General features: G+C 38.6%; 7 protein-coding genes and 1 long non-coding RNA gene across 18 annotated transcripts; 7 read left to right on the forward strand and 1 right to left on the reverse strand.

Annotated features, from left to right (window-relative positions):
* The first annotated feature begins 18,697 nt into the window (after positions 1-18,697).
* LOC116719615 (prostaglandin E2 receptor EP1 subtype-like) lies at positions 18,698-23,554 on the forward strand. Its single transcript, XM_032562164.1, has 3 exons — positions 18,698-19,184; positions 20,084-20,976; positions 22,612-23,554. Exons 2-3 carry the CDS (start codon positions 20,125-20,127, stop codon positions 22,879-22,881), a joined length of 1,122 nt encoding a protein of 373 aa, XP_032418055.1. The 5' UTR covers positions 18,698-19,184; positions 20,084-20,124; the 3' UTR covers positions 22,882-23,554.
* A 1,289-nt stretch (positions 23,555-24,843) lies between these two features.
* On the forward strand, positions 24,844-37,994 carry LOC116719614 (interleukin enhancer-binding factor 3-like). Of its 3 annotated transcripts, none has more exons than XM_032562161.1 (20): positions 24,844-25,009; positions 25,370-25,484; positions 25,679-25,790; positions 26,479-26,642; positions 26,860-27,022; positions 27,099-27,258; positions 31,062-31,153; positions 31,585-31,680; positions 32,024-32,135; positions 32,209-32,306; positions 33,387-33,495; positions 33,579-33,710; positions 33,808-33,992; positions 34,326-34,439; positions 34,537-34,668; positions 35,449-35,610; positions 35,690-35,825; positions 35,917-35,955; positions 37,203-37,532; positions 37,633-37,994. In XM_032562161.1, the coding sequence occupies exons 1-20, from the start codon at positions 24,994-24,996 to the stop codon at positions 37,734-37,736; spliced, it is 2,571 nt and encodes an 856-aa protein (XP_032418052.1). In that variant the 5' UTR covers positions 24,844-24,993; the 3' UTR covers positions 37,737-37,994. The 3 variants fall into 3 exon arrangements, with proteins under 3 accessions (XP_032418052.1, XP_032418053.1, XP_032418054.1); XM_032562162.1 differs by having other exon boundaries at positions 24,850-25,009; positions 25,334-25,484; XM_032562163.1 differs by having other exon boundaries at positions 24,850-25,009; positions 25,374-25,484.
* Positions 37,995-38,725: 731 nt separating this feature from the next.
* Positions 38,726-42,492, forward strand: acp5a (acid phosphatase 5a, tartrate resistant). Its single transcript, XM_032562166.1, has 6 exons — positions 38,726-38,827; positions 40,078-40,168; positions 40,259-40,458; positions 40,560-40,684; positions 41,288-41,633; positions 41,721-42,492. The coding sequence occupies exons 2-6, from the start codon at positions 40,078-40,080 to the stop codon at positions 41,958-41,960; spliced, it is 1,002 nt and encodes a 333-aa protein (XP_032418057.1). The 5' UTR covers positions 38,726-38,827; the 3' UTR covers positions 41,961-42,492.
* A 9,688-nt stretch (positions 42,493-52,180) lies between these two features.
* LOC116719851 (glutaryl-CoA dehydrogenase, mitochondrial-like) lies at positions 52,181-59,797 on the reverse strand. 4 transcript variants are annotated; one of them, XR_004339275.1, is made up of 5 exons: positions 59,103-59,797; positions 56,716-56,748; positions 56,477-56,617; positions 54,434-55,351; positions 52,181-52,749 (listed from the first exon to the last, which is right to left on the reverse strand). XR_004339275.1 is itself a non-coding variant. In XM_032562597.1 (5 exons), exons 1-4 carry the CDS (start codon positions 56,867-56,869, stop codon positions 54,461-54,463), a joined length of 639 nt encoding a protein of 212 aa, XP_032418488.1. In that variant the 5' UTR covers positions 56,870-57,239; the 3' UTR covers positions 52,181-52,749; positions 54,434-54,460. The 4 variants fall into 4 exon arrangements, 2 of the variants coding, with proteins under 2 accessions (XP_032418488.1, XP_032418487.1); XM_032562597.1 differs by lacking the exon at positions 59,103-59,797 and having other exon boundaries at positions 54,434-54,633; positions 55,181-55,351; positions 56,716-57,239; XM_032562596.1 differs by lacking the exon at positions 59,103-59,797 and having other exon boundaries at positions 54,434-55,087; positions 55,181-55,351; positions 56,716-57,239.
* Positions 59,798-60,098: 301 nt separating this feature from the next.
* LOC116719849 (choline transporter-like protein 2) lies at positions 60,099-84,207 on the forward strand. Of its 3 annotated transcripts, none has more exons than XM_032562592.1 (22): positions 60,099-60,275; positions 70,193-70,241; positions 70,354-70,427; positions 71,321-71,405; positions 72,151-72,235; positions 72,324-72,443; positions 72,553-72,613; positions 72,710-72,836; positions 73,706-73,789; positions 74,041-74,153; positions 74,238-74,369; positions 74,440-74,539; positions 75,714-75,806; positions 75,903-75,987; positions 76,122-76,384; positions 76,592-76,686; positions 77,759-77,862; positions 77,946-78,019; positions 78,125-78,195; positions 78,296-78,384; positions 79,808-79,892; positions 80,095-81,867. In XM_032562592.1, the coding sequence occupies exons 1-22, from the start codon at positions 60,239-60,241 to the stop codon at positions 80,580-80,582; spliced, it is 2,514 nt and encodes an 837-aa protein (XP_032418483.1). In that variant the 5' UTR covers positions 60,099-60,238; the 3' UTR covers positions 80,583-81,867. The 3 variants fall into 3 exon arrangements, with proteins under 3 accessions (XP_032418483.1, XP_032418485.1, XP_032418484.1); XM_032562594.1 differs by lacking the exon at positions 80,095-81,867 and adding an exon at positions 83,343-84,207 and having other exon boundaries at positions 60,101-60,275; XM_032562593.1 differs by lacking the exon at positions 60,099-60,275 and adding an exon at positions 65,965-66,125.
* Positions 84,208-87,507: 3,300 nt separating this feature from the next.
* On the forward strand, positions 87,508-90,475 carry LOC116719448 (uncharacterized). Its single transcript, XR_004339178.1, has 4 exons — positions 87,508-87,789; positions 88,913-89,002; positions 89,553-89,645; positions 89,791-90,475. It is a non-coding gene; the product is annotated as an uncharacterized LOC116719448 (long non-coding RNA).
* Positions 90,476-91,002: 527 nt separating this feature from the next.
* On the forward strand, positions 91,003-101,069 carry odad3 (outer dynein arm docking complex subunit 3). The gene is made up of 13 exons (XM_032561867.1): positions 91,003-91,158; positions 91,330-91,442; positions 92,223-92,249; positions 92,391-92,582; positions 92,790-92,891; positions 95,058-95,183; positions 95,417-95,539; positions 96,250-96,396; positions 96,495-96,655; positions 96,759-96,915; positions 97,003-97,152; positions 98,724-98,811; positions 98,915-101,069. Exons 1-13 carry the CDS (start codon positions 91,080-91,082, stop codon positions 99,022-99,024), a joined length of 1,575 nt encoding a protein of 524 aa, XP_032417758.1. The 5' UTR covers positions 91,003-91,079; the 3' UTR covers positions 99,025-101,069.
* A 1,757-nt stretch (positions 101,070-102,826) lies between these two features.
* Positions 102,827-121,392, forward strand: rgl3a (ral guanine nucleotide dissociation stimulator-like 3a). 4 transcript variants are annotated; one of them, XM_032563983.1, is made up of 17 exons: positions 102,827-103,098; positions 103,911-104,176; positions 109,940-110,229; positions 113,574-113,618; positions 113,743-113,912; positions 114,081-114,232; positions 114,330-114,641; positions 114,726-114,829; positions 114,910-114,994; positions 117,887-117,973; positions 118,059-118,091; positions 118,360-118,481; positions 118,564-118,659; positions 118,754-118,865; positions 118,940-119,224; positions 120,033-120,147; positions 120,452-121,392. In XM_032563983.1, exons 2-17 carry the CDS (start codon positions 103,985-103,987, stop codon positions 120,604-120,606), a joined length of 2,355 nt encoding a protein of 784 aa, XP_032419874.1. In that variant the 5' UTR covers positions 102,827-103,098; positions 103,911-103,984; the 3' UTR covers positions 120,607-121,392. The 4 variants fall into 4 exon arrangements, with proteins under 4 accessions (XP_032419874.1, XP_032419876.1, XP_032419875.1 ...); XM_032563985.1 differs by having other exon boundaries at positions 102,827-103,093; positions 103,905-104,176; XM_032563984.1 differs by lacking the exon at positions 102,827-103,098 and having other exon boundaries at positions 103,151-104,176.
* Positions 121,393-121,896: the final 504 nt, after the last annotated feature.

The following is a 121,896-nucleotide window of genomic DNA, read 5'->3' on the forward strand; positions in this document are numbered from 1 at the left end:
ACATAAACAAGCCGCAGTGCCTTCTTTAAAAATGGTTTTATGTCTATAAGGAACAAAGATCCAGTAGTTTAACCAGAGCAACAAGCAGTATTGGAAAGTCAAGGACCAGTCTTTCAGGTCTAAAAATGCAACATAAACTGAGTAGAATAGTGATTTTAGTTTCATAATAAGGATAAGTGTCACTGTCAGTGGAGCTGATGGATTGAACGAGGTGGAAGGAATGATGAATGAAGATGGTGAGCTCCTGCTTCACCTCCCCAGAAAGCAGTGACATGTTTGTGTTCCAACTAAACAATGATCCAAAACACTTCATAACCAGTTAGGAGCTGGACAAGCCAGGCTAACATTAGCCTTCTGGGAATACCACAACCTCACTGACTTTGCTTAAATGGAAGCTCAGTTCCAAGAAACATTAGATTTTAGATCAGCGTCGCTATTTCTGAAAAAATGGTCAAATATCCAACCAGGACCTTGCTGCTGATGCCAACAAGGGGCAGTGGGTTTAAATTTATACCTGTACATCATATTTTGCCATTTTGTCTTCAAAAGAAAATACATAATAAATCCCAACTACGTAGTTATTGTACCTAAGAAAGGCTCGCCGTGTGTTTTGTTTCATCAGTTCTCAAAAGAGTAAGTAAATCCAAAGTACAAGAATTAAATCACATTCATGCTGATAATGAATGCTAGTCTTGAATGACTGATCGGAACTTTCGCAGCAATAGCTTGTTTTGTCTTTTTGTACCTCTTGCAAAACAAGCTCTCCGCCATGTTGACATGCTTTGCAGACCAAAACAGATAAGTGTTTCCATCACAGTCGTGATATCTGCAGAAACACAGCTTCTCACAGGTTGCATCACAGCAGAAGAGAGACACGATCCCACCAGCATGGTGAGATCTGCAGGACGTCTACCCAGAGCGCCATGTGTGCTGAGTAGACAGCATCTTAAAAGACGGCACAAGCCTCTTTAATGGGACGTTCAGCCTCCTGCCTTCTAGGAAATAATCCAGGAGCATGAACTCCAGAACTGCTGCAGTAGGATTTTCTTTGTATTTGTGTAAACTTACTTATTTGCACTTTTTAGCTCATCATTTGCTGTACTATGAACTAACTACTGCATTCGTTTAAAAGTGGTTCAAGGAAGCAACCACATACATTTGTTCATTCATTATTATAATTTTATAAAATTTTATGGAATTGCAATATATTAAAATGACTTCTACAGTGAAATATGTTTCTATCTGAATGAATAACTTTAGTTCAAGAGAAAAAACTGAGTGTTTTATAGTTCATTGATCATTAGTCACAACTTGTTTCAATTAGTTTCCCACATTAAATGTCCATTTCCTTAACTCCAGAGTTTCCAAATCCAGCTTATCCACATCTGACGCATACATGCCTAACTTAATCATTAGTTTTATAACCACAAAATGTGAATGGTCCCAAGGAGAGTATTGCATGATAGAAGAATGAGCTGAGAAATCTTGGAAATTCAAAGAAAATTTTAAGAGTCGCTGGATGTCCAGCCACTACCAAGAGCTCAGTCGGGGCCGTCCTCCCTCATCCACACAGTATAACCTTACATGAACCATTTTTAACTTTGCAGGTTTGAGTGTCAGGTCATTTAGCTCTGCTCCTTTACACAGGAGGTCACAAGTCAAAGAGATTTCACTGATTACTGGAAGCTTTTACATATAATTCATCCAAATTAACTAATTGTCTATCAAAGAATGTACAGATTAGGACATTTTAATGACCCAGACAGAACAGAAATCCAAAGAACAAAGATCAAATATAGGTTCAACGTAAAGGAGAGCAGAAATTTTATAGCAATGATCTAAAAGCACTTGTCATGTTCCATGTTTTTCCTGTGTATTTATTTCGAGTTTCTGTGTTTCTGAGTTTCCATGTTGTCCTGTCTTCCCCTTGATTGTCCCCAGGTGTTTCTCGTCCCCGTAATTACCTCCTGTGTATTTAGTGTCACCTGTGTGTCTGTGTCGGGTCCTTGTCTAATGTGCGCTGAGTCCTTTGTGTTGTCCTTTGTGATTGCTACCGACGTTGAGCCCTGGCTTCCGCTCAGTCGTGCTGCCTGTGTTTTTGGACTGTTTTGGATTTTTTTGTTCATTAAATCATCATTATTCATCTACCTGGTTCCATCTGCGTCTGCCTCACCACCACCATTACATGACAGCACTGAGAGACTGCCTGAAAAATATAACAATGCAGAAGAACCAGAGGAATAGATACATGCACATAGATTGTTTTGCAAACCCACAAATGTGTTTAAGTTTTTGTTTAATTTAATCATTTGAATCCAGAAACCTGTTTTACATGTGGAGCAGGTCAGGTATCTGCTTCACTCAGCCCAGGGTTTGATACAGTTACCGCCAAATCTCTTGAAGTTTGTGCAGATTATTAGTCCAGTAATTTTACAGATGTTTTTTATTTCCTTCATTCACTCTGCATAGTTAAAGCTCCTAATCTTGGAGAAAAAAATTTATTATTGTAGTGGGGGCTAAAGAGAAATCTCAATGGGAATTAAAGGACTTTCTGGTGTGGCTAAGTGGTGAAACTAACCTGAATCAAATTCCACCAGGGTATGTAAACTTATGAACACAACTGAATGGAAAACATTCAGGTTTGCAAACTTTCATCTTTGGGAGGTGCTTCTCCTGGAAAGTCCAACTTTTAAGTTCAAACGAAGCTCATCACGAGTTTTACCCTCACTGGTCCACTGATTATCTGGGTGATGATGTTCTGGTATTCCTCCTTATTTATGAGAGGGAAAATTCTGAGACTGACTCATCAAAATCATACAAGTTCGTTCCAGGAAATGGAAATACATCCGGAGCAGCTGGGTTTTGTGACTGATGAAAGTATCACAACCTGTCCATTTTTCTCCGGCTTGTGTGTGAAACAGCACAGGACAGAAATATTGGCCAACCAGGAGACCAGAATTAGTGGATCAATAATTAAACAGAACAAGTGGTTCATACATGTGGAGGTTGCTTTAAGGTAAAGGTTCTGTCTGAAGCTTTCTTGGAAACAACTTTCTAAGAATATCTCAGCAATTTGAAAAACATTATTAATTAACTGAACTAGAGTTGCATTAAATCTAGTACAAACACGGACCAAGGTCGCAATAGTGTATGCATCATCATGATATCAGCTTTATTTCTATTAAAAGGAATATTTCACCAGCCGTTTATGTGTTTCTAATAATCTGGAGAGGAGCGGTGAAAATGTGGATTAGTCTTGTTACCGAACACTGACCTACTCTTCATTTTATCATATAAACACATGACTCCACTTCTGCAAAATGATGCTGAGCAGAGCAGCGCAATCTCCAAATATGGAACCAAAACAAAATTTGACTGGGAAGCAAGCAGAACCCTACAAAGGTCCCTGTTCAGGGATATTTCTGTGCTGTTTGCAGCGGTGTGTGGGTCAGCAGGTGAATGTAGCCGCTGTTTTATCCACCAGAGGCATGCAAAGTCATACATGCATGACCTGTGCTCGCAGGAATTATTTTTACTGACTGTTTCTAGAGTTTGCACAGATTTTGACAAAAGGTTTGAAATGTTGGTGCATGGAATCTGCTTCAGAATGAACTTCAATTGAAGGATTCTGGTCTCATTTTATTCTTTCAAAGAGTTTTTTTATTTTTATTTTTTTAAGATTTAGCAGAAACACAGTCTGAATGTCTTCAGTTTTGAAGATGACCTTTCTTCCTGTTGTCAAAAGGAAGAACAACGAAGAATCCAAATACGCTGCACACCTGTGATTGTCAAAAGCAGTTACTTCTTGACATGGTGGGTTTTTCCTTAATTTTTCCAGTGTGATGTTTTGCTGCTGCCAAGTCGTACTACATAATAAAAAGGATGGTCAATATGACCAAAACAAACAATAGAGGTGACAATAAGGCGGCCATTCTTCATCCCTTTGCATCATAGTCTCTCCTGTCTGTATCTCTGTGTGGAGCCTTTAGCTGTGAGGCTTCAAATCTCTCATGAGCTGTTTTTAGAAGATCCTGGACGTCAGCCAAACCCAGCCGCTCCCCTGGCGAACACACAGCAGTTCAGTGTCCTCACCACCGCCGTCACATTGCACAGAGTCAACACATCAATGACACAGTTTGGTTTTTATTTGAAAAGAAAAAACAACACATTTATTTAAAGCTGGGAAGTGTAACTTCTTGCAATGAGGACTGCATCTCCACACTGACTGTCTGGTGTGCTACACCTGGCTGTGAAACTGACCATAAATTCATTCGGCAGTCGTTTGAGGACAGGCTTCCCCTCCCAAAACGGGTTGTCTAAAAATATTAATGTGTAACGGTTTATGAAAAATGACCCACCCAGAGCAGTTCAAGCCAGACCCGACAGAGAAGGGAGGGAACACATTATGTTAAAACTGCAAAGTACAGTACATGTCTCATGTGAACACTGAGAACAGAATAAAAAGTGCTGTCAATCACTTCAGTGACCTGCCAGATAAAATTTAACAATTTAACAGCAAAAAGATGTTAAAGTTTCAAAATTCACCCCCGTTCTCCCAACCCTCGGTGTAGTGACTGATCTCATCATCTTCCTTTTTCTCCCTCCACACTTCTTCTGGGGTTAAATCATCTGAGTTCAAGCACCCCAGAAGCCTGCGAGGAGCCAAATTTCCAAGATAAAACTACCAGGAGGATTCCGACGTCCACAGATCTGCTGCTGGCTCTGAGTTTGAAATGTACACGATGTCATTAGAAAGGAAAGACTGAATATTCCAGGAGAAAAACAACAAGGGAAAATCGTACATTCCAGACCTGCTGCGCCTACTTCACATTTTCATGTAATTTTAATAGGAGCTTAGTTATTGTCAAGGCCTGATATATGAGGTCAGATCCATCTCTGCCCTGTCTCAACTGTTCCTGTCATAACATGGGGATGAACAGAGGCGCGTGGTCAGAGAGCCCACACAGCAGCAGACAAAAACAGATATTAATCCCAGTTTTCAATTTATGTACAACCATTCAAGATTTTTTTTTTTTCCCAGATACTTCCACAACTCTTTTCCTCGATGTTTATAGAAACCTTACTGCACTGAGACAACCTGTTCCTGTTCCAGCTCTGCAGGAACAGGAACTCACACTGGTTTAGTTTCATCAGCATCAACGAGAAGAGTAAATCAGCTTTTGACTGACTGTTTGCTGGCGTGAATATCAGCTGCCTTGTGCCTCAAAGCAACATTCCTTAACCACACGGGGAAAAATTGTTTCTCTGTACCAACTTTAAGAAAATGAATTTAATTTCTCACACTTAATTTTATTAATTTTGGTCGATGATTCTGATTTGATTTTCAAATTGAAGTGATTTCTTTTCAAGTTGGTTTAACGAAACATTTGTTCAGTGCAACAACTTCCAGTGAATTTACAAAAACAGATTAGCTTTTAGTTTGATTGTACAGATGACATGAAACAGAAGTCTTTATGTATTTTCAAAGTTTACTTTAAAATACAATCACATTTGCTTCTTACCAAATGCGGCCAAATAACACCCAATCAAGCATGTAAAAATAAACATCTTGTCTCACTGAAAGGACAGAAGAATCCTCCCGGGGTCCAGCTGCACGATCCGTTATGTGTTTTCACATATTGATTAGGGAACATTCACAGGTCAGTTTTTTTTTAACCATTAAGTTTATTTTTTTAATTTTGTTTTCTTTACAGAATCTGAATTAAGTCCAACACAATCCATACTGATCTGGGACACCTGCTCACAATACATGTGAAATGTGAGGAATGCCTCGTCTCATCCAGAACTTGAAGTGAGACACTTTATTTTTTCCAGATGTTTAAAGATTGATATCTTGATAACCTTAACTTTAGAAAACGCATGTTTTTGTAAAGTGTTTGGAAACCTATATGAATAACTGACTTTTTAAATTTCATTTTCTTCCGTTTGACTCAGATTTGCAGAATTACGTTACATTGTAAAGAAGCTTTAACCACCCAGTTACTCTGTTCTACTACATGGAGACAGTTTGCAGTGAGCAGAGCATCACTGTGTGCCAGACATCTGCTTTACGTTTAGTGTGAGAGAACACAATTTACATAGAGCAGGTGAACATCTGAGATTTCTCCTTCCTGTTTTTCTTTGCTGATATTCAAAACTGAATACAGTGAATTAGTGAGAAACACAAGGGAAATAAGACAATTCAAGCCTGTGTGATTGTTGGGAAACTGTGGAAATTATGAGATCCTCGTAGCCACGTGATTCCCAGGAGTTTATTTTGGTTTCTGTGCCAGTTGAGTCTCCGTGCTGTCCTGTCTACCCCTTGATTGATCCCAGCTGTGTCTTGTTTCCTTGATTACTCCCTGTGTATTTAATCCCATCTGTGTCTCTTGTCCCTTGTAGGGTCCTCGTCTATCCAGTCGTCAAATGTCATTGTCTCTAGCAGTATCTCCCAGTTGCTACCGGTTCTGAGCTCTTTGCCTTCTGCTCACCTGTGCTGCCTGGATTTTGTGCATTATTTTTTTATTAAAAAATCATTTTCTCTCCTACCTGGGCCCACTGCGTCTACCTCACCATTCCACAACCGTAAAACATGACAAAGTCTTTGTGTTTCAAATTTGGCATGTATTTGTATTTCAATCATTTAGGTTTTATACTGTTATTTGTCACTAAAGTCTTGCTATGTCAATTTATTCCTTTGTTTTAAGTCTTCTAGTACTTTCATTTTACCTTCACTCCATTCTTTGCTTAAATATTCCTTAAGCTTGCCCGTGCTCCTCTTGATGTCTTGCATGCATTTGGTTCTTCCTCAACCTCTTGTTGTGACAATTCCTGGTTGATAGCAGCAGATGATGTTAGAAGTCTTAAAGCAGAACCTGTCTATTATTCTAAATACACAGTGGAGAAAAGCTGAGCACATTATAATTAATGTTAGGTTCAGCATGAACAATCCACAAAAAGGAAATATTTATTTTGGATGTGGGGAACAAGAAAAATATTATATAAGCAGAAATGGATTGAAACTTTATTATCAAATAGTTATTTTATTGTCTATTTTTAATTATTTTTTTTACACTGATATTTAATATATAATATTCTCTTAACTTCTATTATTCCTGTACTTTATCAATTGTATGGTTGAAATGTAATAAGGCTGACTGTACACATATATACAACCTCTTAGCCCCCCCCACAAAAAGAAACTGGCACATTTTTGCTTTTGCTTAAGGAGGGGTGTGCAACTCCAGTCCTCAAGAGCCACTATCCTGCAACTTTTGAAAGCATTGCTGCTCCAGCACGCTTGAATCAAATGAATGGTTAACGACCAGCCCTTTTGCAAAACTTGCTGACATACAAAGTAGGTAATTCAGCCTATTGATTCAGGTGCGTTGCAGCAGGGTTGCATCCAAACTTTGCAGGGCAGTGGCAGGACTGGAGTTATAGACCTCTGCTCTAAATGATGCTTGTATAGTTTGATAGAAGAGCCTTTTCAAAAGGTTTAAAAATATACGCATTGTAGGGAATTGTATAATTTCCTCTTTTAAGTAACCTTAAGAAGTTAGCATTCTGTTCTATTCCTTAAAATGGCTTCTGGCTTTGGAAACTCCTTGTGGTTTCCAAACTCCAAGGTTTCTGCTGCGTACTTAGCAGACAGTGAAGGTGAGATTCTGTTGCGATATTTTGAGCTCCTGTGGAGACGCTGTGGAAACAGCGATTAGCCCTTGATCCTCCTGTAAGCCCAAGCAAGTTCGGTGAGGGACAGACAACTGCCTGGCCGTTGTCATTCCTCCTCACAGCTGTCACCGTTTGATCATTCAATTTCAAGAGACCACAACAAAAAAAGAGAGTCCTCTGGAAACTTGCTGCTCTTGGAATACTTGCCATCATGATAAATTAAGCCATTTTAAGTTCTTTTAGTCACAATCTTTGTTTGCATTGGTACAATGTCCATTAAAAGTATTCACCCCTTTGGATGTTTTACCATTTTTACTATGGTACTTTTACAAATAAATATTGATAGAAAAAGGAGTTATTTTTTTCTTTTGACAAAACAATAATACAAAAAACTCTTTGCTGTTAAGGTGAAAACTGATTTCTACAGAAAAATGGCAATTAGACAGAAATATTAAACATGAAATAAACTGTGTAAGCAGGTGACTGACATAATTCAACCGAGGTCCAGTCAGTCTCACGGTGACTGGAATGGAGATCACCTGAGTGCAGCGACTGTGTCTCAAGTAACTCCAGTATAAAGACTCCTGAGTCTGGAAGGTCCAGTCACTGGACAAAAGAACAGTTTTGAATATTAAGAACAATTTGTCAATATACTTTGATAGGATTCATAAGTTCAAATCATTCTTCCCAGGGAAAGATATTAATTAGATCCTTTTTTTTTTTCAAATGAATCTGCATCGGTGTGTTAATTTAACATCTAAAGTAACGAAGCATATTCTTTCACCTTCTGATTAATGTGAGCTCACACGACATATGGGTCAATCTATTAACGGTAGATATCGATCTTTCTTAGACATCGGATCTCAGAGCCAATTTGACAAATTGCCCTGCAGACAGAGTAGGAAAGGTCATGCTGGAAGTGAAACCATCATTGAAGTCATCAGCTGTATCATATCTAAGCTGAGGCAGACATTTTGCTGTGTCATCAGGTAGAACATGCACCTCGGTAGAAGTTGTGCTGATTAAAATCAGGACGGTCACTTTCTAGGTTAGGAGAAAGTGAATTACCCGTTTCCTGGCCAACACCGTCTCCTGCAGCGTCACCGCGCAGCCTGCTCTCAGTCCGTCACACACAGCACACTCATCCCTGCGTAACTTCTGAGCTGGAAGACAAATGCAGGGAAAGTCAGAGCACATACCTACTCACAATCTGACTAAACCTTCTGGAACAATTACCTTAAGAAATATACACAAAGAAAATACAGTACCAAACACATATTTAACTTCTGGATTTTAGGGTCTGAAAATGGGTATTTGACCTTTATGTCAGAGCTTCAGTGTTAACACTTCACAACTGATGACAGGACAGACGAATAGCATTAAAACACCAATCAATACTCAGTTGCAGCTGCTAGTTAGCACCATAAATTAGATAAACTAATGACAGATGACATCTCATAGAAAGATATTATATTTACTTATATTGTCTGCGTTTATTGTTATAAAAGTCTCTTTTTGCTTTTTTAAAAATACTTTTATTACTTTTTCTCTACTTTTTCATTCATCCCTCGATGACAAATATGCTCTTGTTACAATTTGTAAAATACCTTTAAATTTTAAAGCACTTTTTTTTTTCTCTGACAGCCTTCAGGTAAAAATTAAACTGAATTCAGCTAACCTTTTTGATATGAGATGACTCACTGCCTTGCAGAAGTGGTCATCTCCTTGGACTTTTCCACATTTTGTCATGTTGCAACAACCGATCTTAATGTATTTTATTAAGATTTGTAGTGATAGACCAACACAAAGAAGGACATGAATGTACTTCAACTTTAAAAAATTGGTGTGCAGTTGTTCTGAGCCAATTTTCAATCTGATATTCCTTCATCGAATTTTAGTGCAACCAACAAGTACGGTAGAGTTAACCTGTGTGTGTAATTTAAATTCCTTATGAATGCAGCTGTTCTGTGTGAGAGACGATTAGAGAACAGCATCAGGAAGACCAAAGACTACAGCAGACAAATCAGAGAGGAAGTTGTGAAGGTTTGGGCCAAGAACAATTTCCCGAGCTTTGGGAAACAGAGAACTGTTCATCTTCAAACTACCAGGCCGATGAATTTACATGGCCGAAAGAAAACAATAACAACCTTCAGTTTGCCACAGTCCATATTGGAGACACAACCAATATGTGGAAGGAGGTGCTCAGGTCAGTTGAGGGAAATAAATTGTGTTTTGGTCATATAAAATACTAAAAGCTAAAACTGGACATCCCCTTAGCGCACTGTCCCCGTATGAGAAACATGGAGGTGTCAGCATCATGCTACTGTGCTGCTTCTCTTCAGCAGGGACAGGGAAGCTGGTCAGAGCTGACAGGATGGAGTTAAACGCATGGAAATATCAAAAGATAGTCTTTAACAGATATGAGACTGGGACAAAGGTTCACCTACCCAGTGGGTCAACAACCAAAAACATGCACACCAGCGCTATAATAGGAATGTTTGAATCAAACCATATTCCTGTGATACATTAACTCAGAGTCCAGATTTAAATCGAGTTGAAAACACAGTTCACAGAAACTTTCCATCCAACCTGACAGAGCTCGAGTTATTTTTCAGAGATGAAATGGCAAAACTCTTTCTTTTGATGTGTAAATCTGGTGGAGACTTTCCCTGAAAATCTTGGCAAAAAGTAATTTTAAGTATTGGCCACAGAATGCAAATGCTCGAAACACTTTTCAGATTTAGATTTATGAAAAACCAAATTTAAATCATGCATTGTTTTTTGCGCTTCTGGTCTACGACATAAAATCCCAATAAAATAAATTAAAGTGTATATTTGTAATGTGACAAAATGTACAAAAGTTCAAGTAGCATGAATATCTTTGGAATGCGCCGCATTTTCCACAAGTAAAAACCAAGATGAGCGCTGGCGTTCAAAGCCACTGAGTTCCAAATAAAGTAAATATTGTTGAAAAATATTTTCTTCCTGCAGTTCTGCTTCATATTTTCCATTGCCCCCTGATGATGGATGCAAGCTACAGTGTGTAGAAGCATGAACTTTTATTTGGCAAAAGAGGAAACCAAAGTCGAAACACATTTGTGCACGGCCTACAACTATCCAGCAGTTTGACTGATGGGAACTGAAGATTTAGGATTTGTTTCAAAAGTGTTGAAACAGACTCAGTTAATGGCGTCGTCACCTGAGGATAGAATCGATATATCTTTTTTATGAAAAGGGTTCTTTTTTTTTCAACCCCTTGTGTGTTTTTGTTTTTATTCTGTGTTTTCACTGTCGGTGAAAGAATGACAGTGAAAGGTCTGTTCAAGGTGAACTGTCAAATCGAGTCAGAGCCGTGATAAATGGCTGCTTTCAAAAAACAAACAAGATCATTAAGTAGGTTTTTTATCTGCATAAAGAAAACATGCAGATAATGGGAAAAATGTCTTTCCCATTCTTTCATTGCTTGGGAAAGCCAAAAAAATTACTTTTACCTTTATTTCCCCAAAATGTTTAGCTATATGTTGGGAAGTAACTGTACATCTGAGCGTGATTTGTGATTACACTGTCAGATAAATCTTCATTATAGTAATTCTAACCTTTTGTCAAAAGCAATTATAGAGTAGACCTGATGGCAAGCAGGACGTTGGCAGCAAATATGATAAATGCTGGCTTAATGGAATAAAAAGGACGAACTCAGAGAACATGAGGTAACGACATGAACGATGGGTGACACACTGGCGGATCTGGGAAAATGACTGAACTATGAGGTATGCATGCTGGGAGGGTGATTAGTGAACCAAAATCAAATGAGACTGATTAATTGGGTAAAAGTTGTGATCAAGAAACAACTGAGGCTGGTTGTGGAGAAATTTCATCAATGACAATTTTTCATGTTAAACTCTTAACATGAAAGTGCGCGACTACGTGAGTGCATGTTTTACGTGGGTCGCTGCATCACGATTTCCCATCAGCTCCATTTCTGCTGACTTGATTAGCAAGCTGTGGCACCTAAATCTTGCTCTCCTGCAGACCCACTTTAATTCCCACTTCCCCAGTATTATTCACACTGACAAGAGCCCTCATTAATCATTCGTCGGATACAAGGCCCCCGTTTTATTACCACATGTGTCGGTGAAGCCACAGCCCACGTGAAAGGACAGCGCTGCAGCCAAAGATCAGATCATCTCGAAATTTTTAGTATGACGGTCTGATCTTATACCATCAGCCAACCCCTGTGCTGCATATCAATATGTCTCACTCTTTCATCTATGCCATTAGATGAAATGGCCAAACTGCATTGTGGAAATTACAGCAACTATTATCAACTTTTAGGCATTTAAATGATTTGAAACTGAAAATGAGCACTAGTTTAACAACAAGCTGATCCAACTCTACTCGGAGAACAATGACTAATTTCACAGTGTTGGAGGATTAGTGATCTCATCTGGATTATTTTTTAAATAGAATTATGTCTGTTTTTGCAATATAAAAAATGAGAGCTTGAGAAAAGACATAAAAGCAAAGCAATTTTATTTTGTCTGAGGACAACAGCACAACATTTTGTCACTTTGTAGCAATTGCATAAAACTTCCTTGATGTATTTTTCTTTCACTAGCATCATTTTGATCTACTGATTTACTTTAATAAAAAGTTTTTTCAGTGTCGGAAAAATGGAAAAAATATTTTGATATTTTGTATGTGTTTTTATTCTCTTCTAACAATCCAACTAGATCAACTTGTTCTGTGTAGAATTTAGAATAAAAGTTTGCTCCTGAAGCAATTATATGAAGACAAACATCCATCCACTCATTATCCATCACACTTATTTTTGCAGGGCCACCAGGAGACTGGTGCCTATCTGCAGTAGTCAGAGTAAACCAAAAGTTCGTCGCCAGTCCATCGCAGTGAGGCTGAACACAGAATAAATATTATATTTCTAAATATTTGAAAATAGATTGAGTCAAGCTCTAACATCTTTAAACATGGGTTGGACTTTTCAAGATCAAGGGAAATTGTACTGACATTGTGCACAACAAAACTGTTTCTGTGTCAGCCAAAAACACCCCAACAAAGCAAAAAATAACTACAAAAACATTTTGCAGAATATCTTAAGTATAAATTTTGAGTATTCATAGGATTTAATGCTTTTTGAAAAAGAGTCAGTATAGGACAGCTTTGATTCATTTTAATTCTGCAAAACAAAAAAGAAAAAAACCCATAAAGCTTCAGCTTAAGGCCCAGCAGAAAACAAACTAAGAGGGACAGTAAAGTCATTTACCAAAGCTACAATAAATGTTTTGCAATTTGCAGGAGAAGCTGCCAGCTGGAGTCACAGCAGTGGCGCTATTAGGATTTTTGGTTGCTTAGCTGCCTTAAAGATGAGTCTCGCTGTCTGACCTTCTACCCTAAATGTAAAATTTAATTAGAAACCTGGTTACAGATGGAAAGAGGAAACATTGAATGTTAAAGAGACAGTGCAGGGTTGATAGAAATAAAAATGCTCCAGTTCAATTTTAAAACAAGCATTATTTGTAAAAAACATTTCATATGTTTTGCAAATGCTGGTTATAAATGTGTCTTCAGAGCTACAACATGACTCCTCCGAGTTTGCTGGATGTTGGGGTTGAAGTCGATCTAATTAAATCCCGACAGACTGTAGCTTTTCCTGGTTTATCTTGCTGAAATTGACAGGAAAAGTTACTGTGACAAACTTCAGAGAGCTTTCTGCAACACGTGGCCACATTAACTTACCTTCACTCACCTTTTTATAGCTCAGTATGCTGACACATATACATGTTTCACTGCGATAAAGTCTCTAAAGACCCATAACCCAGTGATGTTTGATTCTGCAGAGAAACCTTTTTCATGCTTCTTATTTAGCATCTGAATATTCTCTTTTTGCTGCAAACACAAAGAAAAGAAGATATGTGTAGATGATCAGGATGTTAATTATTAATGCATTTGTTTCCCTGCAGACATTTCATTTCAGATTATTTTCAGCTTGTCTATGGATGAAAGCAGCAGGCACTGTTGACACACTCTCCCTCTATAAACACTGGATTTATAGACACTGGATGTCCACGGACATCTTGCTTGTGGCCGTTTCTGGGTAACCAGTCTGGCCAGATTTATATGCTGAAAATTGGACTGTAGTCCAAATTTATCTGAAGCGCAGACATTTGAACTCAGTCTTGGCGGATCACTTTTCAGCCACATTTTAGACATCAATGGCCATCTTTATATGCATGGAGATTCACCTTTCACAATTTTAAATATTTATTGAGAGAGAAAGTTATAAAACATGTTTAAGCCAGAGCCCTGACTTTAATCAGATGGAGAACCTGGGAGAGAGCTAAAGGTTAGGATGTTGCCAAGGACAAATAGTTTTGGGTTTAGTTGTCATAAATGATCATTTATGTTGAAATCTGTGTACAGTCAGGAAATTTTGCAAAATAATTCAACTGTCTTACCATTGTAAGTGTAGATTTCTGTGTGCAGTTTGTAGCTGTTAGTAAAGAGGAGTTGCAAGAAAACAAAAGCAGAATTTCCTTTTTAAAAAAAGCAGCAGTAGAGCCGTTTGCTGAAGGTGATGGAGCTTTTTCTCTATGGTGGAAGATTAAAGACATCACTTTTGGGCGCTGTTCAACTTCTTACAACAAGGTGTTGAGTGATCAGTTGCAGAACACACAGAACATCTCTGTGAGACAATCTGGGACATGAGTAGAAGAAAAAAAGAATCAGCATAGTCATATTTAAGAAAAGTCTACAAAGCAAAGAAAAAAAAAACGAAGCCTTTTGAACAACTCTTGTATTTAAAAGCTAAAATGAAAACGAGGTTTTTTTGAATGACTTTCTAGCAGCCGTTTAAACTTGTGTTTTTTCACATCTTGTCACACTGAGGTTATTCTGCTTTGTTCTGCAGCTGCTATTGTCAGCTGCTGAAGTGTCCCTCATGCACTGCATGTTTATCTTTTGTTCTTGCTTTTAGTTTAGCCTTTAATGACAAGTCGAGTAAACAACACATCCAGCATTTCACGCCTATATTTACACTGTTGTGAGGCTTTGCATCAAAAGTGCTCCTGAGTAGCTCCAATCCAAGTTCATGTTGAGCCTGGCCTTTAAGTCTGTGTCCCATCATGCCATGTTTAACTGAAAACATGAGTCATTTTCAATGTTTTAATGCTACAGACAGGCCAGTCAGCTTCCAGAGGATGTGGCAGTTTTCACCATTTGTTTTGGCACAATCAGAAATTCATCCTGTGCAAAACCACAGACATACAGTAACCAAACATTAGGAATTATCTTTGAGTCTCAGCCAGGCAACAGCTTTTAAACTATTTGCACTAGAAATAGTGCAAATAGTTTAAAAGCCGTTTCATCGGTTGAACTTTCTAGCAGTATGTTTGTTCATATGAACACATTCCTCTGTTTTGTTTCTTGGCCGGCAGATGCAGATAGCATGCGGTTTTCCACTTAGAGTCTTCATAAAATGTCAAGAGAGGAATGCTCACACAGTGGCTTCCTCTGCCTCATGATGTCACATTCACTGGCTGAAACCAATTTAATGGTTCCTACACGGCAACGAGCTTCCTTGTTGTGATCGAGAAAATCAGAAATCACATATTTAAAGTGCCAACCGCTGTCGGTTTCAAAGACAGTGATGGTTGAAAACGAGCCGTCGGACACAGACAGGCGGGCGGTGTTCTGAAAGTTTTGGTAAAATGGGCCAAAAGAGGAACCTTCAGAGTTGTGGTGGGAGAGTTTCGAGTCCCCGGCCAAAGCGGAATACTTCTGTGCACATCCACCCGAAAGAAGCCGATTACACTTCATTACATTAAAAAGAAGCAATATCACACTCTGAAATGTTTCTATCTGGAGCCGATCTGCTGCATCTAAGACTGTTTCAAAGGTTATTAGGTGTGTTGTCAAATTTGTGGTGAAATGAAGTTGAAATTGTGTTGAAGAGCCTTCAAAATCATAAACCTCAGACTTGGTTTTGGACCTACCAGTGGACTGTTGAGCCCAAATGGCATCGTTTCATGGGAGCAGTTCATGTGGAAAGACGAGGGGCGATGGATCTCACGTTAGATGGTGGAGGTAAAACACACATGGTGGCCAAACGTTTGGCTGCTGCAGTGGACCGAGTCAGTACTGACAGGGAAAACGGTCAGGCCTTTTCAGTCCAGAATCAACGCACTGAATGGAACGATGTGGTTGGGTTTTTTTGGGATGCGCAAATCAGAAATGTCAAGTTAAAGGTGATTTGAAAAGTTATTGTAGACTAGCATCAGATAATGAAAATAAAATATGATTGTAGTAAAATTTAAAAAAAACTTAGAATATCAGGGTTTTTTTGTAACACTGCATATTGAAAAAAACAATCGGGTGTTTTCAACATTGCTCAGCAGCGTCTTTTTAGTGGCTGGCAGATGCACAGTGAACTTCATGATGGTAGTAGACAGCAACTTCTGCATTTATTGACAAAAAAAATAAACTTGTACAAATTTTAGGTAAAAAAAATTGGTCCCTAGAATGGTTTTTGGAACTGTTTTATATAAATGATATGTATTCATTATTAGTATTTTATTAGGAAAAATGCAACACTCTGGTTTAAGCATGTCTCCCAATTGCCACTAATTAGATCATAATTACTGCCGAGTCATCAAAATTCAAGTTATAATTTTGTATTTAACACTTTTGCTCTGTTGCTTTATTTGATCTATTAAAGCCAGTAAGTAAAAAAAAAACAACTTTAAATGAGTTTAGGCTAAGAGTCATTTGGTGTTTCAGTTGTGCATTGTTTTCTCATCTTGGCGTTATTGATGTTTTCTTAGCTGTGTCGTATTTCCTCTATCCTCCTTTCACCAGTCATCTATTCACTAAGCAGAATATGATAACATGCAGGAGTCTCAATCGATGCCAGATTGCCCGTCTATGTTGTGGAAATCCAGCCCGTCTTGTTTTTTTTGCTCCCAACGATTCAAAACATCTTATCTACAAGTCTCCTTGTCCTCTAGAAAATGAGTATATACCCACAGTAACAATCCTTTTAGCACTGTCCTGGTTTTTGGTTTTGTGGCCCGGTGAAGTTTTGTCCATTTTATCCTTTGAGGGAAAGGCTGGTGAATGTGTCAAAGGATGGACAGGCAGGTGAGTTTAATGCCATAAGAAGTAAAGATTCACAGAGTAATTACCAAGAGGACTGATGGCGGAGCAGTGGAGAGAGGGAGAGAAATCTGAGTAGGTGCCATCTACACAGACATTAGAAATCAGGAAACGGATCATTGGAGACCAGAACCCAGACATTTATGGAGAAATCCAGTTCCTGTCACAAAAGACAAAGTAGATTAGAGTCAGCGCTTCAGGGCACAAGAAACACAACTAGATGAGAGCCAGATTACTACTCCTGTGAGCAAAACAAACCTGGCGTCTGTCTCAGGAAGCCAGCGCCTCTTTAAGCACCTTCTGATGAGTCTTACAGAGCTGCACCTGTCTGTACCTGTCAGCCACACCCTGGATGGAGAGGAGGATCAGGAGAGACACAGCAAAACAACCCGCACACTGTTCTCTGCTCTCTCACATTTTTTGCCCTGGACACTGATCGTTTTAAACAACAACTGATTAATTTAAAACACAAAACTTGTCTCTTGTCTCTCATGTGCTTTCATACGCACGAAGACGACTGATATTGCTTTCTTATTTATTAGAGTCTAATCATTAGAGTTGGTCCAAAGTTAGCTGCTAAACCAGCTTCAGCTCTGACTTTCCACACGAGGCTTAGTGTTTATGGGAATTGTTGACAATTCATTCCAGATATGTATTTGTGAGGTCAGACACTGATGTTGGACAAGGCCTGCTTTCCAGTTTATGCTCTTGATCAAAAATATGTTCTATCAGGTGGAGGTCTGGACTCTGTAGAGGGCAGTCAAGTTCTTCTTCACCAAGTTATCTGGGCTTATGAGCAAACAAAGTGAAACAGTGTATTGTTTTCTTGATTGTTTTGTTTCGTCAGATGTTGTTATATGAGTGTTATAGAAAATAATATCAAAAGAAACTCAACTCTATAAACAGTTTAAGTTTATTATGTATTGCATTTTGTACTACAGTAGTTCCACAACTATTTAATATATGTACTTTGAAGGAGAAACCATCAGGATTGTGCTGGTGAGTGTTTTGTGTTTCAATAGTTATTCAGCAGATTACCTTATCAGAAAATGCACATTTTTAGAACCTTATCTATCTGACTATTGCTACTATTCCATCCAGCGCTGACTTTCAGAGCTTTATACCGCCACACAAGCCTTTAATATAAACTCTTCCTTCACATGTCTGTCTGTAACAGAATCACACCAATGCATGGTCAGTACCCAAACCCATCTGGCCTCCTTTCCTGTGCACCAGCAGCCAATTCGAAGTGATTCAGTCTGTTTTCAAACTACAGCTGGTGATCCAGGTCCCAGTAAAATTAGAGCAAACAGGACCAACTGTTTCCAGTCTGCAGTAACAAGGGACATAAATGTCTTCTTGGTTTCATTCAACCAGACACAACCTGACAGATTTCCCCAGATGTATCTGCAGAAATCTGTGTCCTTGAGAAACATCTGGACCTCCTTAGAGGATGGATGTTGCTCTCAATATTTTAACTAAAAAGGTTTTCACCACCCTGTCAAGTATTTAAAGTGCCCTGTAAGAGTTCTTCTGTTGTTTATAGATATAGATATTTCAACCTGAGTTGTTGAGGTCATTTATTCAGTCTATCAAACTGACAACCTTCCTGGCCGCTGACCGAGTGCGTCCATTAAGCGCTGGATCCTTCTGGACAACTACTGTATCAGAGGTTATTTTCAGCGCGGTGTTGCGCATTGGAGCAGCAAAAAAAACATAATGCATGGAACCGAACCTCTACAAATCGATCCAAGAGCTTTAAAAAGCATCTTCACCATAAACTGATACCAGCAGCGACTTTTTAACCATTTACTGACCTGAGGATGGCATTTGTGTGTGTGTGTGTGTGTGTGTGGGTGTGCCTGCTGAGATAAAACAGACCTAATCTTCTTTGAGGTCATTTTAGTGAAGCATATAAGGTGAGTAACAGGTTGAACTTACGTTGGCTGATGGTGCACTTAATGTAAACAGACTGCTGCAGCAGACATGACCTGGTCGTGGGGGCGCGCGCGCAGAGACGCCCACACAGGCTGAGGAGAAGCGCGCGCGCTATAAAAACACCAGACGGCGTTTCAGCGTCAGTGGGAATGCTCAGTTCATCTCCAGCTCATGGTCAGTCAGCCGAACCGAGCCTGCAGAGGAAAAACACACACACACTCAGTGCGCCTCGAAGGACATCGATTCCTTGCTTAACTTACCCCAGCAGCGGTGGATTTTATTGAGAAAAATATGACTTCTGAAACTTTTGAAAATACATTTTTCAATAGTTTTTAGATCGCGGGGACTGCTTCAGAGAGACGTCGAGGAAGATTCAGGTGCTCTGGAAATACTTTCTGGTCTTATTGGTGAGTTAATTTCTGATCTTTAGCTGTCGGTGAAATTAAATGATCAACTTTCTGGGTAAAACTAAAAAAAAAAAGACTTCTGTTAAAAGACAAGAAATGCGATTAGCATCATCAATTTAATATTTTAGCTGGGTTTTATATTTGCATATTTTCATTATGTAAAGTGCGACAGCTAAGAACACCCGCTGCTTTGGTCGATTTGCTTCACATTATGTCGGAATATCGGATTGATATTAATACATAATAAAATTTGAAAGAGATCGTAGCTGGTTAAGACAATAATAAATAGATAATGAATTGATTGTTTAAAAAAAAAAAAAAAACATATGTGATGGTGCTTAGGTTAATGGGGCCTAAAATAGCGGAGTTTTCTTGTCTGGACAGATTCTAATAAAGTGCTTTATAATAATTAAAAAAGAACATAAGATTTGCATGGTTGAACGTGAGAACTGGAAATATGAAAGTCATTATCGCTCCCAGAATTGCTTCATTGCTCTTCTTGGATTCTTAGAGTCTGAACTCCAGAGCTGAAAAACATTGCTCTCAAAGTGTGTTTCCCTCATTTGGTGTTTTTGAGGTAACATGCAAAGAGAGTTTGGTTAAATTATCCAAAATTACAGCTGACAGCCTCACTGATCATACATGCAGGGTTTTTCATCTTTATTGGTTTCCGTGCTTACAGTGCTAGAGAAAAACATTTGGCCTGTTCTACATGTCTTCTATTGAACAATGTTTTTTCTCTTAATAAATGAAATCATCATTAGAAAAATCGATTTTTGTAATTACTCATGTTCCCTTTGTCTGATATCAAAGTGTGTTCGAAGATCTGAAATATTAATTTTTGCCTTATTACATCCAATTACTTTTAAAACTGCACATTTTTCCGTTTTTCCTTGCAGCCTGCTTTGACAATGGACCCCATAAACTTCAGAGGTCAGAGATGTTTGCTTTGAAGCATTTTAACTCCTCGTTTCTTCCTCGTTGGGGTGATGGCAGTCCTTCTGTGGTGGAGGCCATGGTGAAGGCCATGGAGCAGCAGCAGGAAAATGTCACTGCTGTGCAGAACCAAACCAGTGGTGTCATCAGTGTGGTATTGCCTATGTCGCTAGGCATCATCTCCAACACGGTGGCTCTTTTCATCCTGGTCAATGCCTACTCTCTGCAGCGCCGGCGCTCCAAAGCTACATTCCTCTTGTTTGCTACTTCTCTGGTGATCACAGACTTCTTTGGCCATGTGATTCCAGGTGCTCTGGTCCTGAGGCTCTACCTCACCGGCGGACAGAGCACCGAGGATTCCTCTGATAGCATGTGCCAGTTCCTAGGTGGCAGCATGGTCTTCTTTGGCCTTTGCCCTCTGTTTATGGGCTGCGCCATGGCCGCAGAGCGATGCCTGGGCGTTTCCAAACCGCTGCTGCACTCATCCCTTGTCACCAAAACTCGCACAAAAGTCTGCCTGTCCGTCATCTGGCTGGCAGCTCTCTGTGTGGCCTTGCTGCCCTGCTTCCAGCTAGGCTCATACACCTATCAGGAACCAAAGACCTGGTGCTTCATCAACGTGCTCAATGACACCATGGGGGTGGACGTGGCCTTTGTGGCGCTGTTCTCCGGACTCGGCCTGACCTCACTGGCTGTGGCTCTCGTGTGCAACACAATGAGCGGACTGACGCTGGTGCTGGCCCGAATCAGGAGGCAGCCTGGCTCCCATCACTCAGCCCGCTCCCATGACATAGAGATGGTGGTTCAGCTGGTTGGTATCATGGTCACCTCATGCATCTGCTGGAGCCCTCTGCTGGTATGTAACAATAAAATCAGTTTTCCAATGAGTTGTTCTGTTTTAGAAGACATACCTCCTGTTACAGCTAGATTAAAGCAAATATTACCTTTCAGAAAAAAAAACATCATAGCCTACCAAAGGTCAAACATGGTAATGGTATTATGATCTGAGAATGTCCTGGTCCTTAAAGATCTGAATGACTTGAGACATGACATGATGTGACATGATGTTACATGACAAAGAAGAGTGGGACAAAAGGACTGGGTGAACTGCTGGAGATTGTTCCACGAACACTCACGTGTTATCAGTCATATGAGTTGCAAAGTGAAAAGGAAGCACAGTCAAGAGACATTGGCAAGGTTCTATTTGTAATTGAAATCATAATTTTGTTCTTCAAACTCTGCTTTCATCAAAGAATCCATTTGCAGCAATTACAGCCTTGCAAACCTTTTGCATTTTAGTTGTCAATTTCCCTAATCATTGCAACAATTTCCAGCTGTGCTAACATGATTTAACAAGGCTTTTCAAATGATCAATTAGCCCTTCATCAAGGTAAACTTGGATTAGCTACCAAAATGTGCCACTGGAACACAGATGGCTGCTGAAAATGGGCCTATGCACATCTAATAATAAATACAGCTATTTCTAAGTGAACCCAGAACTTTTGACAAAGATCACTGGTACTTACGTTTCTATAGATTGCAGTTCCTAGACTCGGAGAGGAGAAAATTTACCAATGCATCAGGAGAACATGTAGAAATGCTTAACAGTTAATGGTACCATTTATTTTCTGTTAAATTCAAGCTGGATCCACTGGATCAGTCTCCCTGTAATCCATCCATATGGCCCAAAATGAATCATTGTGATTGTGAGCTCAATATGACCTGGCGCTTCGGCCCACTTTTTTTTTTTTTTCAGCAGCAGAACCTCCTGAACCGAATTGGACCTAAAGCTGTGAGCCAAGTTTTTAAAACCCTGAAGTCAAAATTCCTAATTTTGCTTTATGTGTACGGGTGCCGATGACATCAGGAGAAGCATTAGAATTGATCTGGCATAAGTAAACAAAACACTTGACGACACCGCTAAAGGAGGAATGTGAGTAAAAAATGTGAATAAATGGAAGAACTCTCAAGGACTCAGGTCGGTTGTCCAATGCCTGGTGTGATGTCACCAAAGGTGTGCTTGAGCGCAAACTTGTTTTTGAGTTTTTATTTTTTGACCAAATATAAATATGCAACAGAACAGCAAAGCAAATAGAAAAACAAATGCCAGCTTTTATTCTATATGTAACAAACCATATTGAAGTGTTTGATTTTGTTTTATAGTCCCGACCCTACTAGGGACAAGGGTGTTAGAAAATGGATGGATGGATGGATGGATGGATGGATGGATGGATGGATGAAACTATTATGATGCTTTGAATGAATCTTGAGTCAAAAGTACTCTTTGTCATTGTGAAAGTGACTTTATGAGCCAGATTATACTCAGAACTTGACCCAAAACTGCAAAATTCTTTCAGAACCTACAAAGTTTGCTTTTGAAACAAGAACAACTCAATTTTCTTTTCTTTTTTTACATTTATTTCATGTTTTTAATATATGACACATTTTAATCTCTAGATTAACAAATAAGGAATGTGTTTCTTGCCACCAGATCTTTGCTCTGATGTCGGTGATCCATTCTTCCAGCAGAACTGTGGGTGAAAACCTGACCAACTACCAAACTCTGATGCACATAGGAGTGAGGCTGGCCACATGGAACCAGATCCTCGACCCCTGGGTCTACATCCTGCTGCGCCGCACCGTGCTCCGCAAAATCTACCTCATTGTGAAGTGCCAGGCAGGCCTGAAGGACACCGTGACGGGCCGCTGGGAGAAGAGCTTTTTACCCAGCTTGGACCAGAAGGAAGTTCAGCAAGTCTGAGCAAAGAATGCTTTTGTTATGTTAGCAGGTCACTGAACACACAAACTTTTAGAAACACAGAAACAGCAGTTGAAGGAGGAGATGTTGTTGCTATGATGAGGAAGCAGTCCAGCATTGGAGGTTTTCTTGATCAATCAAGGTTTTTATTTTTTTTTTTCAGACTCCACTGTGTTTACCAGCATGTTTTTTCTCTGACCTGAAAAATGCAAGCTAGCTAAGGCTACAATTTTGCACAAAATATCATAAATGCTCTGATTACTTTGAAAAAGTGAATATACCTTATTTCTCGATGTAAATAATGAAATTATAAAGATTAATTTGGTTAATCTTTGTAGAACATTTGTAAAAGGGAAAGATTTAATCTATCATAACTTTGACCAGCTTTGAAAGCTCTGAGACTTACATCGGTATAAAAATCAGAGGGCGCTATGGAGCAAACCCAGAAATAATCGAGTGTTTTGCTAGTACTCTACTGAATGTAATTTATTACAGAATGTCCAATGTTCACATGTAATTTTGACTTTGAGTATTATTTTGTGTGTTTTATACAACAATGTATAACATAATTCGCTTTTTATGAGTTAATACTTGAATGTCAGTTTACTGAGAACATGTAAAACACTTTAAACTGAATGTAAATAAAACCATGCAATGTGCTTTTAGTTTAAAACTGCTCTTATTTTTATTCTGTCTTGTTTGGAAGATCTGCAAAAGAGGTAAATGTATTGAAAACCCTCTGGCGGCTTTCCTTTGAGTGCGATGAGCAACATTTTCCCCTTAAAAAAAATTTCCAACAGAGATGTCCTGCTCAGTTTATTATGTTCTTCACTTTCAGTAGATATGTTTTTGCTAAAGGACAATCCCCAAAGATCACAGAGATCATAATCTAATAAATCAGAAACACATATGAGAATAATATTTTGACTAAAGCTTGAGTCAGCATGTAATGGACTACCAGTGTTTTACCTCAGAAGTACAATAAACATTAAAGGTCAGCAGGGAGAAGGTTAAAAATAAGATTCATTATTTTGGATAAAATACTGTTTGCTCTTTTCAAATGCTTCTCATATTCATTACATCCAGTAAGATTTCAATGTAAATGTGGTGCATTTCTGAATAACTCATGTTGTTTGTTGAGATTTTTATTAGTTAAAACTGAAAAACAAGAGATGGTTAAAGATGGAAAACAATATAGAACTTTAAATGTTGGATCACATTTGCTTGAATATGAACCAAACATCATAACCTCAGCACTTTATTGAAACTTCTGTGGCTTTGTATGCATTCATTAAGACATACAAATGAAAAAATTATATTCTTCGCTCTTGATGTCCCAGTGTTCAGGTATAGTTTAATTTGGAAGGAGATACAGACTGCTGCTGGTCTTAAATGAATTGCTATGCCTTTCGACTTGTGCTTAATGACTTACATTGGAACTACTTTATGTTGAAGGGAAGAAGGTCCTTTGAATACAATCAAATATTATCAACGATTGTGAGAATTTGCTTGTTTTCATCTGATTGATATTTGTTGCAAGATGAGATACTAAAGAAAGTGCATGCTGTGCTCCAGAATTTGTAATTATCCAAATGCCTTTTCTTTTATACGTTTGAGTTAATTATTTTTTTAAACATTTCAGGGTTCAAATATCTAAATTCTCCCTAGGGCTCAGTGTGTGTGTGTGTGTGTATGGTTGTTTGTCCTGTATGTCTTTGTGTTGCCCTGCGACAGACTGGCGACCTGTCCAGGGTGAACCCCGCCTCTCGCCCGGAACGTAGCTGGAGATAGACACCAGCAACCCTCCCGACCCCATTAGGGACAAAGGTGAACAGAAAATGGATGGATGGATGGATGGATGGATGGATGTTCAATTAACCCTCGGTTGCGTATTTAAGCAAAAGTCTGAAAACATCCAACATTGAGTGCACTTCAACCACCGGACCCCCAGGGGGCGATATTACGCCAGTAGTCTGAATTGCAGCCACTGTATTACGTGAAGAAAAGGCTCGACGTACTCATTCCTAACGGCTATGAATTATTTTTTTTATAAAACCATCAGAAAAACTACGAAAGGAGAGGTGAAGTTAATCTGAAAGGTCTAAAACTGTGCATATGCCCGATTTTAGAGGTAAGCTGTGATAGCATTAATGAAACACATTGAGTTCGTGCAGGTGCTACAGCTAGCTAAAGGTAAACGGTGCTTAATATTAAGTATTTACACCTTTAATTAATGTAGAGCGAATAATAGAGATTTTATTTATCAATTTATTGAAAAGACATATCCCCTCTTAATGACAATTGCAAGCATTCATGCACAAGTTGATAGTTTGGCTCAACTTTTGCTGCTGCGCACTTGTTAGCCGCTAACGCTGGCTGCTACTAGCACCTGTACGCTACGATGTACGTGACGTAAACGATTTCATTTTACGTTGTTGACATTTTTCTGTGGCAGGATAAACAACTACCGTTTTTATTTATACTACATGAGGCAGGGAGGACGGCATGGCTTCAGAGTGGGACGAACAGCAGGCCTATGAAGAGCTTCTATATTGGGACGAACTGATCCAACAAGGCCACCGTCTTCTGCCTGAGGACTTTGACAGGTAGCGCTGAAAACATGCTCTACGTCTACAGATTTGCACAGAAATACAAAAGCTAGTGTGTCACTCAGTATCGTGAAAGGATCTGGTCATGATTGTTCTTAAAAACAATTCATATGGGGTCGGTTGGAGGTTCTAGCACTAGTTTTATTTTTAAAACGTACTATTTCTGCTCCTTGTGTTGTCACTCCTGACAGGTACGAGGAGCTGCGATATTGGTACGACTGTCTGTGCTACGAGGAGGAGCTGAGGCAGTACCATGAATACATTGCTGCAGTTCAAAACTTGGAGGATGAACGACAGCTTGAGGTTGTTTTTTTTTTCCTCTTTCCTTAATAGCACACACGATTCATGATCTACTGTGCAAAAGTCTTAAACCATCCACGTGTTGGCCTTTTTTTTTACTTCCAAAGAGTGTGGCAGTCCTGTTATCATAAAATTAATTTCAAGGAGTAGATTTCCGCACATCTACGTCTTGTGAAAATGATTTTAGGATGTTGTCTGCTTTTTAAAATCGCTAGGGTCTTGTTAGCTTGCAGATTTGAGGTTTTTCTCTCTTGACAACTGAACTAAGAATAACATTTAAAAAGGTCTTGCACTCTTTACAACAATTTAAACAAAAATGTGTAAATAATAATGGCTTGTCTTTCGGCATTCATGTTAAGTAGTCATCCCTTCTTTTTCACGTGTCATTTTTAGAGCTTTATAAATATGAAGCTTCCTCCTTTTTAGTTATAACTGCAGATGCAATGTTTTTCCACAAGTAAATTGTATTTATAACTTCTGTTTATTTCCATGTTTTTGTGACTGCATACAAGACCTCTTTCAAGCACTCTATATGTAATGTAAAAACTCCACACCCATTTTATGTCAAAACTGAAATAACAATTAATCATAGAATAGAGCAAAATCAAATTGTTTTTCTGTGATTTGGAAGTGGATTTTATGTAAACATTACTTTCTTCTGATTTCAAGTCTTTGTTTTCTTTCACTACAGGAGATTATGGCCCCTCCAAAACAAACTGGGCCTCAGAATCGCCTCGTGATGACGAAGCACTCTGAAGTGTATCCTTCAGCTGAGGAACTAGAAGCTGTGCAGACGATTATTTCTGATGTGGAGCATGCTTTTAAAACACTATCTGAACAGATCGATGGAGGGAGGTAAGCCAGCTGACCTAATTGGTCTGACGTCTTTTAAACATATAAACTAAAACATTTAAACTCAGTTGAAAAATCAGAGAATGCTCTTATGAATAGCATGAGTCAAACTTACAATGAAACGTCTCTCTTTTGTTTGTTTCTCAACAACAAAACACAATACCAACTACCGGTAACATGAAAGTTCTTTATATTTTCTGTTTGTTTTTGTTGGTACCAGATCCGAAGAGCGAGTTTTGCGTGCTCTTATGAGGGTCGGTCTAGTTGCTAAAGGACTCCTTCTGAAAGGGGACAATGAACTGGAACTGGTGCTGCTTTGCTCCAGCTCGCCTACAATCACTTTATTTAATGAAGTCACTGAACAGTTAGCTAAACAGCTAGAGGTACGGAGTCATATTTGTAGTTGCTTAATGGCGGACTAAAAACACTTTTCACAGCTTTAATGTCTTATCTTTTCAGTTAATTTCAGCTGGAACATATTCAGTAAGCTCGCGTCCGGAGGAAGCAGTCATTGTTGTGACCAGTAGCAAGGAGTCTGTCCCGACTCTCGTCATCAACCTGACATCACCTCTTGTCCGGGAGGAGCAGCAGACTAACATCGCTGAGGCAGAGGGGAACGGTGCGTATATTTGTCCGGCTGCACCCCAGCTCTCACAGGTCTGTTCTGTGTGATGTCAGTAGGCAGGTACTGTACTCCTCCACTGATCTATAACTGCAGTAGATATTATCCCAAAAGTCCCCTGGGTGTGGCTCATCAGCGTCAGCACAATTATTTTTTGTCATTCACTCTTGTTTTCTGTTTCACACTGCAGTGGAAATATTTTAGAAGGTCATATTAACTGTCTGAACTTAAAACCTGCACTCAGCTATTTATTGTGTTAACTAATATGGTTTATTTACCATCTATTCCTAGAATATCTGGAGTTAAATTCAGCAGCAGGTCTTAGTTTTTGTATGAAAGTGTATGTCTGTGTGGACTTTAAGCAGGGTGAAAGAATTATTATTTATGCTTGCGTAAAATGATTTGTATGTAGTTCAAGATTCAGGGAGTAGCCATCCTCTGAAGTACTGCAGAATATCTTTTCTTCTCCTGAGCTGTTCATGTTTGAGATAATTACTGCCCGTTTGTTGACCTGCCACAAAATCATAACTAGTTTGTAAGGAAATTTAAACGGACTGCTCACTGCTGTGATTGTGCACAGGAGGTGTGGGGATTTAACCATAGAGTTTAGATCAGGGGTACCCAAAGTCAGTCCTCGAGGGCCAGCATCCTGCATGTTTTAGTTCTCTCCCTGTTAGTACCAACAACCTTCTCAGCATGTCAGTGTTCTTCTTAAGCCTACTAACGAGCCATCATTTGGTCCAGGTGCGTTAAACCAGGGAGAGAACTAAAACATGCAGGATGCCGGCCCTCGAGGACCGACTTTGGGCACCCCTGGCTTAGACCTATAACCAAAGGCCAATCTGAAATTGGGGCCAGGTCAGGCCAGAATTAATTTTATTATGAATGGGCTCGGGCATATGTGGTGGATTTATTAGGTCTGGAATACATACAGCACAGAGAAAACCAAATGAGAATGCTCAATATAAAGTTGTTAATCTATTTATTATGTTATAAATAGAAGAGTACATAGTTTAACCTGTTGAAGAAAGAAAGTCAAAAAGGTGCAACAAACGCAGCACATTGCATGCGCTCACAGCTCTGCCCTTATCCACTCAAGCAGTGGCAGAGATAGGATCCTTTCAATCACACATCCCAGATGATTTACACTTGACTCATCCTGCAGTTACAACAAGCAACAAAATGGAGCCAGAAGATGTTAAACAAAAGCTAAAATTGGGAAATGTTACACTGCTTTCTCAAATGGTGGTCTAAAAGTGAATTAAAATATGTTCGGTTTACATTGATTTACTTGTTTGTTCAGTGTTTGTCAATATGAAATTATATTGAGATCTAGTCTCCAGCCTGCTGGCTGCAGGACCTCTCAAGAGCGTATTTTGGACAAGGACCACTGTCGATCTCTGCATACTTACTGAATGTCTGGGAAAGTGTGTAAAATCATTTTGATTTGTGCAGTTCTGCTCAAAAACCGTAATAATTTGATGATCTGTAGCGCGATGTGATGTTGGAAGGGTCTCTGACAGAGACAAAACTTCATCCAGCACATGAAAAACATGAACAAAAGTGTTGAATTGGAAAATAAAACGAGACAAAACGACATGCGTTGTGAAAATTTATATGAGGAATTGCGTCTCGGGTTTATCCTGTCTTTCAACGTGCCTCTCTGATTTATGGGTCACAATATTTTGTCCTAAAATCCCAAAAGCTATCGCAGGTTTTCTGTGACCATGTTGCAGCCACACCCAGTGTTAATCTTTTTTTAGATCAGTGGTGTTGGTACAGCGACTGGCTCAGACTAATGCCAGCGAGCAAACGGCTAATAAGCTCCTGCCTCGTGGTCCTCACGTTGTTTTGTTGTGAGCTACGATTTGAGGAATCTGTTTCCTCTGTCGTAGCTAACAACATTCTGCTCACGCTGATAATATTGGCTCAGTTATGTTGTCCAAGCCCCTGCTAGAATTACTAGTCAAAGCGCGGATTGCATGCTCTTGATGCTAAATCTGTACATTTAAAACCAGCTGCTGCAAAACTGATTATGTGGTTTAGCTTGAAACTATGTCAATTATTAAGGAGGGAGAACATTTATTTAAAATGGTTAAACAGTTTAACAAAGAATTGTCCAGCTAATTGTTTCTGTAAAAAAGCAGGAAAGGTTTTGTGGAAGTCTAAAGTTGCAGAGCATTAATTTAAAGGCCAGATTTTTTTTTATTTTGTTTTTTTGGGGGGGTGGGGAGGTTCTAGTTTTAGAACAGTTTTTAATTGGTAGTGAACTGATGAGTTTTGTGACCAGTTTCAGGGCTCCAGTTTTTGTAAACATGCCAAGTTTATGCTCTCAACTAGTGATGGACAAAACTGCAGTCTCTATTTGTATTCCTGAGAAAAGTTGATCCTTAACTGTCACAAGCTGCAGTTTCATAAATCAAACAGTACTTGAACGTGTCGCCGTGTGTACAAGTGCAGCAGATTTACATCAGACAAAGATAACTGAGACACCAGTCAGCTGTGGATCTTACTGTGTTTATTATTAGTCATCTGGTGAGGAGAACAAAAGAGAGGAAGAGGAGGGTCTGGAGACAGCAGCAGACGTTCTAATGGCTTCACAATGTAGGACAGAAATTTGTCACCTTACAAGATTTTTCCACACAATATCAGACACTGCTTGACATTAGTCTTAAGTCGTCTGGTCACTTGAGCTCTAAACGTTTGCAGGCCATTGATTCAAGGTCAAAACCAGAGATTTTCTTTAAAATTAAGGATTTTTTTTGTACAAGGGCTGAAATATATTCATTTTGCATTTAGGAATTAAAGAGAAAAAAAAAATTAATATGCACTACCCAGAACTCCCAAATGATAGATTTAGCTTAACTTGGTTCAAGTTCTGTCTTAAGAATAATAATAATCTCATATAGAGCACCTACTGCTGTCCAATTGGTAATAAAAATACCCCCAACAAATCAGCCCTACATTGTATTGATAATTCAAGCAGAAAGGGCTGAGCTTTTCACATATTGATCTTTGAAGGTTTTTTTTGCTTCAAGTGTATTCCTTGCTGCAAATGATCCAGCGTTCACTAATGGAATGCTATGTGATTGCATTTTGGGCAATAAAATGTTTGCTTTCTTATTTTAAAAAGTAATTGAATTATTTATTTGTATTTGTTAATGTATTTCCAGTATTGTATAAAGTGTTTTATGTGACTAAATGAAAAGTCTCCAGATTGTGGCACTTTTTTTATCCAGTTAATTGTTAAAATAATTGATAGATTAATCGATTACTAAAATAATCTTTAGTTGCAGCTCTAGTCTGTTTCCACTCTTTCCATTTGGTAGAAGCCACCTTTGGGCAGGGGCTGATCAGTTTTGCTGCAGTATGGGACAGTCGTGAATTTTTCTCTCTATGCCTGTGATTTTAAACTGACTGCCTTATAGTTTGTGAAGTTTTGTAGGACCGCTGGACCTTTGACCAACTGGACACACTGTCTCAGGAAGTGGAGGGCAGCAAACCCAAGCCATGAGGCTGATGGAAAGGGGTTTTTATGAATAGTGCAGACACATTCACAACATGTCGAGCAATGTTGTGAATGTCACCCTAATTCTTTCACTTACAGTAAATCAGAAGGTTTGCACAGATTTTTGGTAGATGATTTTGGCTAAGAACAAAGCCTGCCACGTTAGATACTCTGACAGCCCCATTCCCTGCTTCTGCTGGTTTGGGGAAAGCTGCTGCTCCCTGAGCTGCAAGACAGAGCCAACCCCCTTGGTCAAACTGTACCTTTTCTTCTTACCCCACCTCGTCAATAGAAACGCAATCGGTCAACGATCCGCCGGACGTTCTGGACAGGCAGAAATGCCTAACTGCCTTGGCGTCTCTCCGCCACGCCAAGTGGTTCCAGGTTTGCATTCACGTCATTATTTTTAATTGATCTCTCCTTTATGTTTTGTCCAACCTATAGAGAGTGACAGTTTATTAGTTTTATTATATTACCTTTAATATAAAAGGTAATATGCTTACCTTTTATATTAACTTTAAAGTTAAAGGATGGTCTGCTAATCAATACCAATGACACATGTGGATAACTCATTGGTATGGATTGGATCTTAAGGCTGAGCTTTCTCTGTTTCAACTCTAGCACTGTGCAAAGATCAGTGACAACCTGACAGGTCGTGTATTAGTTGATGTGGAGACGGCTCAGTAGTTCTTGCTATTCCATGCTTGCCTTGTTTTATGAATTGGTTCATGAAAACTCTGAAAGCACAGACCGAGGTCTCTTTGGAGCAGGCAGACAGGCTTTCTGACTCAACTGGTTTTTGTTTTGTGTCCCAGGCTAAAGTCAGCAATCTCAGTTCTGCTGTCATTGTGATCCGAGTAATGAGGGATTTGTGTAAACGGGTTCCCGATTGGTCACCCCTCTCAGAATGGGTGAGAAATCTGTTTCTACTTTTCCATAGTAGAGCTTGGTAGATGTTTTTGTCCAGCTCAAAATTATACACACAGGCTCATGGTTTACAAAGTACTTAATGTTTTCTCTCTTATTCAAGAGTAGATTTAATGAAGCAAGGCTAAGGCCTGTTAATGATGCGAATCATTTAGCTTGTTAGTTTCTCTTTTTGATGTCTTAATACTAAACACAACAGGATTATCAAAAGAACTCTATGAAGGTCTTAAAAGGACTATGATCTGTTTTAATTTTTTCCAAGTATAATTTTGACTTCAAGTAATGTCTAACTTGAAATGGTGCTGTTTTTTGTTTTTTTTCATGTAGTCTCTTGAACTGCTGGTAGAGAAAGCCATCAGTACATCTGAGCGGCCAATGGCAGTAGGTGAATCCTTCCGCAGAGTTTTAGAGTGCGTCGCCTCTGGAATCCTACTGGAAGGTGAGTTTCTCTTCAATCCATAATGGCCTGGAAACCAGCATGAATGTCCAAACTGAAACGCGTTTGTTCAAAGACGGCCCCGGCATAAGGGACCCATGTGAAAAGGAAGATGTTGACGCCACTGCAAATCTGACTGAGCAGCAGCGTGACGACATAACAAAGAGTGCTCAGGTATGGTGAGATACAAAAGCATGCAAATGTTAAAAAACAGAGGTGTTAAGGTTAGTATTTGACATGTCAACCTTTTTCTCAGTTAAAATGTTTCTAATAGAGTCACTTGCATAATACTCACACCAGTTGTCTTCCACACAAACTGTCTTCCTATTTACTCTGATTTTCAATTCTTTACATAGATTTTCATCTGGATATAAGTCTAGTGATTTGCTGGGTCATTCAAGCAGTTTAACTTTCACTCGACAGTTTCTTTGACTTTGTTTTTGACAGTGGAGTCTTGCGCAGTGACTGTGTAGATGTCATTGTAGTTGGAAAAATTGTACCTGCTTTTCCCAGGTGTTTGTTTTTTAAGCTTTACACGGCTTTTTGACTCCTGCAACGACTCTTGATTATGCTTCTGACATCTGACAAGAGGCCTCTTGGCCGTGGCTTTTTTTTGTGATAGTTTTTTTTTTTTTCCACTTCTGTATTATGGCCTCAATGACCCTCATGGTAACATTTAGAAATATAGCTGTAATAATTACCATTGGTATATTTTGCAACAGTCTTGAGTCTTTACTTTTACTAATCATGCCTCTCAGTGCTCTACTCTGGTGAAATGAAAAGGCTCTTTTTTATAGATCACCAGTCCTCTATTGGTTCAGACATAACAGCAGGAACTCTTTTTAAACACTGATAAAATTCAGCTGGTTTCTTGGCTTTTTATGATGTTTACATAGAAAGCCATGTGATCAATACTTTTTTCCATCAATCCATCCATTTCCTAACACACTTATCCCTAGTGGGGTGGTGAGGGGTGCTGGTGTCTACCTCCAGAGGTCAACGGGCGAGAGGCAAGGCCACTCTGGACAGGTCACCAGTCCCTTGCAGCGATACTTATTTCATTACAAATAATGAAATTTATGGACTAATTTGTATTGATTTCTCTCTATTGATTCTTGCTAACATTTGATTATTCCACACAAATATTAATATAATTACTGAGAAAAACATTGACTTGTTCATTACTTATTTTACTCACCTCAGTTGCAATTAACTTCTTGTCTTGCTTAACTTTTTTTTTTTTTTTCTACTCAGTTTGCCTTGAGGCTGTGGGCTTTTGGACAGATGTACAAGGTGTTAGGGATGGACAACAAACCTTATAAATCCCAAAAAATTTTGAAATACACCCGCAAAGATGGCACAGGTACTGGACAACAGAGATCCTCTGTGGAGCTGCACTTTGTTCAAAGAGTCGGGTCTCAACTTTGTTTCTCTGGCTCAATGCAGGTCTGATGACTCCTGCTTCTCAATACTTCCTCCCAGCTAAGAGGCCTTATTCAGCAGTGGAGAAAGATGAGGAAGAGTTGACATCAAAAAGCAAAGAGAAGAAATTTGAAAAAAGCTTTCTAAAGAAACATTGTAAGAACTATGAGAGTACAATAAATTTCTCAAAAGGCTGTTGTCTGAGTTCATTTTTATACCATTTTTCACCGTTTTCATGTTGTTCCTCTAATAGTTGACCCAAACATAAATCCTGTGATGCGTCTAAACCAGTATCAATCTCGCCTGGAGTATCGGCTTATCTCTCAAACCGGTCCAGTCCATGAGCCTGTGTTTACCATGTCTGTGGATGTGAAGGGAAAAACCTACGAGGCTTCAGGACCATCTAAGCGAGCTGCCAAGCTGAATGTCGCCATCAAGGTGAAGCTAATAAATCTTCTCTACATAAGTGAAGTCAGTTTATCAGCTCACACCCCTCCCTCAATGTTGGAGGCCTATTACTATTACTGTTGTCAAAGTGGGCTGAGGTTAGGCCTGTCAGAAGGAAAACAAACAAAAATGCAAATAGAATTTATTGAGCTTATTTTAATTTGTCAAGCGATTAATTGATTTAGTGCTTATTGAGACAGGCTTAGCTGAGGTTCGCCTTCCTACAAACACAAAGCATCAGACTGCAGACTCTACCTAAGCAGATCGCCTGACCAGTAAACCTGCTTGTATCAGCTGTTGATTTGGTGTGTTTCTTATTCACAGGCCCTGAAAGATCTTGGTCTTCCAACAGGCCTGGAGTCAAAATCAGAGCTGAGTGGCGACACTGAAAGCTCTCAGAAATCTGACTCTGCTGCAGCTTCTACCGCATCAGACGAGGTAAAGGACTTTATTTGAACTCTCTTTAAAGAATCGTACACAGTGCCTTAAGAGAAGAACATTTTTGATTACATTTTTTCTCTCTAACTGCTAATAGATTGGTCAGGGTCCCCTCTTAACTAAAAATGGGAAGAACCCTGTGATGGAGCTCAATGAAAAGCGCCGCAGCCTGAAGTATGTGGTGCTTAAAGAGACCGGAAGGTCCAGCGCCAAGTCCTTCGTCATGCAGGTGAGTCAGCAGCATCACGCTGTACAAACAAATATAGAGGTCAATGTCAGTTTGCTTTTTAAATGCAACAACGTGGTGCTTTTTTTTGAGGATTACAAGGTAATAAAGTAATATTCCATAAAGCAACTAAACCACAGAATGAGCAATCAATGAAATCAAATAAAACCAAGTAGAAAAAAGCCCACCTTCAAAGGCAATACAAAGTTGTTGTTTTTTTTTGGTTTAGTTTTACTCTAAACTTCAGAGGTGCACTGATCGCAGTCTTCTGGCTGCAATAACTCAATTGTTAAAAAGCCTGACCTGCCGATTTTAACCAAAAATGATTTATTTTTAGAACCAACACTTTAAGATGTGATACTGCATTTTACTGAAAAAACATTAAACGGTATCCGTGAAACAACAACAACAAAAAAATTTGTTTTAACTGCACATGAAGTAAAGCTCTCAAATATAAATAAAAAGTTAGGACAGAGCCTAGCTGGCCTCTCAGTCAGCCTTGTCTCATGGCAAAACAAAAGGAGGCAGTAGCTGCTTTCCAGATCTCTGTGTTGGTACAGGAGTTCAGATGGATAAGATTGGTTTGAAATGTAAGTACTGGCAGATTGCCAATCACCCAAAATTAAGGAAATCGGGGCCGGTCGAGTGGTGATCCCCTACGAAACTTTCATTCACTTGATTTAAAAAGTCAGATATTCAATAAAAGTTTGACCAAAAATGTAATAAAATGAAGACTTTAACAGAAATGGTCCAAAGCAAACAGTTTTCTGTCCTGTGTTTCAGGTGGAAGTTGATGGGCAGAAGTTTCAAGGAAAAGGCTCCAATAAAAAGGAAGCAAAGGCTCACGCTGCCCTCGCTGCTTTGGAAAAGTTATTCCCAAATGATGATGACGCTTCAGACAGCAACAGAATGTCTGCAAAGAAGAAGGTTATCTACACTGACATGGTAATTTATTGGAGAAACTCCTTTTGATGATTTTATTGCTTTACATTAAACCAACCAACCAAAATATCCTGCTCAACAGCACATCCCAGGATTTGGCACAATCCGTGGTATTCCATCAGATACCGGGGCTCGAAGCTGGGGTCCCAACAGAGGGGTCCAAGCCCGGGGCCGGGGCCGGGGCCAGCCTTTTGGCGCCGGACCCAGCTATAACACAAGTAAGAGGTTTTACACTGATTGGATAGAGGATCTGCAACAAGAAGCTCATGAATGAGGAAATCACTAAATGTCTTTTTATTCATTTTAAAGCTAACTACAGCTATGAGAGCAGCGCTGGGACAGGCTATCGTAAGTATTTTGATACCCATAATCATGGTCAATCCAGAACACATGAGCATAATCTACTGCAGATTAAAAGAATCTCACACAGGCAGCGCTCACATCCTTCAATGTGTTTTACCTAAATGTACTTTGAACAGGTGATCTCTGTGAATAAGTTTACTTTGGATAAGATTGTGATGAGCACAAATCAATGGAGGGTTATAACTTTTTAAGTACCTCACACCACAAATCCGTTGGTATTCCTCTAATTCAATTTACTATAAGGATCTTTTAACATTTAATCTAACAAGTTAAAACATTTATCAGCAGTTTTAAATCAGTTTGAAATGGACAAATCATAATATTCACCCTGCTAAAAATATAAATATATCTTCAAGGATAAATCTTAAGAGATTAAAATATATAAATAAAAAATTTCTTAGTATTCCAAACAGTGTTTTGTTTAGTCCTTCTTTAGACTTTATTATTGCCTGTTGAGCCAAATTTAATAAATTACTCTTTCAAATTTGGATAGTTTTCTTGTCATGCAGCATCACAGGATTATTTATACTAGAAACCCACTCTTTTAGAGCACAAGTCTAAAGTCTATGCTTTTGTAACTTCTGCCTTGCAGTCAATAAAATGTGAGGCCATCTGTCCGACAGATAAAGATTGGTCCTAAGATTGGATCATGGGGCAAGACAGTAATCCCAAACACTGCTGCAAATCTACCACAGAATCACTGAGAAATAAATCAATATGTTGCAAAGAATCAAAATCTCTATCTCACCCTGTTTCAGACCTTAAGAGAACTTTGAAAAATGAATTTCTTCAAGTCTCAATGAACTAAATAAATTCTGTTTACAGAATAGTGGGCCAAAATTCATAAGATATTTATTCATGGGGTTGGTTCAACAGAACATGCTCTGAGATCATAAAAAATGCACTAGAACCATAGGACGGTTACATTTAAATGAGAATGATCTAAAAAGTCTTTAATTTAAACCTGCAGTAACTTAACTATTAAAATATATATATTTTTTTTACATATTTGTTTAAACTGTAACTATGTCCTGACAGTAATTTATGAAAAAAATCAAGCTCATCTGGCTTTTTCCTATGGCCATACTGACATCTGCAGAAATACACCGCTCATTCATAAGCAATCAATTAGTCCAGAGGAGAATCTTAGCGCTGTTAATTACACTCATATATGCACTGCTCACACCCTCACAGAGAACTAATGGCCTGAATTTGTTTTTTATCTATTTCAGATAAACTTTATGCTAACAATGCTGCCAGCAACACTGGCAAAAACACCAACGTGGCTGAATCGGACAGCAGCACAGGCTACGGTACGTTTTACCCAGAGAGCAGCTCCACCTACTCCTCCCCACCCGTACCCAGCACCAGCGACACAAAGGGACAAAGCTACCGCTCCATGCCCCCACCTGTTGACCAGCAGAGCCCATATAGCTACGGATATGGAGAGGAAAAGAAGAAGATGCTGACCCAAAGCAATCCTGTGGTTCAGGGAGGAAACTCCTCCACATACAGCACAGCCTATCCTAGTTCTGTTACAGCAGGACATTCATACGATTACGGTAACAACTGGTTACTCTTGAGATGTCTTTAAATATTTTCAGTCTGTTGGAGGGAGCAGATGATAAAATAATATATTTCTGGTCTGATCTCTCTACGCAGGCTGGGGGAACCAGGTCAACTGGGGGAATCAACAGGGATTTGACACCTACCAGAACTATGGAGGACAAAACCAGGGCCAGTACTCTGGATACACAAATTACTGATCCTTGCAAATAACAACACTGTTTTTTCACTGTTTGTAAAGTCTGTGTCCTCTGCGTTGTTGATAAACCAGAGAACCCTCTTGATTTCATTTTGTTTCATCACTTGTATGTTTTTAGTTGACATTTGGTGAAACAGGTTTCTTTTAACATCGTCACAGCAGTTTGAAACTGTTTTGTTTCCGTTCTTCATCAGGATGTAATTCTGATTTAAGGATTTGTTGGTGTCAATAAAGATGCTCTAACCTTGGTCTAAGAAAACAAGTTTCAGTTAACTGCTTTTTAAAAAAGTTTTGTGGCTATAGATACCTTTAATCAATAGTAAATTGACAGAACATGGGGTAATCTAGTAATATTTCCTCCATCTATTTGTTGTATCCATCCTTCCTTCCTTAAGCCATCTGGCCATCTATTCCACCAGGTGTTTTAGCATCTCTCCATGAAACCATTCATCTGTCCAGTTGTCCATCCATACCTCTTTGCAGCTTGTTTCCAGATTCCATGTTTTGATCTTAACCAAAGTAGAAATATGTTCAATATCCTACAGGAACACCCATTTTTATGTTAAATTGGGCTTAAGGGGACAGAACTGTGGGAATTTAGTTCTGACAAAATCTGACATGAAAACTTCTCTTCAAACATTTTAAAAGTCTTATGAGGCTTAATTTAGGTTTGAAAATGTATAGTTTTAAAGTGAACTCATGTCTAACTTTCTGGACTTTTATAACTGTGCTTTGTAACATGATCAAAGACACAAAAGAGTTTCCAAGACAGACAACTTGACCCATCCGATTATATAACACGCTCCATTTTCCATAAGAAAAATCTGAAAGACAGAAATTGGAGCTGAAAGCAAAGCAGGAAAAAACGTGATTAATGCTGAAGTGTTAGAAGTGAAGTCTAGACACGAGCTATATTAACCATTAAGGATCACACGTGGCACCGGTCACCGCCTGGTCCTGAGTCAGGCTGTGATCAAGGATCATGCCTGTGCAGCGTGGACTCCTGAAGCCTCTCCTCCAGGAGCGCTGATAAATAGCAGAGGAAGGGGGAGAAGTGTGAGGACGCAGTCAGCCAGATCCCATCTCCTCACAGTGAGTCTTTTCAATTTGCTTTTTTCATCTCAACAAATGTACACCATTTGAATAGCTTGTAATTAAAAGGAGTTGTCTGTTGCTTTTTAGGCTTAAGTGTTCTTTCAAAGGTGATCTATTGTGCGTCATTGAACAAGTTAAGATAGATTTTTGAGCTATACAAAACATGGTTAAATTTTTTGTATAAAATAATTCTTAGATATTGACATTTTAGTGCACAATTATACAAACTTGTAGATCTTTGAAAAGCAGAAGTAGAGCCTCCTGCACAACCAGCAAGAATGCAACAAGTGGTTTCTGGATGGGAAGTCGACAACAAAACAATTGTGTTTTCCAGCAGCCATTGCTGGAAATCACATGAAACTCATACAGAGGTCATGTAGCAGTAAAACCAGCCAACCAAAGACCCTGGAGCTCCCCTTGGGTTGCTAGGTAACAGGCTGTGGTTGCTGATTTCTGGCATTGCATTCGGAAGGTTTTTGAAATGGCTAATTTTCTAGCATTGATTTAAAAACAATAATTTATTGCCAGAACACGGCTACATGTTTTTTTAAAACCACCTGAGAAAAAATTAAGTTACAAAATTACAAGTATCAAGTCATAATATTATGAGATTAAACTCGTACAAAAAGTCATATTATGAGAATAAAGTCAATAGTTTGAGAAAAGTCATAGTAATATGACTTCATTCACATGTCCTTTTGGCTTTAAAATTGTGCAACTTTATTCTCATGATATTGACTATTTTATAGTACTATTACTTTATTATAATTAGTTTATTCTCGTACGAGTCCATTGTTGTGATATTGCAACTTTAATCAAATCAATTTTTTTTTTGTCTTGGTGTGACCCTAATACTCTTGTAAAGGTGCCCTTTAAACTGTCATGATAAAATGAGATGTTCTATAAAAGGCAGAGATGCTCTGGAACACTGAACTGTGACCTCTGACCCTCTCTGCCACATAGATATGGCCACATTGGCTTTTATTATCTCCATCTGGGAAGTGACGGCTTCAAGCTGCACCAATCACACTCACGATAGTGTTGTTGTTGTTTGCAGCAGTCGCAAGATAAAGAGGAAGTACAGCCACACACTCTGAGCTAACGTGCAAAACCTGCTCAGCCCGTTCTTCCTCTTTTTTTTTTGAAACTTTGATCACATGGATGCTGAGTTTCAGATGTGGTCCTGGTTCACTTCTGTTTGATTTATCTTCAAGCGCTCTGAAACTCTGATTATTTTTACTTTTAAGATGGCATTCGCTCTTTTAACCCTCCTGTCCGCTGTCGTCGGTGTGACCCTCTGCTATCCTGCTGCTTTTGAAGACCTGGGGGGAAATGGCAGTAAGTGTTTGTTTTCACCTTGACCATGAGTTTAAATGACCCTAGTTGTGTTGCTGTTCAGCTAACTGGTATTGTTTTACACCCTACCAGGCAACAGGACCTCCATTAGGTTCCTGGCTTTAGGGGACTGGGGTGGACTCCCTTCCGCGCCTTATGTCACGACTGTGCAGACAACTACAGCTCAGGAAATGAGCAAAGTAGCAGAGCAGATGGGCGCTGACTTTATTCTGGCGCTTGGCGATAACTTCTACTACAAGGGTGTGGAGAGTGTGGATTCCCCACGGTTTCAGGTCTGTTGAGTTTCTCTAGTATGAGACCACAGACACCCTTCTAAAAAGCCTTTTTTCTGTGAACTCAAACCTACTGTCTCTTCTAAATCTCCTACTTAAAGGAAACCTTTGAGTCTGTGTACACCTCAAAGTATCTCAGAGTCCCTTGGTATGTTGTGGCCGGTAATCATGACCATGCAGGAAACGTCACAGCTCAGATCGAGTACTCTCAAAGGTCCGACAGATGGTAAGGTGTGCTTAAATATATTGAAAACCTGGAACTTGTATAGATTCATTACACAAAGAGGAATATAATCAAAATGTTTCTTTAATTAATAAAAACCTACTCTTCAGTTTCTTTAAAAATCTGATAACTTATAATAAATGCAGTGTAACCCAGAAATTACTTTCTTTATGTTGTACAATCATGAAAGACTGCTGACTGGACAAATGTCCAGTAGGTAGTTGTTGACACTGTCCACACAAAGGCTAAACTTCTGAGTTATTGCTAATGGGCAACTTTTTAGAGGGCTGTTTCTGGGTATATTAATGAAAAGTTTAGTGGAAGGAAAGTGGGGGTAAAAAAAAAAAGTGTACAAATGACCTCGGTCTTCAGAGAATGTGCAGCAAAGCAAATACAAGGGTTTAGGGAAATTCACAAGGTCTGGAGTCGAAGTTTCCAAAAATAGAAGTAACCTTTGAAATCTATCTGTAATTAATGTGTACCAACTTCCCTCTTTCAGCTGAAATTCTGAAATAAATTTATTTAAAGGCATTCTACTTTCTTATGCATTTCCCAACAAATAACCAGAAGTTGTGAAGAGAACATTTTTTGTTTCTCCTTCGTTAGGAAGTTTCCCTCTTATTACTACGAGCTGAACTTCCACATCCCCAACACGGGGAAGACGCTCACCATCATCATGCTCGACACGGTGATGCTCTGTGGACACTCCGACGACTTCACTGACGAGAAGCCCAGAGGCCCCCTGCGTGCGGTGGACGCCAACCGTCAGCTGGTCTGGCTGCAGGACCGGCTGGCCCGGTCCAAGGCGGACTTCCTGTTGGTGGCGGGCCACTATCCGGTCTGGTCCGTGTCTGAGCACGGCCCCACAAAGTGCTTACTGAAAAAGCTTCGCCCTCTGCTCATTAAACACAACGTGACCTCGTACCTGTGTGGACACGACCACAATCTCCAGGTCAGCTCCAGAACATTTAACAAACAACTTTGTTTGCAGATTTTTTTTTTTTCAACTTTGCTCTTATGTTTCTTTCTTTTTTCACAGTATCTTGAAGAGTCTGGTGTGGGCTATGTAGTGAGTGGTGCTGGGAACTTTGTGGATCCTGACTTCAGTCACTTTGACCACGTCCCCAAGGACTCTTTGAAGTATTTCAATGGCCAGGAATCGACTCAGGGGGGCTTCGTTCATGCGGAGGTCACAAACAGCGCGCTGTTCCTGACCTACTTCCAGTCTAAAGGCACGTCTCTGTTCCGCACCGTCCTTTCCCAGAGGAAGTTCGGGTAGACTTCCAACTGAGGCAATCGTTTATTGTAAAAAGTATTAATCTGTGGTGTTGAATTAGTGACGTTTGATTCTACTTTTAACTTTGCCACAAAATTTTCAATGCTTTTGAATATTTTTAAAGGAATCAAAGTTTCATCTGTGAATTTATTGTAAGCTAAAATGTGTTTCATAAAGCGTGGTGTCTCTTGTTTTGACAGCAGTTTCCAAAGACTTCCTTCAGAAACTGTATGTTCAAGGGATTTATTGTATAATTTGTAATATCAAATAATGGCAGCATATTGGATTAGTTTTCCTCCCATTAGATGTCGTACATGGTAATGCTGTTCTTTTCACTTGTTCACACAGGAAACTGTTCTGGTGTTTGAGTGAAATTTAACACCACAGCTCCCTGGAAGGCTTTACTGTATAGCCATTTTATTTTTTTCTGGATGTCTGTACAATTTCTTTGCAATGGATTTTCTTTTCCTATGAAATCAATTCAAACCATTTTCTTAACATGTGAAAATAATCAAGTAAATGTTTTATAAAGTTTCTACGTTGCATTTTGTTTGTACAAAAATAGTCAATGCCAAGTAAACATCCTTCACAAGGAGAGTAACGTATGATCCAAGATGACACTCAGGGTTTCTTTAGTGTGGAAAACTTCAGGTGGTTTTCCAGGTTTGGAAAATATGGAAAAATCTTTACATTTCCAGATTTTTTTTTCCTCTCTTTTTTTTTGTCCTCCAATCCATTATTTGTCTTGTTTGCTTTTCCTTTCATCCCCTATTCATCCTTTTTTACCTTCTTCCTTTTTATTTCATCCTTCCTGTTATCCTTAAGTTTGACTCCCCTGTTTTTACCTGTTTCCTAGTCCTTCCTCCGTTGATACATTTTTGCATCATTTTCTTCTGTTCTTTCTTGTGTGCTGCCTTTTTTTGTTTTTTTGTCCTTTCCTCAATTTTCTTTTTATGGTATTTTACTTTTTCCCTCCTTGTCCCTTTTTTTTCTTGCTGTCTTTCCCTTTTTTTTCCTCCCTAATTTCTCTACCAGTTTTGCATAAAGCTTTTTTTTTGCCCATTTTTCTTTGTTAAATATTTCTGGTTCATTCAGATTGGATGTATAGTGTCTGTAAACAACAATTTCACAGGCCCTATACATATAGTGTCTGTAACATCCAGATTTAATGTTACAGACTCTTAATTGGATTTGTGTTTGGACTTTTACTGGACCGCTTTGACACATGAATACACTTTACTCCAGTTGTCCCCAAATGTGGGGTCACAAAGAGTGGCGTATTGAGATCTACTTCAAAAATCAAAAATGATTATGGGAAAGCAGGTTTATTCAATAAATCTTAGTTAAAAACAAACATCAAATGGATAAAAACAGTGTACGTAATTGCTGCTGATGCTGTTTGTTTCATATCCCTCTCTTATTTTGTGACTAAGCTACAATGTTTGGTGACCTTGTTTTGTTTCTGAACATAACATCAGACATTACTTTGCATTTTGGTCTCCTCTGACCAGAGCTCCGTCCACATGTTTGCTTTCTTCCCCACATGACTTGTTGCAATCTGCGAACAGGACATCTTGTGGCTTTTGTTCTCGCCACTCTTGTATGACTTTCAGATTTGTGAAGCTTTGCATCTCTGCAGCTGATAGGCTGTTGCTGCAGGGCAGTCTGGGACAAGACTTTGACTGTCAGCTCTTTTTCTGTCACAGAGAACGGCCTGGCCTGCCAACAGGGGATTAGCCTGAATGACTGCAGGTTGGCAGCTCCCAGGTCCATGATGACCTGAGCCAACCAATGACAGCTAACCTGGGAGAGAAAGCAAAAAAAAAAAAAAAACTACAAGCAGATGTTTTCTGTTCATTTCGTCTATCACCTTTGGAGAAGTTTTTTTTTTTGTTAAATGTGCTCTAATCTCTCTTTTTGTGTAAGAGAGTTTTAGAGGGAATGTTCTTCCCCTGGATGCCAAAACAACCACAATTTATAACATTTTGTTAAATTATAATCTCTAATGTTGAATCGAACTTAATCTTTTATGTGGCATAAAGGAAGAGACTCTTCTGCTCCAAGCATACTGTGGTCTTAGCTAAAGGCTATTATAAGGTAACTCACAGTAAGTGAGGGATATGTAGATCCAATTAGGATGAATTTCAGCCTGTTGGTGTAATGCACCACCAGACTGAGCGCTGGCCTGACAGTCCTCTGTCAGAACAGGAGAAGTTGGTTGGGGTAATCTGAGTATAAAGGACAGGTGAGGCTCACTTAACCCTGACTTACGTAAATCCACCACAGACCTGAAGAAAACCTAATCGGGCTGCTCATCGTGTCAGTTACTGCTGATTAGAGTCTATCTAAAGTAAGACGTGGCTTCACAGGAGGTACTCAGGCAGGTACTCGCAGACCATACTTTGCACATTAATCGCTTCGTTTTTTTAAGGTCGTGACATTTTCAACAAAACAGTTTCATTTCCTCTTGGCTTTTAAGAAGGTCATCTATTTCTGACCTCAGCAGGAAAAACTGTTTACCAAATCAAGTCCAAGCTGCCTCACAAATAAAACGATAACGAATCTTATCATTTTAAATGTAATCAGTCTAGTGAAATTTAGTTCAAGTTTGATCCATGTAAATACTGCAGTTCCAATGACTTATTCAATTTAGTCTAAACCTATTTCAAAAAAAGTAATAATATCCATTTTAGTATGTCCACACATAAAACTAAATACAAGGTATTATTAAGTTCAAACTGTAAACTCTATTCAATTTATATTAATCCAGTTCCAGGTGTTCATATCTGATTGTTTTACATTTTGAACAAGAAATAAACATTGACTGGATTGCTTAATAAAACAATGAAATAGTCCTTTAACATAACTTATAATAAACCACCTCTAGGGTTATTAACCAGTTGATGTACATGATCATTTTTTTCTCACAATATTGAAGCTATGCTTAACACATGGTCCAACTCCAATTTTAATTTTTATTCTCTCTAAGGCACAATCATCAAAAGCACAAGAAACAATGAGTTGAAATATTTTACACTATGTGTAATGAATCTATACAGTGTTTTTGTTTTTTTCAAAATACTCAGATTTTTTTTAGCTGCACATGTTGAGTAAAAATAATAACTTCTTCTTTCCAGGACTTTAATCTCTGCTGAGAGATTAAAGTATGACTCCATAGTTTGCACTACTATGTCTATGTTATAACAGGATAACACTGCATGTTTTTATTGTGTGGTGTTGCTCATCTCTTGTTCAGTTGCTCTATATTAAACAACCATCCCACTCTGAACCAACATTTTCTGCAATTAAAATCACATCCCCTACCATGTTTATCACAGGTTAGTTGCTTCATCCATTTGTTTGAGGTTTGGGGACGTTCTCGTGGTTCTAGTGCATGTTGCGTAAGCAACATACTAAGATCCTTAACATCACCAACTCTGATTTGACTAGGATGATCCAGTCGTCTAAATCTGCAGCAAAGTAATAAAAGGGCATTTCGGATGCCAAACTTGCTCATCTAATCTCCCCACTCTAATCTCTGCCCATCACAAAATACACACAGTCTGCTTTTCACATATGGGATGAGCAATGTCAGCGCAAAGTACCAGATTTTCAAAACAAGGTTAGATCAGCAACTTTTAATTTTGTTTTTAAAAAAATAGCCATGGAAATTAAAGAAAAAGTAAAACTAATTCAAATAGATAAATTAGCATAAAAAATAAATGACATTGAGGAAATTGATCTGATGCACTTAAATGCTGTCAAGTTTTTAACTATACTCTGTTTTTTTTTTTCACTTTAGCCAATATCCTGTCTGTATAAAACCCCATAACGTGATTTTGTCCTGCAGACTGAGGCTCCTTTGACTTAATTGTCTCAACGCATTAATATATACATTTATATAAACATAAATGAATGAAACTAATAGCAAAAATGTAAATAAAAGCAAACATTCTTAAATAACACACTTAAATACTACAATTTGAAGATGAAGAAAATATGAAATTGAAATAAACATAAAACGGCTTTATTCGGTCTTTGGGCTTATTTTTACTTTATTTATATAGAAAACAATACTTTCACTCTATTTTTGAGGTTTCCATTTTTTCCTGTTAATCGTTGAGTCTCTAAAAGGTATCACAGAGTCAACTTAAAGTGGTCACCTTAACTAATTGAATTAACTTCATCCCAACAGCCAAGCTCCTTAAGGCCCACAGATATTTTCAGCATCAGAATACGACTGTGTCAGCATATGGTAGCGCCTTACTCCGTTATTTGTCTTTAATTCACAAAGAAAGCAGACATTTGAATCCTGCAGTGTGTGTTATTTTTGCTTTTTTTATAGCTCATTTTAAAATTAAAATAAAAAAATCAGTTGAAGACAAACTATCAGTGGAGGACATTAAACCTGGCAGTGTGAGCGTAAGATGCTAAAAGAAGTCTTCAGGGCAGGTTTGTACTGCTGTTGATAAGAAATTACATTCTTGTACCGTCATAAGTTTAACTTCCATATTTGATATGCAAGGATGAAAACATTTGTTATTTGAGAAAAGCTGAAAGGCCAAACTAAGGTTTCTCAGAAGGAATATAGAGAAATAGCAGGACTTCTGAGAGTAATGTTCTTAGGTTAGAAGAATCTAAACCTAATTTATTTGGAAATCAGATCAAGACGACACGTCTGACATAAACCAAACAGCATTTTAGGAAAATAACCACAGAAATTGCTTCACTCCAGGAGAGCCAGGTCAGCTCACCTTCATCAAAGCTCACCTGCATCCTCCCAAATGGGTTTTCACTAGTCCTGGAAGGATGGGGTGTCTTAACCTTTTTCTCAAATAACACCTTTGTTCAATTTGCAAAATAAAGTTTGTCTCATTGAATTATCTTAGCAAAGGTTTAAAAAAATTAATTAGACATTATTATGTCAACAATTCTTTTGAAATTCATGAATATATTTATTAGAATAATAAGTAGGATATTTTTTCACACGACTATGAACAATATATGTTGCTTTAAAGGAACAAAGGCTCCTGAAAACAATTAAATGAAATAATCAGTTGAATCGCTTGGTTTGGCAGGTGAAAAAAGATCACTGCATTGTCTTGGCACAAAACTCTTGGAAAAAGCAACTAATGAAGGCGATCCTCCTGAATATTCCAGGCTTTGGGCGAGTGAAAACATCTGGTATGTTTCCTTCTCTTGCAGAAAAACACTATTCTGTTTTTTTATAGCAGAACAGCCATGATAAACTTATTACTGCTTGTATGTTCCACAAAAGACGTCAAAAAGGAAGATCTCCGAATGACAATCGTCTCTTGGGGTTACTCGTGGATTTTCAGCACATTTTCCAAGGTAAATTAGTTCTCCAAACATTTTGGAAACTGGTATGTTTTAACTAGAAGTGGCTTCAGATGCAGAAGTAGCTGAAGAGACTCGGTGTGTGTTTATCTCCTCACGCATCACTCTCCCTGGGAAGCGGCTGAGTAGTGGTGGGGCTGGCGATGCTGAGGGGGCTGGGGAAGAACGAGGGGATGTATGGGATGACGGACATCAGCGGGCTGGCTAACGGGCTCTCGTTGACGGGGGTCATAGGGATGATTATGTCGTCCTGGTTCCAGACGTGGAAGGCGTTTGGGTGGGAGTGGCTCAGGGCAGGCGGCATGTGAAGAGGGTCGACACCCCCTACTTCTGCGTCCTTTTTCAGGTCGTCGTCAAGTGGGCCCAGCAAACAGTCTGTGAACAAACACATTTCATGAATGTTATTTCCAACATTCTATGAAGACAACATAGCGCTGAAGGGTTTCACCCAATAAAAAGCGTTCAACCTCCACTTTCTGTACAATTATGTATGTAGTGTGTATTATTCCTGTTTTGCAAGATAATTTTGGGTAATCAACACACCTGCCATACTATAAAATGTTTTATATCAGAGGAATTGCTTTGATGTTACAGGAAAGCAAATAACTTGAAGAGATATTTCTAAGGATTTCTGTTCTTTTGCACTCATGCATTCATTCTTTGCATATAAAATTCAGGATATTACCACCATTTTATCCAGGGCTAAGAGAAGATTGCTATTTTCCAAGATTATGTTGTAGCTACAACTGCAATCGCTACAATAATACTACAGTTTCAATAAACTACAGAAAAGTGTGTGTGTGTGTGTCCTTGATGAAATAAAGAACTTGACTGAGAATGATCGTCTCTATTTCTTAGAATAGCATGTGTCAAATTTGAACATTTTCTGAATAAAATTGCAAAGATGAGAGTTGACTGCTTTACTTGACACAATGATTTTTGAGAGTAGAGGGCACACAACTAAAAGCCTGATTAGCTCATGCTTAGGTCAAGAAGAATTATGTTGTGGAGCTTATGTGTTTCCTCTGACTGAATCGGATACCTGTTATATCCAGCATGAGATCTTTAATGAGGTGACCGACGATCGCGTACGCCACAGCAACAACAACCAGGGCAGCCATGATGAGGTACAGCACTGACTTGGGGAGCTGGATGAGGTCCCTAGGTGGGGGCTTGTATTGCTTATACAAAGGTTCCACATTTTCTACCAAATACTGGAAGGACTGTCCCACTGGGTCTGTGTAGTTAAAGCTGTCCATATTTCCAGAGTAGGAGCTTCCTCTACTGAAGAGTAGCTTCTTCTGTACATTCAAAGGAAAACAGCTTGTAGTTTAAGTCTTCTTCCTGCTGAAGAGTCTCTTCCTGAAGCAAAAATAGCAAATCTGAGCATTTCAAAAATATTAGAAGTAGTGAATGAAGAAAGTCTCTTACCTGACAAATGCTAGGCTTTTGTCAATTCCAGCATTTAGATTAACTATTACTATTTAATCTAACTAAATCCTGCTCTCCACGGTATCACATCATGATTAACATTATTTGGTAGACGGTGAAGAGGCATCATGGTATTTTCAAAAGGCTGTGCGCTTCCGTATGCTGCTTCCTCTGTCCTGACATAATCCAGAGTGTGGACAGTGACAGAGTGAAGGGGAAGGGAAGGAAGGGATTACATCAGATCACAGCGCCGATCCAGCTGCACCCCATCCCAACCCTATCCCAGCTCACAGAACTGGAGGGCATTTAATCCGCAACAAATCTTGCCAGTGCTGCATCAAGCGCTTTACACAAGACTGCCCACCTAAGGTACAATATCTTTACTGAATTGAATCATAATTGAATAATTGAATCAATCAGACACTATTTATAGCAAAGCAACTTAACTAATTATTCTAAGTGTTAGTGATGTTTCAGTTGGACGTAACTAAATTCATTTGAACTAAGCAACACAAAACTCAAGCACAACAGACTACTTTTCTACTTATTTAGCAGTAGCATCCAGTGACTGTTGAGAAGGCAAGAACTGATATTGTTAAATGATGATTTAATAAAGCCATCCTGTCATCAAGGAACAAGAGCTAGACAAGAACAAAGAGCAATAGTTACAAACGTTTTCACCATTCGCTGTTACACATAGCCCATTATATTAGTGCAATTATTTTCATTAATACAATAAATTACAGGTTTTTCCATAAACATTTCAAGTGGCTCAAATATACTTCAGTCTCAACCTTGGCCCCTTATCGACTGAAGCTAAAATTTATATTTTTTCTTTAAGTAAATGAGTAAACAACAACATTTAATTTGGCTCAATAAAATATATTTTTAATTTAACTTCACTGAATATCTTTCATTTTTCTCTGTTTTGCTGTTAACCTTTTCTGTGTTAACGGTTAACCGTTTCGTGTAGAATGCGTTCCGTTACCATGGCTACAGTCCCAATGAAGTTACCCTAAAAAAAATACAATCTCATAACCTCCGGCTGACAGGTAAGTCATCTGACATCTGTTACTAAGAACTTAATAAGATCTTTCAAGTATTTTGTAACCCTCTTAAACTAACATCTGGAAGTCCTTTTAATGAAAAGACATTAGAATATGGTAGTTTAAAGTACAGGACTTTAAACTACTGTAGCTCGATGGTTGCTAATCACTTCTTACTTCTGTACATTCTGCCTCAATATCTAGTTACCTAAAAATACTACTGTATACACTCTATTATGTTGTAAATAGCGTGAATTCACAAACTGCAGACCAAAATGTGGGAATTTTATATTTACTAACTACAGAAAATATCACTTTGCTAGCTTCTGCTAGCAACACGTTAGCATGTGACAGGATGCCTACATGCTAACCTTTTGCTATAACAGACCGGATATAATGTTTATTTGAGTATTAACAAGGACATTTGTTTTGACTTTCTGTACATTGTAATTTTTAACAAATTGGAATCATTATGAATTCAAATGATTCACTTAATATCACAATATTGACACCATAAGTTAATGTTTTAAATATGTTAATTTTCTTTAAATATAAAACATTTTTAACATTTCAACATATAAAGCATTGCAAATTTAATCCACAATTAGCATTTAGCATCACTTTTTAAGCGTGTTTTCCAATCCAATAACCTTTACTGAAAGCTAACTAGGGCACACCCATTTATTAACCTTGGCTAAATATAGCAAGCATTTTTGTCCTATTCTTGTTGCTCAGAATAGATGAAAAAATAAATATTTTAACCAAGAAAGTAAAGGACAATTAACTCAAAAATATAGGACATTTGGCCCTGAAAAACACACACCGTCAGTGTAAATTGCTTAAGGTTTTAGAATTTTTTTGAATGATGCAAAACATATTGATGTCATTAGTTTGGGTTCTATGGACAATTCATGTGGACTTATCTTCTATCAGTGGTTTGAAATGACATTCACTGTATTTATTTATAATGCACCCATTATAAAGACAGCAAATGTTTTAGCCTGATGTTTTTTCAACTTAACATTAACTTTTTTAGCACTCGTTTGTCATAGTGGTAATATTTTTACATGCGGTCTAAAATTTTCAATGTAAATAACATTACTTTCACTAAAGTTAATCTTGTGCTTTCCTACAACCTAACCTTAACTCAGACTCTGCCTTACGGTCAGACAGGCCAAAATGGATTACTTCTTTGATGACCTTCCATCCAGCTCCCTATCTACTCCTAAGAAAGGACATGAAGACTCACTGATGGTAAAACTATGGAATTATATAAAATCTACTTTTAGATAAACACATATAGGCAAGAACCTTCTTTAACATTAAATGTAATTTCATGACTTACTTTAAATACTCTCATTGTTTAAATAAATGGTATGAACCACTGCATTTCTTTTTCATAAAACATAAACATTGTAAGTTACCAAGTTAATTCTCAGGCTCTCTTAAGGTTCAAGAGTAAAAAAAAAATAGTTTTGGTCAAACCGATTATTTATACTTTGAGAATGTCTATTTTGGTCTGTAATTTTTCTTCTGGATGACGAAATAATTTCTTGCAATATTTTCCTTTCTTTTCAGGTGGAAGATACAGATTGTGATTTGTCAAGAAACAAGTCATCAAGTGTGAGCATGACTGAGCTTCAAGAGCACCGTAGCAGGTACAAAGACACCCATGCAGGCAGAGAAAATGTAAACATGTTTTAGGAAATTACGTATATTCCACCTGTTACATTTTAACATCGGTTGCAGCTCATACATTGATGACATCAGCAAAAGAGCACAAGAAATGGTGGAAAAAATAAACCATGGACGAACCAGAGACCAGGAAATGATGGACAGCTTTCAGAAGCAGCTAACAGAGAAGGTGTGAATACCTCTTAGATATTTTGTCCAGAAAAGCTCTGATTCTGAGGACAGAGCTCTGATTCTACTTCAGACCCTTCTCTCCTGTTTTAAACAGAGATTCTGGCCTTATTTCTTTCCTCTCGTCTTCAGGTGACAGAGATGTGTCAGCTGATGAAAGAGGAAATGTTCACCATCTATGAGCTTAACAGCAATGAAATCCAGGTGAAGCTGCAGGAGCTGTCAGAGGTGCTGGAAAACTGCTCTAAGCTGGAGCACGAGCTCCTGGAGGCCAGTCAGGCCTTGGCATGCCTCAAAGATGGTCTCGACATTAATCAGAGAGCAGAGCCCTAACAAATTAATTCTATGCTCAACTGGGGTTATTAAATTGAAGTCATGTGGAATGGTTTTTGTGGTTTCGTTGGTGTTAAATAATTATGTTCATGTGTCTTCCTTCCTTCTCTATTCCTAAACAACTGATTTTGCCTCTGGTTTCAGTTCACCATTTTCGGACATGAGCTAAAACAAAAACAGACTAGCCAAAGCTAAGTTCACATTTGCTTCATGTTCAGTTTCAGCATCGTATTGTTTTGTAATAAATACATTCACAAGAAAAGGGAACAATGCCAAGTTATGTTGTGTTATTTACAGAACATTTGCAGCACACAAATCTTACTCGGAGGAATTATCAGGGTCTGTATATACAGTATTTCAACTATAATCATTCAAACCAATTTATTTACATAATCAAGTAATACAAAATATAACATTCACCAACTTATTAAACAATCAAACGCTTAACTGTTTGTTTTTTTTTACTATACAAGTCATAACTTTTATAGTGAACAATAGTTCAAATACTGACAGTAGCCCTAAGCATGAAACTTCAACACAAATAAATATCTTGTCCCAGTAGTTTCATAAACATAAGTGTGATCAAGTATTTATCACATATGTCCAGCAGCACTGCTGCTTGTAGGAGGAAACTGTACTTCCCAGATTTTTCAGATCATCAGCTTTATCTAGATGCTGAAGTCCATCTATTTTTCCACGGTGAACGCCTGCAGCCCGGTGATAGCTCGGCCCAGGATCAAAGCATGAATGTCGTTGGGTCCCTGTCAAAGGAAAACAACAAAAAAAAACATCTTAAACAAGGTGTTCTGACATAGCACAAGTGATTTAAGATGGAACTTCAACATTCTGTTGCTGACCTCTGGCGGTGTTTATGTGTAACTGCAAGATAAAAACAGACCATTTTCCCCTTGTTTTATGACGCATGATTAGTAGTTGTTTTTCTCCGTTTTCCACCACAATACCAGTGTAAATGAAGAGGAACAAAAAAAATGATCAAATTTCTAAGTTCCTCTTGAGTTTTGACTAAGATATGTGTTTAAAAACCCCATTTTTTAATCACAATTTTTGGAGTTTATTATTGCATCTGTCTTTTATTGTCCTTTCAATTCAAAAGCAGTCACTGTCTGTTAAGCAAAATTATATTCTTAAGACAACTATACACAAAATGTTGAAAAAAGAATTGCACAGTGGTGAAATATTTTTATCTTCAGTTCAACCAAACTGTTTCACTTCTTCCCTGTACCTATCATTATGGTAATTTCGGAATGGAAATCCTTCGCTTACAGGAGTTAACATTTTTTTCTGTCTTCTCCTCGCCATATGTTGATTTTTCAGTAGAAAATCTTTGACAGATACAGATGCTGAACTGATAACTTACTGATAAACAAGCATTAATCAAAATGACTACCTCTGAAAATATCTCATCACTTAGCAACAGTGTATGAACATAATATCATAGCACATTTTGTCTAACGTTTCAGAGTGTGCTTGGTATAAAATAACATAATATCTCACTTTGCTGGACTGAATTACTTTTGTCTTTGTAGATCATTTAGTGCAAAGATGATTTAAAACATTGAGAGTGTTGCACAGATAATATATTGAACTTTCTCATGTGTCCAATAGCTGAGGCATGCAGCACTTAATGCAATAACATTTGCACAATAAAATATTAAATAAACTCATGCTTTAAGAACACGGGTATGACATCGATAACTATCGTATTTTTCAGACTATAAGCCGCTACTTTTTTCCTACGTTTTGAACCATGTGGCTTGGGTTTTTCTTCAACCGCCAGGGGGCTCTTTAGCAGGAAGTGAGTCATTGGAAGTCAAAATTGGACATCAAAGAAGAAAGTATTAATTTTCATTTAGAACAAGCACATGCAAGCAGCAGCCATGATGGAGAAATTTCTTCAAACTCATATGATGCAGATTTTAAGTTGAGGGCTATCGATCTGGCAGTACAGGAGGGAAATAGAGCCGCTGCACGTAAAGTCAGCGTGAACGAATCCATGGTTCGGCGTTGGGAGACGGAGGGCTGCGCCTTAATAAATCCAGCAGATTTATTAGGACGCAGCCCTTTGCTGCCCTCTGCGGGGTCCTTATGGAAAACCGAGAGCGGCGGAGATACCAGTGGCTTATAGTCCGGTGCGGCTTACGTTTCCTTTTTTTCCCCTAAAAATTTGTAAGTGCGCCTTATAGTATGGTGCGCTCTATAGTCTGGAAAATACAGTATTAAAACGTGTTTTTCTTTTTATAGCTCAGCTTTTTCCTGCTTTTTCCCTACCAATCGGTCCTCTTATTACAACCCATCCTGGTTTATGTGACTGCACACACATCTAGAGTGAGTTGTTTTACTGAAATTTATTTTGCCCTGGACTCGTAAAGAAAACCTGTATAAGTCGAATCTGTTGTCTAAGTTTGGGCTGCTCCTCTCACTCACCTTCGTAAGTGTTGATAGCCTCCATTTTCATGACGTGACTGATGATGTGGTACTCGTCTGCAATGCCGTTTCCTCCCAACATGTCCCTGGCTTGTCTGGCAATATCCAGAGCCTTGCCACAGCTATTCCAGCCCTAAACTCTGCCATCCTCACACCTGGCCCAGAACACAGCAATGTCTGCAACAGGTGAGTTTGTGATCCTGGCAGAAAAAAATAGCACCGTCCATATCATATGTCTGGATGCGCTCAGCACATTCAAGTGAAAAAAAACAATCAGTATAATTTTCCAGTTACTGGAAAATTAACTTCCTCATCGGCCTGTTCTTGGACCCCTTCTGTTTTATTACATTTCTCCTTCCTTCAAGAATGTTTCAATTGCAGATGGCACTCAGGTTTACTTTTCATCTCAGTCCACCTTCTTCTCAAACTTGTGCTGCGTTCCAGTTGCCTCAGAAGTTGGAACTCTGAGCTGGGTTGGACTTTACACCCAAAAAGCAGCATTCAAGTTAACACTATACAGCATGGCAACATCCGAGTAGACAATGTTCGCAGAACTTCTTACTACCATTGTTTTAAGCAAATAATGGTAGCTACTCGGGTCACTGCCGTGGTTTGGTTCAGTCAACCCAAAGCAGCCAATGATTTCCCCCCAAGCTGCAGAATAAATAAACACATACCGGTGAGTGTAATGATCTAATTGTTTTCCCTCTGGAACCAAAGTTGGTTGGAAAAAAAGCTGCACCTTACCAAGTCTGGGCAGGTACTTCTCCTTCTGGGCCTCTGTGCCGTAAGAATAGATGGGGTGCATGACTAGCGAAGACTGGACACTCATGACAGACCGATACCCACTGTCCACTCTCTCAACCTCTCTAGCAATCAACCCATAAGCAACATAACTAGTGCCTGCACAGCCGTATCCTGTAGTTTAAACAGAGAGAAAATTATTGTTAACAAACAACTCAAAAAGGAGCCCTTACAATATTTTGTTAAATTATATTGAGATTTTATGTAATAGACTAACACAAGATTGTGGATAATCATAAAGTGAACAATACAAAGTACAATACCAGCCTTGCACACATGAAGACTGACGTTTTTGCCCTATCTTCTTTGCAAAATACCACAATCTGAGTCAGATTGGATTAAGAGAGTTCTTAATATTTTCAATCTTCCCACAGACCAAAATTATTCGTTTTGGTCTTGTTTCTGAATGGGCCATTTTGACAGACATTCTTACCCTTCAATTTAAACCACTCTATTGTAGCTCTGGCTGTATGCTTGAGGTCATTGTTCTTCAAGAAATTGGGCCTCCACTCCTGTCTTAAGCCATTTATTCCATCTGTTTTCCATCAACTCTGACTAGCTTCCATTTCTGTTACGAAGAAAAGCATCCCCACAGCATATTCCTGCCAATACCAAACTTCAAATTAAGAATGATATGTTCAGAGTGATGAGTGTCACCAAAATATTTAAAACTTGGGATACTGTTTTATCATCAAGCTTTGCTTTAAACTCCTCCAAAGCTTTCTTTTTGACATGTCCGCTGACCTCCTCAGTTATGATGCTGTTTTTCCACTAACACAACCAGCCGGATTTATATTGAGATTAAATTACATACATATACCATCTTACAATTAATTAGTTGACTTCAGAAAGCAAAGTGGGCTTAATACAAATGCCTACCATGCTCAACTATTTATTTGTATAAAAAATTTGCAAACAATGTGCTTTTTTCCACTTCTTAATGTGAAAAAGTTCTAAAGGTATGAATACTTCAGAAGCTCCTCTACACAGTCATTTGAATGTGTGCATAAGTTAAGGCCTTTGTGTTTCTTTTGCCTTTAATTGTTGGCCCGAGGACACCCAACTCCCCCATTTCTGAAACAATCTCTCGGTGGAAATCTGTGAGGCGGTACAGGTTTGAATAATCAAAAACCTGCAGCTCTCTGCAGAAACTCTTTTGACACTTTCTATAAAGGTGTAAGTAAACATACAAAAGTTTAGAATGAATTTGTTTTCCTGTGACTAATAGTCTTAACTTACGTCCATGCCTGTTAGCCATCAGAATGCGAGGCATGAGCATTTCTTGGCAGTAGTTGCGGAAGGTGTCCCAGATCATGATTTCCTCTTCTGTCAGCTGACCCTCGAGATCCAGAGAGTCCTGCCAGTTGAAAGCCACCTTAGCTGTAGGTCAGCAAAAAGTATATGCATACATCAATTATGTCACTGTCATACACAACTGCAGAAAATGTTTAGACAAACTTCTTTTAGTCTACACTTACCTGCGTTTGTGGGCTTTTTGAACTCTTCTGCGTCTAAAAGACACAGCAACACTGCATTATGCAAGGTGTTATATATGCTTAGATATAATTTTATCTTCTCATTTGTATTTAATTTAATTTTAATTTTTTTTTTTTTTGTGCTTTTTCCCCCCATTTCTCACTTAAATTCATTTAAGCCCTCACTGGAAGTACCTTTAGCAGATGCAGCAGCTGTGCCCTGGGCTCTGCGTAACTTTTTTGGTGCTTCTAACATTAATAACACACTGATTTACTGTTTATTTATTGCGTATATTTTATTATCTGAATTTCAGCAACGACTTTTCACTCCAAAATGGTTCATAGTTATTGGACTCAAGTAGGAGGTGGGTGTGACGAGGGTGTAGCTTTACCAGTTCTCAGCTCATAGGCTGGTAATTTAAGAATGGTAAACACTTTCAGTTCTATAAGCTTGAAAGCAACATTACATATATATACATACAACTTACAGGCAGGTAAACTTAACAACAGATAGATAGATAGATAGATAGATAGATAGATAGATAGATAGATAGATAGATAGATAGATAGATAGATAGATAGATAGATAGATAGATAGATAGATAGATAGATAGATAGATAGATAGATAGATAGATAGATAGATAGATAGATAGATAGATAGATAGATAGATAGATAGATAGATAGATAGATAGATAGATAGATAGATAGATAGACTCCCTGAGTTTTTTCAGTTTTTATATAAGAAATTGAAAATGAAATGTTAAATTAAGATTCTATATTTATAACTTCAGCCCAGTTTCAATATCAATATCAGTCTACCCATAGAGAACAACAAAACTAACCAATGAGGAGTGAGTACACTTTTTGAAGATTTGCTGCTTAAAATGCACCAATTTTTACCAATTAATTTTATAAATGTTCTAAAGTTACACTACATCTAGTTTTAGATCTGTTTTATTTTACAACATGGCAGATTCAGATCTTTATTGCCCATCAAGATTAAACATGTGGTAAAATGCAAGAACATGAATATTTGACATGTGTTCATACAAATTTTCACTTGCTAGTAGTATGAGTTGTATTCTCCAAATTAAAGGCCCATTATTGTCAGTAGCAGATAAAGATTACCCTTTATGTTTATTATCAAATTTATAGTTTGAGTAATTGAGTTCAGTTGATTATTTTTGTCCCAGAATGTCTTTTGAGCATTTTGAGATGAGATCATATTGTGAAAAAATTAAAAAAGCTTTACTTTCACAACTTCCAGTTGCATTTTTCCAGGAATACAAATATTGCAAAAGATTCACTTCTGAGACACAGCATTTAATCTAATAATCCTGTTGAAACTGGTATTTTCTCTCTTTTTTTGCAAAGTTCTACATTAGTATGCTATCAAAGGCAAACAGAATTAAAAGAAAGCTTTGCAGCTTGTAAGATGTATTCAGCTGCTTTGGCTTCTGCGGTGTTATAGCACAGGGGATGAGCTCTCATGGTTTTCTGAGGAAACCTGATTACATCTCATTCTGTTAAATTATTCATTCCTTTTCTGGCAAAGCTGCACATTACACTTTTATGTCTGACAGTTTCAGCAAACTGAGTTATTTTAAGAAATGTGAGAGTGTCTCCCAAAGCGTTGCCATTTCAAAGATGTTTTTATTTTACCAGGAAGGTCATCAACTAAGTTTAACATCTATCTGCATCTCACCAAGCCTATGGCTCTCCTTTTACACATTGTGCTACTCTTAATGTTGCATGATCTTTTACTTGTACTATTATTACTCTGAAATGCACATTGTAAAGGTCCATATTTGTAGGTTTTGTGGTATATTGTGGAGTAATTAAGCCAGATAGCCACAAACTAAAGATTACGCTTTTAATCTTTCTGTTGGAATAAAATTGATTGATCAGAACTTAATTTGGACTCAATTGGTTTCAAAATAGGCATTGGTTGTTTTTGTTTTAAGTAGGGTTAGGCTAAAAAACAATATCCCAAGCTTTGAACATGTATTTATCATGCCACTGTTAAATCCATTATCTGACAATATTAAGAGTGTGGCACAACTGCTTCCACATAAACTGACAAGCCAGGAGAGAACATTAATTTAGAGAATTAGCTAAGAGGCCTGTGGTAACTCGTGATGAGTTGCAGAGCTCCACAGCTCAGGTCGGACTATCTGTCCACCCAATAATGATTAGCCGAGTACGTCACAAATCCAGACTTTATCAAACAATGGTAAGAGGAATGGCACTGTTGTATTAAAGCCATGGTAAGTCCAGTTTAAAGCTTGCACCAAGTCAAGTTGCAACAAGTGCATACAGCAAGTGACAAAATATTTGTTGTCACTTGCATGCAAAATGTTATGTGTGGAGGAAAACACTGCTCATTACCTGAACACACTTTCCCTGATGCTGCCACCCTGTAGCGATGAGTTTCGTCTGCAGGCACAGGAAAGCTGTTCTGAGCTGATATGATGAGTGGTTAAAATAGAGTACAATGCTGGAAAGAAGCCTGTTACAGGCTCCAAATAACTTGGGACTGGGGCGGAGTACTGCTTTCGAGTAGGAAGGCTCTAAACATACAGCCAAATGTTAAGGTGTTGGAATTCCTCAGACCTAAGTTCAGATCTAAATCTAATTCCCTGTGAATACAGTTCGATTCACAGGAGTCTTCAGTGTAATCTGACTGTGATTAAGCCGTTCTGAAAAAGAAAAAAAGGGGGGAGAAAGGATGACGTTTAGCAAAATTTGACAAAGATGTGCAAAGCTGGCAAAGAAATACTTTTTAAAAATTGCAGTTCCGGTTGATATCAGGTTCCACAAAGTATTAACTCAGCGGTAAGTGTATATGTTTTTCCAATTTTTGAAAAAGAAAATCGATTTCTTTTTCCATTTTTTTTTATCCATAACCTAGTTATTAATTTCTTTACAGTATATAGCCAATTATACTTTTAATTATGTTTGTTATAATGATGAAAATTTTCCATTTAAAAGTATATAGCCTAAATGTTTGCAATGCAAACGATTTACTTATGTGAAAAGGGAAATAATTTCTGCTCACTCTTACTTTTTTTTTTTTTTTTTTTTACAAGTTTTTGATATAAAACAAAAACGCAGATTCACAAAAGTAACAATATTATTATTTTTTTTTTTTACATAAAACATTTTTTTTTAATTTTTTTTAAACTTGTTACGCCCATTGAAATAAACAGTTTAGTTTTCTCAACATAAACATTCCAGAGCAATGTGAGCGAAACCTCAACCTCTCTGCTCAGCGACACTTTGATTGGCTGTAGAACTCATCAAGTCCCAAACCTCGCTCTCTGATTGGCTGCGTCTGCTTTCAATTATTTTTGGAATGCGACGTGAAGCCGTGCGTTTTGGGATGGTCTCTCTCTCTCTCTCTCTGAGCGCTGTAGCAGCTAACAGTCGGTCACTTCTTGATGTTTTTCTCCGCCTGGACATTTCCATGGTAACTGTGCTGTCTGAGGCTTGATCATCAGCGAGGAGAAGAACCGAGCGTGAGAATGGAGCCGGATGAGAAAAACCCAGACTCTAAATACGGTAAGAAAAAAAAATAGCTAGATCTGTCACAGCTTTCTCCTCGATCTTTGATTGTTTCCCCACCTCTTCTCTCCAAACCGGGCCGAAGAAACGGAAACAATGACTGCAATGGATGAATGGGTGTGGACCTCCAGGGTGGTACGCTGATCTGGAGACATCCTCATCAGCTGTAGACTGGGCGTTTGTCACTGGGATTTCTCGAAAATCAGTTACTTTTATTTATCGTGGAGAAAATGACCATTTTATGTTGTAACAAGATAGTTTGATTTTACGTAGCCTCGGTTTTTTTTTTTTTTTTTTTACAACCGGATAACGGTACAAGTCTACCTTTTTTTTTGTAAATTATTCTATTTGGCTTTTAAAACCACTGAAAAAGAAGGCTTGGTTTAAATAACTTTGAAAGAAACCAGCATCTAAATGTGTGATTTATTATTTGGTTACTGTTTTCCCCAGAGCTTGGAAACCATTTGGTGCGTGTGTGTGTGTATTATAGATCAGCATATGGTCGTTTCATTCTCAGCTGCACACAGCCTCCCACAAACAGAGAAACACATGGATTTGACAGATGTGTTTTAAAACACAACAATGGATTCTCCTTAGATGTGCATAATGCGAGAATTCTTCCCTCTACATCAGACAAGCGTGTGACTCACTACTGATTTCTTACTGATTCTCCAAAGTTTCAGCCCACATGAACCCTGGTCCTCTTGTGTCTGAGCTGGGTTGTTGCTCATACAGGCTGTTGAGTCATGAAGTTTTAATAACTAACCTTAGCCTTGCTGCAATAACCCCAAGTTAAGAGTTGCAACATGAGATGATAGTCATAGAAAGCCACAATCCCCAAGCTGGCATTTCACTGGGAGTAGATCACCAGTGCTGCCTTACTGCTAAATTCCACAATGCATTGTGAATGTTTCAGGAGCTGATGAGATGTATTTTGTTTTGGTATAAATTAACCGCATCTTGGGGATTTTAGCCACAACAGGGCTTCCTGAAAATGTTAATGATGAACCAGTTGTCCATTGGGTCTGCTACGTGTTTCAAAATAAAAAGAGCAGGGGGTTGGATAAAAAAATTGTTTTGCTTCCTCTTCTTTTTGCTACACACTGCCCTTCGGCTGGCTTTAGGAATTACGCTGATCCCTCAGTTACAAGAAAGAAAAATGTGTCTCTTTGGAAATATTTTTTGACATAGAAAGCATCGGCAGTCTGTTATGGTTTATAAAATCTTCATTTGCCAAGCTTCAAGTAGCATTTGGGTGTTATCACCATTTTTGTACCATTGTGGCTTTGGTTGTTTTATGCACAACCCTTTCAGGTGGGAATTAAAGCCACTGTTGGACATTTTACATTGACCATACGTCAACTCATGCACCCTTTGGGAACGTTGACCCTTCTTTGACAACTGATGATTTAAAGTAGTTTTATATAATCTATATCTATAATGTGAATATATGACTCATGTAAAATGTATCTACCAGCAGAAAGCTGCTTGGGGTTATTTTGAGTTATTTGCTCTTCAGTTTTGATTTCAGCAACAGATAAAATTATAAAATTATGAAGTTATTACTCAAATAATTTTTTGTTACATTCTGCTACATGGATCAGAACTACAATAGTACTGCAAGAGTTTGATTTAATAATATGAACTCTAATTGAATCAAACAGAAGGGTTTAAGTAGATGGGAAGGAAATGGTTTGTTTACAGTTATAAAATAGAGGAAAGGAAGGACATGGTCTGTTGACTTAAAGTAGGGGTGGCGAATTGGGGAAGTGGGAAATTGACCTGGAGTCTGAGGCTGTTAAGCAGCTGACTTGAGGCTCTACCAGCAGATAGCCTGACTAATTAGCCAGCTAATGTCCACTTGTTATGTACCCAGTGTTTCTGAAACACATGTACACAGTTTCAAAAGATACATTAGTCTTGGCTCCCAACTCCCATTGTTTGTCATTCCTTAGATGCTTAGATAAGGATAAGACTGGAAAATGTTTTTGTATTGCAGTTTGTGCACTGAAAAGTAATTTCTAGCATTCTTTTAACAATGTAGTCTAACAATGCGGTGAGCTGCAGCATAATCCTTCGTTTCTGAGTTGGTACACTTGCTTGAAGGCAGGCTGCAGCCTGCAATTCCTGGACTATGTTCAGCCTTGTCTGCTCGATCCACACAGCAGACACGAGTCAGGAGACTTCCAGTCAATATTAGGCCTTCAAACTCCTCTTTATTGACACACACACACACACACGCACATACCCCCCCCCACACACTGCATCATTTCTTCTTATAGAGATTACTCAGTGTTATTGCTAAATGTTTCAGTGCTGATCCTATAGATGTTTTAGAACAACTCAAACAAACTAGGCTGCTGGATTTGATTAAATCAGTCAGTCATTGTATATCTGGGCCAGTTTTTTTCAGTTCTGTCTGTAAAGAACCATTAATTTATTTCCTTTAAAAAGTATGTAGGCCAACGTCCTGAATAGTGTCTGGAAATAGAGTTTTTAAGGTAATCCCATGTGTTTAAAACACTTACACACAGCAGCTGTGAGTCTGTCTTCTCCTCTAATTATAGTTAATAAATAAGTCTTTATTCTTATTCTTTAAAAAGAGAGATAAACTGTAAGGAATAAGCTCATCAGGAGACAAATGCATCTTCTCCCTCCAAGGAACTCACACAGTAGCCAGAATCCATTAAGGCAGACAGGAAAAGCTTCATCTGATAACCCCTCAGAGCCCATTAGTGGAGCACATCAGCCATGACATCATCACACCCGGTAACACACACGCACACACACACCACACAATTACTCCTGCCCTAACATTCACACCCCTTATAAATAATTTAAAGATTCCTAATACTGACCACACTAAAGGCTGGATCGTTTAGGACCGGCTTTAATCCCATACAGAGCTGCTGGATGAGTAATGCTGTGCCTGAAGATAATAGGCTGCTTCCAGAACAATAAATAAATAAATCCACAGCATTTGGATGCGCCAAAGCACATCAGTAAACTACTGCCATGTTTATTTCAACAAATTTGCAAACACATCTGAGCTTGTAAAGACTTGGCAGAGCAGCGAGATGAAAATCTGTTCGCGTGCTTTCCAGCACAATCAGAGATCTGTTTTTCTGTATAAGAGCCGAGTTGTCCTCCAGCTCTGAGGCCTCAGTCTTTCAAATTCATTTTGTCCTTCAATATGGAAAAAGTAGCAATAATAAAAACAATAAAAATAGTTTTGTTTTTTAACTTTCCAAATTACTGATTTTATGGCATTTGGCCAGTATGAGATTCTTCTCGCGTACGATAGCCTTCAGCAAAAAAATATGATATAATATATATCAATTTAGATAAAATTGATGCCAAATAAAGATAAAAAACCCTGTAACTCTACTGATATAATGTTAATAATAAGAGTCCATTTTATTTGCCAGGTTTGGGCACACAAAGAAGGAACTTTACTTCAGTTCCAATTTAAAGTTATATCTATCTATCTATATATATATATATATATATATATATATATATACAGTACAGACCAAAAGTTTGGACACACTTTCTCATTGAATTCAATGAGAAAGTGTGTCCAAACATTTGGTCTGAACTGAGTACAGACCAAAGGTTTGGACACACAGTTGTGTCCAAACTTTTGGTCTGTACTGTATGTATATATATATATATATATATATATATATATATAATTATTATTATTATTGTTATTTTTACCAAAAGAGGAAGATAAGGCTGAATTACTTCAAATTGGCATAAATCTGGGCACTCTAATTGGTAAGTGTTCATCAGATTGACAGTCTAAGCATATAAACCGTTTATGGGGCAGCTGGTTTTTACCAGAAGGTAAAAGCTTAAACAGTTTGTGTCCAGAATGTGGGGGGTCTGCAGATATTTTAGCTTCCCTTTTCTTGACCCCAGACATGTAACCATCATTGGAGTCTGGCCCTGCCCTGTTTTGTGGCTGAGCCAAACCACACGATGTTGTATGAACACAGGACAGACTGAATAATGGCTGTGAGGGAGATGAGCAGCAGTTATTGTGACTGATTGTGCTTCTGGAGTTGCTGCAGTCTCTGCTAGGGCTTATTCTCGGCAGTGTTAGAGGACACCTCATGTCCCAATAAAAGTTGGTTTCCAGGAAGCAGTAGTGATCCACAGTAGACAATGTGTTGTTGGAACTCAAAGAACATAAATAACGGCAAATCTTTTAAGTGCTTTGAAGACACTGTAGGTGTCTACATGAAGATAAGCCCATATGTATTCAAACCCGTGGCAGGGTTAGGTTTAACGCAACCTTTTCATTTTACCCACATGTTTCTTTTGACTGGATGTAGTAATAATATTATGGAAGAACCCAGCCAGAATCCTGACTAAAGATTAGGGTGATGGCAAGGATTGCTTCCAACCTGGAAGACTTGGGAATCATCACCAAAAATAGATTTCTCCTAGTGGAACTATTCAAAAAGCTGGTCAGCAAGCATAAGAGGGATTTGACTGCTGTAATACAAAAAAATAATAATAATTTCTATTGATTATTGAAAAGAGTGTAATTAATAATCACCATGTTGATTTTTTTTAAATCAAAAAATAAATGAAAACAAATCATTCATATGATATGTATCAAAGCTGATACTCTGCTGCTTTGTTTTATTATCTTTTGAGAAAGATCTTTCTCATTTCCTTACAGACCTCTTGGTTGAATAACAATACATTTCTATTGACATCTGGCAAGAGCTATGCATAATGACACACTCTGCTTTTTGTGATCTAAAAGATATTTTATTACTGTTTGAGACTAAATTCTTTGTGCAGATATTTGAAAAATATTGTGAATGGATGATGTTACAAAATTTGAATGTGGTTACATTAGTTTAACTGAAATTACTGAGGTTACCAATTGGAAACCTTGATTCAGATTCCAACATGATATAATCTTTTATTTTTTTTAAAATCACTATTGCATTCAGGGAAAATAAAATATGTATTTTCTTTTGGAAATAATTTCCAAATAAGACTTCTAACTGGGAGCTAGCAGAGTTTTCACAGCAGAAATACACAAGATGACATGTGCCGATTTGACTGTATCAAGCCATGGAGCAGATTAAATCAATAGTAAGTGTATTGTTTGTCAGTCACATGTCATGTGCTCCACTGACTACGTAGGACGGCCTTTTCTCAGTTGTACTGTTCTCTGTGTAACAATAACGGTTTAGAACCAGAATTAGTGCTTCAGTAATGCAGAGAGAGTTTTTTTTGTAGCCTATTGGCTGCTATCAAAACACTGTGAGAAGCTGAATGATGCCATTTAAACTTACAACAGTAAGCTGGAGAGACTCTGACAAATGAAGCTGTTTATCTAGAACTGAAGCACTGCTGTGCTTCGGCAAAGCTCAGAAGTCATTTAGGCCACGTGTTTTGGAAAGAGAGGGTGTTTGCATGAGGAGTAACTCCCCTGTTATGTTGGCATCCCAAAATGTTGATTCAGTAAAATGAAAGTAAGAAACATACTGTCCTTCCTACAAAGTTCCACAAAGTTTATGTATTGCTAGATAACCTCAAAACGGCACCATTCAGAAAAGCTGCTGCTGCTGCAAATTTCCTTTATAACGTCAGAGTGACATGCTTAAGGGAAGCGGTAAAAAAACCAAAAAAAAAAACCAGTAAGAGCTTCAAAACAGTGAAAGAAGGAAGTAAAAAGGTCGGAGGCCTAGGAACTCTAAAAGGAAGGAGACGACAAGAAGCAGCTGCTGAACACCAGCTTGCTGTGGAGGATCGATAAAACTCTCTGTACGACAAACTGGGAGGGAAACCGCAACAAAATGACCATGTATGAAAAAACAGGTACTGTTTCCCCTTTGGATTCAATTCAACAGCATTCTGGAAGTTCTGTTTGAAACAAATTATTTGAACTGTGACTTTTTGTTTCTAGCAGTTTTGATGGATTTTTGTTCTGTAGTCACATTTTGCTTTTGAGTAGTTCTATATTTCAGCTGTGTCTGCGACATTTTGGCAGGAAATGTTCGGGTATCCTGTGTATGTGCGGCGTGTGAGCACTGTTTTGGCTGCAAGGCCGTCATGGCTGATACCTTGTCTCTTGCCTCTTATTGCTCATTTTCCACACCTTAACATGAGCTTAATGTAGCTTTGCTATCATAAAGTGTGTGAGACACAACGTGTAACATTTCAGAGGAACTCCACTAAATCTTGCTCGCAACAGAATTTCTCCATCGAGCTGGTTTTCCTGTTACCAAGTATTCAAACATGTGACTCTTGAAAGTCTTTTGACTCGTTTGTCTTACTGTGGCGTATTTGTGGTCAGCTTGGGCCCGGCTGAAGTTTCCTTCTTCTGCCTCGTCTGAAGGGTTTCCATGGAGTCTGGCGATGCCCACAGGGAGCCCTCTGCTGTCACTGGGGAGCCATTTTGTGGATTGTGAGGAATGACAGTCAGGCAGAAAAATCCTTTTGTTCTGCAGGAGTCTTTGTCAATGCTTGGCCTGACTCTTATCAACTAATCATGTCCTGTATGCACACTGACTGAGAAAATGTTACATGCAACAATGTGAACTAGTAAAAAATATTTCTGTAGCAAAAGGCTGAATTTATTTTTAAAAAATGCACTGATCAATCATTTTACTGGCCAAGGTCAATTTCTGGTTTCCTTTGGGGTTTGATTTGCCACAGTCTGCTGGGTGGCACAGATTTGGTTCAGCCAGTACCAGTGTTGTTGGCGTGTGCCCGTTGCCTCTTCTAGTAGGGTGTGTTCTTTGGCTTTGTGGGGATTTTGGAGTGGTTGGTGCTCTGTTTGGCACCTGCACCCTCGGCTTGGCTGTGGTTGGTTTCTGGGTGGGGAGTGGGAGTTTTCAATGTGTGGATGCAGCAGACTCTGAGGGTGATGGGAGTCGCCTTGCTTGGTCTTGGCCTGTTGTTATTTAGCTTACTGACTGACTTAGTGATGTACTGATCCTTATTATGTACTGCTTAGTTTCACATTTTGTTTGAAATATAAAAATTATTCATGTTTTCAGTTCAGATTGTATTACTAATGAAACTGCTAGCAATGTATGACCACATTACGAAAAAAAACAACCTTTTTGCATTTTTTTCCATATATCCTTATATTTTTCTTAATTTACTTGTTGGTAACAGCTATAATGAGACAGGAAGTGCAGTGGAATGCAGAAAGGAGAGTTATGCAAAAGTACCTCCGTCTTCAATATGTATGTTGTGGTTAGCTTACTTGTGTGTGTCAAACCACTATGGCTGTAAACATCTGACTTTAAATGATGATCTGGAACATGAAACAACACCAGCTGTGTAAGGAGTCTTTATTTATAAAGCTATGTACCTCATACTTCCTGTACTTGTCAGTCCATTTCAAAGAAACTGTGTGTGTTGTATACTGACCTCCCAGTGTGTTCTTTACACTGTGTTCCAAATTATTATGCAAATTGGATTTAAGTATCATAAAGATGAGATTTTTTGTTGTGCTATTAAATTTATAGATGGTATTGTGTGTCAGGGCTCTTTGAACCACTAGAATTAATTTCAGAGAGCTTGGTTGATTAGTTTATCTAGTGAGCTCAATTAAAGGAAATCTACTTAAGGATGTTCCACATTATTAAGCAGGCCACAGGTTTCAAGCAATATGGGAAAGAGAAAGGATCTCTCTGTTGACGAAAATCACCAGATAGTGTAGTGCCGTATGACAAGGTATGAAAACATTAGATATTTAACGAAAACTGAAACGTTATTGTACTGTGAAGAGATTTGTGGCTGATTCAGAACAAAGATGGGTTTGTACAGATAAAGGCAAAATGAGGAAGGTTTCTGTTAGACAAATTCATCAGATTTAAGAGAGCAGCTGTTAAAATGCCCTTACAAAGCAGCAAACAGTTATTTGAAGCTGCTGGAGCCTCTGGAACCTCAAGGTGGAGGATCCAGAGGCTTGCGGTTCATGGCCTTCCTATTTGGCCACCCCTAACCAGTGACCACAAGCAGAAACGGTTGCAGTGGGCCCAGCCGTACATAAAGATTAATTTTCAAACAGACTTGTTCACTGATGACTGCTGCGCAACCCTGGATGGTCCAGATGGATGCAGTAGTGGATTGGTGGTGAATGGCCACCACGTCCCAACACGGCTGTGACATCAGCAAGGAGGTGGTGGAGTCATCTCATGCTGCAAGGAATACCACTGTGTCATTGGCTGCTATGGGCATGAAATGGGAGAAACTCATGGTGTGGTCACCATCCTCCTCTGACCTCAACCCTATTGAGAACCTTTGGAGTTTCGTCAAGCAGAAGATCTGAGGGTGGAATGCAGTTCATATCAAAACAGCAGCAGGTATTCTGACATCCTGCAAAGAAATTCAAGCAGAAACTTTCCACAAACTCACAAGTTCAATGGATCAAGAATTGTGCAGGTGATATCAAAGAAGGGGTCCTATGTTAACATGCAACTCTGTTTGTTAAAATGTTTTTGATTGAAATAGCTTTTGATTTTAGTACATGTGACCACTTAATGCTGCACATTCAAAGAATGACCATTTGCAGTTCTTTATAATCCATAAAATGTTTAGAAAGTCTACTGTGCATAATAATTTGGAACAGAGCATTTTGAGTTTTTTATTTTTGAAAAAAATACTGTTCTCATGGGGAGCTTTGTTCAGTAAAATTTGATTTATACTGTAATAATTCATGACTTGAAAATTATACTGACCATCATTTGCATTGACCACTTAAGAAAATCTGAGAAAATATCACTAGCATAATAATTTGGAACACGGTGTAGATGTTTTACATTGACTTTATGGTTTGTAATGCAGTCAAAATTAAAAATGACTGAAAAATACAGTTCTCTAAATATATGAGAAGATAAAATTGTTTATTTTTTTCTGTCCAAAAGGAACATATTCTTTATTTCAAGTGCAAAATTACATGTATTCACTTAAATGTTCACCTGCAGTAATATTTGATTAAAAGCCTCTCAGCAAGTTGGATATTTTCCTGCATAGCCTACCTGCTGTAAAACAGACCTGATGGGTATAGTTCATAAACAGTCAGCAGGTTTGAAACTGGGACCAGTTTCAAACCTGCCTCTATGTAAACGTGCTTTATCTTTTCCAAACCTGATCTTAAACTGGTGTTGCTGTTCACAGTGAAGCAAGTTATACATCACCATGGACTGAGGAGATGCAAACCAAGAAAGAACTGTCAGCTTTAAAATCAGAACCTTCAGGCTCAGCTGATATTTGCAGCTGCCCACATGGACAGGTTAATAGGTCTTCTGGAGAAAAATATTTAGGGTCAAAAGAGACAAAAGCTGAACTGCTTGACCACTCAGAAATGTCCAAATGTTTGAGAAGTCAAAGTGAGGCTTTCAAACTCATAAACACTGTGCCCTTATTTTAAAAAGTAAACCCAAGTTCTTTGAGGATGTTGTAAACAGCAATTATTATGACGGTAGGCCTAAACTAACTAACTAACCACTACATCATTTTAACAATATCAGCAATGCAGATTTAGGTAAAACTATAGCACGTCTTTAAAAATACATATTGTGATGATCTATTGATATTGCTAAAAAAAAAAAACTTATTCTGCCATGCCGTATTACACACAATTGCTTTATAAAAGGCATTCTTTTAAATTTTGTGACTAATTTCAGTTGTAAAATTTAGCTCGATCAAGGACCTATTGAGGAAGTTTACCTCTAGCCCAGAGTTGTGCTCAGCTTTGATGTGGAGTCTTACTCATTGTAAAGTGTATGAATGGTTATGTGGTAAGACAAGAGGGATCCCTGAACTTGCAATAGGTTTTAGTTCTGCCTACTCTTGTACATGTGTTGCCATCTCATCAGAGTAAGGATACATTTAGAGCTAAGAAAGATTTCTCTCTGTCTTTGTTTCAGGGGAGTCCAGAAAGTTTGATCCCAATTTCAAAGGGCCGATCCAGAACAGGTGAAAGCATCTGTTTCACTCATTTTGTGTGTTTGTGTGTGTGTTCTCTTTTTTTATATTTTTTATTGTAAGACCAAAAAAGCAACATGATGAGTCTAATGCTTTTTTCCAGGGGTTGCACGGACATCCTCTGCTGTTTGCTCTTCATCCTCTTCCTGTTTGGTTACTTCGCTGTTGGTATCCTCGGTAAGAATCGTCCCATATCACTAGTCCTGTTTTGATTCTGTTCAAAACCCATAAATATCTTGACGAAGATTAATTTGATTTTGATCTTTACAAACTTAAATTTACATATGGAAAATTATGCAGCCCTATTCCCTTGTATAAGGAAAACTACTAAAAAGAGCATTGTTTAGAAAAAGAAACTCAGCGCAGAGCCTTGATTAGTTGCATTTTTGACAACTTTTCAAACATTTTTTTAGAAAAGTTATTTGAATTAATTGTTTTGATAAGACCTTTTACAACTTTCTTTATTTTGTTCATACCAAATCAAACCAAAATTAATATGTTCCATCTGAGGACATTCGGGCAAATAAAACCCATTTACGTTTTCAGTTGGATGTGTTTGGCATATCTATATCTATCTATCTATATGTATGTATGTATATATATATATATATATATATAAATATATATATATATATACACACACACACTATGAGTCACTTCTGGCCAGCTCTGTTGTTTTTAGCTTCCACCTCAGTAAAACAGTCCTTGCTATGCTGCAATGTGTCAAGGGACACAGCTTGGACCGTTTTAGACAGATGGCTGCATATTTGCCTTTTTTTTCTGTTTTCAGCAAACATCTGCAACTTCTGCTTTCCTGAGATGTGTTTGTATGTTTTTTCCTGATAGTCACACTGTTGAAATTCCTTCTTTTATCTAGGTGGTTGCTGATGATCAGTTAATCAATGCATTTGATTAGCAGAGCTGAACTGTTGCTTACACCGCACATTGCTTCTGCATTTTATCTTCTTGATATAATATCTTATTCATTTATTTTTGTATCTGCTACTTTATTCTAAAACCTGCTAAGTTTATGTAAAACCTCCAATCTGAAGTATTTCATCCCTCTGCAGCCTGGTCTCAGGGTGACCCCAGGAAAGTGATTTATCCCACAGACAGCAGAGGGCAGTTCTGTGGGCAGGCCGGGACCGCACTGGAGTAAGTCACCCGAAATATTAAAGGTTGCTCATGATCTTGTGTAACTTCCACCAATAGAGTTTTGCAAAAGCATTCGTACTTGAACTTTTCGACATTTACTCACGATACAACAAAAATATTTCAAAGTGTTTTTACAGAGATATTACTTTGTAGACTAACACATAGCGCAGAACAACTGTGTGTGGAAAGGAAAATTATTTATAGTTTAATTTTCATAGTTTCACAGATTTTCATTTAGGGGTTTCAGACTGAAGTAGGGTGAACTCAAATACATGCCACACTTTTTAGACATACAGCTCTGGAAAAAAAATTAAGAGACCATTTAAAATGATCAGTTTCTCTGATTTTACTTTTTATAGGTATATGAGTAAAATGAACATTGTTCTTTTATTCTATGAACTACTGTCAACATGTCTGAAATTCTGAGCAAAAAATTTAGTATTTAGTTGCAGAAACGTAACATAACGAAAAAGATGCATTGCTTTCAGACCTCAAATAATGCAAAGAAAACAAGTTCATATTCATTTAGAAACAACAATACTAATGTTTTAACTCAGGAAGAGTTCAGAAATCAATATTTGGTGGAATAACCATGAGGTTTTCAATGGGACTCACTGCAGTGGTCTCTTGCTTTTTACCAGAGTTGTATTACATTTTCCTTTCCACTTCATGATTATAAAGTGCTCGGTTTGGGTCTGTCAATAAAAATATTCTGGCTGTGATCTGTGTCATTGTCACGTTACAGGAAGAAACCTTTTCTGTTTTACTTCAACATCCTGAAATGTGCCAGCCCCCTGGTGCTCCTGGAGCTCCAGTGTCCCACCCCTCAGGTCAGGAAGTGTGGCTACATCTGGTTGCTGCAGCTTCTTTACAGCACCGATCAGTGGTTCATGCCTGCCTGCTGTTTTCTGTTCCCAGATATGTGTGGAAAAGTGTCCTGACAGGCACTTGAATTTGGTGAAGGCTAAGCTAGGCAGCAACGAAGACCGTGAATACTACTCGAGATACTGCAAGGAGGGAACTGACTTCACCGCACTGGTACATTTTCAAATATTGAGGTTATTCACCTTAAAATGGGGTCGGATGTAAAGAGCTATGTGTGCGATATGAGGGGATCTTTAACCAAAACTCTCGTTGCATGATTCAGAGTCCTCCTGAGATCCTGAGGGATGCCCTGTGTCCTGCCATGCTGTTGCCCAGCAAAGCTTGTAAGTGACAAGCTTTCACTTCTTATGATGGTGTCTCTGTTAATTAGTTTCTGCTGCCAAGAGTTTCAAAAAGTGATTATGGGCCTGCCTCCACAGTCACACGGCGCTGCCTGCCTGCCCTGGGAAAGCTGAGTGGCGGGGTGGTGGTTGTAGGCAACGAAACCTCATTTTTCGATGACAATAACAACAGAGTCAACGCCACAGACCTGCTGGAGGCATCAAAGTGAGTCTACCTCCATTTATATGGAGACACAACATAATGTTATAAAGCATGTGTTTTAGTTTTTGTTTTAACATTTATATCAGTATAGCAGTTTATGAAATGTGTATAGGTATTAGGTGCTGTAGCGATTCCTCAAATGATTCGAGTACCTCAGTTATTAAAAGTTGTTGAAGAAAATTTATCTGCCTCAAGCTTCATAAAATTCTACTTCATTATTTAGCTCACCGTGTTCCGGTCGGATCATCATTTGTGTTGGGCCCTAATAGCTATTCAAAGAAAGTTTGTTTTGGGAAGCATTTTATTTGCTCTTACAGGATAATTAAAGTATCCATCCAACCATGAAAACCTTTGAGAATCTTTTTATGTTTACCAACCTACTGTGATTTACAGATCACTTTTCTACAGAAATCAGACAACTTTACTTGTTTCATTACTAAACTGTGTTCTTTGTTTATTCTTTTAGCAGGTAAAGATTTTTAAAAAATGAATAGTTTTACAATTTTAATAAATGGAAAAAAATGTATCTGGGCCCCAAACACTTTCAGTTGGACATTTTTGGCAGCTGTAGCAAGATGTTCAGACTGCACTGCAGAAATCAAAACCTTTTTAAAATTGCTGAACAGTTTTCTCCATCATTGTTTTGTGTTCTGACATTAAACTCAGAAATATTGCTCTTAAGTGATATGAAATAAAATGAAAAATATGAAACTAAGCACACATGCTATTAATATAATTTATTTGCTTGATAAGGGAGTTTACTTTAATAACTTCATTCATTTTCTTGCTAAGTTGAATGACCCAATTTAGACTATTTATTGTTTAACCTGTGGGGTATAATGATCCATTCATTTGATGTTTTCTCTTGAAAGGAAGTCAAATATTGTTTTGGAAGCTCGTCAGGTGGCCATGAGAATCTTTGAAGATTACACTCAGTCCTGGCACTGGATACTACTGTGAGTTTACTTACCTGTACTGTTCAAATAAAAGGTTAAGTGTTATATGCTAAAGCACTGAACAAGCTTTCAATTTTCTCAAGTGATTCAGTTCATACTGAACCGAGACGGACAGATTGCTTTAGTTCAGATTGGTGTAGGAAAAATCTTTGTGTGGTTTCTGAAAGGCATCAACCAATCACACTGACTTCTGATTGGTTGATGATATTCCCGTTAATAACGTAACTCATTAATCTGTTCTCGCTCTGCAGCGGTCTGGTGATCGCCATGGTTATCAGCTTGATTTTCATCGTCCTACTGCGATTCTTGGCCGCCGTCATGGTCTGGGTCATAATTATTTTGGTCATTCTTGTCATTGGATATGGTAAATCCTGCTAGCTTTAAATGCTAAAATTAAAGGTTGTCTTTAAAGACGATTGATATAACTGACAAGCTTGATTGTTTTTAGGGATTTTCCACTGCTACATGGAGTACGCCGCCCTGAAGGGAGAACCGGGCGCAGACGTCACCATCCGTGACCTGGGCCTGCAGACAGACTTCTCTGTCTACCTGCAGATCCAACAGACATGGCTGGCCTTCAGTAAGACATTTTCACCGTGATTTATCTCTTTCAATTAACTGATTATTCATCATTTTAATCTGCTGCGCAGTGATCATCCTGGCGATTGTCGAGTTCATCATCATCCTGCTGCTCATCTTCCTCAGGAAAAGAATCCTGATCGCCATCGCTCTCATCAAAGAGGCCAGCAGGTCTGTACATGTCAGATGTGGTGCATTTTCACACAGATGTGTCACATGTGTTGCATCATCGTTTTGACTCGATTAAAGAAGCAGTGCAGCTAGATTATGCATTATGAAAGATACATTTAGAGTTTTAATTCAATTCAACATATTTATGTACCATTGATTGTCTACAAGTTTAATCTTTAATCGCCTTAAAAGGAAAACTGACACATTTCATATCCAATTATATGGAAACAAATAATGAATTAATCCAATTCATGTCAGAGCAAACACAAAGATTCAGATCTGTTTACATAAAGTCCAATTTCAATCCACATTATAATACAATACAATCAAAGTCAGTTGATTATTTAATGCAATAATCTGTCTTTGATTATTTATCTGTATAAGCTATCTAACTATGTAAGCTCATGTGATTGCATGGAGCTGTTGACTTTGCAGCAATACCTCCACCTGAACAAGCATATAATGATAATGATAACTGAATGTAGTATGAAGCTCTATACAAGTACTACAGCAAAACCTAGCTCAGATAGAGCAACTAATAGGCATTATTGCGGTTGAGGGTTGAAAATGTAGAACTGCACTAGAATAGGTTTATTTCCCATGGTAAAGAAAAACGCAGCTAATAGCAGAATTAAGAAAAGAGACATGGTAAAGCACTGAATGACTGAGCCAGGAGTACTTTCCACTGGAGAGAAAGTACCACAGTTAATAAGAGCAACAGCTCTGTCACTGACACTGTCCAGGAGCAAGATACACCTGAACACAGAGCGACTGAGCCAGGAGAACTTTCTGTTGAAAAGACAAAAATAAAATTGAGGGAATGTATAAAGTTAATTGCAGCAGCAACTTTGTCAGTAATACATCTAGGAGTAAGACACAGCAAAACAAAGAATCAATAAGTTGTGAATACCTTCTATGAAAACAATACTGTAATAATATAATTAAAATAAAAATTAGCAGGAGAACAGATCAGTGTGAGAAAAAGTGGTCATTAAATCCTTCTGCTGTCTAAGCAGCATAATTATAGAAATGTTGTAAATGAAATTATTGCTTAATTTACAAGTTCTTTTATTAAGTCAAAATGTTTTTATAGCAATTTCTATGTAGCAATTATAGAAATTTCAGATATCATAGTAATGGCATGTTGCAGAATAACAAGCGTTTCTTTTGTCAGAGCTGTGGGCCATATTATGTCGGCGATGTTCTACCCGCTGCTGACCTTCGCCCTCCTGGCTGTGGTGATCGCTTACTGGGCCGTCACTGCAGTGTATCCTTTCATCAGCCTTCCAAGAAGCTCAATCCCTCATTTTGTCACATGATGTTTTCAATGATGACACTTTGTCACCTTGACGCCTCCAATCAGATTTCTGTCTACGTCGAATGAGCAGATCTACAAAGTGTACAACAAATCCGATTGCCCGTTCTCGATGGACACCTGCGATCCCAAGGTGATCCCAAAATGTCTCTTTTCAGTCAGGCTCATTTTTCAAATCCTGGAACTGTACTGATGCTGTAAACAGGTTGCCTTTTAGTTAGAAAGACAATCTCCGCATTGATCCACCTCTTCTCCTTTTTCCCGCAGACATTTAACACCTCCAATGTTTCAGCCCAGTGCCCAGACGCAGAATGCCTGTTTGCTTTTTACGGTGGTGAGACGCTGTACCACAGATACCTCATCCTGCTTCAGTTCTACAACGTCTTCCTCTTCTTCTGGTGTGCAAACTTTGTGACGGCGCTGGGCCAGGTGACGCTGTCGGGAGCTTTCGCTTCCTATTACTGGGCCTTCAAGAAGCCAGATGATATCCCTGCTTATCCCATCTTCTCCTCTCTGGGACGGGCTCTTAGGTTGTTGAAAACCATGTTTACTTTAATTATCATAACTGAAAACATTCTAAAACAAATGTGGCATTATTTATTTATTCATTTACTTTTAAATAAAAGCAGCTGAATCTGTCCCAAATGGGGCATATGGTGAGGTCTGCAGGTGGTGCCTCAGACCATGTGACATGGAAAATTGTGACTAATTCTCGTCTGTGGTCTCCTCCTGTGTAGATACCACACAGGCTCCCTGGCTTTTGGCTCCCTGATCCTGTCTTTGGTCCAGGTCATCAGGGTCCTCCTGGAGTATCTGGATCACAAGTTGAAAGGTTGGAAAAACGCTTCATTAAATCTCGTTTAATAGTGGCGATGGAGATATGCTACTCACAAGTGACCCTGGTTACCATAGTAACACAAGTTCTAATAACCTAAAACCTTCCACCGACTCTGACCAGCTTCCACGTGTCTACTTAAGCATTATGTTTCTGTGGCGTGTTCAGGTAATGTTCGCTGTCGGCTTTTTTTCTCTCCACATGTTGCGTTTCGAATGTAGGTCAAGAAGTTACATCTTGGTTTGACCAGAGCGACTTCTTCCACATGTTTATCGTGTCCCTTTGTGGGTTGAGTCTAATCTTTACAGGACATCTTGACTTCAACTTCATTTTCACTTTTCTGTAAAGGTTAGATTTGTGGAGTGTATGAATAATAATTGTCCCATCAACACATTCTCCCACCTGAGCTGTGGAGCTCTGCAGCATGGACCTCTGGGCTGCTTCTTTGTTTAATGCTCTTCTTATCTTGTTTATGTAAACGCCTTGTCTTAGCAGATGTTCAGTTGTGCCATACTCCTTTTAATTTTTAGAAGGCAGACTCTGTGAGAGATTCAAAGATGGAAATCTTATAATCTTTATATATATACAGTACAGACCAAAAGTTTGGACACAACTGTGTGTCCAAACTTTTGGTCTGTACTGTATATATATATATATACTGTATATATTTTATTTCTGTCCCTGAACTGACTGGTGTTTTCCTCGGTCTTCATGACGCCATCTGTTCTCTAGTTTCCACTTCGCAATTATTCACTAATTTGTGAATAATTTGTGTTGGTCTATCTAAATAAAATGCATTGATGGCTGTCATTGTAACATGACAAACTGTGAAGTTAGGGTTATTAATGCTTATGGCAATATCTGCTTTTACTGTGCGTTTTGTTTTGCTAGCAGGTCTAGTCAGTCTCGGACCAACATATCTGTGTGTCATTGTTCATAGAGCTATGATTATGCACATCAGTTACTTCCTCTCTCATCTCAATGCAGTGAACAATAAACATAAAATTTACACACATAAACATACTTGTTCATCCTAAAGTGTTGCACCATTTCCCCTCCTGTCCTCCAGGTGCTCAGAATAAGTTTGCTAAATTTCTGCTGACCTGCATGAGGTGCTGCTTCTGGTGTCTGGAGAAATGTATCAAATTCCTGAACCGGAACGCCTACATCATGGTGAGCTGCTGCAACTGGATACTTCTGACCGATGGCTCTTCTTTCCAAGAAGTTCACTTCTCGTTATTTTGTTTTCCCTCTAGATTGCAATTTATGGAAAAAATTTCTGCGCTTCAGCTCGAAATGCTTTCTTCCTTCTCATGAGAAACATTGTCAGGTTTGTTTTTCATTCACTATCCTTTATATTGCAATAATTTCTTCCCCAGTATTGCAGCAACATGACAACGCTGTTAAACTCAACACTGTGTGCTCTCTAACGCAGGGTGGCGGTTTTAGATAAAGTGACTGACTTCCTGCTGTTTCTTGGGAAGCTCCTTATTGTTGGCATTGTGGGTAAGGGAGGTCTTTATTAATAGATGAAAACACTCTGGAGACATCCGTGTGTTTTTCCCACAGTTCAAATAAACTATTTTTGCTTTTTGTCTCTGCGCAGGGATTTTCTCTTTCTTCTTCTTCTCTGGAAGAATAAAAGCCGTAGAGGAGGCGGCTCCATCTCTCAACTACTACTGGGTGCCAATACTGGTAAGAACAGTTGTGGAAAAAAGCTTAAAAATAAATTGTTAGCATTGTAATAAAGTAGCATATTTAATAAATTTGAGAAAACTTCAATTTATTTACTCATTTATCTTGTGATTCAAAGAGTTGTTGTTTTCTTACATCAACAGAGTACTTACTGGTACTCCTTGCACGTCCTATCCTCCTGAGACCCAGCAATACATTTTTGTCCTCTGTGGAGGACATAGGTTTTTTTGTTCATAACTCTGAAACCATACATGCCACTGTGTTAAATCCTGTTGGTCCTTAGAGAGGACATCCTGGGCCTCAAAATGTGTTCATATTTGCCACAAGAGAGTCCCGATGTCCTCTCCAAAGGACATATTGTAATAAATAAATAATAACATGTTTTGAAACTTTTTCAATTGTAGTGATGTTTTTTCACTCCAAAGAGTCATGTAGTGAAAAAAAAAAAAAATTCAAAAACTTTTTTTTTTCTGGGTCTCAGGAGGCTATAGAATAAATTTGACTAAAATATTTTTACCTTATTTATACTTTACATATTTGCTGTATGTACTGACAGCAGAGGAATAACTGTAGTAGCAATGATTATGTTAAAAACAATCATTTCTTAATGCATTTTTTTCCCCCACTGAAGCTTGCCATTTTTTCAGAGCGTCAGTGTGGCTCACTGCTTCGGGCAGCACAACCCTGAGGTTTTCCTATTCCTTATCTACATGTCCTGTCGATATGCAGTGACCACCTCAGGGTTGTGTGCTGTTGGGTTGCTAATGTTGTTATCTGAGCTGCAGCTTCTGGTTTGGTGCTTCAAAAAAAGTTGTTTCATTGCTTTAAGGAAATTTGGGCAGCATTTTATTGTCTCTAGGTCAAAATATAAATTCCTTAGACTTATTAAACCTTACACCAATGCACTGCACAGAGATTCTTTAAAATACAGCTTGAGATTTATTAAACCTTTTCTCTACGTGTGAGAGATGCAGCGATCAGGATGTTTGTGGCTGTGACAGTGTTATGTGAGGTCTGATCTACCATTTCCAATTCAGATGTTTTTTTTTGTGGACTAGAAAACATAGAGATTAAATGAGGATTAAATGTCCGCATTTATACCTCACAGGACTAACATTTATCTTATTTTAACAAAACTAAAAAAAAAACAAAGTACATGCAGAAAAATAAGTTCTTCATCTTGAAGGATCTGATGGATTGGAGAAAAAAAAAATAATTTTTAGATCCTAGGCAGACTGCATGGAGCTTTCTTAAAACTTCCCGTTTCAAATTAGACTATTGATATAAAAGATTAATTATTTTAAGATGTCTTTACATATGTTTATCAGGGGGTCAATATGTGTAGAGTGCTTTGTTTAAGACAGACATAATCATGAGTTTTCAGATATATATATATTTTTACTTCCTGCTTTTCTCTTTGCAGACAGTAGTAGTGGGAGCCTATCTGATTGCCCACGGCTTCTTCAGCGTGTACGCCATGTGTGTGGACACACTCTTCCTGTGTTTCTGTGAGTCATTTCTCAAAGATAACCAAAGATCTTCTCCTCCTATTGATAAGCTGCTTGTTTTGCCTTCTTGCTGCTCTGTTTCTCACTTCTCTCCTCTTTGTCTCCTGTTAATTTCACTTTCATACATTCCCTCTGCATTTTGCGTTTTTCCCATCCGTTTTCCATTAACCCATTCTGAATCGATGCCACACACCGCCAAAAGGCGAAGACTTGGAAAGGAACGACGGTTCGTCCGAGAGACCTTACTTCATGAATCCGGAGCTGCACGAGATTCTCTCCAAGTCCAGGAAGGTGGAGGACGAGTGTGACGGCGTCGAGGCAGCGGACGCTGCCAAACAAGCGGACGAGGTAAAAGTGGAGGAGGAAACGCCCCTCCAGCAGCAGGACGGGGAGGTCCAGCTGAAACAGCAGACTGTGCTGAAGGAGGAAAACGAGGAAAAGCAGCCTCTGGAGTCCAGTACTGAGGATGAGAAGAAGGAGAAAGCGGAGGAGGAACAAGTCAGTCAGGCGGAGGACACTGAGAAAAAAGAAGAGACAGCTGTGAAGGAAGCTGCATCAAAGCAGGAAGTGAAAGCAGAGGAAAAGGCAGAGGAGCAGTTAGCTGCAGCTGGGGAAGCTGAGGAAGTGAAGAAAGTGGAAGAAAAAGAGCAACACAAAGATGATAATCCTCCACCTGCACCACAGGAGTAGATGCAGCAAAGCAAGAAGGCTCGCTAGACCTCATAAAGCAGAAAGAATAGAAGTTACGTCCCTCAGCTGTGTGATATGGACCTGTTAAATGTACAGCATTCAAGCTAAAGTGTACGGCTTTGCTGAGAGAGCTGATGTTCCACCTGGAGAAGGCCGGCCAGAGCGAAGGCCGAAGGAGGTCGAAAGCCCAGTGCTTCTCTGTAGCTTGAAGAAAACACACACACACCCACATTCCTTTGTTTTGGTTTTAGAACAGTGTTGGTTTCTCTATCGTGAAGGTCTGTAACACATAGTGCGTGCTGAACCCCGTGCCTGATTACTGTCAGTGGTTGTCGTCTCGATCCCATTTGCCGGAAGCGCCACAGAACCGGAACCATGTTTACAGTCTGAGCAAACATCTCAATCAACGGTGAATTACTTTCACAGTTTACAGAAATACCAGCTGATGCCAAAACCTTTCACATTATTTGATACGCTATGAATACTGGACCTTTTCTTTTTTTTTCTTGATAGGAAAACTTGTATATATGCACTGGTGCGTGTTTATTATGTATCTTTTGGCTTCAGTCTTGTTGAGACTCTCACTATGATGGGACTCCATATATTGTATCGCCACCTATTTGCCTTGGTATTTTGGACTGGCGTTAAGTGCTGTGATTGTCCAGCCATGATGCAGAAATCATGACCTCTCAGACTCTCCCTACCCCGACCCAACCTCCCAGTTGTTTACAGACCCCTCTTCTTGCCTTGCTCTGTCCCTTCCCTGAATCTTTCCGTCTATTAAGTGCTGCATGATATTAACATGGCCTTTTGAATGCTCGCAACTAACATCTTAGGTGTCTGAAAGCTTTTGTACTTCTTCTTCTTGTCTGTCATGCTGTGAAAGCTGTAAGCTGATATTTTTATCCCCCCACTGAAATCACTGATGACATTCCATATTTATTGGGTGTAATTCCTGATTGCAAATACTCGTATTTAATAATTGTAGTTCTGTTATGGGTAAACATGTGAAGGATGATTTGGGTTTAATGGTTGGAAACAGGTGAGTTTTGGGATCTGAGACAAAAAGGTGAGTCTCTTTGTCTACAAATGAAATGATTGACAATTTTACAGAAGTCCATTTAATTGTTTAATTGTCATTTTTGATTTGTGACTCCCTCCAACAGAATACAAGGTGTATACATTTTGGACTTTGTGTGATTGTAATTTGTGAAAAAGTCTTTGAAATCCCTGAAGAAACATTTGAAAATGGAGTGACTAAATAAATGATTTGAATCTAAATGTCCACTTCTTTTACCTGCTTACTTTGTCAGATGTTTATGTACCAGGATTACCCTATAATCCTGGTATATAAGCAGGATTATAAAATAATCTTGTCCTTAAAACCCAATAGTTTGGGCTTTAATTTTAAAAAAAAAACACTACCAGCTATAAGGTAGGATGGTGGCAACATCATCCTGAGGGTGGGTTTCACTGACAGTCAGATGCAAACGCCAAACATTACTCAAAAAGAGTGTAATGAAAAAGCTGGACTAATTCTTAATTCTTCAACTTCACCTCAAATCATCCCAAATACAAATCGCCTGGCTTTTGGGTGCATAGATGGGCGCTGACAATAAGCTTCTGAAAAGGAATTTCCAAAAGGGCAATGATTAAGAATTTATGGAATATTCTGAAAAGTTATGCCTGTGAGATGAAACCAAACTATTTAAATGTGTTTTGCTATCCATTCTGCAAAATATTCAGCCAAAGGTTCGGAGAAGAAGGAAAATTTCACCAAATATTGGCTCGTGGATAGTTTTGTATCTTTCTACATCATATTTAGACCCTGTGAAAATTGGGGAAAAAATCACAATAAATTCCAACTTACACTCTCAATTCTCTTTTCAAAAATCTTCTTTCAGCTCTTCATTAGGTACACCTCACTGGTAGTGGATTAAACCCACTTTTGCTTGCTAAACTCCCTTCACTGTTCATTGCATAGATTCAATGAGATGTCAGAAATATTCCTCAAGAAATTTGATCAGCATTGACCTCATCACTTGTTAGCTAAACGTCCATGATCAGATCTGTTCTACCACACCCCAAAGTTGCCATATTGGATTGGTATATGGTGACTGTGGAGCCCCTGGAGCACAGGGATATCATTGCCATGTTCATGAAACCAGTTTGAGATGATTTAAGCTTTGTGACACGATGCTTTATCGAGCTGGAAGTCGCCATCAGAAGATGGGTGGTCATAAAGCACAGGTGTCAAACTCCAGGCCTCGAGGGCCGCAGTCCTGCAGTTTTTAGATGTGCCACAGGTACAAAACACTGGAATGAAATGACTTAATGACCTCCTCCTTGTGTAGATCAGTTCTCCAGAGCCTTAATGACCTAATTATTCTAGTCAGGTGTGGTGCAGCAGAGGCACATCTAAAAGTTGCAGGACAGCGGCCCTTGAGGACTGGAGTTTGACACCCCTGTCATAAAGAGATGGACATATTCAGTAACAACACTGAGGGGTGTAGGATTTACACTACAATGACAATGCTTTGGTCAGAGTCAATAAATGCCCTTTCTGTCCCATCTGGATCCTCGGCAAGTTGTCTTCCCCACTTTTAGATTGCCAAAATGAACTGCGTTAAAACAAGGGTTCACACATGACATTGTAAGCCCGAAATGAATAGGAATACATTAACTTCTAATCAAAACTGTAGGTTAAATTAGAATCGGTGTCAGAAAAACGTTTTTAACTTCTATTTCTGTTTGTCACAGTGGAAGACATGGAACGCAATGATGGATCAGCCGAGAGGCCCTACTTCATGTCACAAAATCTCCTCGATGTCATGAAAAAGTCCAATGACGCACCCAAATCTGTTGACTAAATCCCTTTGTGTGTGTGTCTGTCAATGTGCAGATAAATTACTGTGCCATTTCATTTGATGTCTGTACATAAACATGGAGACTTTTTTTCCTTTTAACATGTTGAAAACGTCATACTGTTGATGAGAAATTGCCAACACAGGCAACTTGAAGTACATGAGTTTGGGAATTACATTTGCTAATTTAAGTGCAACAGAATGCTGAAAAGCCTTGTTTTATAAGTAATGTCATATGTTTTATTCTAACTTTTCCGTTAATTTTATTCTGACATTCAGATAGCATGGAAACCTTTATAAGTCAGATAGAGAAAACTTTAGATTTACAAGCTTAACCAAATAAATTGCACTGTTTCAAATTAACTCACCAAATTGGTAGAAAAGCCATTGAGAGATTATCAATAGCCCAAGTGCTTTACACTTGATACTACATCTATTTTTTTTTATATATTGCTGTTTTTAATGTCTCACTGACTATGTAACATTTTATTGTGAGTTTAAGATTTTGCATCGCTTGTCTTTTGATGATAAATGTTTGTGTTTTTATCGTAAGTTTTGGAAATGGAATAGAAAGCTCTCCAGTCTGTAAAATTTGCAAGATTGTTTATTCATAAGCGATTGTCAAGCTTATATTTTTTTGTTTGCTTGGTTTTTTTTTATACATCAGAAAAAAAATTTAATTGTGAAACTATGCTTTTGTTTTGTTGGGTGTAAAAGTGTACACAATTAGTACCTATTAAAATTCCTGAAACCTGAAAACATGAAGTTGTTTGGAGACAAATTATTTACAAAGAGATGCTAAACAGCTCATTCTGTGTTGGCTCCATTATTTTTTTATAATGGAAAAACAAAAGAGGACCTACTTGAACATTTGTTATCATTATGTCATCAAAGCTTATTTATCTTAACATTTCAACTTTACCAGAGCTTTTTTGTTTCATATTAGACAGTTGGTTGTATAAAGAACCATTTTCAACCAGCCCTGGACTCTAGGGACACCCATTCTTCAACCTTGGCTGAATGCAGGAAGGGCTTTAGAAGACACAACTAATGTCTTATTCCTACAGAGTGAAAATAGTCTCAAAATATCTGTGCGTGTGTAAAAGTATCTATGCGTGTGTAAAAATATTTGTGCGTGTGTAATACTGGATTTGTAAACCTTAAAAATAAAATAAATCTTCTCCTACGCCTACAAATGTTGAAAAAGTACGCACAAGTCATCTGGTACACACACAAAAAATAACCGGATGTGTGCGTAAATGCAGTTTTGTGTGTGTGTACCAGCTGACTTGTGCGTACTTTTGTAGACGTAGGAAAAGGTTTATTTTATTTTTAAGGTTTACAAATCCAGTATTACACACGCACAGATATTTTTACACATGCACAGATATTTTGAGACTATTTTTACTCCATATATTCCTACTGTTGAGCATAGATTAAGGAATATTTCTGGAAGAAAGTTTAAAACAATACACATAGAAACAAGATGTTTTTTATGTTTTGGTTCCACATTGTTCTTAGTGCTGTTTACAGCACAGAGGAGGCCATCATTTATCTTTTTTGGGACTGTAACATCATCATAGTCATCATCATCAACCAAAACTTAATTTATTAAGCTCTTTAACGCCAGCCACAGCTGACACAAATTTATTTTGAAATGACACATTCTTGTTTGTTTAAAGGACATGGACCTGCCATTTTATTCTATTTTTTTGTATGAATCCTTCAATTACAAAAGTTTTGTTGTTGTAAATTTTGTTTTAGTAATAGCCAAGTATATCCACAGTTTTACATTTTCTGAACCAACACCCAAAATTACAGTATTTCATGCCTATATATCTTCCCATCAATCCACCTTACATATTAATGCGAAACCCCAAAACGTTAGGCCTTGAAATTCAATAGTAACCCGCCGAAGATACATTATATTTTGGGGCCTACTGGTACTTTTGTGCTTGTTGCTAGTGTGACCCGGCAGGGGGGTTCTTTTTAAAACAAGATGCACCGGAACACAGAATAGTTCACAATATTTTATTTAAACAATTTCATTTAAAACATTTCTTTTTAAAAACAAGGCTTCGGGCCCACTACTCTGTCCCTGGAAATGAAAAGGGATCATGTGAAATAAAAAGTGACAACTTGAAGTATTCCAAAAAAAATAAATGAACAAACAAAACATGTAATGCCAAAGAAAACAAATTAGTAAATCAAAACAAAAAAGCAAACTCATTAGTAGGTTCAATAATAAGCAAACAAACTGTAAAAGGAAAAACACAAACACTTTAAACGGTGGAACAAATCGTCGTCGTCCAATTTCAGTGCCCTTCAAATGGGCCAGAGGAGTCCTGCCCCGCTCGCTCAGCCTGTCCAATCAGCAACAGGTTGCCTTCAGAGCGGCCCAAACAAACAACAAGACAAGACAGCAGAGCGTCCAAGCGCTGCAACTCCAAACAATCCTAAACCAAAAAAACGCATTAGAAAACCCGTGGATTCAGGTAAAGTAAATTAAAATCTAAACAGGTAGCTTACCCAGCAGTAGTAGCACAGCCGACCCAGGGAGAGAGCGGATCAGCAAGCGAGGGCTAGATGGAAGCCGCACGCCGCAACAACCTCCAGCTGCAGCCGCTAACGCCAGCCGAGCAACGCTGCAGAAACGCACGGCAGGTATAGCACCAAAACCTAACCACAATCCCAGCCAGATGGTACAAAATGGCACTTACAATTCAGATGAGCGGATCAAGCTAGTGATGTTACGTGATGTGCCGAGGCTTCGAGGCGTGTGTCGAGTAATGGAGGGGGCGTTTCCGTAAAGCGCGTATCGAGGCTTGCTTCATTTAGGGGAGGAGCCGAAAACGATGACGTCCGAAGCCTCGCTGCCTGGCTGTACCACGTGACTGCTTCGGGAAGTGGCTCAGAGTTTGGCGCGGGGTTTGACAGCTTTAAAAACCCCACAGGCTCCATTCAAAATGTGGGTTGTTGTAGGCGAGTTGCGGTCAGTTGAGAGAGTGGATAGAGTTTTGATAGTTTGGATAGCAGAGTTTGGATAGTGGTCATTTAGTTTGAGACAGTTAATTCGGTGTTTGGAGAGTTTAGGAGAGAGATAGATAGATAGGAGATTTAGGAGCGCGAGGACAGGATAGGAGTAGGATGGAGCCGGCGAGAAAGAGGAGGATTTCCCCTATGTGGGAACATTTCGATTTGATAAGCCCTAACAAGGTAAGGTGAACTGAACATTTGCAGATGCATTAGGTTTGCTTATGAGGAACTGTATTTTTCACTGTTTCTTATTTTCGGTAAAGGTGAGGTGTTTATTGTGCTCCAAGGAGTTGGGGTACAATAATAACACCTCATCCATGTAGTGTCAAAAAAGAGAAATCGTGTGAAACCAAAAACTGTGGAGAAATTGTTGTTTCTTAATAAAAATGCATGAAATCATCCAAGTTACACAAGCATTAGCCTATTCACTACCCCCTCCCTAGTTCCATAAGCACTTTCACTGTCCTCTGCCTGATTAGGCCCATGCCATTTTTCTAGAGTCACAGAAAAACATTATTACACAACATGCCATATCACATGACACTACTATTTTGGGAATAATTACACACAGAGAATACATTCAAACAATATTTTATTATACACATATGTGTATACATAATTTATGTAGACAAATGATTTTGTCCTACACCTTTTGTGAAGTCATTCCCAAGAGCCATAATAGACAAAAATTCAATGCATCACATGTGTTAAGATACAGCTGGCTGTGATTATACACCTGGCCAGTAGGTGGTTTCGTGTGCACATGAAGCCTCAAGAAATGAACCCTTTCTCGAACCAGTTGGCTCAAGTGGTTCAATGCCTCATGAGGCTTCATCTCACCATCACTAGATCAAGCACACCAGCCACTTGGGCAGCCGTCATGTAGTAGAGGAAACAAAGACACACACCTCGCAGCGGCCTGCTCAGCTATAAAGCTATTTGCCCCGCCCACCAATCAACTGCACGCTACTTGATACACCTGCACTGGAAAAAGTGAAGCACAGAGTTGTTCATTCAAGCTAATAACTACCATTGAAAACATTGTAAAATAATTGACTTGGTTGTGAAAGTCTATTTTTTTGCATTCTGAGGTGTCAATTTTGATTCAGACTGAATTAATAACACTTCTGAAGGAAAGAAAGCAAATATTTTGGTTCCTCTCAAAACACGCTGAAAGGAAATGATGTCATATTTTCAATCTGAGTCACGTGAGAAGAAGTGGGGGAGAAGTGCTTGGAGAGCTTCGTCCGTTAAGACGGTTAAGAAAGAATGATTAACGTCCCAGCACGTCAAAGAATAAACCTGCGGTAAGTACTAAACTAAGCGGATGTAGACGTGTCTTAACAAGCCTACAATTGTATTAATGCAAAAGACTGAGTTAATGTCACCTGGTTAGCAAGCTGAATGTCCCGCCTAAATGTGTGTATCCCAGTAAACGCTTTCTTTTTTCGCCGGGTTAAATGTGGTGTAATTTCTTAACTTACACGTATTTCACGAGAAATATAACTATGTGTACATTGTTCGGTTGTAGCTGGAATTAATCAAGGTAGGCATAATTCGTTACCAATCACTAGCTTCCACCACGGTTAGCTCGGCTACACCGTGAATTTGACTAACTCAACACATGTTAAGCCATGTTAGCAATTAGTTAGTCTAGTGTGTTTATACCACTATGATTGTAAAGTCCCAGTTTGTTAATGGTAGCGAGGCCCGTTGAAAATTAATGGTGTTTTGTGCATGCATTATACTTGTATGGTATGGTAGGTGATGTTTCCCAGTGTTCGCCATGCTGGTTTGTCCAACTGTTAAAACGGTTGCACAGGATATGCTCTCGGTAAGCGAATCTCCTTGCATTTTCCGAATGCTTTGTGTTTTCAGAGATATGTCATGGCATGCTGGCAGGTATCTTATGAAGTGTGACTTCGCACGCGTGAGCCAGCAAAACTGTTGGGTTGCAACGTTCAGAAAAACCAAATGAATGTGGAGACGAGATTAAGTGGACCAAACGATTTAATTAATTAATTAATTAATTAATTAATTTTATTTCAGTCGAAGTGGTCTGCAAGATCAGTGTGGCAGGCAGAGTGCTTCAAAAAGTGAACATGCCAACTTCAACCAAGCTTACTCTATTAAAGCAAATCTCTAATGAAGGGGAGGGGGGGCCAAGTGTTGCATTTGCCTGCAGTCATTTTTACATTAGGGTGGCTCTGATTGTAAGAGCACAGTAGTAGCTATAATGATGTTGAATGAATGAATTTCTGTGTATATCTTAGTTCATACAAAACATGCAGCTCAATGTTCTTTACTACCGCTAGACTCAACATTGTATTTAGGTATATAGATTACCAGACTGTCATTAAAACTAAACAAACTAAGATTTCTGTTCATTGCACTTTCTAAATATTTACTGGTCTGCTTTCCTTTTTTCAGGTTGGATGTGGAAATGCAAAGAATGCAGCGAGCATTTTTCAAGAAGATCTGAGATACTGAAACACTTGAGAATTGACCATCGGTTTCACGGTAGGCGGCGTCCCTATCCATGCATCCACGCACAATGTCCCTGTTCGTCCAAGACATGGAATGGTCTTCAGAAACATCTCTCTAGAAATCATCCTTCTCTGGAGTCCCAACAAAGACACTCTTCTTTCAAGTGTTACATTTGTGGAAACAATCAGCTTTCTACTGAGCACGTTTTTTTCCAACATATCTATGAACATCTGAGAAAATATGAAGTAGTCCCATGTATGTTTGATGGTTGCTCATACAAAACCAACATATACAGCAGTTTCCGGAGCCATAAATGGAGAAAACATCGGCCATGCACCATTAATGACTTTAAAAGTGGAATAGTTGTCACGTCACTCATTTCCAATCCATCTGACTATGACTTGAATGAAGAAATAGAGCCAACCACTGAAGAGTCAAGAGATTTGGAAAAGGAAGTTGAACTGAAATTAGCTTCACTTTTACTTAAATTAGAACATACATATTTAGTCTCGGCTACAGCTGTAAATGAAGTTGCTAGACTAGTCTACACATCGCATAATAACCATTTTGATTGTCCCTAAAGGGTGCTGATGCAGATTTCAGAAGGGAGTGTATCCTCAGAGCTCTCATCATCTACCTGGGAGAACGTGTTGAGGACCTTATAAAGGAATACATGGTATGTCCAGATATTTTCTGTCACAATGATGATTCAACTTTATTCATCACGGCAGACCACCTATGCCATTATACAGTATATAGTGATTAATGAGGTGTGCCAGACTGCAGTTGTTCAGTTGCATATTTCGTATATTTTGCCTCAGGTCTCCCAGAAAGATCAAGCTGAGCAGGAGCTGGAGAGGACCATCATGGCAGTCTTCGTCTTCAGAGAGAATTCAAGCCTTCTACAGCAGCCCCAAGACGTTAGGATTGTCATTGATGGTGTGGAAGTCCTCAATGAGTTGCCTTCTCTTGCAGCCGGAGTGGCAATGCTCTTTGGACTTTGCTATGCGCTTAACATGGAGTATCCACAGGGTTTCAGGTTCACCTTTGAGGCCCTTCAGAAGATCCTGATGGAGCTTGGTTCCAACAAGATGACTTCCAAGATTCGCAAACTCAGTGGTGAACTCAAAACTGCACAGTAGTGTATATTTGTGTGTAAGCACACACATTAGCAATGTGTGCCTGTAGTTGCCACTGGCTTCTATTTAAGAGGTAGACCACCTCAACAGCACTTTGTTATACAGGCTCACAGGGTCACTTTCATGGAGTGTTTTTGTTGGAATTTTAGTTCTTTGATGATGTTTAGAGATGCAACATTCCTTCAAGTTCAGATGTGTTTGACCAGTACAACAACAGTGGATGCTTTCCATCCATTTAATTTAGCTTGGTAAGCCATATTGTCTTTATTTCATTGCTCTGATATAGAGCAACAATGACATGTCTATATTTGTCTGAACATGCAACTTTTTTTTGTCCTTTTTTACTTGAGGAATAAATAACTTTGAAAAAAAACTGTTGCTGGAGTGTGTTAAGTGTGATGTGAGTGATGCAAATTGTTTTTGAAACCAAGTTTATGAAATATAAAAAAAAGACTTTCATGGTCCCAATGAATTAACTGGTGTTAATGCCTGAATATTAGTTTGGTGCAATGTATATATATTTGATTGGTTCAATTTCAATATTTTAGTTTGGTTCCAAAACTGAAATGTAAATAATTTAACTTGGATAAAGGTGAAGAATTAATATTGGGTCAAATAAAGTAATATGGTTTGAGTCAAAATTAAATAGTCATGTTGTACCAAACCACTTTATTTAGATTCTGTGAAGTCAAATATTTTAGATGCAACAAATGGACATCAATTTTTTTAATTTAAGCCAGGCCACACTTTTTACAGTGTGGTGCACATAGTTGGGAGGGTGGAACACCATCCCACCAAACTAGGATTTGTTGTACATATTCTTGTTTAAATAAAGTTTGGGGGGCGGGTGGGGAAATGAACGCAGCCTTCGTTTACACGTTGCTAAGCAACAGTACAGCCCTCTGACGCCGCTTCGAGTTGAGTAAACTCCCACAGTTTTTACTAAGTCGGTCCAAAATTAGCGCTCAAAAATGTTGTCTTTTGGTCCAAACGTGAGACTGTCACTGCAGGAACAGAAAGCGGAGCTTCAAGATAAAATTCAGTTGCTGGGTAGGTTTGGGTTTTGGGGGTTTTCAGCTGTTTCCATGTTTGGTACTGCTTACTTTGCTGCTAGCTTACATTGATGTCTTACTTTTAACGGAGCTTTAGGTTAACTTGAAACGTGAATGACTACGGTGCTCACATTTCTTTGTTGCTGCAATTATTAAATGTGTCCACTAGAGAGCGAAGGGACTGCGTTTTATGAGCGTTCTCAGTCCGTTATCAAGAAGAACCATGAGATCATCCTCCAACTGAGGCCGGCGAACCAGAAGCTGCACAAAGAACTGGCTCAGGTCATCCTTTTACTAAGATGTATCCTAGTTAGCAGTCTTAATCTAACATAAATTCAGTTGTTCTTTTCAGTGATTATGTTGTGCTACTGATAGACTATTGTTTTATTTCTTTGTGTAATTTGTGCTTAATTTCTATCTTAGTTATCCAGAAGTACCATGTCGGCCATTTGATTTCAGTTGTATTGACCAGTCAACACAGGGAGCTCAGCAAGCATCTGGAAGAAGTTGCTAAACTAAAACTGAACTTTTTGACAATGTGCAAAATGAAAATGAAGTCTGCTTATTATCCTGAACATCACATCCCTAGCATGAAAAAGTGGCAGCAAACGACTTTAGACTGACATGGTGGTTTACCTTCCAGCAATACAACAACCCTAAGCAAATAGCCAGAGCTACATTGTAATTTTTTTTTTTTTTTAGATTAAAGCATATTCATGTGTCAGAACTAATAGACCTAGACAAAGTTGAGACCTGTACCCAATCTGGACAGACTTGAAAGTGGATGTTTGCAGACGCTCTCCGCTCATCCTGACTGAGCTCGAGCTATCTTGCAAAAGAGATGTTGAACAACTTCTACATGTCTCTAGCTGGTTCAGACATACTGTAATGAGACTTGCTGCAACAAACTGTATTAAGATCGTTCCACAAAGTATTTTGTACGTCTCTCATGTAAATTTGTGCAGTATGGGATTATAACTAGTTCAAGGAGTATGAATGCTTGTGGAAATGTATAAAATGCTAATAAAAAATTAAAACAAATTTCTGTGTGTTTTAAATTAGGTTGATCAACACAACTTGTCAAAACAGGTGAGAGGCAAAGTTTTTTATGTTACTAATAAATATGCTTGACAGGTGATATTTCTGGTTTCAAAAACATCTAAGAGCTGTTAAGTGTTTTAAATTGTGCATTGTATTTGCCCGTCATAAGCTGCTCTTTTTTCCCCTCAGAAAGCAGTTTCAAAACTAGAGCAAGAGCTGCTGTTCCGGAGAAGACGTCTCGATGCCCTAACCCACACCACCCTGAGCTACCAGCAGCGCCTTGATGAGCTCAGAATAGAAGAAGAGAGAAGGAACCAGGAGCACAGCATGGCAGCTATGTCCACTGTAGCTTGGGAGTTTGAGCTAGAGGAAGATGCAATGGTAGTTTACTCTCTGATCTCTAAAAATGTGTCAAGCTTTAAGCACTAGCGATGGTAATCGGCTTTTAATCAACTGAACCAGCTGACATTCGTCATGTTCTTTGCAATATTCATTTTGAATACACTGACATTGCAGCTACTGTATATTAACAATATGCTCGTTAGATCTACTGGCAGGATTGTTACTTGTTTGTGGGCATCTCCTCAGAATTTTCGTATGCTGGAGAACCGTCTGGATAAATTTCAATTCAAGTGCAAGGAGGCTGAAAAATGCAAGATGATCAACATGAAGCTCAAGGCACAGATGCAGGTAGGTGGATGATGCGCCTTCTTAACAACACGCTTTCTGTTTCGCCCTATTTATGTGCAGTTGGTCATTTTTGACAGTGATCCTCATTAACTGGAAAAGATACTGTAGGGAAAAAAGCTGCGCAACCAACCTGACACTACATGAGAAAGTAATTGCACCCTTGGCAACAATAACATAGCAACAAAAGTACCACTCTGGAGTTCACGCTATGACCAGGGAAGTGAGGCCTGCAGTTCTTTAGATATTCTTGGTTTCTTTGTTTTCTCCTGGACACATCACCTGTGACCTCGTGGAGTAATTATGATAAGTGGGTCACTCCGGAGAAGGCGTATTATTATTTGCATTTAAAGCCATAGAAATGTTATTTATACAACTTTGTTTCTCATTTATTCATGAATTTTTTGCAATTGGGATGTGAGGGTTTACTCATACTCCTTAAGATATTTTAACTTACTTCTTATTTCCAGCCAGGTTCTATTTAAGTGATTTCTTGTTTCTACAAGTCAAGTATTTAATCTATTCAATATGAGTCAGGTAAACACATTCATTCGTAATTTAATTATCGACAGGATTTAACAAAGGGCCATGTTGGTTTTAATAGCTTTTTTCCAAATTATTGAGATCATTATTTAAAGATGGCATTTTGTATTTATTCTGGTTGTTATATGGTTGACAGTAAGCTCATTCGTTCATTGTTTGGTCTGCGGTTCATATTTGTTAAGACTTTAATCATCGTAACAAAGGATGGGTTATGTGCCGCTCTGGAGAGCAAAGAGGTGCTTTAATGTAGGACTAGTTACTAAAGGTGAAAGACCACAGTAGTACAGTACTTTCTGACCCAGTTTGTTGATTATCTGTCTGAATAATAAAAATGCATAGTCACCACAGTAACACCGTGTTCTGTAAATAATACCATCTACACTCCCTGAGCTGCTTTGTCAGCACTACAATACATGAGGACCTGATATGTCCAGAGTACTGAGGCCGAATTCCTGTGCTTGAAATGAACTCTAACACATTATTTAATGTCAATAAGATGTTTCATCGCCTTTTCTAACCAAACGTCTAACCTCAAGTTTTTAACTTCCTGTCTGGTGTTTGGGGATGTTCCCTCAATATTTCCACATTATGTTCTTTTCTCAGGATCCCGTTTATTTTATGAAGTGCACCAGTCCCTCACAAAGCCAAGCATTTCTCTTTTATTTTCTCATGATGGTAAACAGGGAAGCTGGATGTTTGAAGCGTTTTCCTAAGACGCACCCAATGGAGTTCCTCTAAATTAAGCCAATCAGAAACAAAGCCAGGATCATATGGGCTTCTGAGCTTAAGAAATTAAAAAAGTTCTCTGATAACTGATTTCTAATCTGGCTTTTAGCAAACTTTAGCAGTCCTAGCTGACCCAAAACAGGCACAATACAGTCTGATTTAATATCAGACAGTGAGAAATAAATACTTTTATGTTTTTTTGTTGTTGTTTTTTTTCCCAGAATGAACCATCACAGACTGGGCTTGTTTTTGTAACGAACCAGATACTTTTTAAAATCTTTATCAAAGAGGATGTCGAGCTTTGAGTTTACCAAAGAGATAGTAATTTAAGCTCTTCCTCAGCTGTATTAATATTTCAGTGACACTGTAACAAGCAATTATAGAAATTCATATAGCATTTTCATCAGTAACTTTAATACCAAAATTATGCTCCTCACCTGTTGCTATTTAACCTCTTCTGTTGTGGGGTCATTTTAGTCAACTGTTATTTTCTTTTTGTGTGTATTTGAATTAACAAAACGTTCAAAGGCTTTGTTAATTCAAATTATCTCTTAATATTTGCAAAGTTATCTTCTATTTTCTGTAAATTATGGAATTTAACTGATTTGCATATGTTTATTTGTACTTTTTTTATCCATTTTGATTTTGTAATGATTAGAGGACCTAATTGTTCAAACAAACTGAGGTACAAAATCATTAAGGTATTTTTTTTAGAAATCTAAGAGTGTACACGTTCACATTTCACATAAAGAGTGTTATTGTTGAGAATTTAACTTGACATGATATAATTTGAGAATGAAGTATGTGATGCTTTCTCTTTTTTTCCCCGTATGTTACCCTGTATTCTTGCACTTTGTTTATCTCATGGTTTCATGTGCCTTTTCCATTTCAACCAACCAGGATGAGTTTCGGTGCTATGGAGCACAGATCGACAATTTAGAAAAAGAATTGCTGAGGTACAGACAGGAGTTTCAAAACCTGGAGGCCCTAAATATGGAGGCTTACCTCTCAAAAACAGCTGCTGAGGTGAACCATCGAATGTTTCTGGAAAGATATTAATATATTATTCTCTCTTTGTCCAAAATTTGTTTTCCACCTGTTTAAGAGTGATGATTTTCTAACATTCATCAACGTCAGCAAATCCATTTTTGTCAGATCATTCATGACACATTTTTGCCATATTGAATTATTTTATTAACTCTCTGGTCCTTCTTGCTTTTAATCCTTTTAACCGTGTGTCTCTGTCTGGCGTCCATCAGGCTGAGTTACACCAGCTGGAGGAACAGCTGTTGAAAGAACACAAGGAGAGAGAAAGTAACATAGCAAGGTTAAGGCAGAAAGTTGATCAGCGCAAGGTTCAGTCTGAAAAGCCTGACAAAAAGGTGAGATGTAAATATTCTTTACCTTGGGAGAATGGTCCTATTAAAAGTCAGACACTGATTTAGATTTAGATTTAGATTTAGATGCCAATAAGCTTAGGATATACATTTTAAAAAAGTTACATGTCATCTAAGGACAAGTGATTTTGGTTTGTCTGCGCTAGGGCTGAAGCAATTAATCAAATGAATTGTGATGAATCAATTATTGAAATAATCGTCAACTAATTTAGTAATCAATTAACGGAGCATGCAGGTTCAAAAAAAGGCCATTTCCTGAAAGAACAACACCCTCAGACCTGCAATTAAACCAGAACTTTACAGAAAATATATGCATTTAGCATTTACAATAAAAAAAACATATTCTACCCCAAACTCCTCAAGAGGCATTTTTAGCCTCACCCGATTCAAATTATGTTAAAAAAAGTCTTAACTACCTCATGATATTCTATTACTAATTGGTTAATCGACAGATTAGTATTACACTGTACTGATGTTGAGTCAAGAAGAAGAGGTTGAGCTTTTCACATGTTGTTGGAATAATTTTTTTTAACCTGCAGAAGCGTCCTTTGCTACAAATAATCAAGCGTACACTAAAGGAACGCTATGTTATTGCATTTTAGGTAATAAAATGTTTATTTTCTTATTTTAAAAGACATTTAAATATTTGTCCATTTACATGTTTTAATATCTGTATTGACCCTGGTTTTCTGCAGGTACAGAGAACAGTTCTGGAGGTAGATGAGTTGGATAGCGAGGCCCAGCAAAGCACCAGGATCGTACCTGAAGAAGAGAAAGCCAACCCCATCTTTGAGGAGATCTTGAAGAACCTCAAGGAAGCCATTGGAGTCTCAGATTTGCAGGTATAAATGTTAAAAACAAAACAAACAAACAAAAGAACACTGTAAACCTGACAAAAAAAAAACAGATTCATGCATGCTATTCTGTTAATCTTCCACAGGACGTTGTGGAGCATTTTACCTTAGAGAAGGAGAATTGTGAACGTTTAGAGAATCTAAAGAAACAGAATGACGAGGCTCTGGAGAAGCTGAAGGAGGAGAAGGAGCTGCTTAGCAAACAGTTTGATCAAATGAAATACTCTGGGGAGGCCAAGCTGTCCAGGTGCAACCGATTCACCAGAGATCACTCACCTTGTTTATGTTTCTCCTCATTTGAACGACCTGTGCTGAGGGATTTTAAGTGATTCTTTCTTTTTTGTTATTAGTGAGATGCTGAAGTTGGAGGAGTGTGAGCAGCAGCTGCAGATCCAGCTACAGAGACGTGATGCAGACGCAGAGCGCCTGGCCGACAATGTGAAGGCCCTCGGTGCCATCAGAGCCGGAGTTGAGCACCTGGCAGGGAAACTGCAGGACACCTCTCTTGTAAATCACAGATGCCACTCAACTTTTACGTCAACCTTTCGGCTAACGGTGCAGTTCATTTTTGTTCTGATTTTGTGCCTCTTCCAGATGGAGGACAAACCTTTCAAATCCTCCCCAACTTCAGATGAGTTTGTGCTGGAGCTTTTGAACCAGTGTGACGCGAAACTGCAGATCTTACTAAAGGAGCTTGAAGGGATGGACATGGCCTCTGTCATGAAGGAGATAGAAGAAGATGAGGTAAGTGTACGACTACGTCACAGAAATATTTGGCACTTGGGAAACTACTTTCCCCTGTACGAAAATAAACCTGCGTGGCAGCTCTTCAGACTTTTTAAGACAAATCTGTCTGGGAGGAAAATCAGATAAAGTGATGACAAAATTTGATTAGAGCTGCTGATGATGATGCACCGTTGAATCACTCAGGTCTGACTGGTTAGTTTGCCTAAACTTCCAATTCAGGGACCAAGTTTAGTGCCAAGATTCATAAAACTAGCAGGTTTTTAGTTATTAACGCTAACACCGTCACAAGGAAAGTTCCACATGCGGCTTTTTTCTGAGGTATTCCTAAGTATCTGTGCCTAAGTTACAAGCTTGTGGTTCCAGAACAGTTTTGTTTTATTCGGTTATAATCAACAATATAGCCACAACAACACTGACACTGGTCCAATAAGTAAATCTGGGTTGATTTACTTAACAACACATGCTTATTTCCGTTTTGTCACCATTTGTGTTTCAGGAAGGGCATGGGATGAGGTTGGCCATGTTTATTTGCCCTGTCATATGACAGTGATTGTGATGCAGCACAGGATTATGGTGTCTGAGTCGCTTTTACATGGTGTCAGAAATGTAGGGAAATATATACGATATATATGATATAGGTAGTAATAATATCGGCTATTGGATTTAGCTCAAATCTAATATGGGGTCGATTCATATAATTTCTCAGGTCATAAGAGAGAAAGCTCACTGTATCATTTTTGGGGCCTTCTTTTATAAGTCTGAAAAGATCGAAACTCAGTAAAACATCTAATAATATCTATATAATAAAAAAAAACTATTGTAAAATGTATAAATTAGAGCAGTGGTTGACACAATACTGGAAATATTGGTCTATTTTTTGGAAATGGACATTCAGGAAACTCAATATTAACTACGGCTGTATTAGTTGTAGCATTATTCTCTGTGTTAATTGAGGCATCATTGCAATATTAACAGCATTTTTTTCAACCAACCAGACAGTATATTGTATTTTTTTACAGTGATTGTGCAGTTGGTGGTCTGATCACTGGCTGTTTGCTTTCCAATTCTCTGTAGATAAAGAATAGATGAGTGGAGTATAAAAGCAGTGAGAGCTGTTTGATATTACTCTCTCATTGTCCTGAAAAGGACTATTGGTTAGAACAGATATCCATCAGAGAGCATCTTCTACTTTCTACTTGCCTAGCCCTCTGCTGCACTCTGTCCTCTCTTTATACCTGCACTGTAACTGTACACTAGTCACCTGTAAAACAACCTGACTAGTGGTCTTCTTTCTGGGTAACTTATTGTCAGCACTGATATAACCTTCATTCTTATGTTGTCATTTGTAAGGCATGTTGGATAAAAACATCTCCCAGTCATTAGAGTAAATGAAATCCGAAAATTCTCAAAACATGTATGCTACTGAATATCAGTTTTCTGTAATGAATAAAGTCTGTTTAGTCTTAAAAAGGCTGCTTTTACAGAAAAAAAGCTAAAAACAAATTCAAAACACCTATTTTTTTTCTACTTCAACATTATTTGCTTGTATTTTTTTTTCTACTGAGCAGTTCTACACCACAATTGAAGGGAGGCTTCCCAAGACCAACACAAAAGTGAAAGTGCCATACAAACCAATAAAGGACATGGGCAAAGAAGGTGGGTTGTAACAATCCACACAATCACACATACACACACACACCCACCCCCACACCCACACACACCATGTAAATGTGTCTTTGTGTCCATGCTTGTGTCACAGACGGTGAACTCAAAGATGATGAGTTTGACATCATAACACGAGATGCCCTGAAGCGTCAGTCTCAGCTCATCATTGAATCCAACTTGAGCAAAAAGCCTTGGAAAAAATAAGTCCTGATCTAAAGCAACAAGAGTAACACAAAGTGTTGCACGACTGTGAAGTAGAAGGAAAATGACATGTGGTGGGGTTGTTTTCCCTAATAAAAATGTGAGAAATGGCATACTCAGAGGAATATTCTGCAGTCAGATAAGACTGCATGCATAATTATTTTATGTAAAGGAAAACTAGCACTGTACTTCACCCTTAACACACAATCCTCACACAATGTGAAATGCATTGACATGAGGGTCTTAATCGTCATATTCAGCAGGGGCAGAGAAGTTTGTAATGTAGCTATACATGGCAATCCTCCGTAAAAGTGTTGCTTTTATTCATTCATGAGAAATTCTTGAATCTCCCATTTCAACCATTTTGTTTGGAAAAACGCGTGGTTTCACAAAGCCCCGCCTTTTCCTTGAAGCTCCTCCCCAGAAACACTGTTTCCATCTGAGTTTTCGCCTCAAAAAGCACGACTCCCCCACAACTACCCCAGTCAGCAATTTGAAAACACCTGGTGGAACTACGATTCTGCTGAGCTTATCTTAGGAGCTACTTCTAAGTGAAGGATTGGGAAAAATGGTAAAGACTTAATGGAGAAGGCAATGAAGGCGGTGTGATGGAAAGAGCAAGAGCTTGTTAAAGAGACAGTGACACAATTTCAAGATGTTAAATTGCAAAGTCAAATTTCTTTTAAGTCTTGTTTGATTTACAACTGAAGGTAGCATAGTTATTTGATTATTTGGTATAAAATGGCACGATGTGCATGGGAAATATATAATACTGTCCCTTTAACAAACAACCAAAGGTGCAATAAAATCCTTTATATCCATTGTAAATCTGTTGCAAGACTTGACAAGCACTGCTCACAAACTGTCCACATCTAATCTGTCTGAGCCTGAGCTATTCCACAAAGAAAAATAGACAGAAATTCAGTCGCAATGCCACCAGCAATGCGACTGAATTTCTGTCTATTTGTCTTTTGGGTTAAAGACATAACTCAAATGATTTGTGGCTATATTTGCAGCAAAGGTGGCTGTACAAAGTATTGACTTGGAGTTGCTGAATACAAATGCATGCCACATTTTTAAAATTTTTATTGTGGCAAAGAAAATTCCAGCTATGTACTAATTTGTGTAGGTCTATCACATTAAATCCCAGTAAATTGCTTTGGAGTTTGTGGTTGTAACATAAAAACAAAGAAAAAATTTCAGGAGTTAAAATGTTTTTGTGACAATTCAATGTGTTAAACATGACTCAGTTGCTATAAATACTAAAAAATGTAATAAAAATGATTAATATCTCATTGTACATGTTGCATCGTCACTGAACATCATCGGTTATTAGATGATCCTCGTTAAATGATTCGTGTGTGGGCGTGTGTGTGTGTGTGTTCTCGTGTCAGCTTTGTTTTGACAACAGCCGTGTGCTGCTGAGGGTGTTGCACCAACACAGATATTTCCACCTATCACCAGGCAACCTTTCAGCCGTTGCCTCCTGGGAGTCAACGACAGAAGGTTGCTCCGACTTATGAATCCTTTCACAGTGAATAGAGTCAAGTTTCGGGGACGTTTTTGTCCTTTTTTTTTTTTTTGCTTTGTTTCTAGTGACTGAAACCAGTTCACTGTAAATACTCCAGGTTTCAAATTGCAGATATTACGCCGCAGAGCCATGAAAACCTACACCTATGACATATTCAGACTCTGTTCTTCGTTAGGATGAATCAGAACCCGCTGGTATGTGGTGCATGGTTACATGCAACACGTTAAGTACGTCAGGCACAGTTCTGCAGCTTTATTCAGAGAATTCACGTGTTGTTGGAGCCAGCTCTTGAATGTCAGGTGCTCACCTTTGTTCTCTGACCTCTCAAATGTCTGCCCTATGCCAAAGGGAATTTCTGTTTTTAGTTGCAAAGCAAAGGTCTTACACGTAGACCCAGCAGCTGCAGCCAAAAACAAAAAGCTTCGATCCAAGTAGTTCAACAGGTGCCTGGTTCTCTTTGTCAGTGTGTGTGTGTGTGTGACGTAAAGAAGGTGACAATAAAGCAGCTGTGGCGTAATGTTTGCTCCAGTTCTGTTCTTTTTTTTCTTTTCTTTTCTAAAGTTAGTTTCTCCAGAGTTTGTGTTTTGTTCATCGTTTGTGTACTCTTTGTTTGGTCCTGCGTTCGTCGATAGTCAGGCTGGTAAAAGGTAATCCAAGCTACTGCTAGACCTTGTGAAGGGATGTTAGGTGTATTCATTTAATAATGAATTCTGTGTAATTATTTATTAAATGTACAATTAAGTAACAAGTCGTTATTTGCATTTGCCATGCATTCATCTCAGAATTAATTATTTAGGTATTAATGTATTTATTTTCCAGCTTCTGTCGCCTGTGGCAGTGTTGTCCCTGTCTGCAGACGGACAGATAGACATGCTTGATGTGCTGCAGCACAAGACTTCATAATTAAATAAAGACACTTACTGATTTATGCTTTCAACATATAATTAACTCAAATTTTGATCAAACATTTGCACGTTCAGTTATTTCATGTTTTAATTTTTAAATAATTATTCAAGAATGTTTATGTAATGTTTACATTTCCAGTCTATTTTCCCTATTAACATCACATTTATGAATATTTATTTAATCGTCAATTTTTGTTTTGAAATGTAAGTTTTTTCACTAACAGGAAAGTACTGCCCACAACAGTGAAATATGTCTTAATATCATAATAATTACCGCTCCTACTTAAATGTTTGCCAAGTTCATTTTTAAATTGTGTTGTGTAATTTAATTGGACATTTAAATGTAATTATTATTGTTCCGATATTATTTAAATGATAACATGTAATATTTATTTAATAAATTATGATTTTTTTTTTTTTTTTTGCTTATTTGTGGCACTTTTGATATTAAGGATAATCAAATTCAAACAATTACACTAATGAGAAAAACAAAGATTGAACCTTAAAAAACTAAATTAAATATTCAAAATATAAACGACACAAGTGCATATAAATAAACGAGGATATCAGTAAAGGCTAAACTATTACAGTAATTCTAATTAGAAAATTAATCTTCCCCAAACTTATGACTGTTGATTGCGCAGCTTTCTCTGCTACAGGTTTTCGACTTTGCTCCTCGTCAGTATTTCCAATATGGCGCAGACCTTATCTATATATATATATATATATTTTTTTTTTTAAATGATTGGTCCTATGTAAGATTATTAATTTCTGAGAAAGTAGAATTTGACTTTTCATTATATACAGACCTTATAACAAATAAAGTTTTTCAGGTTTCACGTTACAAACTAAATCCCTAAAATAAAAGTTTTGATGATATTTATTGAGATACACCTATTATCCAAAACAATCACATCTTTGACAGGGCCACCTTCCATCCTGGTGAAGGTTACGCGTGACCTGTATTGCTGTTTCTGATCAGCCAATCAGTGGGGGGAAGAGTTCCCGACTTTCCTGTCGCACGGTTTGAAACGTGACGTGTGTGTGTGTGTGCTGCTTCATCGAAATGGCCCGCAAACAGGTTTTTAGACATGTTTGAGCAGTCTGTTCGGCTTTCAGCCTAAATGCTCCGACTGTCGTGAGTTGTCATCGAGACACACCTGTCCGTCACTGCGCCAGGTGACGGACAGGTCAGTTATTTAAAACCACGGTCTCACTGTTTTCGACTCTATTCATAGGAAAACAATAGTATTTCTAAGATTTTTTGCGCATTCCTTCATCGAAAGAATCGTCGTTCTTACCTACAGTCTCGTGTTTTTTTTACGCACGACTGAAGTGAAAACGAGGGCAGAGTTTGTGCATTGTTTTCATGAGCAGAGCATTGAGCTGGAATGATTTGATTTTATAAAACAGCAATTTTACACATAACAGAGTAGGCTGCAGCTGAACAAGGAGGAGGCCTTTACCACGGACTCATGCGCAAGGCATCATTCACCCACTGACTCAGAACAATCAGCCCTCAGAGATAAATGCCAGATTCTCTTCCTCCGAGCTTCACTCTTGTTTCTGCGTGAATGCTGTGGCTGAAGACACGCAGCCCCGAACGTGGACAGACAGACAGGCAAAAGGAGCCGGGATAGAGTTAAGTAAATGCATGTTTTCTGTGTTTTTTTTGTGTATCTGCCCTCTTTTGTGCTCGGATTTATTCATTTTTTAAAATTTTCTGTTTGTAATTATGCGCCTTATGAAAGACCTCAATGTTATTTATGCATTATGTCTGCCATAGCTGGTACTGAAAATGATTTTTGATGACTGCCATAGTACTCAAGAGCTTGGATTAAGTGGCCATTACTGACACTGTTTTTGTAATTAGTGCACAAAAACTGAATATAACCTAATGTATAAATTAGAATATAGTTAAAAAGGTGGTTTATTTGTTTTACCATTTGAAAAAGGGAACTTTATACAAATTCTTTATTAATATGTTTCAGGCATTTGTTTATTTTTATTTAGATCCAAATACACCGCAAAATCCACAAAATCTCACCAAGTATTTTTGTTCTAGTTTCTAGTGCAGATATCTTAGCACACTTGATATAAGACACAACTAACTTACGTTTATTTCTTGCTATTCCTTAGCAAGAAATAGGAGCTTATTTTAAGTAAATAAATCCTTAATATACATGAAGAGGTACTAGTACAATTGGAAGATTATTTCACTTGCATAACCAGGCAAAACTGCCTTGTTATGAGTGATATAATATAAAATGGCACTCTGGTTGGTGAGCAGTGATGGGTGATTTTAGGCTGACATTTCAGATGTTGGCTCATTCACTAACATGTTTTCCACCTAAGAGCAGTTCATAGTTAAATATGTGGCAGACTCTAATATCACTCTGACTGGCTGAAATAAGACGAGTACACCCGTTTTCACGCTTTCCTCCCAAACACAGATGAGGCAGCAGGTGTGGGAGATCTCCTATGAGAGGTGTGTGGGCCTGTGAGCGTGACCGACTCAAACCGGGAAATGAGGACCACTCTTTCTTTGTGCGGAGGCGACGATGAAGCCTGTAGTCATCAGCGAAGCATTAGCAGGGTGGGCTGGATGAAGAGGCTGCTGTGGCTCAGGTCCAATCACTGCGGGGGCATCCACATGGACACGGAGCCCGGAGTGTGGCTCAGGAGCTTCCAGCTGCTGGACACGGAGGGACAACATGAGGTATGGCTGGATAAAGATAGTCTCGTTTGAAAACAGAGCATTATAGCTGGCTTCTTGACTTAGATACTTTGGATGGGGAATAGTTCAATAAAGGCAAAGTATCAGCATATCTTAGCTCCTAACCTGCGGTTGAGTCCTTGGTTTTTAGGTGGACCAGAGTTCGTCTTTATGATACAATCAGATTTCGATTGTACATTCACATCTCCCCAAACGAACCAGTCCGTTTCTAGGCAAATGGACCGGAGTTCAATTAAAATGGACTGAGCAAGGCTGGTGTGAATGCACCTTATGTCATTATTTAAGAACCTGGTTATTAAAACTTGGTTGGTTCTTGGATTTTTGGACTTCATAGAAACACCCATTTGTGTAGCGGGCAAGGGACAACGTGACGTAACAATAATTGAACTTGTTATCCAGAAGGATCAGTGACCCTCATGGACAGGCTGAGGGGGTCATGAGTTTGGCTGTGTGTTTTGTGGACTTGGAGAAAGCTCAAGGTTGTTTTTGAGGCGGTATAGCTGGAGTAAAGAAGTTGTACTTTAAATGGTAATTGGGTCCATTTATGCCAAATCCAAAAGCTGTGTCCACAAAAAGCCAACTTATTCCCAGTGCAGGTTGGCTTCTGCCAAGACTGCACCTGGAGCTCTTCATGGAGAGGATCTCAAAGCACAGTGGTGGAAAAGAGAAAGGATTGTTTGGGAACCTCAGGATTTCATCACTTAGTTTAGCAGATAATGTGATTCTTAAAGGTTGGCAACTTTAAGGATTGAGCTTTAGCGTGCGCCACAAAAGGGTGAACCAGCTGGAATGGGAGACGGATCCTTGAGGCCATGGTTCTTGTCCCTCAACATCTAAAGACTCCAGTTTGGGAATGTAAGAAGGATGCCTCTCATTAGAGGTTTTCCAGGCACGATACTGTGGACTAGTTGGGTCTGGAAAATGTGACTTAATTGCAATAGTTTCTCTTTTAACTTTTCCTGATATTGTGTAGCGTTATTGGAGGCACAGTCATATTTCCTTTCAGTCTGACTAGACTAGAAGTAAAAATTACTGTAAATCATTCTGTAAATCAAATGTCTGAACTAATCAAATGTCTGAACAACTTTAGTTGGTACAAATAAAGTTGTGTACCATAAAGGCTGCCAATTTCTATATTTGTACCAAATGTAACCAGCTGGTATGGGAGACGGCTTTGTACCAAATGTAAAAATTAGTCAAGGTGAAAGAAAAGTGTAATAAATGTTCTTTACAAGTTTAACATAAAATAGAACAAAAATGTTTTTTCTATTATCCTGGATTATTATGGCGGACAGCCGGTTTGTAATGCAAATTCTTTCTTTTTTTGTCATGGGACTTTCATTATTGCATCATTTCATATAGTTTCAGGAAACCAATAAGGAAACACAAAGTAGAAGATTTTCCAGGAAGATAGATTGCTGTTTTGTTTTAGCTGAAGGAAATACAGATTTCTTTTTTCAAATAATATTATTATTATTTAGAGAACTATAACCAGTTTAGCTTCAAGATGAATGTTATAATGAAGAAGAAAATTAAATCCAAAAAATAACCAGCACATTTATGACACAACCAGGATTTAAATATGGACTACTGCAGTCGATCTTATGAGGTCAAATTATTGACGAGGCTGAAACTAAGAGGGACAAATGAACATTGTTATCTTTTGGTTTTGCACTTTCTTAGCATGTACCTGAGAGCAGACAGTAATAATGATGAGGGGAGAGTTTGGCTCAGCATGGATAGCTTGTGTTGTTCTACTGACTGGGACTTACAAATTTGCTGAACATCTTTCCAATTCTGCTTAGTCTGTTTTTTTTTATTTTTGTAGTGAATGACTCAAACCAACAAATAAAAAAAAAGGTAAAACTGACCTGATAAAACAGAAGTAAAACCTTTTCACCATAAACACGCTGATGGGCCATAGCACATACTGCATCAGCCTTGAAGGCAAAGCAGTTGTTAATTGTTCTGAAGTTTTGGTAACGTTGTACAACTTCTACAGTCTGTGGATAAAAACAGGAGGGCCTGGTGGAGGCTTCTCTCTAAAATCAGTCAACATTTCTTTGGTTTTTGAGAAGTTATTCTTCAGAAATAAACGGTCCTGGTCATCAAGTAGAGACGAAAGAGTTTGATGTTTTTCTGCAGTCACGCTCCGGCTTCTTGGCCCGCCACCACATCAACCCTTCATGTGTCTAATTTGAACTAATTGGTGTCTCTCCTGCCACTCTTTTGTTTGGCCTTTGTGAATCGCTGAGGCTAGAGAAACGTGAGAGACAGAAACTCATTAGACAAACAAAACGCTCATTATTCATCTTTTGACTTAATGAGCAGCAGAACCCTGACCCCGATTAAAGTTCTTCTGGTGCTGTTCAGAGATTTGTTTTTATCACGAGTACATCCACAAATCTGTGACGCAAGTGTTTACAATGTAATAAAAGGCACTAAATCTAAAAGTTTTCCCATGATGCCATCCGTGGTGTGTCATACGAGTATTTTTAGAATCAGAACCGACCTGTTTGACGTAGTACTTTGTCTTAAAGTGACAGGCAGGAATGTCAACAAGACTCTGCTTAGCATCTTTCTATTTTTATTAAAGTTTTCCTTCTTACCTACAAAGTTGGCCCACAGTCAACTTCTTTGATGCATTTGATTAACTACCATTTGTCTTATATTTCTTTCTATGAATCATCTTTCTCCTGATTGATAGACATAAATAAGTAAGTACCTGGAACAAGTCCAAAGTTGTAGGTTCAGCTTTGAGTCAAATATTTTTTTTAGGTGAAATTGTTTTTATTTTGGCTCAGTCATCAAATGTCAGTATTATTTAGCTTTCTACTTATACTGTATGTTGACGATTTCTTTTTTACTTGTACGTTTTAACAAATTAACAAGTGAAACTAAGATCTCTATGGGAAATTATTTTAAAAACAACCATGTTGATGTTAAAAGAAAAGTAAAAGGTTAATAAAATGCATGTATGAATGCATAACTTTCTAACATAAAACATGTCAAGTGTACGGTAGTCTAAACTCTCTCCCAGCGGTTGGTGAAGTTAAAATTAAAACTATACACAATATAAAAGTGACGAGTAAATAAAATTTGTCTCTTCTGGGATAGGGTTTGAAGTTGATTACTATGGGATAAATAACAAGTCTTAATGTTTTAATAACTTTAAAGTTTAAAATCTGTTTTATATTTTGTCTCTTTAGGTTTTGTTCCTGGGTTTTGTTATCTTAGCATGGAAACAATGAAAGTTCTTTTTATTTTTGGAAAGTTGAAAGTTTAATGACTGATCCAAAGACAGCTCAACAAACAGGATCAATACCAATCAGTGAGAATACAGCAAACCAATGAGAGTGTTTGTCACCGCTGTTGTAAAATCTATGCGCATGATTTACAGTCCACTAGATGCATCATAGAAACCCAGCTGAATGATTTTAGCTTGTAAACAAAGTTAATCGCCGCACTTCCCATTTTCAGTGACAGGATAGGCATCTATATATCTCAGCAGGAGGACGACGCTGTGCTTATGTCCAGCAGACATCCTGCAAGCCGCTGTTAGAGTAAGCACTTTTTGTTATTGGTTCCTTTTTTAGTAAATGGAATAAAATGTGGGATAAATGTAAAATATTTTAGATAAAGGAAGTTGTACTTTGTTTTGCTTCTATTTTTCACAGTAAGACTTGGGGAAGTGGGGAATTCACAGCATAGTTACTGAATTTAATGCAGTCAATAAACTGTTTAACACAGTCATTACTGTGGATGCACAGAGTGTATGATAATTCTTATTTTGTCCTAATTTTCAGTAAGTTTTGGGTCACGCCTAGAACACATCCTCATCACCACATGCCAGACTCACCTAAACTGACTGACTTTAATGCAGAAAAGTCTTGACTCTATTCTGAGCTCCCTTTAGATGGAGGTTTTCACTCTAATTACACACTTTTAGTGGTTTCAATTGTAATGGAATAAACAAATAGTTATCGTACTTAGTAGAATCCTGGTCAGTCCACTGAGGAAGCTCTTTAAGCTGCTTTATGTGGCTGGCTGTCTAAAGTGGTGACTAAATAATGTTTCACCTGAAAAGTCAGAGTGAGAATTAGAGAAGACATGCAACTGTGGCTCCTTTCCTGGCATTTTTATTTTTTGTTTTTGAACATGGAGTAGCTACTGAACAGTATATGTTATATTCCAGTGAAATAGGTTTTCCCTTTATTTTAAAAGTTGAATGAATTGATAGGTTTTGCTTTATTCCTCATTTAAAACTGACGTTTAAACAATTGAGGGGATTTACACCGGTACTTCAACTACTATTATCAGTTTGCTGTCAGTATAATAATAGTCCTCCAAACAATGCCAGTAGCTTCAGTATCAACATCAGCACACCTGCTGTCATCTGCTCCTAACCGCTTATTGGTCAGCCTGCACTGGCCCCGCCCACACCTGCTTCCTGGCTCCGCCCACCTCATAGAAAACGTTGTTGCAGACTTCTTTCTCCTCAGTATCTCGGTGCTTTACGAGGAGATCAACCTGTTGAATCATTTTTAATATTTTTCGTTAGTTTTGATAACATGGATGTTTTAAGTTTACTTCAAAGTCGAGTCCACAGTCGGAGAAAGCGGCTCTATTCCTAACTACCCGCAGTTTACGTTGAGATCCAGGAGCAAAACTAAGAAGGATTTATTCACCGCATCTCTTGTCAAAACATGGGAAAATGGCAGTTATCGATGGTATGTAAATTTAACTTTAGTTATTTGACCTTTAAGCAAAACCAGGAATCTTAATTGTGTTTTTATGTTCGTGTGAGCCTGAGTGTTTCTGTTGACGTGCTGACAAATGCTTGCATTGACTTATCAGGGTTATAAATCACTGCACCGCCGTGCTGAACGCTCTGGTTGCAGCTTGTTGCACACTTTGCTTCTCTAATACATGTGTGCCAAAATAAGACTTCATGTACAACGACATGTTGCCAACCAATGCTCATACGAAGCCAGGAAAGCTTACTTTTTTTAGTTAAATTATTTCACTTCATGGTCATCCTTACGTTTAATTTAGTCAACATTTGTTAGAAAATAATGCCTGACTATGTGTATTATTCATTTGTCGAGGAACATATAAATATCAACTTGTCTCACTGGAGATTATGTGTAGATGTGTTTTAAAACCACCAATCTAAAATTGCAACTTTCTTCATACATTTAGTGTAACAGGTATAATGAAGTACAGTTTGTGCAAGTTTTATTTTTAAACAGTATTGGTGTTTGTAAGGCTCTTGACGATATGAATTTATAGATTTATTGTCAAAAGGCCTGTGGGGAATTCTGAAATACTTAATTCCAATACATTTGATCAAATATTGTAATAAAATGTCCAGTCCATGTGGTGTAATGTGAGATTGAGCCCGATGCAGTACCCTGTTTAATTAAACTGATGCAGAGGAAATGAACAGATTCTAACATGGGGAATCTAACAGTGTCTGTGTTTTAAAAACATAAGCGGCATCAATGAACCGTTGAGTCATCGGTTACTTTACAGTTTCTGTCCTCTCGTAGTACTTAAAAGCTGCGTCAAGGAATATTAAGAATGAAAACCATCCAGGTACAGTTTCACCTGAATCCAATTCCAAGTACATCTTATAAAGCAGCTCCATGTTTATAGAAAACATTTTTATTTTGTGCTAATTTTCCCTCAGTGTTTGTGTTGACTCAATTTAATTATTTTTTTTATTTATTTTCTATCCTGCAGGAACCAGTGCAGGAGTGGGGCGAGGAGGAGGAGGACGGGGCCATTTTCGGGATCACCCTTCGAAGGGAGCCCGCCCCGCCGGGCACCGACTCCCCTGACCTCTCGCCGGCCTTCGGCTGCGTCCAGTACCACACGGTGAAGGTTCGCAGGCTGAAGGCCGCCACCTTGGAGCGCCTGGTGTCCCACCTGCTGGACGCAGAGCACCGGGAGCCCGACTTCATCCGGGTGTTCTTCTCCATGTACCGGGCCTTCACCTCCACCGGCGCCTTCATCGAACTGCTGTTTCAGAGGTGAACTTGTGGGCTTTCACTGAACTGAGGCGGGTGCTAACAGAAACCATGAGGGCCCAGTCAGCCGCTCTCCCAGCCGCTATATGAGCTCATTGTTGCTGCTTGATTTAGACTGATCTGTTTAACAGAAAACAGTCAATGTGCAGGAGGGACGAAAAAACAATAGTTTGACATTTTCTACAAGTCACCCTAATCCTACATTGTTTGTGAATAACAATTTATTCATAAGCTGTCTGGAAAAGCATGAAATTTGATAAGACTATTTTTCTAGCTAGGATAAGTACTGATGAAGAAAATAACCGAATTGGGGAAAAAAAAAAAAAAAAATCAGCTTAAGGCTTTATTCCCAACTGGATCGTACAAAGGTTGTTCAGCCTTCCACCTTCACTTTCTTCTGTCCTTCCATTGCTAAGTTCTTCCCTCCTTTTATAATTTTTTTCTTCCTTTTTGTCCTTATTTTCTTAAATAATGCCTCTTAGAAGAGGGTGATACAGAGTTAGAATTTTATCACACCACTTACGAAGCAGAAGCAGGATTTAAACGCTCTACTAGTTGCATTCAATATTTTCAAATTCACAGATTTTTGTGGAACAAATTATAGAGAAAAAAACAGAGATACTGTAAAATACTGTCAGTTTCGTTTTAACGTCATTAATTGAAATTTATCAATAACAGTAAACGATACAGTATTGCCCACTCCAATACCCCCCATGTCTTGTACCGTCTTTCCTCACTTGTGCCCTTCTTTTCTTGCATCCTCCCTTCCTTCCTGGTGTCCAGTCTTTCCTTGTGCTCTTCCTTAATTGTGCTTTCATTCACCATTCCTTGTGTTTTTCTTTCCTTTGTGTCCTTTATTCCTTCCTTTCTTTTTTTAAGGCTTCATAATATATAAATCGATCTTGGTGGATTATAATGTTTTATAATTTAATCAGGAATAAAAATGTTAAATTTACGATTTTAAAAACAGCCGTGCCATAACAGAACCTCCTCTTATCTGGAGCTGTGACGCAGAGATGTTCGCTGTATTTGCTTTCAAACTTTTCTGACATTGATTTATTTCCCCAGCTTGCAGCAATTTTTAGGAAGGTCGTCACTGCCGTCAAACGTTAGCGCAGCGTTTGCGTCAGAAGGGTTTACGACTGGCCAGATGCGCGTATCAGTTTTCAACACAGACAGCAGTTTAACAGCTTCCTCACGGCCCATCAGCTGTTCTCAGAACAAATCTCTGCTGGTTTCTAGGGCAGGCTTTATCGTCACGAGGTAAACAAAGCTTCCTGAGCTTTGTTGTATTGTGAGCGCTTCATGACTACACCCTCCACGCCCAGCGGCGTACCTGGTTTGATTTTTTTTTTTTTTTCCCCTGCTGGAATGTCTTAGAAAGAGCGTTTCATTACATTTTGTCCTGAAGCGACTCCTAAAAGGCCTAAAAAGCCTTTGCACGTCTTGCTGCAAAAGCTTCAAACAGCTGCTTGCTTTAATTGGTGCACTGGTAGATTTATTGTTCGTCAGACAGCCGCCCTCATCGGAGCTGTGCTGGTGGCGGCAGGCTTCCTGTAAGCTTCAGTGGACAAGGTCGCGGCAAACTGGAAAAGGTGTTATCCCAACAGGATTTAATACAGGATGTTCCATTTCTATCACTGTCATTAGATTACACAACTCTGCTGCTTACTCATCATTGGTGTCAATTTTATTACAATTGTGAACTCTTAAAGAAGCATTTAAACTTTTTTTGGAGTGGTTAAACAACTTTAGCCAGATTTCAACAGATTAGCTGCGGATTGAAGTCAAGTTTAAGAATTTAGTCGTGGAACCTAGTTTTTATAAATTTCTCTTCTACAAAGCATAGCCGGTGCTTTGTAGAAGCAGCTTCTGCCATGCTTGACAATGGGTCCAGCGGCGTTGGGTTTTAAATTTGTGCTTGAAGGAGTCCATTTTAGGTCAGACGTGTCTTTCTAGGTCAGTGCTGGCCTTTTGGAACCAGCTTCACTGGCCTTCCTACATCTTATGGATTTCATTTCAGACATTTGGTTGGTGTTTCAATGAGAGGATGATCCTGAACAAACATCCACGGTGGTTTTGGTGTACCATGCCAGGCCACAAAAAAGTTGCCGCTTGGATCTAACTGGCTAAATGGGTCAGATCCTCCTACTGGGTAATTACTGCATAGACAGTTATCTTTCAGCTGGCAACAACTAAGTCTGTGTTAAGAAGGGTCAAATAGTTGGCATCAAACAGAAAATAAAACCTTTAATGAGTTGCAAGATCTGCTAAAATTGGGTTAAAAACTGACCAAGGCTTTGTTAAAAACTGGAAGTCAAGTGGAGAATCCTAAAAACACGTGACTGGTGGTCATTAAACTGTTTGGTGAAAGCAAATAAAGGAGAAATAACAGAACACAGGGCTGTTTTTAATAGTGACAGAGCATTTCTACCATATAAGCCTGTGCTGTGCTCTAGGGCTTCTGTTGTTGGTCAGGTCCATGATGAGGTCAGCCGACTACCTGAGTAAACTAAATGACCAGGTTATATTCCAAGATGACGTCTCAAATTGTGGTAGAGTGGTTCAAGGAACAGGAGACGTCTTTCTCACATGGTTCGGCCACCAGAGTCCGAACCTGAAATGTTCCTGCCCTCAAACCTTCTGAAAAACGTTTGTAAAAAACATTTGCTCAAAGCTTGTGAACTAATATGTTTTATTGAGCTCCACTAAATCTTTTAAAGTAAATCAACCCACTTCAAAGAACTTGCTGATGCAACTTGCTAAGGGGGTCTTATCCAAATATTAGTTGTTGATCTATAAATTTGAGTCTGTATGAAAAATAATAGTTGAAAAACATCAATGAAATAGCCAAGTTCGTCATATGAGTGTTTGTGTATGTCTGATTGCCGCTAAATATTATACTGTAGTTTCCCATAAGCTGTATTTTATCAGCAACATGAGCATTGCTCCACGTCTGTTAGTTTTTTAATTGTTTTCAATCACATATCAATACCATAAACATCAGGATCTTGTTGTAAAACTGCAGCTCAGTTTCTGCGACGCAGACAACATGGAGCGATACTTTAGTTTTACTGCACCTATGTTTTATGGCAGGGTTATAAATCCCAGAGGAAGACTGGTCTCTGTTTACGCTCTGTGCCAAGGCCAACATCTCTGTGGGGATGGAGGAGTGTTGCAGGACATTTCCACAGGATGGACAGCCTGGCCGTTCTGCTGTAGTGGTCTCTATTGTTTACAGGATGATTTCTGTCACTACTTAGCTGCCATGTTTTTTTTTCTTTTATCTGATGATGTCTTCATTTATAGTTTAGCTGATAAGCTTTACCGTTTCCTTTTCCCTTCAGAGACAAAGCGCTTGCTAACTTGGACAACGCAGTCAGTCTGCACAGGTGAGTTCAGTCCCAGCTATCGTGGCTTCAACATCAGAGCTTCATCAGCTCACCTGCACAACAAGCAGCTGTGACTTAATTTCTAAGCTTTACGTGTTTTGTTCCTCCCTCTGCTGCTCTTCAGTCCTGCTCTGCCGGTGGTCCGGCTGTGGCTGGAGGAATACAGCACCGACTTCCAGGACCCGCCTCAGTACCAGGCCTTGAGGCTGCTGTGTTCCCACCTACGCCATCGACTCTGCTTCAGACGTTTGCTTTCGACTGCTGAGGCTTTGCTCAAGAGACTCCAGGAACAAGGTAGTGGCATGCACAATTGAACAAAGAAAAAAACCAATCAGTCTTTTCAACTCAACTTTGTGTCGATCCATCTCACAAAATCCAGACAAGACTAAGGAGTAGGTTCTGCGAGGCCCTGTAGCGACCTGCTGATCATTCATTTCTCTCATTCATGTTGTGTTTTGACAGATTGCCGCCGCTCCGTGTCAGAACACCTCAGTGCATCCCTGCAGCGCTGCAAACTCGGCGATGGAGGAGAAATGTCCTCTAAACCAGACAAACACAACTTCCTGGACTTCCCAGTTAGAGACGTAGCAGAGCAGCTCACCAGATTGGACGCCGTATGTAACACGCACACAAATCCACAGTCTTTGATGGAGTTTGATTGATGGATTAATCTCGTACGACTTCTCCTGAATGTCCCCACCAATCCTGCAGGAGCTGTTTGTGAAAGTGGAGCCGTTCCACTGCCTGGGCTGCATCTGGTCGCAGCGTGACAAGAAGGAAAACCGCAATCTGGCACCAACGGTCCGAGCCACCATTTCCCAGTTCAACGCAGTGACGAACCGTGTCATCACTTCCCTCCTCTGCCCATCCTCACCCAGCCCATACACTTCCTCTCCCGTCTTGTCCCCTTCCTCGACCTCCACCTTTCTGTACCCGTCTTCGGCACCCGGCTCGCCTCGCGGCTCGCACGCCAGTCCGGTTCACAGGGCGCGCGTCATCGAGTGGTGGATCGCCGTCGCACAGGTCAGGATCCAGACAAATCGCCACAAAGTTCAACAACAAATGTTTATGTTGACCTGCAGAGTAAGCAGCATTGTTTCTCCACAGGAGTGCAGACAGCTGAAGAACTTTTCGTCTTTGAAAGCCATCCTGTCCGCCCTGCAGTCAAACGCCGTGTACCGCCTCAAGAGGACCTGGGCCGCTGTGAGCAGGTGTGCTGATGTTTTCAGAAAGCGTCAGGATTATGACTCCGAGAATCTGGATTAACCAATGAATTGAATATTTCTTTTAGGGAAAGCATGACCGTCTTTGATCACCTGTGTGAGACGTTTCCCGATGAGAACTGTGTCCTCACAAACGGAGAGATACTAGTTGAGGTAAACATGTCTTTCATCCTCATACATGTAAGAAACTTGGATTGAAACATCAAATTTTAAATTGGCTTCACTCTCAAATAACATGGAATACAAATGAAGAACAAATCTGGTATGTTCTTTAAATGTTGTTTCAGCAGAACTGAGCTGCATTTCAGCAGAACTGAGCTGCGTTTATCAGAAAACCCTTATCTGACAATTGTGATAACCACTGAAAAGTTGCACTCTAGTAACCCGACATAAACTTATCTGACGAAGTAAAACTGCTTGTGTTTGCAAGTAACTGGAGCAGAAAGTCCCGATTCTGACCATGTAAAGAGAAATGATTCCTGCCAAGGATTTAGTTTGTTACAGAACACCACAGCTGAATTTTTGGCTCAATACTTTAGTAAGGCGTTTGATTTTGCTGCCCATGTTTTTCACTTGAAAACATGGGCAGGAAAAAACAATGATTGAGAAAAAACAATCAATCAGCTTCACTGATCACAATTTCATGCTGATTTCTGACCTCCGGGTTTTGGTTTTTGCAAGAATTTTGGTTGATTCTGATTTCTTTCTTTTTAATTGTCAAAATGAAAGAAAATAAAAAATAACACTGAAAAGATTTTATTCTAGCGACCCCCGCTGTGAAAAATCAATTATTTATATCTTGAGTTGGTTGAACGGTTGCCGTAATACAGCATTTTAAGCAGCCTTTAGCGTCTTATATTGGCGATTTTCAAATTTTGCACAGCTAGCATCAAAAGGGAGAAGTCTCTATGCTCATCCTGTTGGGAATGTAGATTTTTTCCTTAACTATGAGGTTTCCAAAAGGCTGAAGTATTTAAAAATCCAGGTTGATGGCTGATAAAATGGAGCAATTTTGCTGTAATCCTTCCAGCTTTCCTGTTATAAGTTGAAAATTCGACTATCTCGGCCTTGTGCAGCCTGAATGAACTGTGGCCATGTGGTGTAGAAAATAGTTTCCTTCTTAACAGTTTCTTAAATCTGTGCTCACTCTGATTTCATTTTAATCATCTCACTGATTCTGAAAATTTCGGACTTTACATTTCTTTCCCTCTGTAACAACATCTACTCTGAAGAGTGTTATCAGTTCAATCTGGCGCTGGTCTCAGATCGGCCACCGGTAGATTTTTTTTGGTGGATCTCTAGTAAAATCTTAAACATATATGTATGTAAATCTGCAGAGTATTAAAGTAACTACCTCACCTTCATCCAAAAATAGTTTTTTTGCATAGTTTGTTTTGCTGGTCAAGCATTTACTAGAGCAAAGCTCTGCAGGATGTAGTCTTTACTTCAGTCTGTAACTTCAGTTTGCCCTACTTTCCTCTAAAGGTAGTCTGTGAAAGACAAAAAAAAAAGCGCCTAAGAGATATTTTATTACTATGTTTGAAAAAAACACAAATTTTTATAAAGCGATGTTGTCTTTTACAACAACTCTGTTTTCAGGGAAGCAGCTTGTCACGCATACATTTGTTTTGGTTTTAAACACTTCTCCACCATAAAGGTGTTGTTTATTTTTTGTTTTAATATCTGTCTCTTCAATTGAAAAAAATAACCACTGTCTTAAATTTTATTTTATACTGGGACGTTTTGAAATTTTATAGCTCTTATGATTGAGTACTTATGTTCAATATATTTCCAAGTTATTTTTAATTTTGATTAAAACGGTCTCAGTGAAAATCCCAGAGGTTTTAACACCTCGGCATATTCATCTATAGAAACCCCGTGAGCCAGCTGTGACTGGAAATATCCAGTTCAAACCAAAGAAACTTCCAATAGAACCAGTCATGGGAATGGCTGGTCTGGATGGGAGCAGAGCAACAAAAGAATATTGAGAAGTGGCTTTATGTAAGCAAATGCACAACAGGAAGGAATTGGGTGAAACTGCTCTGACTTGAGGAGTTTCATTTATCATCTCCGTGCAAAGACGAGGGCCGATGCTGAATCTGGGACGGCAACAAGTAAATCGCTAGATCCTGCATGTTTTATTTAATGCTGCAGAGCAAGCAGACATTTCTCTGAACCTGTAGCTTTCCTCAACACATAACATCTATTTGTTGGTTGCCAGGTGAACTTTTTTATTGCTCAAGGTGTTTCACATATTAGATAACTTTTCACCTTTTCTTTTGTTACTCTGAGCAACAGCCGATAAGGATGTGTATTTAGTGACTCTACAGTCAGATTATTCCAGTTTTTATAAAACCTGCCCTCTAATGTTGCACAATGGCTAAACTAAACTGGTCATGTTGCACCCTCCCACATCCCTTGCTCCACTCAGCCGTGCAGGAAACGATTATATAACGCGTCCACTTGTTTGTTGTCGCCTCGCTTTGATTCACAAGCGTTGACACGACTCTTGTCCTCTGCCTGTAACAGAGGAGTCATCGTGAAAGCAGTGCCGCACATAGCTGTAAGCCATGACTGCGTCTAGACCCACTGTGAAAGGAAACCCCGCGATTTGCTCTGAAATTCCCTTTCACTTCCCAAATTTCAGTTCTGACCACTGAAATAGAATAAATGTGTCAGCTGGTAGAGAAATGTGTGACATAAAGTCTTTAAATGTCTTCCTGAATCATCAGATCCACTTCCCTTAAGCTGATTTGGTGTTTTAAGCTTCCTCCACTTCTTTTTGTGCTTGAAAATGGAAAATGTTTACAAGTTCAGCACAAAGGTAAAGGAATCAAAAAAGTGATTCCTACATTTATTATAATTATTGCAGGCTGGTGGTTGTGGAAAATGTTTCGCATCATATTCAACGTTTCAGACAGAGCAGCAAATATGTTTAAAATACTTTTATTTTATGAAGAAATGAAAACCTCAAGTCAGAATATTTTATATTTCTAGTTTTTTTTCTATGTGTGCATCATGCATAATGTTTGTTTTCCCCCTCAGAGCTTCAGCTGCGGTGTGGTGCCGTACCTGGGGACGTACCTGACGGTCCTCACCATGTTGGACACGGCGCTGACCGACACTGTGGAGGTCGGTTCTTTTCCTACTCTTCTCTAGGGTCCAATTCAGAGCTGTCTGGTCCCATTATAACTTTGGTTATTTAATTTTTTTACAGGAGAATCTCATCAACTTTGAGAAACGGAGACGGGTAAGTTCTGCCCCCTAGTGGCGCTTCATAGGAATATCTGTTTGAATGAATTGAAAGAATGGTGGTTCGCAGCACTCCTACTATAAGTGAATGGATCAGTCAAACTTTTCATTTATATTTTCAATCAAAATTGACTAAAAAGAGCTTCAGACTCTGTAAAGAGTGTGGATACTTCTGGCTTTTTAGGACGTGTTCAGAATTTGATTTATTATCATCAGTTTTATATTCTTCATGGATTATTCAGTGTTTTTAACTTTGCTTCCTTTAGGAGTATGAGATCCTCTCTCAGATTCGACAGCTGCAGGCTTTCTGCTCCCACTACAGCCTCTCGGTGAACTCTGACCTCACAGCCTGGCTCCAGGCTCACACTCTGCTCACGGAGCAGGAGAGGTAAAACCAGGAAAACAAAACGATTTTAATGAAGGTTTCACCAAACCCTGCAATGTCTCATGTTGTCTTTTTGTTTCCGTAGCTACGAGCGGTCTCGGGACCTGGAGCCTCCTGTTGACCCCTGTCCCAGCTCTCCCAACTCTTGGAGCCGCCGCCTGCTGGCCAATAAGCTCGCTTTGTAAGTTTTGAAAGATCAGCTGTCAAAACTCAAATTAACTACTGGTTGCCGTCAGTTTTTTTAGAGTAACTTTTTTTGTTTGTTTTATGTGCAGGTTGCGAACATCGCACTCGGATCAGATCAGCGTGTCGTCGTCTGGGTCCAGTGGTTCAGACCTGGAGGACCTCTCCACACCTCAGCCTTCACCCTTCAGGCTCAAACTGAAGGTAAAAGAGCCCAAGCAGGTGTCCAGACTCCTGCTTGGGCTCCAATAAACTCACATTTTCTCCCTTGGCTTCAGTCTCTCCCAGGCTCGCTTCACAACGTAGCGGAGGACTTCTCCATGTCTTCCTCGTCCTCACCGAGACTCTCCAGCTCATCCTGCTGCTCCTCGCAGCCTGACCTCTCCTCTTCTTCTCTGGCGCTCAGCCCAGAGTCCTCCTCCTCATCGTCGTCGTCTTCATTACAGTCCACCTGCTCTCCTCAGGCCGTGCTGCCTCTCTACAACAAACAGATCGCAGACTCGTGTATCATCAGGGTCACGGTGGAGTGTGTCAGCAACGGAAACGTCTACAAGAGCATCCTGGTACGTTGACCAAACTACTGGAAATCTGTTTCAGTCAAAAATATATATACATATATATATATTCTGGCTTTTATTCTGTTATGGTTGCCAATTATAAGGACCACTCAATTTGTAATTTACTTCAAAATAGTGAAATAAAATTGCTGAGAATTAATTAGAATTTTTAAATAATTTATTATTGTTGAGCAGTGTTTGCTTGAACAAAATAAAAGACAAAGGAATAATTCACTTTTTTATTTCTCTCCATTTTTCTGTATGAATAACAAATTAAGAATGAAATGAAGTTTATTACTGTTCTTGTAATAGTAGTGGACAATGTAATATTGTACATTAAAAACAATTTTAAAATAATTGCAATATTTTCTGAATGCAACAATATACAAATTTGGACCAATGTTGATATCAGATATTAATATTGCTGCAATTTCTGATATTTACAGACATTACATATATATTTCGCTAATCTTTCAATCTTTAAAATAGAAACTGCCTCTCTGCTTCGGTTAACTTCCCACAATTCTTTGCTGCATCAATCTCATGACTAAACAAATACCACAATTCTACTCCGGAAACAAAAAGCAAGATAAATTAATATTGGTCATTAATGTCAACCCAATTTGATACCAATAGGTTGAAAAATAACTAACATCAGAAAACATATTAGTGTGGATATATCATGCGTTCCTAATATATTCATTTGTATTTGTTCTGTAGTTGCAAATTTAACATTAAGATAATTAAGCTAATATCAGGATTGAGTTTTCTATCCAGTAACTACATTGGAGAAGTCTTCCTGTTTTCTGTGCAGCTGACCAGCCAGGATCACACGCCGCAGGTGATCCAGAGAGCTCTAGAGAAACACAACATGGAGGATTTCAGGAGCAGCGACTTCGGCCTCTACCAGCTGCTCAACCATGGGAGAGGTGACCATCTGCACTTCAGTCTGTCTGAATAGCTGGAATATTTCTACTTAGATCATTATTAATATTACAGGTTCCTATCGGACCACTGTTCCCTTCTAAACTAAACAACTTTTAAACTGCTTGTATAAAAAGTATTGTTTTAATTGAATTCAGTATTTAAACAAAAACAAAGTCTTGTTCAAAAAGTTCTTGATTTTGTTGTACTTGCTGCCAAAAAAAAAAAAACAATAAAGATTTTCTGAATCAAATCTAGACTACACTGGACACACCGAGCAACTCCTCACGTGTGTTTTGTTTTCCTCAGAGCTTCACATTCCTGACAACGCCAACGTCTTCTACGCCATGTGCACCTCGGCCAACTACGACTTTGTGCTGCGGCAGCGCTGGAGGAGCCACGGGAAACAGTTTGGCTACTTCTCCAGCCCCGGCGCTCGACCCAGGGGCCGGCACGTCAAATGAACGACAAGCTTCTGCACAGGCCGAATATTTACTGACTGACCGCATCTCCTCGTCTGTGTCAGAAGACCAGAGATGCATCCAAGGCTCCTCCTCGTTTCTGTTCATCACCGCAAAGACCGTCAGTGTGTCTGACTGACTCTGACTGAAGAATAACTCTGAGCAGTTCTCACTTTACCAGCAGAGCGAGAGAAAACCTGCTCTGTGAGAGGAGAGATGACACCAGATTAATCCAGATGTTCATCCAGGATTTCTAGTAGTGTGGGATATTGGACGATAGTGGGATCTGAATCCCATGTGGAGGAAATCATCAGCAGTCCTGAGTTTGACTCATCAGTGGAAACTCCTGAATGACTACAGAAGCATTTTTGCTTCACCCAGATAATCTGAAAGCGTAACAAGAGCTGCTGACGTTCACTGGTTAGCGAGTTCGGACAGATCAAATATGAAACCAGACCATGTTTTTATATTTAAAACACTCCTTGGATACAGAAACATTGTCCTGAGAGAAACTCATGAACATGCGCATGTCTTTTAGTTGAAACTGTAAATATTTTATACAATCTAAATGTAATTTTAACTGTTTAAATTATTTAACACACTTCAGTATTCATGTGTCAGAGCAATGGTGGCACAATGTGCTGCAACAATACAAAAATATCAAGTTTTTTTTGGTCTACTTTCTAGTGCAAATATATTAGTCCACTTGAAGTAAGACAAAACTAATCTACAAGTAACTTTAGCAAGATACAGAAGCTTGTTTTAAATCAATAATTCCTTAATATGGATGAAACAATACTGATTCCACTGGCAGATTATTTCACTTACAACAAGAAAATGTCCCCATGTTATAAGTAAAATAACTTGCCAGTGGAAATAGTACTTTTTTCAAATTAATGTAAAAGAATTATTGACTGAAAACAAACTCTTTTACCTTGCTGAAAAGTTAGGGGTTTTTATTTTTATTTTTAAAGGGTACTAAGACATTTGCACTAGAAACTAGACAAAAAAAATACTGTGTGAGTTTGTTTTTGCAGTGTGAGAAAATGTTTGAGCCTGTTTTTATTCTGTTACGATCTGACCTGTATTGATGAGGTACAGAAAGCGGAAAGATCTTCCCAGTAACAGCTACTGTGGTCCTTTTTAAAACAAAACCAGAGTTATGAAGGATTTTCACGTTGATTTGAATTTTGTAAATGTGTCTCAGCCTTCCAAGCTGTAGGTTTCAGTCGGACTGCAGCGATTTATTGAGCTCATGTAGGTTTGTTGCTAAAAAGATTCCTGTCATGTGTA

This window comes from Xiphophorus hellerii, chromosome 5 (genome assembly GCF_003331165.1).
Source record: "Xiphophorus hellerii strain 12219 chromosome 5, Xiphophorus_hellerii-4.1, whole genome shotgun sequence".
Classification (NCBI taxonomy): domain Eukaryota; kingdom Metazoa; phylum Chordata; class Actinopteri; order Cyprinodontiformes; family Poeciliidae; genus Xiphophorus; species Xiphophorus hellerii.

Excerpts from the sequence above, each read along its gene's own strand:
- odad3 (XM_032561867.1), top strand. The coding sequence starts at position 91,080 with ATGTTGTCTTTTGGTCCAAACGTGAGACTGTCACTGCAGGAACAGAAA. Across the intron at positions 91,159-91,329 it reads AGATAAAATTCAGTTGCTGG|AGAGCGAAGGGACTGCGTTT; the intron begins GTAGGTTTGGGT and ends TGTGTCCACTAG. Across the intron at positions 95,540-96,249 it reads CTGAAAAGCCTGACAAAAAG|GTACAGAGAACAGTTCTGGA; the intron begins GTGAGATGTAAA and ends GGTTTTCTGCAG.
- LOC116719614 (XM_032562161.1), top strand. Across the intron at positions 32,136-32,208 it reads CTCTGGAATCCTACTGGAAG|ACGGCCCCGGCATAAGGGAC; the intron begins GTGAGTTTCTCT and ends GTTTGTTCAAAG. Across the intron at positions 37,533-37,632 it reads AGGACATTCATACGATTACG|GCTGGGGGAACCAGGTCAAC; the intron begins GTAACAACTGGT and ends CTCTCTACGCAG.
- acp5a (XM_032562166.1), top strand. The coding sequence starts at position 40,078 with ATGGCATTCGCTCTTTTAACCCTCCTGTCCGCTGTCGTCGGTGTGACC. Across the intron at positions 40,685-41,287 it reads TCTCAAAGGTCCGACAGATG|GAAGTTTCCCTCTTATTACT; the intron begins GTAAGGTGTGCT and ends CTCCTTCGTTAG. Across the intron at positions 41,634-41,720 it reads GACACGACCACAATCTCCAG|TATCTTGAAGAGTCTGGTGT; the intron begins GTCAGCTCCAGA and ends CTTTTTTCACAG.
- LOC116719851 (XM_032562597.1), bottom strand. The coding sequence starts at position 56,869 with ATGGGGGGAAAAAGCACAAAAAAAAAAAAAATTAAAATTAAATTAAAT. Across the intron at positions 55,352-56,476 it reads GATGGCTAACAGGCATGGAC|GATACGGCTGTGCAGGCACT; the intron begins GTAAGTTAAGAC and ends TTTAAACTACAG. Across the intron at positions 54,634-55,180 it reads GAAGTACCTGCCCAGACTTG|GATCACAAACTCACCTGTTG; the intron begins GTAAGGTGCAGC and ends TTTTTCTGCCAG.
- LOC116719849 (XM_032562592.1), top strand. The coding sequence starts at position 60,239 with ATGGAGCCGGATGAGAAAAACCCAGACTCTAAATACG. Across the intron at positions 72,614-72,709 it reads GCTGTTGCCCAGCAAAGCTT|TCACACGGCGCTGCCTGCCT; the intron begins GTAAGTGACAAG and ends CTGCCTCCACAG. Across the intron at positions 79,893-80,094 it reads CACACTCTTCCTGTGTTTCT|GCGAAGACTTGGAAAGGAAC; the intron begins GTGAGTCATTTC and ends CACCGCCAAAAG.
- LOC116719615 (XM_032562164.1), top strand. The coding sequence starts at position 20,125 with ATGTTTGCTTTGAAGCATTTTAACTCCTCGTTTCTTCCTCGTTGGGGT. Across the intron at positions 20,977-22,611 it reads TCTGCTGGAGCCCTCTGCTG|ATCTTTGCTCTGATGTCGGT; the intron begins GTATGTAACAAT and ends TCTTGCCACCAG.
- rgl3a (XM_032563983.1), top strand. The coding sequence starts at position 103,985 with ATGAGGACCACTCTTTCTTTGTGCGGAGGCGACGATGAAGCCTGTAGT. Across the intron at positions 114,642-114,725 it reads GGTGGATCGCCGTCGCACAG|GAGTGCAGACAGCTGAAGAA; the intron begins GTCAGGATCCAG and ends GTTTCTCCACAG. Across the intron at positions 118,866-118,939 it reads CCTTCAGGCTCAAACTGAAG|TCTCTCCCAGGCTCGCTTCA; the intron begins GTAAAAGAGCCC and ends CCTTGGCTTCAG.